This window comes from Triticum urartu, chromosome 5, assembly GCF_003073215.2.
Source record: "Triticum urartu cultivar G1812 chromosome 5, Tu2.1, whole genome shotgun sequence".
Taxonomy (NCBI): Eukaryota; Viridiplantae; Streptophyta; class Magnoliopsida; order Poales; family Poaceae; genus Triticum; species Triticum urartu.
This window is the reverse complement of record NC_053026.1, coordinates 295,760,001-295,904,179: the sequence shown is the minus strand read 5'-3', so window position 1 is coordinate 295,904,179 and position 144,179 is coordinate 295,760,001. Positions and strand designations below refer to the sequence as shown.

Sequence of the window (144,179 nt, the reverse complement as noted above, 5' to 3'; positions counted from 1 at the left end):
CCAATTCTAGCATCTATCAAGCAATTTGCGATGACAAGGTCATCTATATATGAGTATATTGACTTAGGAGTCAAGTGAGAACACTTGATCATAGGTCATACTCATCGTTTAAGCTCAAGTGGGGTTACCACTTTTACATAAAGCATTGTTGTGTTCACATCTTTAGAGTTGCTTTAGCTCAAGTCTTAGAGTAAAGCTCGCCCTAGATGTGATATCCCCCCTTAGAGGGATGAACTAACCTCGGGTTTTGTCGATGATGACTTCATGTAGATGTTGAAGATGTGGATGCTCAATGTTGATGTAGATCACTTGGAGCTATCCATTTGAGTGAATTGCACTTTCAATACCTACATGGGTTAGTCCCACAAGGAACAAACAAGGATATCCATAGACATAGAGTGATGCACACACAAGATGATGTCCATGAAAACTTTTAGGTTACCTTGTCCCTTGTCTTACCAACAAGAGGGTTTGTGACTCCTTGAACTAGTGCAAGATGTGGAAGTTGATTGCACTTGTTCTTGCCAAAATGATAAGAGTGAAGTATGTTGGCGGAGTCACCCTCAAGAACTCTCTAGTTCTTCTTCTTTTGGATCCACACCATCTTGATGGGAATCCTTGGAGTTGTAGTTGTACTTGATGAAGTGGAACTTGAAGTAGTCTTGGGAATCCACTTGACTATGGTCTTTGGAGCTTCTTCAAATGCATCAATTTCCTCTTGAAGCTTGTCCTTGCCTTTTTGCTTGTAGTCTTGTGGTGGAAGATCATCTTGAGCTTGTGTCCCCTTGAAAGAAGTATCATACTTCTCTTGTTGAGGAACAAACTTTGTCTTGGGGTATTGATCTTCTTCCCACTCAACTCCATTGGCATTGAACTTTCGTTCAAAACCAACACCTTGATTCTTCCGGTGCATTCCTTGCTTGCACACAATTTCCTCGAATTGCTTACTCCCGGCAAGGCTTTTGTACACTCCTTTCTCTATAATTCCCTTCAATAAGCTATTTTCTTGCTCAAGTGTAACTTGGCTAAGAGAATCATTAGTGGAATCAAGAGAACTACTAGAAGTAACAATATTGGATTTAGCATGATCATTGTTACTGCTAGAGGAAGAATCTTTCTTGTTCTTGTTACTAGACTTGACTTGAGGCATGTAAGTGGATAAGAGTAAACGCTTGGCAATGTAAGAAGAACTTTTCTTGTAGAGATCATCATTGATTGCTTTTAAGAACTCATGCTCTTGCTCAAGATTGAGCTTTTCAAAGCGTAATTTCTCATGAGCTCTTAAAAGTTCTCGATGATCTTCGAAGATAGTTTCATGAGCTAACTTAAGAGTGTTTAGTTCTTTAGTTAGAGCCTCAATCTTCTCCTTATCATTGTCATTCGTTTTATCTTGATTAGCATGATTAATTGACGTTTCATCATAGTATTCATCACTAGAGTTGTCAACAAGCAAATCATCACCTAACAAGTCATCTTCATCACTATTGAAATCAACATACTCGGGGTGTGTTACCTTAGGACCTTTGGCCATGAAGCATCTTCCAATTCCTTCATTTGGTGAGTCAAATATGTCGTAGGAGTTGGTTGACACAAGTACTAGACCGGCAACACCTTCATCTTGAGTATCTTCGGAGTCGGAGTGATAACTTCTCTCGAAGTGGCTGTCGGAGTCGGAGCCGGATACCCATTCACCAACATGAGCTTGATGTCTTCGTTTTGTGTAGCTCCTTGATGATTTTTCATTCCTTTCCGAATCCTTGCTTCTCCGTGAGTATCTTCGTTCATAACGATCATCTCTACTCCTTCTCTCTCTTGGTGGTGATTCTTTGCTTCTTCTTTTTGGAGAATCTTCTCTTCTCTTGTAGGGAGCCGTACACTCATTGGAATAGTGTCCGGGTCTTCCACAACTGTAGCAGTTTCGCTCTCGACTAGAAGATCTTTTGTCATTGTAGGACCTTGACTTGAAGCTTCTATCTTTGCTTCTACTCTTGTAGAACTTGTTGAAGTTCTTCACCATTAAGCTCAATTCTTCATTGAAGTTTTGTTTCTCACTTGATGATGTAGGGGCTTCACATGAGGCTTTGTAGGCACCACTTGATTTGTTGTGAAGTTCCTCTTTATCCTTAAGTGACATCTCATGAGCAACAATTCTTCCAATCACCTCCGTTGGCTTGAGATCTTTGTAATTGGGCATCATTTGGATCAATGTGCACACGGTATCATATTTTCCATCCAAGGCTCTTAGAATCTTCTTAATGATGAATCCATCGGTCATCTCTTCACTTCCTAAGCCGGCAATCTCATTTGCGATGAGAGCAAGCCTAGAGTACATTTCAGCGACACCTTCACCATCCTTCATTTTGAACTTGTCAAGTTGACTTTGAAGCACATCCAACTTGGATTCCTTGACGGAGTCGGTACCTTCGTGCATATCAATAAAAGTGTCCCAAATTTCATTTGCATTCTCAAGATGGCTGATTTTGTTGAATTCTTCGGGGCACAATCCGTTGAAGAGAATATCACAAGCTTGAGCATTGTATTGCAACATCTTCAACTCATCTGCGGTAGCTTCACGGTTTGGTTCTTTCCCATCAAAGAAGTCACCTTGCAAACCAACACACACAATAGCCCAAACGGCGGGGTTATGTCCAAGAATATGCATTTTCATTTTATGCTTCCAACTAGCAAAATTAGTACCATCAAAGTAAGGACCTCTACGGTGATAATTTCCCTCGCTAGACGCCATACTCTCCTAGGTTGTGAAACCAAGGCTATGACCACCAAAAGCTATGGAGATCAAAGCAAATGGAAACCTGGCTCTGATACCACTTGTAGGATCGAAAGTATGTCTAGAGGGGGGGTGATTAGACTACTTGACCAAATAAAAACTTAACCTTTTCCCAATTTTAGTTCTTGGCAGATTTTAGCTATTGTAGGACAAGTCAAGAAATCATCACACAATTCAAGCAAGCATGCAAAGAGTATATTGGCAGCGGAAAGTAAAGCATGCAACTTGCAAGAATGTAAAGGGAAGGGTTTGGAGAATTCAAACGCAATTGGAGACACGGATGTTTTTCCCGTGGTTCGGATAGGTGGTGCTATCCTACATCCACGTTGATGGAGACTTCAACCCACGAAGGGTAACGGTTGCGCGAGTCCACGGAGGGCTCCACCCACGAAGGGTAACGGTTGCGCGAGTCCACGGAGGGCTCCACCCACGAAGGGTCCACGAAGAAGCAACCACCCACAAAGGGTCCACGAAGTAGCAACCTTGTCTATCCCACCATGGCCATCGCCCACGAAGGACTTGCCTCACTAGCGGTAGATCTTCATGAAGTAGGCGATCTCCTTGCCCTTACAAACTCCTTGGTTCAACTCCACAATCTTGTCGGAGGCTCCCAAGTGACACCTAGCCAATCTAGGAGACACCACTCTCCAAGAAGTAACAAATGGTGTGTAGGTAATGAACTCCTTGCTCTTGTGCTTCAAATGATAGTCTCCCCAACACTCAACTCTCTATCATAGGATTTGGATCTGGTGGAAAGAAGGTTTGAGTGGAAAGCAACTTGGGGAAAGCTAGAGATCAAGATTCATATGGTAGGAATGGAATATCTTGGCCTCGACACATGAGTAGGTAGTTCTCTCTCAGAAATAGGATGCTGGAAGTGTAGGCTTAGTCTGATGGCTCTCTCCATGAATGAAGAGGAGGTGGAGGGGTATATATAGCCTCCACACAAAATCCAACCATTACACACAGTTTTCCAATCTCGGTGGGACCAAATCAACAAACTCGGTCAGACCGAAAAGGTAAACCTAGTGACCGTTAGAGATTTTCGGTGGGACTGACATGCAACTCGGTAGGACCGATATGGTTAGGGTTTGGGCATAACGTAATCTCGGTGAGACCGATTACACAAACTCGGTGAGACCGAGTTTGGTAATAAGCTAACCAGAGAGTTGGTCAGGTAAACTCGGTGGGACTGATTTGCTCTTTCGGTGAGACCGAAAAGTTACAAAAAGGAAACATAGAGTTTACACTGCAATCTTGGTGGGACCGATTCGCTCTTTCCGTGAGACCAAAAAGTTACGAAAGGGAAACAGAGAGTTTGCAATCCCATCTCGGTGAGACCGAGATCCCTATCGGTAGAACCGAATTGCTAGGGTTTGGCAGTGGCTTATGACAAGTGAAACTCGGTGGCGCCGGATAGAAAGAATCGGTAGGACCGAGTTTGGCTTAGGGTTTAGGTCATATGTGGATATGGGAAAGTAGTTGAGGGTTTTGGAGCATATCACTAAGCACATGAAGCAAGAGGCTCATTAAGCAACACCTCATCCCTCCTTGATAGTATTGGCTTTTCCTAAAGACTCAATGTGATCTTGGATCACTAAAATATAAAATGAAGAGTCTTGAGCTTTTGAGCTTGAGCCAATCCTTTGTCCTTAGCATTTTGAGGGTTCCACTTTCACATCCATGCCATGCCAATCCTTGAGCTTTTCTGAAATAGTCATCTTGGAATAGCATTAGCTCAATGAGCTATATGTTGTTATGAATTACCAAAACCACCTAGGGATAGTTGCACTTTCAGGGGGTTATGTGGAGAAGACAAAAAAGGAGAAGGTCTCACATTAACGAGGCTAATCAATGGGCTATGGAGATGCCCATCGATTGATGTTAATGCAAGGAGTAGGGATTGCCATGCAACAGATGCACTAGAGCTATAAATGTATGAAAGCTCAACAAAAGAAACTAAGTGGGTGTGCATCCAACTTGCTTGCTCACGAAGACCTAGGGCACTTGAGGAGGCCCATTGTTGGAATATCCAAGTCAAGTTCTATAATGAAAAATTCCCACTAGTATATGAAAGTGACAAAACAAAAGACTCTCTATCATGATGATTATGGTGCTACTTTGAAGCACAAGTGTGGCAAAGGATAGTAGCATTGTCCATTCTCTCTTTTTTGGTGATAGTAATTTTGAGAAGGTTGCGGCGGTGGAATTAGGGTTTTGGCTCCGTATCTGGTAGTTTCGGGGTACATAGGTATATATAGGAGGAAGAAGTATGTCGGTGGAGCAACATGGGCCCCGCGAGGGTGGAGGGCGCGCCTGGGTGGGTAGGCGCCCCCCCTACCTCGTGCCTTCCTGGTAGCTTTCTTGACGTAGGGTCCAAGTCCTCTGGATCACGTTCATTCCAAAAATCATGTTCCTGAAGGTTTCATTCCTCCGTTTGATATTCTTTTTCTGCGAAACTCTGAAATAGGCAAAAAACAGCAATTCTGGGCTGGGCCTCCGGTTAATAGGTTAGTCCCAAAAATAATATAAAGTGTATAATAAAGCCCAATAATGTCCAAAACAGAATATAATATAGCATGGAACAATAAAAAATTATAGATACGTTGGAGACGTATCACGAGGTTCACTGAATAATTAAGATAATGAAATCAGACATGAGCTTGGGGCATTCAATGACTACACCTCATGTATCCACGAGGATATGATCCAGGTTACCCTACTAAACCTTATCGTAACCGGTGTTCAGTATAATACTTCATGGTATCCTTGCTTCTAGCCTCGCCGGTGCTCGATCTCCATGATCCTGGGTACCAGTAAGGATGAAGATCGCAGACAAATGAAGAGACATCTATAGAATAATTGTTTTACACATGTGGGATGTTAATTCAAAGCCCTTTCAGTGATCCCCACAACAAATACAGAGGGTTGGAAGGCTCGTGCCTCAACCCATACCTTACCGAACTACTCACACATGGAGATTAGCTCGCGAGAAGGAACATTGAAGAACACATCCTAAAGATTAATTGATTGCAAATATGTCTTACAATGAATTGATTGCAAATATGTCTTACAATGGATACCTTGTGCGATGCACGATTGCAAGTATGAACTAGATGAGGAAGCACTATGGTGGTGATCGTGGCTATGGAGATGGAGATGCCGGCGACAAGGGTTTGTGGATGAAGATGAAGATGATGATGTGTCTGTTGTCAATGCTCTATTCTGGCCTCCCTTTTGACATTTCGAGGGGGGTACTGAAAGTGCGTTATATCGACTAGAGGGGGGGTGAATAGGCGATTTTTATGAAAGTCTTCAAAACATGAGAGTTATGAAGACAAACAGTGAAGATTATGCCTATCACTATGCAGCGGAAGATAGATTACACTAGGCCAGCCGTGGTCATGTATTCAATAGAGTGAAAGCGCAATTACAACCAGCTTCAGTGTAATAAGGATCAGGTAGGAAGAAGTTATGAAGCCAAACAGATCATACATTCATGTTGTGAAGACAAAAGATAAAACAAGCATGCAATGGCTTCACAATGTGTAATAGTAAGAAAAAGGAAGTGAAGATGAAACCAGTGACTCGTTGAAGACAATGATATGTTGGACCAGTTCCAGTTGCTGTGACAACTGTACGTCTGGTTGGAGCGGCTAGGTATTTAAACCTTAGGACACACAGTCCCGGACACCCAGTCCTGAACACACAGTTCAGGACACCAAGTCCTCACCGTATTCTCCTTGAGCTAAGGTCACTTAGTCCTCGCCCAATCACTCTGGTAAGTCTTCAAGGTAGACTCCCAAACCTTCATAGACTTCATTCACTGTCAATCCACAATTTCTCTTGGATGCTCTGAACGCGACGCCTAACCATCTGGAGGATGCACAGTCCTCAAGTGTAATAAGTCTTCAGATCTCACAGACACGAAGACTTAAGTGATGCCCAATTTACTCTGGCTCTGGGTGGTTAGGGCTTTTCTCCTCACTGGGAATTTTTCTTTCAAAGGCTTCGAGGTGGGTTGCTCTCAAACGACAAAAGCCGTGCACTGAAATCTGAGCAGCCAACCGTTTAAGGTTGTGGGGGGTGGACTATTTATAGCCACTTGGCAACCCGACCTGATCTGTCCGAAATGACCCTGGGTCACTAAGGAACTGACACGTGTACCAACGGTCGAATTTTGAACTCACACGGCAACTTTACTTGGGCTACAAGTAAAGCTGACTTGTCTGACTCTGGACAAGATTTTCTCTCAAAGTCTTCGCTCGAAGACATAGGATTTGAATTTGGCATCACTTCAGTCATTCTGACTGGTTCTCTTCGACCCCACTTAACAGTACGGTGGTTCCTATGACACAACATGAATGAAATAAAACTACGAAGGATCTAGGTCTTCGAGTTCCACAAGCTTCATAGGGAGTCTTCTCATGTCATTGTCTTCAATATGAGTATCTTCATAAACCACCATTGTCTTCAATGTCTTCGTACATTTTTAGGGGTCATCTCTGGTAGTGAAACCGAATCAATGAGGGACTTCTACCTGTGTTTTCCTGCAATTCTCACAAACACATTAGTCCCTCAACTAGGTTTGTCGTCAATACTCCAAAACCAACTAGGGGTGGCACTAGATGCACTTACAGGTACCCTTTATAAAAGTTGTTCAGGTGGATGACCCGCCTCGGTTTCCATGACATACGGGCGCGTGTACCAGTATTTTGCCTTGTTTTCTACAGAAACGCCTCCTATTGATTCCTTCTTCCTCCATTCTCCTTCCTTTCCATTTTCACACATGATCTCTTCCCTTTTTAGCCCATTTCCCGCAGAAACAGATCAAAGAGAGGACTTGTGGAATCCTTTGTACTCATTAGTCATTAGTAGCAATATCGGAATGATCATCTCTTTTTAAATGAAATTTCTTAGTTTAAACAAAGGTGAATGACTGTAAAAATATCAATCATTAGTGGTAAGGAACTGAATTCCATCATCCATGCACTTCATCGCAATTATTCATATACTAATCCCATGTTCCATGCTTATTCTGTGCAGACGTGGATCAACGTGTGGCCAACCTCCAAGCCGAGCTTGACAAGGCTCGTGCCGAGGCCAACCAACTGAGGAAGAAGGCACGGGAGGATGCCGACCTACTCTGTAAGAAGAAGGAGATATGCGAGGCCATCCAACAGAGGGTGGCCAAGGTCGAGAAGGATATGTCAATGTGCGTCGCAGAGCGCGACGCGCTGAAGACCCCCCAAGAGGCTGATGCCACCAAGATCAAGTAGCTCGCCGGGCTCGATAAGAGGCAGCGTCTCAAGCGTCCTCGGTAAGGGAAGAACTGTGACAGGATTTGAAAATGGTGTCCGATAAGCCGTATATTTGCAGTGTGTCTTCAACCACCGAGCATTCCCAAGCTGATGAAAGTGCAGCCTGATGAAGCTATGTACCTAGGGTAGGGTCATGGATCTGTCCAACATACCCTCCCCAAGGACAGCTCTACAAAGAATCAGAAGCAGTCGAAGAGAAAACATCATCCACTCGACCGTGAAGAGGTGCTCACTCGACCACCTAGACACTCGACCATCAGAAGATGAGAAACTCTCCACTCTGCAACGGTCCTGACTTAAACCATAGCTTTATGGGCATTTATAGCACTTTATTGTAGACGTTACCAGTAACGCCCCACCTTTATGAACATTGAACCCTATGTAATGGAGGGGAGCTGGGGTCCTGGCGCACTCTATATAAGCCACCCCCCTCCTCTGGGACAAGGGTTCGCACTTTCTGTAATTCACACACATATATCCAGTCGACCGCCTGAGGGCTCTGAGACGTAGGGCTGTTACTTCCTCCGAGAAGGGCCTGAACTCGTAAAACTCGTGTGTACAACTCCTACATAGCTAGGATCTTGCCTCTACTTCTCACCCCCCTACTTTACTGTCAGTCTTAGAACCACGATAGTTGGCGCCCATCGTGGGGCAGGTGCCTTAGCGACTTGTTGGAGAAGTTGCGATTTTTCTGATCCCCTTCATCATGGTTCCAGGCGGAGGTTTGGTTGAGGGCCGCGAGATACGTCTCGGCGCGCTCGTGTTTGTCGCCGACGACTCCGCTTGGCTTCAGGAGGCTCCACTCGACGCCGACGCGCTCCCCGCCCGCGGGGCGACGCACTTTCACGCGTGCGTCCGCGGCGTCCTCCTGCGGCAACCATCGACCCAGTACCAGTCGACTCCATCAGCTTTCCCCCTCCCTGTGGCTCGCTGGAGCAAACACTCCGGTCAGTCGAGGCTTCACCGGTGGGTGAGGCATGCGGTGGCCCGCCAGTCGGCCACCCCTCAAGTCACGGCGATCGAGCCCGACGAAACTCTCTACGGCCTGTTCGATCTGTCGACTGGCTCCGTAGAGACCGCATCTGAGTGCGACAGCAGCGACCCAGCGGCCGAAGTTCTGATGGTCAATGGACCACGCAACCCTCCTGGATTCAACCGTGAAGACGGAGGTGACGAGAACAACGATCCGTCGCGCATTCACGACGAGTACCGCCCAGAACCCCTCTCCTCGCAGCATAGGGAGGAACTTCGCCGCCGGAACATGGATGCATTGCATACTCCTATAGTTGGAGAAACCCCTGAGGCCCAGGCCTTGGAGTAGGCGCGCTTGGCCAACCTGGCTGAGCGCACTCTACTGGAGGACCTCCAGCGCGCACTCGACGATCGCGCTCGGCAGCGCGCTCCCGAATCCAGTTGACGCCAGCTTTTTCCTCCACCGACTCAGGTATACCGAACCCCGATCCAGAATCTAGCTGCTGCTGCCCGGATAGCGGAGTCGATCCAGCCCTCCCAGTCAGAAGCTGGTCGAGGTTTGGTGCAGATCCGAGCCTTGCTCCGGGCGGCGGGAGAGCATAATACAGTTGTATCTCAGTCGCGGGATAGGATTCACAGCAGATCCGTGATGGCAGACACAGTTCAGACGGCCCATAGACCAAGATCGCCTCCGAGGCGTGAGGGACATGGGGATCGACGAGATCAGTACAGAAACCGAGAGCAGTATGATCGCCGAGTTGATCGTGATGATCACCGTCGAGTGCCCACGCCTCCCCCGAGGAGCGGGTCGTACGTGCCTCGGCAGCATGAAGATAGACGCCCTCACAGTGTTGGGCGAGGTATTCCAATCGACCCCAGGGAGCCAGGCTTTGATGCGAGATCTATTCTCGTGCAGGGCTTGGTCGACAGAAACAGAGCTCACTGAGAGGGCCATGATGGAGGTCCACAAACCAGCAATAGGGTGCATGTCTCTGGTCCAGAGTGCTTCAGCAGAGCTATCAGAGTTGCGGTGATTCCCCCAAACTTCAGGTTGGCGTCTGGAGTTAGTAAGTTCACTTGAGAGTCCAAGCCTGACACTTGGCTAGAAGACTACCGAGTGGCTGTCCAGATTGGTGGCGGCAATGATGAAGTGGCCATGAAACACCTCCCTCTGATGTTGGAGGGCTCAGCTAGAGCATGGCTGAAGCAGTTAGCGTCTGGCAGCATCTATACTTGGGAAGATCTTGCCCGAGTGTTTGTCAGAACATTCGAGGGCACTTGAAAATGACCGGCAGGTTTGACAGAGTTGCAGTGTTGTGTTCAGAAGCCGAGTGAAACTTTGAGGGATTATATCCAGAGATGGATCACCCTACACCACACGGTGGAAGATGTGTCAGATCATCAGGCAATTTGTGCCTTTAAGGAAGGCGTCAGGTATAGGGAGTTGAATATGAAATTCGGCCAGACAGGAAATATGACTCTGGCTCGGATGATGGAAATTGCCACCAAGTATGCCAATGGTGAAGAAGAAGAGCGACTCCGAGCGGCAAGCACAAAGCAGTCGCCCACGAAGCCGGAGGAGGAAACTCTAGTCGGAAACAGAAGCGCAAGGCCGAGCCAGCTGCTCCGGGTGAAGCCTTGGCTGTGGTTCAAGGAAAGTTCAAGGGGAAGCCCAAAGGGCCATGGAACCCCAAGAAAGTAAAAGATCAAGATGGGAATGACGTGTTGGATTTGCCGTGCCATATCCACACCAAAAAAGATGAAGAAGGCAACTTCATTTACCCAAAGCACACCACTCGGCAGTGTCGCCTCCTAATTCAGCAGTTCCGAGAGAAACAACCCAAGGAAAAGGAGAAGGAAGCAGGCAAGGCTGAGGATGAGGGTGGGGATGATGATGGTTATCCCCACGTGAATTCCACTCTGATGATTTTTGCCGATGTTGAGAGCAAAAGTCGATTGAAAGTCATCAACAGGGAAGTGAACATGGTCGCTCCGGCGACACCCAGTTACTTGAAGTGGTCGCAGACTGCCATTACATTCGACCAGTCTGATCATCCAGCGCACATCGCCACCCCTGGGAGGCAAGCACTGGTGGTCGACCCGGTGGTCGAAGGCACTCGACTGACAAAGGTCCTGATGGACGGTGGCAGCGGTCTGAACATACTGTATGCAGAAACGTTGAAAGGAATGGGCATTCCGATGTCCAGACTCAGTGAAAGCCATATGAGTTTCCATGGGGTCATTCCAGGCAAGAAGGCTGCATCCCTCGGTCAGATTGCACTCGACGTGGTTTTCGGTGATTCCAAAAATTACCGCAAAGAAAAGTTGACATTTGAAGTTGTAGATTTCTAGAGTGCTTATCATGCAATTCTGGGCAGGCCAGCTTACGCATGGTTTATGGCTCGACCATGTTACGTGTACCTCAAACTGAAGATGCCTGGTCCCAGGGGAGTGATCACTATCTCTGGTAACCAGAAGAAGGCAGAACAGTGCTTCCAGAAGGGCTCAAAGACCGCCGATGCTCAGATGGCCGTGGTAGAATTGCAAGAGTACCAGAAAAATACAGATCCGAGTGACTTGCTGCAAGCCAAGAAGCCAGCCACAGATTCAGCATTCTAGTCGTCTGGTGAAAAAAAGTTGATTCACATTCACTCGACAGATCCCAATGTTGCTCCGACTCACATTTCAACCTCACTCGACTCCAAATAGGAAGAAGCGCTCATCCAGTTCCTCCGTGGGAACTGGGACATCTTTGCATGGAAGCCTTCTGACATGCTGGGTGTTCCCAGGGGACTGGCTGAGCATCATTTGCGAGTCGACCCGAAGGTGAAACCAGTTAAAGAGCATCTTCGACGGTCCGCCGTCCAGAAAAGAAAGGCAATTGGTGAAGAGGTGGCTCGGATATGTCCTCCAGATTCACTTTGATTCTTCCAATAATGAAGCAGAATATGAAGCGCTCTTGTATGGGTTGCGCATGGCCATCTCACTCGGCGTCCGTCGCCTGATGGTCTATGGCGACTCCGATTTAGTAGTTAATCAAGTGATGAAGGAGTGGGACGTCAGAAGCCCAACCATGACTGGTTACTGCAACGCGGTGAGGAAGCTTGAGGAGAAGTTTGAGGGGTTAGAACTCCACCACCTACCCCGACTGAAAAATCAAGCAGCCGGCGATTTGGCAAAGATAGGTTCCAAGAGAGAAGCCATTTCCAGCAATGTGTTTTTGGAGCATCTTCACTCGCCGACAGTTCAGGAAGATCCTTTTACTGAAGAGCCCCCGCAACCTAAGAGCGCCACAGATCCAACTGAAGTCGAGGTCCCAGCCGTGGTCGACCTGATCATGGAGGTTCTGGCCATTACTCCCGACTGGACGGTGCCCTACATTGCGTACATCCTCAGGAAAGAACTCCCGGAGGATGAAGAAGAGGCTCGATAGATCATCCGTCGATCCAAGGCCTTTACTGTGATAAGAGGGCAGCTGTTCAGGGAAAGCGTGACTGGAGTCGGTCAGAAATGCATAACACCAGAAGAAGGTCGAATGATCCTCAATGACATCCACTCGGGAAACTGTGGTCATCATGCGTCCTCTCAGGCCATCGTGGCTAAAGCATACCGAGCTGGGTTCTATTGGCCACGAGCAAATGAAATGGCGAAAGATATAGTCGACAGATGTGAAGGCTGCCAGTTTTACTCCGACATGTCTCACAGGCCAGCGTCAGCCCTGAAGACCATCCCCCTCATCTGGCCCTTTGTTGTTTGGGGACTGGATATGGTTGGACCACTAAGAAATGGCAGGAGCGGCTTCACTCATGTGCTCGTCGCAGTCGACAAGTTTACCAAATGGATCGAAGCTAAACCTATCAAGAACCTTGATGCTAGCACCGCTGTCAGTTTTATCAGAGAATTGACATTCAGATATGGAGTCCCACACAGCATCATCACGGACAATGGATCGAACTTTCATTCCGACGAGTTCAGAGCTTTCTGCACCTCTCAGGGCACTCGAGTTGACTATGCTTCTGTCGCTCACCCGCAGTCGAACGGACAAGCAGAAAGAGCCAATGGCCTAATTCTCAAAGGACTGAAACCCCGACTGATGCGTGATCTCAAACACGCAGTAGGCGCTTGGGTTGATGAACTTCTGTCAGTTCTGTGGGGCTTGAGGACAACCCCTAATCGGTCGACCGGACAAACCCCTTTCTTCTTGGTTTACGGGGCCGAAGCTGTTCTGCCAAGTGACCTGCTCCACAACGCACCCCGAGTCGAGCTCTTCTCCGAAGAGGAAGCAGAACATGCCCGGCAAGATTTGGTCAATCTCTTGGAGGAGGAAAGAGAGATGGCCTTGATCCAGTCGACCATCTATCAGCAAGACTTGCGTCGATTCCACGCCAGAAATGTGAGGGGTCGAGCCTTTCAACAAGGAGACCTAGTTCTTCGAGTGGATCAACAGAAACCACACAAGCTTGCCCCAACTTGGGAGGGCCCCTTCATCATCACCAAAGTTCTCCACAACGGGGATACCATCTTTACAGTATTGAGCATCAGAAAGACGAGCCACGGGCTTGGAACGCGGAGCTGCTCCGCCCCTTTTATACTTATTCACTCGTTCGAATAAAATGTAATATGAAACACCTTTGTAATTTGTTTATCAAAGACAAGAGCTTATGGTCCTATCATTCGATTGTTGTGTTCTTATTTACTTCTGAAATCCCCCAGTGGGTAGCTTAGTCGCGAATCCGTTTCGCCTAAGTTCAAAAGAAAATCCTACCGAGTGGAGAGCAACCTTCCCACTCGGGGGCTTAGCTGCAGCCCAGCACTCGCCTAAGTTCTCCCACTAGGAGACTTAGCTGCAGTCCAGTACTGGCCTAAGTTTGAAAAAATCCTACCGAGTGGAGAGCAACCCTCCCACTCGGGGGCTTAGCTGCAGTCTAGCACTCGCCTAAGTTCTCCCACTAGGAGACTTAGTTGCAGTCCAGTACTCGCCTAAGTTTGAAAAAATCCTACCGAGTGGAGAGCAACCCTCCCACTCAGAGCCTTAGCTGCAGTCCAGCACTCGCCTAAGTTCTCCCTCTAGGAGACTTAGCTGCAGTCCAGTACTCGCCTAAGTTTGAAAAAATCCTACCGAGTGGAGAGCAACCCTCCCACTCAGGGGCTTAGCTGCAGTCCAACACTCGCCTAAGTTCTCCCACTAGGAGACTTAGCTGCAGTCCAGTACTCGCCTAAGTTTGAAAAAATCCTACCGAGTGGAGAGCAACCCTCCCACTCGGGGGCTTAGCTTCAGTCCAGCACTCGCCCAAGTTCTCCCACTAGGAGACTTAGCCGCAGTCCAGTACTCACCTAAGTTTGAAGAAATCCTACCGAGTGGAGAGCAACCCTCCCACTCAGGGGCTTAGCTGCAGTCCAACACTCGCCTAAGTTCTCCCACTAGGAGACTTAGCTGCAGTCCAGTACTCGCCTAAGTTTGAAAAAATCCTACCGAGTGGAGAGCAACCCTCCCACTCGGGGGCTTAGCTTCAGTCCAGCACTCGCCCAAGTTCTCCCACTAGGAGACTTAGCTGCAGTCCAGTACTCACCTAAGTTTGAAGAAATCCTACCGAGTGGAGAGCAACCCTCCCACTCGAGGGCTTAGCTGCAGTCCAGCACTCACCTAAGTTCTCCCACTAGGAGACTTAGCTGCAGTCCAGTACTCGCCTAAGTTTGAAAAAATCCTACCGAGTGGAGAGCAACCCTCCCACTCGGGGGCTTAGCTGCAGTCCAGCACTCGCCTAGGTTCTCCCACTAGGAGACTTAGCTGCAGTCCAGTACTCGCCTAAGTTTGAAAAAATCCTACCGAGTGGAGAGCAACCCTCCCACTCGGGGGCTTAGCTGCAGTCCAGCACTCACCTAAGTTCTCTCACTAGGAGACTTAGCTACAGTCCATAACTCGCCTAAGTTTGAAACATATCCCTATCCACGGGGACGACAAGGTGCAGGTCGACTGCAACCTTCTCCTTTGGAGCTGCGGCACAAGTACAACGTCCGTTCCATCCCCATCCGCAAGGATGACAAAGTGCAGGTCGACTGCAACCTTCTCCTTCGGAGCTACGGCACAACTACAACGTCCGCTCCATCCCCATCCGCAAGGATGACGAGGTGCAGGTCGACTGCAACCTTCTCCTTCGGAGCTGCGGCACAAGTACAACGTCCGTTCCATCCCCATCCGCAAGGATGACGAGGTGCAGGTCGACTGCAACCTTCTCCTTCGGAGCTACGGCACAACTACAACGTCCGCTCCATCCCCATCCGCAAGGATGACGAAGTGCAGGTCGACGGCGACCTTCTCCTTCAGAGCTGCGGCACAAGTACAACATCCGTTCCATCCCCATACGCAAGGATGACGAGGTGCAGGTCGACTACAACCTTCTCCTTCGGAGCTACGGCACAAGTACAATGTCCGCTCCATCCCCATCCGCAAGGATGACGAGGTGCAGGTCGAGTGCATCCTTCTCCTTCGAAGCTGCGACACAAGTACAACGTCCGCTCCATCCCCATCCGCAAGGATGACGAGGTGCAGGTCGACTACAACCTTCTCATTTGGAGCTACGGCACAAGTACAATGTCCGCTCCATCCCTATCCACAAGGACGACGAGGTGCGGGTCAACTGCAACCTTCTCCTTCGGAGCCACAACACAAGCACAGCATCTGCTCCATCCCTATCTGCGAGGACGATGAAGCGCGGGTCGACTGGAGCTGCCCCCTCAGAGTTGCGTCTCCAACACAAAGACTATTCCAAGCAGTGAGCAAAGTCCATTTGAAGGCAAACGCAAGCACATTCGGAGATAAACCAAATTCAGATAAATCCTAAAAGTTCCAAGCAACAAATCAAAAGTGCTCGGGCATCAAGCCCGAAGGAGTTCAACGGTTACAGTAATCACTCGGCATTCCGAGGCAAATTTAAAGCAGATTCAAGTTTCATAAGTTTGTTCACTCGGCCGGAGGAGGGCTGGCAGGCGCCACAAATGAGTCCAGGCCGATCCCATCAGCGATCCGAGTTGCAGCAGCAATGAAAGTCTCCATGAAGGACTGGAAGTCATGCTTTTTGGTTTTAGCAACTTTGATCACAGGCAGCTTGTCTTCACGAGCTTCCTTGCAATGGACTCGCACCAAGGACAGCACCACATCAGCACCACACCGGGCGGAGGATTTCTTCCATTCTTGCACTCGGTCAGGGATCTCGTTCAGTCGAGTCATCAAGGATTCCAGGTCATTCTGAAGCGTCGCCCCCGACCAAAGCGATGAGTCGATTTAGGAGACTACCTCCTTCAGGTGCACGAGGTAGCTTATGGCGCTGGCGATACGGGACTCCAGTCAGAGCACGTTCGTTGCAGTTTCATCGCAGACTGGAGAACGAATAGGGTCCAGACCCGTCTCGACCCTTCCAGTTTCCTCGTTGAAGTCTTGACAGAATTTTGCAGCAAAAATTAGTCAATCAACCGAGCAAGGTCTGATCGCAAGCATCAACATAGTCGGATTAAAAGAAATACCTTCCAGCGTGAGATAAAGCTTCTTGGCAAGAGTCCTCAGATAAGCTTCCGTGTCATTCCTCTTGCGGATCGCAGACTCCAGCTTTTCATTTAGGGCGACCTTGTCCTTCTTCAGACTGGTCACTTCGCGGTTAGCTTCAATAAGACAAGATTTCAGTTTGGTCACCTCTTCTTCCAGCGTTCCGATTGAAGCAAGCTTCTGGTCTGCGAGAGCAGTTTTATCTTGAGCTGCTTTTTGCGTGGCGGTGAGGTCCGTGTCCTTCTTCTCCAGAGCCAACTTCATTTTCTCTACAAAAGAAGCAATCGAATCAAAGAAGAGATCAAAGAAATGTATTGAAAGTCAGTCGACAGTCAGTTACCTTCCATACCAGTGGCTTCATCTTGAGCTTTCTTCAGATTCTGCTAGGCTAATTCCAAGTCGAGGTTGAGTTGCCTCTGCTTCTCCTCAAGTTCAGCAAACTTAGAAATAAGAGTGCAAGACTTCTGCAGAAGACAAAAGATGGATCAGTCGATAAGATCAAAGGTTGTTTACTTCCGAGTGAATAAAGTCTAAAGAAGTTTGATTAGACCTCATCCGACTGCACACAATCGACTGCGGTCTCAGGGGCTACACCCAGCGGGTGCACTTGGCGTGCCCCCGCTGACTAAGACTCAACTCAAAAAAAAACTGCTCAGACCCCAGCCGACTGCCAGCAGTCGACTGCGGTCTCGGGGACTACACCTAGTGGGTGCACTTGGCGTGCCCCCACCAGTTCTGATCCACTCGCCCAGACCGAGTGGAAGAACAAAACTACTCGACCGGTCCGCCTGAGTCGAGTGTAAGGAGTGCAAAGGAAACAAAAGGAGAACTCAGACCCCAGTCGACTGCCAGTAGTCGACCGTGGTCTCGGGGACTACACCCAGTGGGTGCACTTAGCGTGCCCCCACCGGTTCAGATCCCACTCGCCCAGACAGAGTGGAAGAACGAAACTACAAAAAACAACAAAACACCCAGTGGGTGCTCTGATTCAACGCAAACAACAGGAGATTGTGTAGAAGAAGATTTTTCGAGTAACATTTCCTCATAGAGCAAAAACAGTCGGAAAGTTCACTCACCTGGACATTGGCCCGAAGAGCAGCGCTGGCGTCGTAGGCAGCCTGGCTGTTCTCATGCACTGTCTTCACCCGCTCCATCATCATGTCAGCTTGTCGGATGGCTTCCGCAGCCGCTTTCGACTGGTTGTCCGGGACGGGGTAGCTGGTGAAAAAATGGGCAGACGGCCCAGGTGCGGCGGCTCGGAGCTCCGTGGCGTGGAGTTGGACAGCTGAAGGAATCACAGGTGCAGTCGACGGTGCGGGAGGCCCACTCGACAAAGGTGCGGCGAAGGTCACAGAAGCCCTGCCCGCGTCTTCAGGATGACAGACGGGAGGTGTCGTAATGGGTTCTTGCCGAGACATCCTACCAGCTGTTACCTTCTTGCTTTTCCTGGGCTTAAGAGCCACATCTTCATCGTCATCTGGAAGATCGATGATGTTGGGTGGAACTGCAAGGCAGATCATTCGACCCCAAGTGAGCCACTCGAACGCAATAGACCAAAGAATCAAGAACAAGATCGCAAGAGTTTATACCTAGGTTGGAGGTTACCGCATCTTCCATTTCCTCATCACGGTATTGGAGAGAAGAGGTTCCTGATGTAACAGCACTACAAAGACCCGCATTCAATCGGTTACGTCCGGTTAATTGAGTCGACGAGAAGGACAAGTCAGATGGTTACCCCGAGATAGTAGGAACGATCACTTTGATCCTGGGCAAAGATTTTGGCGGCTTGGAGGAGGTAGCTTTCGGCGCTTTCGGCGCTGGAGGCGGCGCAAGTTTGGACTGCTTTGGAGCCTTTTCAGTCGGCGTCGGGGAAGACGTCCTAGGACGCTTCGAAGACTGACCAGTCGGCGCGGCCACCAAGTCCGGAGCGCTCGCCGGGTCGTGGGCATGTTTGGACCTCCTCTCCCTGCGAGGAGGCGAGTCGACTTCTTCGTCATCAGTCGATTCCTCGCTCTCCTCGTCTTCCTCGGCCTCTGAATGCTCCTCGCCGCTCTCGCCACCGCTCCCTTCTTCCTCGGCTTCTTGGTCCTGCACTCCGTTGGGCATTGAGTACATGTCGATGAGGGCCTGAAAGGACAACGATCAAAGGAAATTCAATCGACCATAAACAAGATGTCACTCGGTGAATCGAAAAGATACTTGATAAGACAGAATTATACCTGCTCCGGCTAGTGTGAGTTGTCGAATGGAATCACCTTCCTAGACCCCCGAGGGTTGTCTTTGTTGCTGGTGATCCCCATCAACCACTTCTCCAAGGTATCCTCGCTGACGTCCTCCGGGTGGATCCGAGTGGAATCCTCGAGCCCAGAGTACATCCACATCGGATGATCATGCGCCTGAAGAGGTTGGATGCGTCGACCGAGAAAGACCTCCGGCAGGTCCATCCCGGTCACCCCGTCGCGGACAAGCTGGACGACCAGCTTGACCAACACCTTGACCTGCGCCTTCTCTTCTGGAACTACCTTCAGGGGGGCAGGCTTCTCCACTCGAGCCAAAGAAAAAGGAGGAAGTCCAGTCAACTGGCCCGGGGTTGGATGATCTTTGAAGTAGAACCAAGTTGACTGCCAGCCCCAGACCGAGTCGGGAAGAATCATGGCTGGGAAAGTACTCTTGCTCCTCATTTGGATCCCTAGACCCCCACACATCTGGATCACTTGTGTCTTCTCATCACTCGACTTGGCCTTTTTGACCGACTGGAATCGGCAGGTGAAGATGTGTTTGAAAAGGCCCCAGTGCGGTCGACAACCCAAGAAGTTTTCGCACATCGACACAAAAGCGGCCAGATAGACTATGGTGTTTGGAGTGAAATGGTGGAGTTGAGCCCCAAAGAAGTTCAAAAAACCCCGGAAGAAAGGATGGGAAGGCAGTGAGAATCCGCGATCTACGTGGGTGGCAAGGAGAACACACTCACCCTCCCTCGGCTGCGGCTCGGTTTCGTTCCCCAGGAGCCGTGCCAACTTGTGAGGGATCAGTCCCCCCTCCACCAGGTCGTCGAGGTCGTCCTGGGTGATTGTCGATCGGATCCAGTCGCCCTGGATCCAGCTCGCCGGCAGGCCGGATCTCGACGAGGATCCGCCCTGGTTGGTCCACTTGCCCTTCGCCTTCGCTGTCGCCTTCTTCGCGTGTTCCAGTGCCACCGTCCTCTCCTTCCCCATGGCGGCGGGTCGAGCTCGAGCAAAGGTCCGGTGAAGAGGGTGGAAACGAGCGTGGCAGAGAGATTGAGAGAAGAAGAAGAGAGAATGGGAGCGCATCAGGCAGAGGCCTGGTCCGAGGCCTTTTATAAGGTCGTCATCCGAGTGACTGACCGGTGGACCCAGGCGATCTAAACAAATCCTGCAACAGTCGCGTGCGCGATACGTGGTGAAAAAGGTGGCGCAGGGATCGAGGAGACTTGCCTAATCCGTCCCGATAACCTCGGTTTCATCCATCTGGCGCACTTCCCAAAATTCGAATCCCGTGAGATCCGCGGAGAGCAGAACAACCTGTTAGACTAAAGACAAACATCCTCTACATCATCATTCGGAATCCTACCATGAAAATTCACTCGACAAAAACCAAGAATGGACCAAGGCGACTGAGAAAGGAGTCGACGTACTCACCTCAACTCATTGTTCCAGAATGAGATATACTCGTAGCACAAAGAATGGATTGGAAGTGTTCCCAACTCTTTCCCCACTCAAACCCTGATCCATTCGGGGGCTAATGATGAAGCTATGTACCTAGGGTAGGGTCATGGATCTGTCCAACATACCCTCCCCAAGGACATCTCTACAAAGAATCGGAAGCAGTCGAAGAGAAAACATCATCCACTCGACCGTGAAGAGGTGCTCACTCGACCACCTTGAAGACACTCGACCATCAGAAGATGAGAAACTCTCCACTCTGCAACGGTCCTGACTTAAACCATAGCTTTATGGGCATTTATAGCACTTTATTGTAGACGTTACCAGTAACGCCCCACCTTTATGAACATTGAACCCTATGTAATGGAGGGGAGCTGGGGTCCTAGCGCACTCTATATAAGCCACCCCCCTCCTATGGGACAAGGGTTCGCACTTTCTGTAATTCACACACATATATCCAGTCGACCGCCTCAGGGCTCCGAGACGTAGGGCTGTTACTTCCTTCGGGAAGGGCCTGAACTCGTAAAACTCGTGTGTACAACTCCTCCATAGCTAGGATCTTGCCTCTACATTCTCACCCCCTACTTTACTGTCAGTCTTAGAACCACGACACGGCCTTCGCCAACCACTTTTCCAAATCTCCCTCACGGTGCACAGGAGGCATGCCGCTTTTATAATGCGGGTCACGTAGGCATCGACGAGCAGCGTCGGCTGTTTTGTCTTGAATTCATGGATCCAACATGCAATGTCATCCTCGAAGACAGGCTAAAGCAGCTTGAAGAGCTGCCGAAGATGGCGCGACCAGCGCTGGAGGACCTGTTTAAGACCCATTGGTGCAAGGAGCATGTGTCGATGAGTTACTTCGAGTTGGTGAGTCGTATTCAAGAGGGACACTGTGACGCCCCGATTTGACCGTACACTAATCATACACGCAAATGTGTACGACCAAGATCCGGGACTCACGAGAAGATATCACAACACAACTCTAGACACAAATAAAATAATACAAGCTTTATATTAGAAGCCAGGGGCCTCGCTCGAATACATATGCTCAAAGACAATAGAGTCAGCGGAAGCAACAATATCTGAGTACAGACATAAGTTAAACAAGTTTGCCTTAAGAAGGCTAGCACAAACTAGGATACATATCGAAAGAGGCGCAGGCCTCCTACCTGGGATCCTCCTAAACTACTCCTGGTCGTCGTCAGCGGCCTGCACGTAGTAGTAGGCACCTCCTGTGTAGTAGGAGTCGTCGCCGACGGTGGCGTTTGGCTCGTGGACTCCATCGCCTGGTTGCAACAATCTGGTATCGAAAGGGGAAAAGGGGGGAACAAAGCAACCGTGAGTACTCATCCAAAGTACTCGCAAGCAAGGAGCTACACTACATATGCATTGGTATCAAATGAAAGGGGTAGTATATGTGGACTGAACTGCAGAATGCCAGAATAAGAGGGGGGTAGCTAGTCCCGTCGAAGACTACGCTTCTGGCAACCTCCATCTTGTACCATGTAGAAGAGATTAGATGGTAAGTTCACCAAGTATCATCGCATAGCATAATCCTACCCGACGATCCTCTCCTTGTCGCCCTGTCAGAGAGCGATCACCGGGTTGTATCTGGCACTTGGAAGGGTGTATTTTATTACATATCCAGTTCTAGTTGTCATAAGGTCAATGCACAAATCCAGATCGTCCTTTTACCGAGGGACACGGCTATTCGAATAGATAAACTTCCTTGCAGGGGTGCACCACAATTCCCAACACGCTCGATCCCCTTTGGCCGGACACACTTTCCTCGGTCATGCCCGGCCTCGGAAGATCAACATGTCGCAGCCCTACCTAGGCACAACAGAGAGGTCAGCACACCGGTCTAAACCCTAAGCACGCAGGGGTCTGGGCCCATCGCCCATTGCACACCTGCACGTTGCATACGCGGCCGGTGAGCAGACCTAGCAACCTCCATTACAAAGGAAGATGCGTTACGCAGTCCAACCCGGCACGCGCCGCTCAGTCGCTGACGTCACGAAGGCTACGACTGATACCACGACGTCGAGTGCCCATAACTGTTCCCGCGTAGTTGGTTAGTGCGTATAGGCCAGTGGCCAGACTCAGATCAAATACCAAGATCTTGTTAAGCGTGTTATTTAGAAGTAACCGCGGACGCCGACCAGGGCCAGGCCCACCTCTCTCCTGGGTGGTCTCAACCTGCCCTGTCGCTCCGCCACAAAGATCCACCTAGAGGGTCATCGGGACAAAGGTCCTTTCAGCTCTCAATCTGTGAATCACTCGCGGGTACTCTACGAGCCGACCCATCTTTAGTCATCACATGTATCATGTATGTATACAAGTATATACCCATGATCACCTCCCTAGTGATCACAGCCCGATAGTATAGCACGGAAGACTAACAAGAATGTAGGGCCACTGATGATAAACTAGCATCCTATACTAAGCATTTAGGAATGCAGGTAAGGTATCAACAACTGTAGCAACAATGACATGCTATGCAACAGAATATGATTAACGGAAAGCAGTAACATGCTACACTACTCTAATGCAAGCAGTAGAGAGAGGAATAATCAATATCTGGGGATCAAGGGGGGAGCTTGCATGGTTGCTCTGCAGACATAAACGTACCCTCGAAGGTGAAGTAGTCAATCACTGGTTCAAACGCGGTCTCGGGGTCTACCGGAAAGAAGTAACAGAGGGGGAACACAATAAAAAATAGAGCAATCAAAGCATCTCAAAGCGTAACATGGCAATACGCGGTGCTAGGGATGACCTAACGCAGTATTAGGTGCTACCGACGAAGGCGGGAAATATCCGGGAAAGTATTCCGGTGTTCCGCGTTTTTGGGTAGATGATCTAGAGGGGAAAAGTTGCATGTTCGCTATGCTAGGGACATGTGGCGAACGAACGGACCGCGCATTCGGATTTGTCTCGGCGTTCTGAGCAACTTTCATGTACAAAGTTTTTACATCCGAGCTATGGTTTATTTTATATTAATTTTAAAAGATCTAAATCATTTTTTGGATTTATTTAATTATTTTAAATCCACATTATCCAGAATAGTGTTTGCTGACCTCAACATGATGTCAGCATGACGTCAGCAGTCAACGGGGTGTTCACCGGTCAATCTGACGTGTGGGTCCCACATGTCATACTCTGTTAACTAATTGACCAAACTAATTAGTTTAATTAGCATATTAGTCAGGTTAATTGATTAATTAGGCTAATCGAATCGGGATTAATTAAGTTAATAAAGCATTTATTTTAATTATTAATTAATTGTTTTTTATAACTTTTTTTCAAAAACGTTTTGGGGGGTGGGGCCCATGTGTCATAGTCAGGGGGCCTTAATAGTTTGGGCTAACGGGCGCGGTGCACTGGGCTCGGGCGCCATATCGGGTGCTGCAGGATGGGGCGGATCCGGGCGGCGGCCAGCGAGGGCCACGGCGACGCCGGCCGCCAGTGGCCGGAGCGGGAGGGACGGGAGGAGCGTCGGACGACACAGGAGCGGGGTAGGGCGAGGCCGGGCCGGGGCAACAGAGGCAGCGCGCGGCGCAAGGCGAGGCGGGGCTCACGGTGACGGGCACGGCGGATGCGAGTCCGTCCGGAGCTCGAGCGTGGAGCGTACGGGGGAATGGGGTTGCGCGCGGTGCGAGCGTCCGCGGGGAGGCGGCGGCAAGAGCAGCAGCAGGGGAGGCGGCCACAGTGGGCGCGCAAGGGGCGGGGCACGTGCGAGGCGCGGTCACGGTGGGAGCGCGCGGGGCGGGCTGCATAGGCGGCGACGGTGCTGGCAGAGACGAGCGCGGCCGGCCGACCGTAGGGATGCGGCGGGCGAGGCTAAGGGAGGGCCTGGGAGGAGCGCCGAGCGGCGTCGAAGCGGGGACCGAACCGGGCAGCAGCGGCGAGCAAAAGCTGGCGCGGGGGGCAGCGCAGGCGAGTGGAGGCGGCGGCTGCGGGGTGGAGCCAGCATGGGCGCGGGGAGGTTGGCGGGGCGCGCGGCGCGTGGGCCGGGTGGTGCATGGGCACAGACAGAGTGTAGCGGCTGCGACGGCGCTGCAGGGCGCAGGCGTCGAGGGGCGTAGGCGGGTGCGGGGCAGGGGCGACTGGCAGCGGTGGCCGTGGGCGAGGCAGGGCGCGACCACATGGCGCGGGTGGGCGCGTGCAAGGCGTGCCCCGAGCAGTGTGCAGGGAAGCGGGCGAGGGGCGCACTGTCCACGGCGACGGCGACCAGCATGGTGCGGGGAAGAGAAGGAGGGGGCCTCATGAGGGGTTCGTAGGGACGGGGCAGTGGGGCACGGGGAGGAGGACGGGGACGACGCGTCGGTGGCGGGGAGGCAGTCCGGCGGGGTAGAAGCGCGTCGAGGTGGCCGCGATGGCGCGACGTCGGGGTCGGGGTCGCCCGGTCCCGATCCAATCGGGGGAGAGAGGGAGGAGTGAGTGGGGGTCATGGGGAGAGTGGGGAGTGGATGGTGTTAGGGTTACGGGACCAGGGGGTTAAGGGGAGTGGGGGTCACCGGTTGGGCCTGTGCCTAGTTGGGCTGGCCAGCTATGAGCTGGGCCGAAGCCAAGTGAGGAGGGGGGGAGGGGGTTCCCCTTTCACTTTCTTTTGTTAGTTTGTTTTCTGTTTTTGATCTTTTCTTTTTTCTTTATTTTCTTTTCTTTTATTTTCAAAAAGCAAAATAGTTTTATAAAATACAAAGCTTGCATCTAAATTATCTTTATAACTTAGTTCACTGCTATAATTAATTTGGTATCAAAATAAAGTAGTTTATAATTTCTACAATTTAAAATGCAATTAAATTATTAACTAGGCCAGAGTTTTATTTATTTTAGGTCAATGAAACAATTCACAAAAAAATTGGTTCACTACCAACATTATCAAAAGATTGTTTACCACAACTCGAACATTTTAGTTTTATGGTTTGAAAACTTTTATCGTTTTACTTTAATTCAAATTTGAATTTGAATCGGTCTTGATATAACATGAGATTAACAACATTAACCGATGATGTGGCATCGTTAGCAGAGGTTCACTATAGCTTAAATATCCGGGCGTCACAAATCTCCTCCACTACAAGAAATATCGCCCCGAGATTTAAGAGGGGGTGGGTAAGGGGAGAAGGTCCGGTTATGAAATTCTAACAAATCTTCTCAGTCTTGGTTTCTCTTCTCGAAGGGTTGGACACTTTAGTTGATATCTTCATTTCTATGCAACAATGCATCAGGATGAAGTTGTCATCCTTCCTTTGAGAATTCCATCATACTTACGAAAAGGATAAGGGGTAGCTTCGGAAGAATGGACCTCTACAAGGTTGATTATCTGGTAGATAGTTCAGGAAATGTGGTAGAAAGAAACTCTCGAATTGATCTTAAAAAAACATCGAGAGCAAAGTAAGAAGGTACAATAAGAAGTTTCAAGCGGATAGGCAATCATTCGTTGCCTGAATCGAAGTGTGAAAGGAGTTCGAAACAATGGGAATAGTCTTGCGTCTGGTACCAGAATAGATCACTAGGCAGGTGGCCCGTGAATTACATACAAAGTCAAGCTCGAGGAATAGCTTTGGCAACAGGGTGTACAGGAGAGTCAGGTTTTGATCCTGTGGAACTGTGGGTTATGGGCCCACCATGTGGGTTAAAAGTAGGAAGGGCGGAGACGTCTTGCGTGATCATGTAAGCAAGGCATGTCAGAGGATAGCATGTCATTTATGTCGGCAACAACATCGGTACCAAGGGCGAGGGACAAAGAGAACCATTTTCCTCCTCGTTGAACGAGGCGGACCAGTAGGCAAAGTTCTCGCCCATCGGTGGTTACCGGAATGTCATCAACAAAAGTAACAGGGTCTTTCAGACAGAATTGTACACCGAGGTGTTTACAAAAGCAGGTGAATATTACTGCTTACATCATACAGATCACAAGAAAGGTTAAACCAAACAATGGAAAGGAAGATATGATTATCAGATTTAAACAGAACAATGGAAAGGAAAATGTGTTTAAACACATATTTCAAGGGTATATTCTTCCCAAGGACAAGCAGAGCATGATATCCACGACAGGATATAATGTAGAAAACTCTTTAGGTAAGGTGACAGAAATTTCATGACATTGCCCATACAACGGTGTTTGGATAATTGAGCGAGAAACATTTAGCATTGGGCTTCAAATGTTCTTGTTGAAAATCGGATTACCACAGACATGCTTCGGGATAGCATTGACATGTTCTTCAAGCAAAGGTCAGACTTTGGATACACAAAGGATCCATCAGGAACAACTCATAGAATAAGTCTTGCAATAGGTCCTCCAACCAGGTGTGCTAGGAATGACATCACCTTATTGGGTTATAGAAAGACCAATGTTATGACTCTTGGAAAATGTTCCAACCATCATATCTGACCGAGTTTCAGTTCTGGTTGGTGTAAGGATACCTCAAACTCAGGATGGCTGAGAAGGAAAGGTGTGACAACATATTAACGAGATGACATTGTAAGATTCTCGGGAATTAGAACTATGGAAGTGAGTTCTAAAACAAGAGTTCATAATTAACCAAGTAGAAGATGAGGAGGTGGCTGATGGACTCAGCGACATTTCATCGAGGTTAACAAAAGATTGATTTCCACAATTATCTGAACAAGGAGGTAACACTTGTCAGACCAAATGATATAATGATGTATGCTTGAGGAAAACATACACAATTAAACATTCATTGAAAGGTGCACCCGAAATATGGACTTAGGTAGCATGATAAATGTTAGAATGGTGATTCGATAACCAATGGTCTAAGAATGAAATATCGACCATTAACTTGAAAGCAATAGGGTTGCTAGAAGTTTTGAAGTCGCACATCATAGTTCAATTGTCAGTTTTCCGGTTAGAAACAACACGGGGACCAAGGAGTGAACGGATATGGCAAGGAGTATCACATGTATCAAGAATTCTTAAGAGGTGGTGAAATTCTCACGACATTATTGACATAAAAGATGGTAATACTCCAAGGAAAAAAACAAATGCTGGATAGCAAGGATCTCAAGGTATATCACGAAACATGAACAAGTTTGTGTTGAACGGAAGGCAATAAAGTGGTCGATGATAACACTAATCGTCGAGGGCAAGGATGGTACTTCTCATCATGAATTCAATTGATATCCTGGAAGGAGTCAAACTATTGACGATGATCACGACACACTTGTCGAGGGGTTTCATGAGGATATAATCGATCATCGATGAAATCAAGCAAAAGGAAGGGTGAAGCAAAAGTTATCAGAACCATGGGTATGAAAGAAACTCGAAATAAAGTTTGCTATTCAAGGAGAAATTATATGACAAGGAAAATCGACGTAAGATTAGCTCACTGTCGAAATTTGTGCTCCATGAAGGACCAGGTAGCACAGTTAAAAATTTAGCCCAATAATGGTTTAGCCGATCAGTCTAGGAATGACTTGAAGGATTATTAAACTCATAAGCAACGAAAATTAATTAGGGTTATTGAACCGGAATGCGGAATCGGTTCACATATCGGTGTTCTCGATGACGACAACCCAGAACCCAGAAAAATTGGAATTGGTGAGAAATAACAGTTAATGAAGAACCCATAAGAAGTTATGCAGTTCCATGACATTATCAAGATATCATAATGTAATACTCGACGGTAGATCAAAGTAAAGGTTGGGCACGTGCAATGATCTGCACAAGACAAGTACTTCAACTTGTCCGAGAAATGGTATTAAGGAGAAAATATGGTCGGAACCATGATGGTAAATGACCAAACATAGATACAGGACAAACTTATAACAAGGGGATTATTATCATTTACATGAAGCTTCGATGATAAGTTCCACATCGGGTCCATGGGCATGAATGCAAAGGCTCAAGGTCGACTCCCACTTCTTCAATGCATAACCTTTCATTTTACTCCTCGCTTTTGATGAAGCTGTAGTGTAGAAATTTTATCTGGCGAAACAACAGAAGAGTATGACTCGCGAAAACTTTGGGGTTCATACGGTTTGGGGAAGGCATAGGTTCAACCCATCGACGCATCTTAGGAGCATATACCACAAATTTCAGGAATATATAACATAAGCTCGATAGTAGAGCATGCTTGAGAAAGCAGAGGATACAATTTACCAAAGGCATTATGTATCCGAGGAAAGGCTCACAAGCTTATAGAATATGAAGGATGTTGTCGGATAAATCCAACAAAGGATTTGGTGATCCACAGGGGATCTGATGTGAGCATCGGTACTCAACCAAAGGAAGAAGAAATGCAAGGAGATCATATTATAGAAACAACTGACTAATTCAAAGCTCAAATGCAAAGGAATTATGATTTCCAAATCAAGGGATCAGAAGCAAACACTCTTATTAAGGATGGATAAGTTGAGTAGCCTTAGGGGTACAATCGATGGCAATTTGATTGGTCGAGATCCAACTCATGTTTAAAATGCGTCCGAGCCAGAAGGATAATTTTCAGGGAATAACTGATGATTGTGTGCATTCACACACATGTTGATTCAACAGGATCAGAATGTCAATCACAAAGTATTGTAATGAATATTGCTAGACATATGGAGGTAACCATTATGCAAGCAGGTAAAGAAGACTGAGAGCAATAGGCTACTGAGGATTCTTGAAAGATCGGATAGTATTTCGAAGAATTTCGTGAAACACATGAACAACTTGGGATGAGCGGATACTCGGTAAGAGCGAGGAATTATCCATAGGGGTAATCATGTGGCAAAGAACTGCAAGGCAGTATCTCAAAGGATTTTCAGAACAATAGAGAGATTTTCGAGGCATCTTGTAATAACAAGATCTGTGGGGAATGATTGTATGAATGACAAGTGTACGTGGTTATCCATGTGGGTTTTATCAATGAAAAGAAATTGCAAAAGAGGTGGCACAAAGTATCGAGAGAACATCGTAGAGTATCTTAGGAATCTTCTAGTGCAGCAGACGATCATCGGTAATAAGGTGCTCTCCGAAAGGAAGTAATTATGAGAACCTAGAGTTAGAGTTAGCAAAAAAATTTAACCCGAATATAAGAGAGATCAAAGTCCCAGAGTATAGATGAGGAATAAAAAGATCCTAATACCATCCAGATGGCGCCGTGGGGCCGTGGGCCGCCCAGTCATGTTAGTAAAACAGTTTTCATCGACTAGACTCAACTTCGGCCAAGGAGTGTGGAAGGGGGATTCCTATAGGCAGTCGGCTCTGATACCAACTTGTGACGCCCCCGATTTGACCGTACACTAATCATACACGCAAATGTGTATGACCAAGATCAGGGACTCACGAGAAGATATCACAACACAACTCTAGACACAAATAAAATAATACAAGCTTATATTATGAGCCAGGGGCCTCGAAGGCTCGAATACATATGCTCGAAGACACAAGAGTCAGCGGAAGCAATAATATCTGAGTACAGACATAAGTTAAACAAGTTTGCCTTAAGAAGGCTAGCACAAACTGGGATACATATCGAAAGAGGCACATGCCTCTTGCCTGGGATCCTCCTAAACTACTCCTGGTTGTCGTCAGTGGCCTGCACGTAGTAGTAGGCACCTCCAGTGTAGTAGGAGTCGTCGCCAACGGTGGCGTCTGGCTCCTGGACTCCATCGTCTGGTCGCAACAATCGGGTATCGAAAGGGGAAAAAGGGGGAACAAAGCAACCGTGAGTACTCATCCAAAGTACTCGCAAGCAAGGAGCTACACTACATATGCATTGGTATCAAATGAAAGGGGTAGTATATGTGGACTGAACTATAGAATGCCAGAATAAGAGGGGGATAGCTAGTCCCATCGAAGACTACGCTTCTGGCAACCTCCATCTTGCAGCATGTAGAAGAGAGTAGATGGTAAGTTCACCAAGTATCATCGCATAGCATAATCCTACCCAGCGATCCTCTCCTCGTCGCCCTGTCAAAGAGCGATCACCGGGTTGTATCTGGCACTTGGAAGGGTGTATTTTATTAAGTATCCAGTTCTAGTTGTCATAAGGTCAAGGTACAACTCCGGGTCATCCTTTTACCGAGGGACACGGCTATTTGAATATATAAACTTCCCTGCAGGGGTGCACCACATTTCCCAACACGCTCGATCCCCTTTGGCCGGACACACTTTCCTAGGTCATGCCCAGCCTCGGAAGATCAACACGTTGCAGCCCTACCTAGGCACAACAGAGAGGTCAGTACACCGGTCTAAATCCTAAGCGCGCAGGGGTCTGGGCCCATCGCCCATTGCACACCTGCACGTTGCGTACGCGGCCGGTGAGCAGACCTAGCAACCTCCATTACAAAGGAAGTTGCGTTACGTGGTCCAACCCGGCGCGCGTCGCTCAGTCGCTGACGTCACGAAGGCTTCGGCTGATACCACGACGTCGAGTGCCCATAACTGTTCCCGCGTAGTTGGTTAGTGCGTATAGGCCAGTGGCCAGACTCAGATCAAATACCAAGATCTTGTTAAGCGTGTTATTTAGAAGTAACCGCGGACGCCGACCAGGGCCAGGCCCACCTCTCTCCTGGGTGGTCTCAACCTGCCCTGTCGCTCCGCCACAAAGATCCACCTAGAGGGTCATCGGGACAAAGGTCCTTTCAGCTCTCAATCTGTGAATCACTCGCGGGTACTCTACGAGCCGACCCATCTTTAGTCATCACATGTATCATGTATGTATACAAGTATATACCCGTGATCACCTCCCTAGTGATCACAGCCCGATAGTATAGCACGGATGACTGACAAGAATGTAGGGCCACTGATGATAAACTAGCATCCTAGACTAAGCATTTAGGAATGCAGGTAAGGTATCAACAACTGTAGCAACAATGACATGCTATGAAACAGAATAGGATTAACGGAAAGCAGTAACATGCTACACTACTCTAATGCAAGCAGTAGAGAGAGGAATAATCGATATCTGGTGATCAAGGGGGGGCTTGCCTGGTCGCTCTGCAGACATAAACAGACCCTCGAAGGTGAAGTAGTCTATCACTGGTTCAATCGCGGTCTCGGGGTCTACCGGCAAGAAGTAACGGAGGGGGAACACAATAAATAATAGAGCAATCAAAGCATCACAAAGCGTAACATGGCAATACGCGGTGCTAGGGATGACCTAACGCAGTATTAGCTGCTACCGGCGAAGGGGGGAAACATCCGGGAAAGTATTTCGGTGTTCCGTGTTTTTGGGCAAATGATCTGGAGGGGAAAAGTTGCATGTTCGCTATGCTAGGGACATGTGGCGAACGAACGGACCGCGTATTCGGATTTGTCTCGTCGTTCTGAGCAACTTTCATGTACAAAGTTTTTACATCCGAGCTATGGTTTATTTTATATTAATTTTAAAAGATTTAAATCATTTTAAGGATTTATTTAATTATTTTAAATCAACATTATCCAGAATAGTGTTTGCTGACGTCAGCATGATGTCAGCAGTCAACGGGGTGTTCACCGGTCAATCTGACGTGTGGGTCCCACATGTCATACTCTGTTAACTAATTAACCAAACTAATTAGTTTAATTAGCATATTAGTCAGGTTAATTAATTAATTAGGCTAATCTAATCAGGATTAATTAAGTTAATTAATCATTTATTTTAAGTATTAATTAATTATTATTTTAAAATTAATTATTTTTTATAACTTTTTTTCAAAAACGTTCTGGGGGAGAGGCCTAGTGTCATAGTCAGGGGGCCTTAACAGTTCGGGCTAATGGGCGCGGTGCACTGGGCTCGGGCACCCTATCGGGCGCTGTAGGACAGGGCGGGTCGGGGCGGCGGCCAGCGCGGGCCGCGGCGACGCCGGCCGCCAGTGGCCGGAGCGGGAGGGACGGGAGGTGCGTCGAGCGGCACATGAGCGGGGTAGGGCGAGGCCGGGCTGGGGCACCAAAGGCAGCGCGCGGCGCAAGGCGAGGCGAGGCTCACGGCGACGGGCACGACGGACGCGAGCCCGTCTGGAGCTCGAGCGCGGAGCGTATGGGAGAATGGGGGTGCGCGCGGCGCGAGCGTCCGCGGGAAAGCAGCGGCAAGAGCAGCAGCAGGGGAGGCGGCCATGGTGGGCGCGCACGGGGTGGGGCACGTGCGAGGCGTGGTCACGGTGGGAGCGCGCGGGGCGGGCTGCACGGGCGATGGCGGTGCTGGCGGAGACGAGCGCGGCCGGCCGGCCGTAGGGATGCGACGGGCGAGGCCAAGGGAGGGTGCGGGAGGAGCGCCGAGCGCGTCGAAGCGGGGACCAAACCGGGCAGCGGCGGCGAGCAAACGCTGGCGCGAGCGGTAGCACAGGCGAGTGGAGGCGGTGACTTCGAGGTGGAGCCGGCATGGGCGAGGGGAGGCTGGCGGGGCGCGCGGTGCGTGGGCTGGGTGGTGCGTGGGCGCAGGCGGAGCGTAGCGGCTGCGACGGCACTGCAGGGCGCAGGCGTTGAGGGGCGTAGGCGGGTGCGGGGCAGGGGTGACCGGCAGCGGTGGCCGTGGGCGAGGAAGGGCGCGGCCACGGGGCGCGGGTGGGCGCGTGCAGGGCGCGCCCCGAGCAGTGTGCAGGGAAGCGGGCGAGGAGCGCGGTGTCCGCGGTGATGGTGGCCAGCGTGGTGCGGGGAAGAGAAGGAGGAGGCCTCACGGGGGGTTCGTAGGGACGGCGCAGTGGGGCGTGGGGAGGAGGACGGGGACGATAGAATGGTAAAGTTTATACTCCCCCTTCCACTAACAAGCATCAATCCATGGCTTGCTCGAAACAACGAGTGCCTCCAACTAACAAGAGTCCTAGGGGGAGTTTTGTTTGCAATTATTTTGATTTAGTTTGCATGAAGCATGGGACTGGGCATCCCGGTGACCAGCCATTTATCTCGTGAGTGAGGAGCGGAGTCTGCTCCTCTCTAGAATAACCCGCCTAACATGGAAGATACGGACATCCCTAGTTGATACATGAGCTATTCGAGCATACAAAACAGGATATTTATTTGAAGGTTTAGAGTTTGGCACATACAAATTTACTTGAAATGGTAGGTAGATACTGTATATAGGTAGTTATAGTGGACTCATGTGGAATAGCTTTGGGGTGTAAGGGATTGGATGCACAAGCAGTATTCCCGCTTAGTACAGGTGAAGGCTAGCAAAAGACTGGGAAGCGACCAGCTAGAGAGCGACAACAGTCATGAACATGCGTTAAAATTAATCAACACCGAATGCAAGGATGGGTAGAATATAATCCACCATGGACATAAATATCGTGAAGGCTATGTTGATTTTGTTTCAACTACATACGTGAACATGTGCCAAGTCAAGTCACTTAAATCATTCAGAGAAGGATACCACCCTATCATACCACATCATAACCATTTCAATAGCATGTTGGCACGCAAGGTAAACCATTATAACTCATAGCTAATCAAGCATGGCACAAGAACTATGATCTCTAGTTGTCATTGCAAACATGTTTATTCATAATAGGCCGAATCAGGAACGATAAACTAATCATATTTACAAAAACAAAAGAGGTCGAGTTCATACCAGCCTTTCTCATCTCAGTCGGTCCATCATATATCGTCATAATTGCCTATCACTTGCACGACCGAACGATGTGAATAATAATAATAATAGTGCGCGTGCATTGGACTAAGCTGGAATCTGCAAGCATTCAATAAACAGGAGAAGACAAGGCAATATGGGATCTTTTTCCAGATCAACAATAATGTATATAAGAGCCACTTCAACAATTTAATTATGGTCTTCTCCTATCGACCCCCAAAGGAAAGGAAAGAAATAAAAATATTTACACGGGAAAGCTCCCAACAAGCAAAAGAAGAACATGAAATATTTTTGGGTTTTCTTTTTAATTACTACTACAAGCATGGAAATTAAAACTAGCTAAAAGCTACAACTAATTTTTTTTGGTTTATCTTAAGGTTTATTAAACACATAAGAAGAAAGCATAAAAAGGAAATAAACTAGCATGGATGATACAAATGAAAAGGTATGAGCACTGACATCTAGCAATGAGTGTGTGAACATAAATGTAATGTCGGTGGGAAATACGTACTCCCCGAAGCTTAGGCTTTTGGCCTAAGTTGGTCTATGGCCACGGCTGATATCCATAATAATAGTTGGGGTCGTATTGACAAGAAGAAGAAGACTCCGATTGCCACTGGCTCGCGATCATCTCCGGATCCCACTGGTAATTAGACTATTGTGAAGGATCAACTTGTGGTTCCGGCTCTGGCTCCATGGCTGGTGCAGGGTTCCGGTAGGCGTGAATAGCCTTCAACGGAACAAGGTACTGGCCTGCAGATAAATCAAACAAAGAAGGAGCAGGCAGGGTAATAGTCTCAGGATGATGTTTATCAAAGAACAATTTGTATTTAAGCTCTCCTTCCCTATTCTTAACTATAAAATCATGTGCCATCATACTTTTATAATCTAAATAAACACGAGGCAGCACTTTTTCTTCCTTCTCATAATGCCTAATAGGTATGTTAAAATGTGCAGCTAGGCATGAAGCATAGATGCCTCCAAACATGGGGCCCTTGGTACGGTTCAGACTTAACCATTTAGCAATAATGCTGCCCATACTAATAGGGTTATCACCGTATAAACCGTGGAGCAAAATAATAATATCAGGGATACTAAGGTTTCCACAGTTTCCGTGACCAATTAAACAACGACTAGCAAATAATGCAAAATAGTGTAAAACAGGGAAATGTATGCTAGTGATTCGTGCATCGGAAACCTTCCTTGTTTCCCCTATAGTGATAGTATCAATAAACCCGTCCACATCCTCGCGATGTGGTTCCTCTGTCTTGCCCTTGAAAGGGACTAAACAAACCCTACAAAAATCATAAAGTGACATCTCCTTATGCTCATCATATAAATAAAACTCCACCGTAGGTGGTGAGCTCCTAGAATGGAAATGAAAGTTTTGCACAAAGATATTTGTGAGTAAGAGATATTGATCGTATTGGTCGTGGAGGAAAGCGGTGAGGCCTGCATTCTTAGCCAATTCATGAAAATCTTCATAAATCCCGGCTGCTCTCAAGAAATCATCGGAAGGCCATTCACACGCCCGAACCTCCACGATGCGAGGCAGATTAAACTTAGGCTTCGGTGCCTTTTCCTTCGAGCTTCGGCTCGATGAGCCCCTCAAAAGTCTCTTCCTCATTTTCTGAAAAATTCTGAAATTTTTAGTAACTTCAAAATAAAAGTAAACCAAACTCAATAATATTGATAGCAACTACTCCTACAAGTGCCTAGGGCCTATATCATGCATCAAAACTACTTTTGACCATATAAATTTGACATGCAAGATCAAGAATAGTGTCACCTAAGTAGAAAAAATTTGCAATGAAAAAAGCACTAGAACAAAAACTAATTGGACCAATGGAGGAGTCACATACCAAGGAACAATCTCCCCAAGCAGTTTTGTGAGAGGTGCTTTGAGCAAGGAGATCGAAAATGGCAGCAAAATGAGCTTGGACTCGGGTTTGAGCTGGATATTCGTGTTTGGGGGAGGAAGAAGGAGTGTGTGGGTGAAAGGATAAGTGGAGGAGGGCCACCGTGGGCCCATGAGGCAGGGGGCGCGCCCAGGGGGGTAGGGCGCGCCCTCCACCCTCGTGGGCAGGTGGTTGACCCCCTGCTCTGTTCTCAGTGCCAAATATTCTCAAATATTTTAGAAAAATCATATTTAAATTCCAGGGCATTTGGAGAACTTTTATTTTCGGGGTATTTTTATATTGCACGGATAATCAGATATCAGACAGAAAAATATTTATTTTATTTTATTTTATATAAATAACAGAAAGTAAAAGTGGGGTACAGAAGGTTGTGCCTTCTAGTTTCATCCATCTCATGATCATCAAAAAGGAATCCACTAACAAGGTTGATCAAGTCTTGTTAACGAACTCATTCCGAATAACATGGAACCGGAGAAATTTTGAATAACACTATGTTACCTCAACGGGGATATGCACATCCCCAATAATAAGAATATCATATTTCTTCTTGACAGTAGAAAGAGGAAATTCAAAACCTCCAAATATAATCGATGGAATTTTTCCAATAGAATTGATATTGTGGACTTGAGGTTGTTTCCTCGGAAAGTGTACCGTATGCTCATTACCATTAACATGAAAAGTGACATTGCCTTTAGTGCAATCAATAACAGCCCCTGCAGTATTCAAAAAGGGTCTTCCAAGAATAATAGACATACTATCGTCCTCGGGAATATCAAGAATAACAAAGTCCGTTAAAATAGTAATGTTTGCAACTACAACAGGCACATCCTCACAAATACCGATAGGTATAGCGGTTGATTTATCAGCCATTTGCAAAGATATTTCAGTATGTCTCAACTTATTCAAATCAAGTCTACGATATAAAGATAGAGGCATAACACTAACACCGGCTCCAAGATCACATAAAGCAGTTTTAACATAGTTTCTTTTAATAGAGCATGGTATAGTGGGTACACCGGGATCTCCAAGTTTCTTTGGTATTCCACCCTTGAAAGTATAATTATCAAGCATGGTGGAAATTTCAGCTTCCGGTATCTTTCTTTTATTAGTAACAATATCTTTCATATACTTAGCATAATGATTCATTTTAAGCATATCAGTTAATCGCATACGCAAAAAGATAGGTCTAATCATTTCAGCAAAGCGCTCAAAATCCTCATCATCTTTTTTCTTGGATGGTTTGGGAGGAAAAGGCATGGGCTTCTGAACCCATGGTTCTCTTTCTTTACCATGTTTCCTAGCAACAAAATCTTTCTTATCATAACGTTGATTCTTTGATTGTGGGTTATCAAGATCAACAGCAGGTTCAATTTCTATATCATTATCATTGCTAGGTTGTGCATCATCATGAACATTATTATTAACATTATCACTAGTTTCAAGTTCATTACCAGATTGAGTTTCAGCATCAGAAATAGAGATATCATTTGGATTCTCGGGTGGTTCAATAACAGGTTCACTAGAAGCATGCAAAGTCCTATCATTTTTCTTTTTCTTCCTTTTAGAAGGACTAGGTGCATCTATATTATTTCTCTGAGAATCTTGCTCAATTCTATTAGGGTGGCCTTTAGGATACAAAGGTTCCTGAGTCATTCTACCAGTTTTAGTAGCCACTCTAACAGCATTATCATTATTCTTACTATTCAATTCATTGAGAAAATCATTTTGAGCTTTAAGTACTTGTTCTACTTGAGTGGTAACCATAGAAGCATGTTTGCTAATAAGTTTAAGTTTAATCACCCAAGTGTTCAAGCATATTTGAATTGTATTTCAATTGTCTACCAAAATAAGCATTAAAGTCTTCTTGCTTAGCCATAAATTTATCAAACTCATCTAAGCATGGGCTAGCAAACTTAGTAAATGGGATTTTAGCTTTATCATATCTATAGAGAGAATTTACCTTTACTACCTGTGTCGGGTTATCAAGACCATGAGTTTCTTCAATAGGTAATGGATTAAGATCATATGTTTCTTCAACAGGCGGTAAATTAAGACCATGTATTTCTATAATAGGAGGTAAATTATTAACATCTTCAACTTTAATACCTTTTTCTTTCATAGATTTCTTTGCCTCTTGCATATCTTTAGGACTGAGAAATAGAATACCCTCTTCTTCGGAGTTGGTTTAGGAATAGGCTCAGGAATTGGCTCCGGGGGTGTCCAATTATTTTCATTTGTCAACATATTATTCAATAGAATTTCAGCTTCATCCGGTGTCCTTTCCCTGAAAACAGAACCAGCACAACTATCCAGGTAATCTTTCGAGGCATTGGTTAGTCCATTATAAAAGATATCAAGTATTTCATTTTTCTTAAGAGGATGATCAGGCAAAGCATTAAGTAATTGGAGAAGCCTCCCCCAAGCTTGTGGGAGACTCTCTTCTTCAATTTGCACAAAATTATATATATCCCTTAAAGCAGCTTGTTTCTTATGAGCAGGGAAATATTTAGCAGAGAAGTAATAAATCATATCCTGGGGACTACGCACACAACCAGGATCAAGAGAATTAAACCATATCTTAGCATCACCCTTTAATGAGAACGGAAATATTTTAAGGATATAAAAGTAACAAGTTCTCTCATCAGTAGTGAACAGGGTGGCTATATCATTTAATTTAGTAAGATGTGCCACAACAGTTTCAGATTCATTGCCATGAAAAGGATCAGATTCAACCAAAGTAATTATATCAGGATCAACAGAGATTGCTTATTCCATTTAGCTAATAACCTCTTAAGTTCGTGTCTATCCTTGCAAGCTAAAATAGCTAAAGAAGCTTCTTTATCAAAAACATAACCCTCGGGAATAACAGGCAAGTCTTCATCATCAATTTCATCAGTATTATCAGATTCAATATTTTCAATCTCTCTAGCCCTAGCAAGTTGTTCATCAAGAAATTCACCAAGTGGCACAGTAGTATCAAGCATAGAAGTAGTTTCATCACAAGTATCATGTATAGCAGAAGTGGCATCATCAATAACATGCGACATATCAGAACGAATAGCAGAAGCAGGTTTAGGTGTCGCAGGCTTACATAAAACAGAAGGTGAATCAAGTGTAGAGCTAGATGGCAGTTCCTTACCTCCCCTCGTAGTTGAGGGATAAATCTTGGTTCTTGGATCTTTCAAGTTCTTCATAATGATAAGCAGATATAAATCCCAAGTGACTCAAAGAATAGAGCTATGCTCCCCGGCAACGGCGCTAGAAAATAGTCTTGATAACCCACAAGTATAGGGGATCGCAACAGTTTTTGAGGGTAAAATATTCAACCCAAATTTATTGATTTGACACAAGGGGAGCCAAAGAATACTCTCAAGTATTAGCAGATGAGTTGTTAATTCAACCACACCTGGAAACTTAGTATCTGCAGCAAAGTGTTTAGTAGCAAAGTAATATGATAGTAGTGGTAACGGTAGCAAAAGATAACAGTAGTAAAAGTAATGTTTTTGGTATTTTGTAGTGATGATAGCAATAGCAACGGGAAAGTAAATAAGCGAAGAACAATATATGGAAAGCTCGTAGGCAATGGATCGGTGATGGAGAATTATGCCAGATGCGGTTCATCATGTAACAATCATAACCTAGGGTGACACAGAACTAGCTCCAGTTCATCAATGTAATGTAGGCATGTATTTCGAATATAGTCATACGTGCTTATGGAAAAGAACTTGCATGACATCTTTTGTCCTACCCTCCCGTGGCAGCAGGGTCCTTACGGAAACTAAGGGATATTAAGGCCTCCTTTTAATAGAGTACTGAAACAAAGCTGAAAGTGCGTTATATCGACTAGAGGGGGGTGAATAGGCGACTTTTATGAAAGTCTTCAAAACGTGGAAGTTATGAAGACAAACAGTAGAGATATGCCTATTACTATGCAGCGGAAGTTAGACTACACTAGGCAAGCCATGGTCAAGTATCAACAGAGTGAAAGAACAGTGACAAATAGGTGTAGTGTAATTAGGATCAGATAGGAAGATACTATGAAGCCAAACAGATCATACACTCACGTTGTGAAGACAAAAGATAGAACAGACACGCAATGACTTCACAATGAGTGATTAGTAAGTAAAAGGAAGTGAAGATGAAACCAGTGACTCGTTGAAGACAATGATGTGTTGGACCAGTTCCAGTTGCTATGACAATTGTACGTCTGATTGGAGCGGCTAGGTATTTAAACCTTAGGACACACAGTCCCGGACACCCAGTCCTGAACACGCAGCTCAGGACACCAAGTCCTCACCGTATTCTCCTTGAGCTAAGGTCACATAGTCCTCGCCCAATCACTCTGGTAAGTCTTCAAGGTAGACTCCCAAACCTTCACAGACTTCGTTCACTGGCAATCCACAATGTCTCTTGGATGCTCTGAACGCGACGCCTAACCGTCTGGAGATGCACAGTCCTCAAGTGTAATAAGTCTTCAGATCACACAGACAAGAAGACTTAAGTGATGCCCAATGTTCTCTGGCTCTGGTGGTTAGGGCTTTATCCTCGCACGGAATTCTCTCTCTCAAAGGCTTCGAGGTGGGTTGCTCTCAAACGACAAAAGCCGTACTCTCAATCTGAGCAGCCAACCGTTTATGGTTGTAGGGGGTGGCTATTTATAGCCACTTGGCAACCCGACCTGATTTGTCCGAAATGACCCTGGGTCACTAAGGAACTGACACGTGTCCCAACGGTCAGATTTCAAACTCACATGGCAAATTTACTTGGGCTACAAGCAAAGCTGACTTGTCCGGCTCTGGACAAGATTCGCTCTCATTGTCTTCACTCGAAGACATAGGTTTTTGGTTTAGGCATCACTTCAGTCATTCTGACTGGTTCTCCTGGACCCCACTTAACAGTACGGTGGTTCCTATGACTCAACACAAAAGAAAAAGAACTACGAAGGATCTAAGTCTTCGAGCTCCATAGGCTTCATAACGTGTCTTCTTTTGTCATAGTCTTCAATGTGAATATCTTCATACACCACCTTTGACCTCAATGTCTTCATACATTTTTAGGGGTCATCTCTGGTAGTAAAACCGAATCAATGAGGGACTTCTACCTGTGTTATCCTGCAATTATCACAAACACATTAGTCCCTCAACTAGGTTTGTCGTCAATACTCCAAAACCAACTAGGGGTGGCACTAGATGCACTTACAAAAGCATTAACACATAGTGAATACATGAACTCCTCAAACTACGGTCATCATTGGTAAGTATCTCGATTATTGTCACTTCGGGGTTAACGGATCATAACACATGATAGGTGACTACAGACTTGCAAGATAGGATCAAGAACACTCATATGTTGATGAAAACATAATAGGTTCAGATCTGAAATCATGGCACTCGGGCCCTAGTGACAAGCATTAAGTATAGCAAAGTCATAGCAACATCAATCTCAGAACATAGTGGATACTAGGGACCAAACCCTAACAAAACTAACTCGATTACATGATAGATCTCATCCAACCCATCACCGTCCAGCAAGCCTACGATGGAATTACTCACGCACGGCGGTGAACATCATGAAATTGGTGATGGAGGCTGGTTGATGATGACGATGGCGACGGATTCTCCTTTCTGGAGCCCCGAACGGACTCCAGATCAGCCCTCCCGAGAGGTTTTAGGGCTTGGCGGCGGCTCCGTATCGTAAAACACGATGAATTCTTCTCTTTGATTTTTTCTCCCCGAAACACAATATATAGAGTTGGAGTTGGAGTCAGAGGAGCTCCAGGGGGGCCACGAGGTAGGGGCGCGCCCTAGGGGGGCAGGCGCTCCCCCACCCTCGTGGACAAGTGGTGGGCCCCCCTAGCCTTCATCTTTTGCAGGTATTTTTTATATTTTCCAAAAAGTTGCTCCGTGAAGTTTCAGGTCATTCCGAGAACGTTTGTTTCTGCACATAAATAACAACATGGTAATTCTGCTGAAAACAGCGTCAGTCCAGGTTAGTTCCATTCAAATCATGCAAGTTAGAGTCCAAAACAAGGGCAAAAGTGTTTGGAAAAGTAGATACGATGGAGACGTATCAGGTAGAAATAAATATTTCTCTCAGTTAAGAACCAAGGTTATCAATCCAGTAGGAGAATCACGTGAAAACCTCGTTAACATCACCTACACACAAAAGAGCAAATACTTGCACCCAACGCGATCAAGGGGGTTGTCAATCCCCTCGGCGGTTATTTGCAATGATCAAATCTCGTAGTGATAGATAGATAAAATAAAATAACAGTAAATAAATTGCAGCAAGGTATTCTTGGATTTTATATATGATAAAAGTAGACCCGGGGCCATAGTTTTCACTAGAGGCTTCTTTCTCAAACAAAAAGCATACGATGGGTAAACAAATTACTGTTGGGCAATTGATAGAAAAGTGCATAGTTATGACGATATTCAAGGCAATGATCATGTATATAGGCATCACATCTGAGACAAGTAGACCGACTCCTGACTGCGACTACTACTATTACTCCACCCATCGACCGCTATCCAGCATGCATCTAGAGTATTAAGTTCATGAAAAACGGAGTAACGCCTTAAGCAAGATGACATGATGTAGAGAAAGTAAATCCAACCAATATGAATAAACCCCGTCGTTTTCCCCTGAATGGCAACAATGCAAATATGTGTCTTGTCCCCTACTTTATCACTGGGATATAGAGCACCGCAAGATTGAACCCATTGGACCCGTAGGTCTTTGGTAAACTACTCACACATCATCGGAAGGGCAGCAAGGTTGATGTGGAGCCCCTCCATGATCGAATCCCCCTCTGACACGGTGTCAGAAAAGGCCTCCAGATGGGATCTCGCGGGAACAGGAACTTGCAGCGGCAAAAAGTATTTTGGCTAGCTTTTTGTTGGTTTCCCGATTTTAGAGAATTTATAGAGGCGGAGTTAGGTCAAACGAAGCCAGGTGGGCCCCATGAGCCACCAGGGTGCCTCGTGGGCCATTGCTCCATATTCTCATCCCCTCCCGAAGCTTCCAGGGTGTCCTATGTCCAGAAAAAAATCTCCAAAAAGTGGCAAAAAAAAATTTGGACTTCATTTGGTATTGATATTCTCAAAAATCAAAAAGAGGCAAAAAAACAGCAACTATCAGTGGACACCAAGTTAAAAGGTTAGTCCCAAAAAATGATGTATATAATTGCTTGTAAATGCATATAAAACATCCAAGATTGATACTATAATAGCATGGAACAATAAAAAATTGTCGATACGTTGGAGACGTATCACTCCTCTTTGGGGAAAATCTCAACGCATCTCACAAGTAGCGTTGAGCGATATGGGCTAAGTCGTCGGCATCCAGAGGCTTTATGTAAGTGCCTTGGAAATTTGCCATAAATTCGTCCTCTAGGTTATTCCACTCACAAACCGAATTAGGTGTGAGACTGTTCAGTCAATGCCTGACCGAACCCTTCAGTTTCAACGACAAGTACTTGATTGTGTGGATGTCGTCTCCTCCTGCAATGTGGACAACAAGGAGTAAATCCTCGATCCATACCAAGCTATCTGTGGTCCCATCGTATTGCTCGATATTTGTGGGTATAAACCCATCCGTGAACTGATGATGCATGACCTCATCCGTAAGTAAAAGCATTGAGGGTGAGCGGCTCCTCGGACTCTTACCTTGGGGTGGTGTATGTCTGACACGGTTACATTATGTTCACGGGTATAATCGCGTACCTTGTGGTGCTTGGCTAGCCAAGCCAAATATCCCGCCTGTCCAGCAGGCGGAAGTTGCTTGGATCGATAAATTGACCAAGCTGAGTCTTCGGGCCTTATAGGCCTCTATCTTAGAGTCAGGCCATGAGGCTATGCATGGTGGATTTTGTCCACCTCTGCGCGTGGGAACCTCAGGAGCATGTTTGTTTGTTCGGGCTTGATGATCGGCAATCCGAGGAGATTAGCCCGGAGTAGGGCGATCGAGGCCTTCAGCCCATTCACGCTTAGATATAGCGCTATCCTCGGCCTTCACGTCCATCTCATCCAACAAGTTCCTATGAAGGTAGGGCCATTTGGAACTTGTCTATTGTAGCTTGTCCTTGAATGCCTGCTCAGCTCAGAGGAGCTCGGTCCACCTATCGTTTAGGTAGTCCTCATTGTCTTGAAGGCATTGAGATCTGTTTTTATGCACTGAGTTGTAATGGCCAACTGCTTATGCAGTTTATCGAGCTAAGGGCCCTCATGGGGATCGAGGCCGAGGCTTTGATCTTGATCAGGATCAGGGTTATAATCTCCATCTTCGGAGTCCTTGTCGGCGTCCCCATTGGCCCTGTCATTGCCATCATTGTCGTTGGGGCTGCCATTACTGACACCAGCACTATCTGCACCACCGTCATTGGTACTGTCATTACCGGTGGCGTCGTTACTAGCATCACCATTATCGGTGCCACCATTGCGACACCTTTGCGCCTGCGCTTTGGGTTTCCTCCTCCGCCATCCTTGCGGGTCTCCACCATGTAGATGTCGTAGGTAGAGGTTGTGGCCCACTTTCCTGTGTGGTTGATGACTGGTGGTGAGGTATCTGAGGTTTCTCCTACGACTTCATTCATATCGCTTGTCTCCTCGGAGGCGCTAGCTAGAACATCGGTTAAATCCTCGACGTTATCAATTAGGTGGGTGCTGGGTGGGTTGAAATTCCAACCTATCCTAGTTTTTCCCAGATCTGATCGTAAACCGAGTTTCGAACGTCCGATATTGCGAGCTTTTGAATTTGATCTCACATCTCGTTCAGAAGGGTTTTCTCGCTCTCATCCATGGCCCGCTCAAAGGCTGGGTTCATAGGAAGCTTCCCTGAGATCCAATCTGACATGGACTTAGGTCTTTCCTTGGTAACCAGGATAAGCATCTGGTGTTCCAGAGTGTTTCTTGGATTCTGTCCCAACATTGGATCTGAGGTGAGCGCTTCGACATCGCCCGACGTCTGGACTGACTCCAAGGTCTAGGTCGATGTGCCATCAAGTTCCTCGACCTGGTTTGATATCCAGCTCGAGAACATAAGATCGCCATGAGAATCAATGACATATTTCAGGTTTCTGAATCTGACAACCCGACCTGGGATGAAGGTTTTGATTTGGCCGAGGTGGCCAGCCGAATCAACATGGAAGGCGAGAAAACCAAGGGCAGGGAGGCCAGAAAGTCACGCCGGAGTCGGCTCTGTCGTCGATCAGGAATGCTATTGTACTGTTTTGACTACACATAGGGACCTGTATGGGCCACCAATGATGGAGTCAAATCGAGCAGATCTCGGGTAGGGGTCCCGAGCTGGTAGTCTTGGCACGATGGTAACAAGGACACGGGAGTTTACCCAGGTTCGAGCCCTCTAGAAGAGGTAATACCATACGTCCTGCTTTGATTGTATTGATTCGAGGGGAGCACAGAGGATAGGTAATCTACTACAAGATCGTGTGGGTATCTGCTGTCGTCTACGATCCTCACCATCATTTTATATAGATATCGAGGGTGCCTAGGGTTTACACAGGTCGATTGCATCTAAGGGCAACCATGCCGAAGACTACCTCTAAATATTTGGAGTACACGCCAAGTCTTCGGGATCTTCCATCTTCGCTCTCCTAGGCCCAACGAACAAGGCCATGGATTTATCTTCATGGAGGGTGGCCCGGCCCACGTTGGCGGGTGGGGGCCCGCGGGGGGTTTTGCACCCCCCCCCCCCCCTAGTCCAGGACACCATCTAGGGGAAAGGACGGATAGCGGAGCAGAGAGTGAGCTGGGGTTGGTCTTGGTTTGGTTTTTGTGGGGACAGAGCCCTCATATCCATCTCATATTTGAGATGGATATGAGGGATGCTGGTCAGCCTGGCTGTAGTTTGAGGAGTTAGGTTGAGTCAAGGGGAGTGACCAGTCACTTATTGGGTCGTCCACCTTGTATAGGAAGCCTGACTGTGATTCTTTAAGGAATCGTCCCTAAATGTAAATAGTGGTAAGAGCTATAGATGCTCAGTAACACAAGGGGCTAGATGTAAAGACACGCACAGGCACGTGGCCATGCAAAGTGTGTAGACCTCCATGCAGCCGAGCCATTTTAATAGTACTAGTTGTTTTGTTCGTCCCTCGCTGGACACCTGCATATATACAGCTATGGATTAAAGAAGGACACATTGGGATTAAGTAGCTAATCATAGCTCGTCACGTCACAGTGCGTGACAACGACGGAATGCCGTGCAGACGGTGTGGAGAATAAGTATACATAATTACATATACCAAAGACGGGAGATTTCTCTTTTCTTTTTTGACTTTTTAAATCTTTTACTGTTCATTTAAGTGTCCAACAGTGAATAGTAACGATAAAGAGTAATCATGTGTGAACAGTGCCCCGGTTGTGAACAGCGTTTTAGAAGAAAAAAGGACCTTCTTACCCTTCGAGAAAAAAAATGACCTTCTTTACATATAGAAAACATCATCGGGTTGTTGGAATTATATGTCCTGCAACTATATTCAAATTACTAGAAAATTACTAATGTTCGGAATACCTCATTATGGAATTATACATGTATTTATACATGGAATTGCTTTAGATGATTATCATGGAATTATCACTTGTTGGAATATACTTAAGTAATATATGCTTAAGGAAGCTGGTCGATTATCAGTGGAATACAATATACTATTTATATTGGAAAGATTACTCGGATACACTGATGATTGGAAGGAGCTAGATCGTATAGTTAGGTTACGGCCCTAATGTTGATCTACGTAATTAGAGGAATTTACACTATTATGGCGCGTTGCTCACAAGCGCGTGCTCCGGGGACATAACGGGTAGAATCCGTTAACAGGCAAATATGATCGTGGTTGGTTATTTGATCTGGACTCTATCTCGGAAACTAGTGGAAAAGACTAGGAATCTTATATCTGTATAAGAGGTGGACTCTTTGTAAAGACAGTATAAGAAGGTCCCTACCCTCTAGTCTCAGATATACGAATTGTGAGCGGCACCATAGATAAGCGCAGAAGAATAAGAGGTAGACCGTAAACCCTAAATATCTAACATTGGTGGGTTTCACATTTTCAGAAGGATTTTTATGAAAAGTATTATTTATGAATAGTATTAAAAATGGCTTCTTTTTTTCGTGTTGTATATCATCATAGGTTTTACATTTCCAAAAGGAGATCTTCATGTATGTTTTATTATTGCCTCTTACACGTACAAGTTCTCTGATATTATTATTATTATTATTATTATTATTATTATTATTATTACTTGCTATTATTATTTCCTGCTTTGTAAACTGTTTACGAGTATCCTCTAATACAATTATGTCATGCTAGCTTTTGACTTATTTAGAGATAATTACCTAAAGTAAAAACACACAGATTAAATGGATTACTTAAAAACACATAGGTAAAAAAAGGCGAAGAAATACCAATTTAGTTTGATCTGATCTATATTAATATTAGGTGATAATTAATTTTACATATTAGCATTGCTCTTAGTGTTAAAAGAATGAGCCTAATAAGTACCAACTTAGTTTGATATGATCTATACTCATATTATGTAATAATTAATTTTACCTATTATTATTGCTCTTAGTGATAATAAAGTGATCGTCCTTTCACTGCAATTTTATTACCAAGCCAAAATCCAAGGAAAACATCGCATCTTCGGTGACAACCTTTTTTTAATTGTTTAAAAGGGTATTGCTCATGTTATTTTCCTTAGATTCGTTCTTATGGACTGTTGCCCCATGATTTTTATTTTTCTAACAGTTTGAGTGAAATTGATTTTAAGAGAACAGTAAACCTAATAAATCGGAACAACTAACCAGAATAAGCCGAAACATTGTTTTCAAAACTGTAACTTTGTATGCAACGGTGCTTCATGTGACCAGTGTTTCCATGCCCACCGAATAAACTGGAATATACCCATATCCACCAAAAGAAAATACTTTGTACAAACAATACATGAAATGTAAACCGGAATAGTACCAATACAGTGCGTCTGCCTGACAATAATCGGAGCAAAATACAAAAAGAAAAGGCTGAGTTTTTTTATAAAAACAATTAAGGATTGTTTTCCTCTTTTTTTGTATTACCTATTGTTGAGTTATGATCTATTGAAGCTCTGCAACCATTATGGTTGTCGCTAAGCCCACCATCCTTCGCTCACCATGCAAGATAAGAAAACTTTCACTCTATCGACAGTACTCGCACCTACAAAAAACACCTTTGATGCTACTGATTCTAACATTGTTTGTCTACTAAAACTCCCATATCAGTGCAATGAAGTCATGACAGGCCAGATACAAAAAGAATACACAGAGATCATGGAAGAAGAAGCCCATGCCACCGAGATAAGAAACAGTACAGTTAAGAAACACTATAGCACTGATTCTACCGAAAGTGCTTTTCTGCTTCCGAGCTCATTTGAGCTTGGTGAACAGTAAAATCGAAAAAAATTCCAAAAAGTTTTTGGGAGAAACATTGACAAAAGTTCAAAGTGCTTGCAAAAAATCGTCATGAAATCACATTCCTGTAAGGCGTGGCAAAAAAAAAACAAATTCAGTGCTCCAAAATGCTTTTGAAAGTAGCATTTTCAGAGTACTAATTTTTTTTTTGCCACGCCTTCTAGAAATATGATTTCATGATGAAGTTTTGTAAGAACTTAAAACTTTTGTCAATGTTTCTCCCCAAAAATATTTGGATTTTTTTAATTTTGTTTTGATTTTACTGTTCACCCGAGCTTATTTGAGCTCGGGTACAGAAACTCTGCGTTCTTCTTCTCTTATTGAATGCTTCCATGCCTCACATGCTGAAGAAATTCCATAAGGACACAAAAGGCAAAACACTAATGATTTACCCACGTGCAGACTAAAAAAAGATTTTCAATTTGCTGCACCGTATTTAGTTCTGTATCACACCTGTACTATTTAATGTTGGAAATATGCCCTAGAGGCAATAATAAATTGGTTATTATTATATTTCCTTGTTCATGATAATCGTTTATTATCCATGCTAGAATTGTATTGATAGGAAACTCAGATACATGTGTGGATACATAGACAACACCATGTCCCTAGTAAGCCTCTAGTTGACTAGCTCGTTGATCAATAGATGGTTACGGTTTCCTGACCATGGACATTGGATGTCGTTGATAACGGGATCACATCATTAGGAGAATGATGTGATGGACAAGACCCAATCCTAAGCCTAGCACAAGATCGTGTAGTTCGTATGCTAAAGCTTTTCTAATGTCAAGTATCATTTCCTTAGACCATGAGATTGTGCAACTCCCGGATACCGTAGGAATGCTTTGGGTGTGCCAAACGTCACAATGTAACTGGGTGGCTATAAAGGTACACTACAGGTATCTCCGAAAGTGTCTGTTGGGTTGGCACGAATCGAGACTGGGATTTGTCACTCCATGTGACGGAGAGGTATCTCTGGGCCCACTCAGTAGGACATCATCATAATGTGCACAATGTGATCAAGGAGTTGATCACGGGATGATGTGTTACGGAACGAGTAAAGAGACTTGCCGGTAACGAGATTGAACAAGGTATCGGGATACCGACGATCGAATCTCGGGCAAGTATCGTACCGCTAGACAAAGGGAATTGCATACGGGATTGATTGAATCCTCGACATCGTGGTTCATCCGATGAGATCATCGTGGAACATGTGGGAGCTGTCGTGGTTCTAACTCTGACAGTGATGTAGGGGGGTAAGTATGGAGAGGCGAGGTCTTAGCTATGGAGAGGTTGTAAGGACGCAAGGTTTACGAGTTCAGGCCCTTCTCGAAAGAAGTAAAAGCCCTACGTCTCGGAGCCCGGAGGCGGTCGACTGGATTATGTGTGTATGAGTTACAGAGGTGCGAACCCTTGTCTCAGAGGAGGGGGGTGGCTTATATAGAGTGCGTCAGGACCCCGGCCAGCCCACGTTACGAAGGGTTCAATGTACATTAAGGTAGGGCGTTACTGATAACGCTAGTAATAAAGTGCTATGATGACCATAAAAGCTACTTAATGACCGACCGTTAGCGTGCGGAGTGACTTTAGGTCTCCTAGCCGTCGAGTGGTTGGATCTTGGTCGAGTAATTGCTTCTTGGTCGAATGTCTTCGAGTCTGTCGAGTGGAACACCTCCAAGTCGATTGAAAGGTGACTTCTTCTAGGGATGTCCTTGGGTAGGGTACTTAGGACATGTCCATGCCCCTACCCTAGGTACATAGCTTCATCATTAGCCCCCGAATGGATCGAGGTTCGAGTGGGGAAGGAGTTGGGGATCTTTCCGACTGGTTCTTCATGTTATATGAACGTCTTGTTTTGGATCAATTGTCACGGATGATGTCGTCAACTTCTTTCAGTCGCCTTGATCCATTCCTGGCCTCTTGTCGAGTGAATTTCTTTACTTGTGAAGTTCCGAGTGACGGTGTGAAAGGGATCTTCTGTTTGACGAGTTGTTCTGCGGCCCGCGGATTTTGCGGGATTTGAATTTCGGGAAGCGCGCGGGACGGGGGCGGCCACAGTAATCGGATGGGATAGGACGGAAGCTCCTCGATCTCCGCACCACCTTTTTCACCATGTACCGCGCGCGCGCCCGTTGCGGGATTTGACGGGATTGCCTGGGCCTACCAGTCAGCCACTCGGAAGCGACCTCCTATAAGCTGCCAGCTCGGGACCCCCGAACAGTGCGCCTTCACTTTTCCCCCTTCCTTTACAAGATCCTCCGCCACCTCCGCTCCCATCTTGGTGTCGTAGGTCTATTCGAGCTTCGCCAATGACGATGGTGAAGGAGAAGACGTTGGCTCTGGAGCGCGCGAAGAAGGCGGCGGCACAGGGGAAGGGGAAGAAGTCCGCTCGGGGCGGATCTTCCTCGAGGACTGCTCTGCCCAAGGATTGGATCCAGGGCGACTGGATGCCGTCGGTGATTCGGCAGGATGATCTCGATGATCTGGTCGAGGAGGGATTCATTCCCCACGAATCTGCGCGCCTCCCGGGGAAAGAAGTCGAACCCCAGCCTCTTGATGGTGAGTGCGTCCTCCTCGCCACCCATATCGATCGTGGATTCTCTTTGCCTCCTCATCCTTTTTCCGGAGCTTCTTGAACTTCTTCGGAGCACAGCTCCATCACTTTACTCCCAATTCTATTGTGTATCTTGCTGCTTTCGTTTCCTTGTGTGAAAACTTCTTGGGTTGCCACCCCCATTGGTGACTCTTCAAGCACATCTTCACTTGCCGCTCTCAGTCGGTCAAGAAAGCCAAGTCGAGTGACGAACGGACGCAGGTGATCCAGCTGTGCGGGGGTCTGGCGATCCAGATGAGGGGAAAAAGTTCCTTTCCGTCTATCACTTTTCCCGAGTCAGTCCGTGGGTGGCAGTCGACTTGGTTTTACTGTAAAGACCAGGTGACCCCAGGACAGTCGACTGGGCTTCCCCCTTTTTCTCTGAATCGAGCACAAAAACCTGCCTCTCTGAAAGTGACGCCGGAGGAAAAGGCGCAAGTCAAGGTGTTGGTCGGTCGAGTGGTTCAGCTTGTCCGCGAGGGTGTGACTGGCATGGACTTGTTGGAATTCTTCCTTCAGAGGCGCATCCAACCGCTTCAGACTCGTGACCACCCGATGTGGCTGTACTCGGGTCTCAAAGACACCACTCGGATTCACCCAGAGGAGGTCACTAACAAGATGCTGGAAGGGTGGCTGTCGAGTATCACAGGGAACAAGGACAACCCCCGAGGAGCCAGGAGGATTCCTCCACTCGACCAAACATACGAAGTGGACAAGGTCTGACCTTGCGTTTCCGACTGTGATCTTTGCTTTCTTTATTTGTTCTTTTTGGATCAGTCAATTGACTTTTGTCTCGTTTGTTGTCCTCTAGGCCACTACTGAGATGTACTCGACACCCAATGGAGCACAGGAGCAGGACGAGGAAGGAGAGGCGAGTGGAGGCGAAAGTGGAGACAAGGGAGAAGAGTGGGAATCTGACGGCGAAGGAGAGGGGGATGACGACGACGACTCCAGTGAAGAGGAGGAGGAAGAAGTCGAACCTCCCCGCTCGGAACGGCGATCCAAGCTTACACACGACCCTGCGCGGGAACATGGTAAGGCGACTGTCCCTGTTGGGCAGTCGTCGAAGCGCCCTCGGACCTCATTTCCAGCACCGACAGAAAAAGCTCCCAAGCACCCACGCGCGACACCGTCCAAGCCGCCCAAGGCTCTGCCCAAGATGAGGATGACTGTCCCCACCATTTCTGGGTAATAGTAGAATTTGTTTTCCTTTGTCGAACGTGACGGACTCTTGGTCGACTCATTGAATAAGCTGACTGACTTTCGAAATTTGCAGTGCTGCCACCTCGGAGATCTCCGCCAAGGACGATGATCAAGAGATGGAAGACGCTGTTACCTCCAACCCCGGTATGATTACTAATGCTCTGCTTTTAGTCGACTGACGATTTCTTATAATTCCGGTCGATTGGATTTTTCTTGTAGCTCCTCCTCATGTCATTGACCTCCCTGATGATGACGACGAAGCGCCGCTGATGGCGCAAAGGAACAGGAGGGCGCCGGCTGGCAAGACCCCACAAACTACTCCGGCGCCTGAGGCCGCAGTCCGGGAGGGTGGTGATACCACTCGGGTTTCTGTGACCTTCGCTGAACCTCTGACGAGTGTCCGGCCTTCAACGTCGACTGCAAATCCGCCTTCGCTTTTTGCCACACACCACGTCCCTGAGGACCAAGTGGGTGCCGCTAAAGAGGCTATACGCCAGGCGGGGATCATGATGGAGCAAGTGAAGGTGGTTCGGGAAGCCAGCCAAGCAGCTTATGACGCGAGCTCAGCTCTTCAGAGCAACGTCCAGGTCAGTCGATTCACCGCTTGTTCTGTTAGGATATGCTATCTGAAGAATCTGTTTTCCGAAGATCTTTATATCTGTACGCCCACTGGGTGAGTCTATTAATGTTTTTGACAAGTGGGGGCACGCTAAGTGCACCCACTGGGTGTAGTCCCTGAGACTACGATGGACTGCTGGCAGTCTACTGTAGTCTTTATATTGTGTTGCTTTAGCTGAACTTCTTCACTCGGTCTGGTCAGGCCATGTCGAATGGAACTATACATGGTCGGCTGCGGGCAGTCGATTTTTTTTGGTCGAACCAGTGGGGGCACGCTGAGTGCACCCACTGGGTGTAGTCCCCGAGACTACTGTCGAATGTTTTTGATTCGGCTGTAGTCTTAGAAACGCCATCATTGTCTCTTGGTTACTCGGAAGCAACTTATCTTGGATGTCTGTCGACTGATTTTTTGTAGAAATCCTGCAAACTTGTGGCTCGCTACACTGAGTTGGAGAACAAACAGATCCAGCTGAACCTTGCCTTGAAACTTGCTCGGGAGAACTTGCAGAAGGCGAGGGACAAAGCAAAAGGTATGGCTGGTGAGCTTTTGTCGACTGCCCTTTCTTTCTGGCCGTCCTCGATGTTGATCTCACTTGCTGTTTCACAGACAAAATGGAGGAGGCTCTGAAGAAGAAGGATCAATACCTTGCCAAAGCGCAGAAGGAGGCCCTGAACAAAACGAAGCTTGCTGAAGAAAAACTGGCTTCAGTCGGTACTCTTGAAAAGGAAAACTCCAGGCTAAAAACTGCTCTCGACGCGGCTAATCGAGAGGCCAGCTGTCTGAAGAATGCCAATATAGCTCTGAATGACAAGGCAAGTGAACTGGCGAGGAAGAGGAACGATCTGGAGGCTTATCTCGGTGGACTCGCCAAGAAGCTGTTCGTCATGCTCGAGGGTAATTACTCCGGCCCGACTGACTTGCAGTTACCAAATCTGCGTGGAGCCACTGACTTATCCTTGAATTGTGTTTACAAAATTCTACCAGAACTTCGAAGAGGAGACTAGTCGAGTGGAGACAGACTTGGACCCCATCAATTCTCCAGTGAAGGACGAGGCTGCTATGAACGTGCTCCGACTGGAATCTCGTGTTGCCGACGTTGTTGACTATCTTGCTCGGTTGAAGGTTGCGATGTCATGGATCGACACATCGCTCTGGCCTAGGATGACGCTTCAGAATGACCTCGAGTCCCTGATGACTCGACTGAATGAAGTCCCAGGTCAAGTGGCGGAATGGAAGAAATCTTCTGCTAGATGTGGCGCTGACGTCGCTCTGTCTCTGGTCCGCGTCCACTGCAAGGAGGCGCGAGAAGAAAAGTTGGCCGCCATCCAAGTTGCCAATACCAGGAAGCACAACTTTCAAGACTTCATGGAGACTTTCATTGTTGCTGCCACTCGCATTGCAGACGGGATCGACTTGGATGAGTTCGTCGCCCCTTCCAGTCCTCCGCATGAGGAATAAAAACTTTTATGCTTCACTTTAAATTTGCCTCGGAATGCCGAGTGGATTTTGTAACCATTAAACTCTGTCAAGCTGGAGGCTCGAGTACTTTGATCTGCGGTCTAGAACCTTTGGATCTTATCTGAACTTGATTTATCGTTGAATATCTTCATGAATTATCTGTCGAGTGGAACTTGTTCTTCACTCGAAATAACTTTGTATTTGTGGTGCAACTCCGAAGGAGAAGGTAGTAGTCGATTTGCACCTCGTCGTCCTTGCGGATTGGGATGTGTTCCGTACTTAGGCGAGCACTGGGCTGCAGCTAAGCCTCCGAGTGGAAGGTCTGCTCTCCACTCGATAGGATTTTAAAAACTTAGGCGAGTACTGGACTGCAGCTAAGCCCCCAAGTGGGAGGTCTGCTCTCCACTCGGTAGGATTTTTTCAAACTTAGGCGAGTACTGGACTGCAGCTAAGCCCCCGAGTGGGAGGTCTGCTCTCCACTCGATAGGATTTTTTCAAACTTAGGCGAGTACTGGACTGCAGCTAAGCCCCCGAGTGGGAGGTCTGCTCTCCACTCGGTAGGATTTTTTCAAACTTAGGCGAGTACTGGACTGCAGCTAAGCCCCCGAGTGGGAGGTCTGCTCTCCACTCGGTAGGATTTTTTCAAACTTAGGCGAGTACTGGACTGCAGCTAAGCCCCCGAGTGGGAGGTCTGCTCACCACTTGGTAGGATTTTTAAATACTTAGGCGAGCACTAGGCTGCAGCTAAGCCTCTGAGTGGGAGTCTGGCTCATCACTCGGTAGGATTTTTAAACACTTAGGCGAGCACTGGGCTGCAGCTAAGCCTCCGAGTGGGAGTCTGGCTCACCACTCGGTAGGAATTTTAAACACTTAGGCGAGCATTGGGCTGCCGCTAAGCCTCCGAGTGGGAGGTTTGCTCACCACTCGGTAGGATTTTTAAACGCTTAGGCGAGCACTGGGCTGCAGCTAAGCCTCCGAGTGGGATTCTGGCTCACCACTCGGTAGGAATTTCAAACACTTAGGTGAGCACTGAGCTGCAGCTAAGCCTCTGAGTGGGAGTCTGGCTCACCACTCGGTAGGATTTTTAAACACTTAGGCGAGCACCGGGCTGCAGCTAAGCCTCCGAGTGGGAGGTTTGCTCTCTACTCGGTAGGATTTTTAAACACTTAGGCGAGCACTGGGCTGCAGCTAAGCCTCCGAGTGGGAGTCTGGCTCACCACTTGGTAGGATTTTTAAACACTTAGGCGAGCACTGAGCTGCAGCTAAGCCTCCGAGTGGGAGGTTTGCTCTCCACTCGGTAGGATTTTTAAACACTTAGGCGAGCACTGGGCTGCAGCTAAGCCTCCGAGTAGGAGTCTGGCTCACCACTCGGTAGGATTTTTAAACACTTAGGCGAGCACTGGGCTGCAGCTAAGCCTCCGAGTGGGAGTCTGGCTCACCACTCGGTAGGAATTTTAAACACTTAGGCAAGCACTGGGCTGCAGCTAAGCCTCCGAGTGGGAGCCTGGCTCGCCACTCGGTAGGATTTTTAAACACTTAGGCGAGCACTGGGCTGCAGCTAAGCCTCCGAGTGGGAGTCTGGCTCGCCACTCGGTAGGATTTTTAAACACTTAGGCGAGCACTGAGCTGCAGCTAAGCCCCTGAGTGGGAGGTCTGCTCTCCACTCGGTAGGATTTTTACAAACTTAGGCGAAACGGATTCGCAGCTAAGCCACCCACTGGGGGATTTCACACACAAACAAAAGCAACAACAATTATAGGAAAATTTGTAACACTCTTGTCTTTGATAAATAGGCTACAGAAGTTTTTCTTATTACATTTCATCCGAGTGAGAATTCAAGTGTGAAAGGGGCGGAGCAGTTCTGCGTTCCAAGCTCGTGGCTCATCGATCTGGCGATCGACATTGTAAAGGTGATACGCTCCATTGTGGAGGACTCTGGTGATGATGAAGGGACCTTCCCAAGTAGGAGCGAGCTTGTGTGGTTTCTGTTGATCCACTCGGAGGACCAAATCTCCTTCTTGGAAGGCTCGACTCTTCACATTTCTGGCATGGAATCGACGCAAGTCTTGCTGATAAATGGTCGATCGGATCATAGCCATTTCTCTTTCTTCTTCCAGGAGGTCGACTGCGTCTTGCCAGGCTTGTTCTGCTTCATCTTCGGTATAAAGCTCGACTCGGGGTGCATTGTGAAGTAGATCACTCGGCAGGACTGCTTCTACTCCGTAAACCAGAAAGAACGGAGTTCTTCCAGTCGACCGATTCGGGGTAGTCCTCAATCCCCACAGAACCGACGGAAGCTCGTCGACCCAAGCGCCTGCTGCGTGCTTGAGATCACGCATCAGCCGAGGCTTTAGTCCTTTGAGAATCAGACCATTTGCCCTTTCTGCTTGTCCATTCGACTAGGGGTGGGCGACCGATGCGTAGTCGACTCGTGTGCCTTGAGAGGCGCAAAAAGCTCTGAACTTGTCTGGATCAAAGTTTGACCCATTGTCGGTGATGATGCTATGTGGGACTCCATATCTGAATGTTAACTCTCTGACGAAACTGATAGCAGTGCAAGCATCAAGATTCTTGATAGGCTTAGCTTCAATCCATTTGGTAAACTTGTCGACTGCCACAAGCACATGTGTGAAACCGCTCCTGCCTGTTCTCAATGGGCCAACCATGTCCAGTCCCCAAACAGCGAAGGGCCAGACGAGTGGAATGGTCTTTAGGGCTGATGCAGGCTTGTGCGACATGTTGGAGTAGAACTGGCACCCTTCACACTTGTCGACTATCTCTTTTGCCATTTCATTCGCTCTTGGCCAGTAAAATCCCGCTCGGTATGCTTTAGCCACAATGGTCCGAGAGGACGCATGATGACCACAGGTCCCCGAGTGGATATCATCAAGGATTATCTGACCTTCTTCTGGTGTTATACACTTCTGACCGACTCCAGTCGCGCTTTCTCTATACAACTGTCCCTTTATGACTGTAAAGGCCTTGGATCGACGGACGATCTGTCGAGCCTCTTCTTCGTCCTCCGGGAGTTCCTTTCTTAGGATATACGCGATGTACGGTATCGTCCAGTCAGGGGTGATTGCCAAAACTTCCATGATTAGGTCGACCACTGCCGGAATTTCAACTTCAGTCGGATCTGTGGCACTCTTTGGCTGCGGGGCTTCATCTGTAAAAGGATCTTCTTGGACTGATGGCGAGTGGATGTGTTCCAAAAACACATTGCTGGGGATGGCTTCTCTCTTGGAGCCTATCTTTGCCAAATCATCAGCCGCTTGATTTTTCAGTCGGGGGATGTGATGAAGCTCTAACCCCTCGAATTTCTTCTCTAACTTTCTCACTGCATTGCAATAACCAGTCATAGCTGGACTTCTGACGTCCCATTCTTTCATCACCTGATTAACCACCAAATCTGAGTCGCCATAGACCATGAGGCGACGGACGCCGAGTGAAATGGCCATGCGCAACCCATACAAAAGTGCTTCATATTCTGCTTCGTTATTGGAGGAATCGAAGTGAATCTGGAGAACATATCTGAGCTTATCTCCTCGGGGGGGAACCAATACTACCCCAGTACCGGAACCATTCAGCATCTTAGATCCATCGAAGAACATGGTCCAGTGCTCCGAGTGAACTTGAGTCGGAAGTTGCTGTTCGATCCACTCGGCGACGAAATCTGCAATTGCTTGGGACTTGATAGCTTTCTTTGCCTCAAACTTGATGTCTAGGGGAAGAAGTTCAATCGCCCATTTGGCCACTCGACCAGTTGCATCTCTGTTGTGCAAAATCTCTGATAGTGGAGCGTCGCTGACGATTTTAATGGAATGATCAAAGAAGTAATGTGCAACCTTCTTCGTGGTCATATAAATCCCATATACAAGCTTCTGGTAATGAGGATATATTTGCTTTGAAGGAGTCAAAACTTCATAAACATAATATACTGGGCGCTGAACTTTGAAGGCCTTTCCTTCTTATTCCCGCTCGACCGTAAGTACTGTACTGACAACTTGTCCTGTGGTTGCAATGTAAATCAGCAAAGGCTCCTTGCTGATTGGGGCAGCAAGCACCGGCTGGGTGGAGAGCAGAGATTTGAGCTCTGTAAACGCTGCATCAGCTTCTGGAGTCCACTCGAGCTTGTCGGACTTCTTCATCAGTCGGTAAAGAGGCAATGACTTTTCACCAAGGCGAGAGATGAATCGACTTAAAGCGGCCAAGCATCCTGTAAGCTTCTGGACGTCATGCACACGCACAGGACGTTTCATCCGGAGTATAGTACCAATTTTTTCAGGATTGGTGTCGATTCCCCGTTCGGAAACGAGAAAACTGAGTAACTTCCCACCTGGAACTCCGAACGTGCACTTTGACGGATTGAGCTTGATATCATACCTCCTTAGGTTGGCAAAGGTTTCAGCAAGGTCAGTCAGCAGGTCGGAACCCTTCCGTGACTTGACCATAATATCATCCATGTATGCCTCCACATTCCGACTGATTTGAGTGAGCAAACACTTCTGAATCATCCTCATGAACGTGGCTCTGGCATTCTTGAGGCCGAACGGCATGGTGACATAACAGAAGCACCCGAATGGAGTGATGAAAGCTATTTTGATCTCGTCGGGCCCGTACAGACGGATCTGATGGTACCCGGAATAGGCGTCTAGGAAAGACAAACGCTCACATCCCGCAGTCGAGTCGACTATCTGGTCGATGCGGGGGAGAGGAAAATGATCTTTCGGGCAGGCCCGATTGATATGCTTGAAATCAATGCACATGCGAAGTGACTTGTCCTTCTTGGGGACCATGACAACATTGGCGAGCCACTCGGAGTGGTAAATTTCTCGGATGAACTCCGCTGCTAAGAGCCGAGCCACCTCCTCGCCAATGGCCTTCCTCTTCTGGACGGCGGACCGTCGAAGATGTTCTTTCACAGGTTTAAATTTTGGGTCGACTCGTAGACGGTGCTCAGCCAGCCCCCTGGGAACTCCAGGCATGTCAGCAGGCTTCCATGTGAAGATGTCCCAGTTCTCACGGAGGAACTGGATGAGCGCTTCTTCCTATTTGGAGTCGACCGTCGTTGAGATGTGAGTCGGAGCAGCGTTTGGATCGGTCGGGTGAATGTGAACTGCCTTTGTTTCACCAGTCGACTGAAAAGCTGATTCTGAAGCAGGCTTCTTAGCTCGTAGCAACTCACTCGGATCTGCAGTCTTCTGATACTCTTGCAGATCGACCACCACCATCTGAGCGTCAGCAATCTTTGAGCCTTTCTGAAAACACTCTTCTGCTTTCTTCCGATTGCCTGTAACAGTGATCACACCTTTGGGACCAGGCATCTTCAATTTGAGATACACATAACATGGTCGAGCCATGAAGCGTGCATAAGCTGGCCTGCCCAAAATAGCGTGATAAGCACTTTGGAAATCCACAACTTCGAATGTCAACTTTTCCTTGCGGTAATTCTTGGAATCACCTAAAACCACATCAAGAGCAATTTGGCCGAGTGACTCGGCTTTCTTCCCAGGAATGACTCCATGGAAACTCATGTTACTGGTGCTGAGCCTGGACATCAGAATGCCCATCCCTTTCAATGTTTCTGCATACAGTATGTTCAAACCGCTGCCTCCATCCATCAGGACTTTGGTCAGTCGAGTGCCTTCGACAACTGGGTCGACCACCAGAGCTTGCCTCCCAGGGGTGGCAATGTGCGTAGGGTGATCAGACTGGTCGAATGTGATGGCAGTCTGGGACCACTTTAGATAATTGGGTGTTGTCGGAGCAACCATATTTACCTCACGGTTAATAACCTTCATTCGACTTTTGCTCTCAACATCAGCAAAAATCATCAGGGTGGAATTGACCTCGGGGTACCCATCGTCACTATCTTCCTTGTCCTCAACTTTGTCTGACTCCTTTTCCTTATCTTTGGACTGCTTGCCCTGAAACTGCTGGATCAGAAGCCGACACTGTCGAGTGGTATGCTTTGGGTAAATGAGTTTACCCTCTTCATCTTTCTTGGTGTGGATGTGACACGGTAGATCCAAAGCATCATTTCCATCTTGGTCTTTAACTTTCTTGGGGTTCCAAGGTCCTTTGGGTTTTCCCTTAAATTTTCCCTGGGTTACGGCCAGGGCCTCCCCAGGAGCGGCTGGCTCGGCTTTCCGCTTCTGTTTCCGACTGGAATTTCCTCCGGTTTCCTGGGCGACTGCTTTATGCTTGCCACTCCGGAGTCGATCCTCATCTTCACCATTAGCGTATTTGGTGGCAATCTCCATCATCCGATTCAAAGACATCTCTCCGGTTCGACCGAACTTCAGATTCAATTCTCTGTACTTAACGCCTTCTTTAAAGGCACAAACTGCTTGATGATCTGGTACATTTTCAACTGTGTGATGCAATGTGATCCACCTCTGGATGTAATCCCTCAGAGTTTCATTCGGTTTCTGCACACAAGACCGCAATTCCGTAAGGCCTGCAGGTCGCTTGCATGTTCCTTCAAATGTGGTGACAAACACTCGGGAGAGATCCTCCCAAGTGTAAATGCTGCTGGGTGCTAACTGATTCAGCCATGCTCTGGCTGAGCCTTCTAACATGAGAGGCAGGTGCTTCATGGCTACCCATCGTTCCCACCGCCAATCTGGACAGCCACTCGGTAATCTTCGAGCCAAGTATCGGGCTTGGACTCACCGGTGAACTTACTAACTCCGGTCGCCAACCTAAAGTTGGGAGGAATTACAGCGGCTCTGATGGCTCGACTGAAACACTCCGGCCCTGAAACATGTACTCTGCTACTGGTAGACGCATCTCTGTCGTGGCCTTCTCGGTGAGCTCTATTCCTGTCGACCAAACCTTGAACGAGAATGGATCTTGCATCAAAGCCTGGTTCCCTGGGGTCGACTGGAATTCTCCGCCCAACACTATGATGGCGTCTGTCCACCTGCTGTCGAGGCACATATGATCCACTCTTCGGGGGAGGGGTTGGCACTCGACGTTGATCATCACGATCGAATCAGTGATCATACTGCTCATTCCTTCTGTACTGATCACGCCGGTCTCCACGTCCCTCATGCCTCGGAGGTGATCTTGGGCTGTGAGCCGACTGGACTGTATCCGTTGCAACGGATCGACTGTGGATCCTGTTCCGCGACTGAGAAACAGCGGAATTCTGGTCTCCCGCTGCCCGGAGCAACGCTCTGATTTGCAACAAGCCTCTGCCAGCCTCTGACTGGGAGGGCTGAATCGACTCTGCTATACGGGCCGTAGCCGCCAAATTCTGAATCGGAGTACGATATACCTACGGGGGCGGAAAGATTTGACGTCGACTGGATTCTGGAGCCTGTTGACGCGCTCGCTCGTTGAGTATTCGCTGGAGATTCTCCAGTCGAGTGCGCTCAGCCAAGTTAGCCAAGCACGCGTCCTCCAAGGCTCGGGCCTCGGGGGTTTCTCCAACGATAGGAGTGTGGAGTGCATCCATGTTCCGGCGGTGAAGTTCCTCCCGCTGCAACGACGTGAGAGGCTTGGGGAGATACTCCTTGTGAGGACGCAACGGGTCGCCCCCATCCGCGCCTCCATCAGCGCGGGGGAAACCGAGAGGACTGTGTGGCCCATCGATCACCAGAGCCTCTGCAGCTGGGTCACTGATGTCGCATTTGGATGCGGTCTCTGCGGAGCCAGTCGACAGGTTGAACAGGCCGTAGAGGGATTCGTCAGGCTCGATTGCAGCAACTTGTGGGGTGGCCGACTGGCGGGCCACCGCATGCCTCACCCACCTCTGAAGCCTTGACCAACCGAAGCGCTTGCGCCGGCGAGAAACAGGGCAGGGAGATGCCACGGGAGCCGACCGATACTGGGTCGACGGCTGCAGCAGGAGGACACCACGGACGCATGCGCGAAAGTGCGTCGCCCCGCGGACGGGGAGCGCGTCGACGTCGAGTGGAGCCTCCTGAAGCCAAGCGGAGTCGTCGGCGATGAACGTGAGCGCGCCGAGACGGATCTCGCGGCCTTCCACCAAAGCTCCGCCCGAAACCATGATCAAGGAGATCGGAAAAAATCGCAACTTCTCAAACTAGGCGCTAAGACTCCTAGACCCACGGTGGGCGCCAACTTTCGTGGTTCTAACTCTGACAGTGATGTAGGAGGGTAAGTATGGAGAGGCGAGGTCTTAGCTATGGAGAGGTTGTAAGGACGCAAGGTTTACGAGTTCAGGCCCTTCTCGGAAGAAGTAAAAGCCCTACGTCTCGGAGCCCGGAGGCGGTCGACTGGATTATGTGTGTATGAGTTACAGAGGTGCGAACCCTTGTCTCGGAGGAGGGGGGTGGCTTATATAGAGTGTGCCAGGACCCCGGCCAGCCCACGTTACGAAGGGTTCAATGTACATTAAGGTAGGGCGTTATTGATAACGCTAGTAATAAAGTGCTATGATGACCATAAAAGCTACTTAATGACCGACCGTTAGCGTGCGGAGTGACTTTAGGTCTCCTGGCCGTCGAGTGGTTGGATCTTGGTCGAGTAATTGCTTCTTGGTCGAATGTCTTTGAGTCTGTCGAGTGGAACACCTCCAAGTCGATTGAAAGGTGACTTCTTCTAGCGATGTCCTTGGGTAGGGTACTTAGGACAGGTCCATGCCCCTACCCTAGGTACATAGCTTCATCAGGAGCCAACATGGGTATCCAGATCCCGCTGTTGGTTATTGACCGGAGAGTTATCTCGGTCATGTCTGCATGGTTCCCGAACCCGTAGGGTCTACACACTTAAGGTTCGATGACGCTAGGGTTATAGGGAATAGATATACGTGGTTACCAAATGTTGTTCGGAGTCCCGGATGAGATCCCAGACGTCACGAGGAGTTCCGGAATGGTCCGGAGGTAAAGATTTATATATGAGAAGTCATGCTTTGGTCGCCGGAAAAGTTTCGGGTTTTATCGGTAATGTACCGGGACCACCGGGAGGGTCCCGGTGGTCCACCAAGTGGGGCCACCAGCCCCGGAGGGCTGCATGGGCCAAGTGTGGAAGGGGACCAGCCCCAGGTGGGCTGGTGCGCCCCCCCACCAAGGCCCAAGGCGCAAGGGAGAGTGGAAGGGGGCAAACCCTAGGCTCAGATGGGCCTAAGGCCCACCTAGTGGTGCGCCCCCTCTCTCCCCCCTTGGCCGCCCCCCTAGATGGGATCTAGGGCTGGCCGCCACCCCTAGGGGTGGAAACCTAGGTGGGGGCGCAGCCCCTCCCCTCCCCCTATATATACTTGAGGTTTTGGGCTGCCATACACACGATTCAATCTCCTTGGCGCAGCCCTACCCCTCTCCCTCCTCGTCTCTTGCGGTGCTTGGCGAAGCCCTGCTGGAGTACCACGCTCCTCCACCACCACCACGCCGTCGTGCTGCTGCTGGATGGAGTCTTCCCCAACCTCTCCTTCTCCCCTTGCTGGATCAAGGCGTAGGAGACGTCACCGGGCTGTACGTGTGTTGAACACGGAGGTGCCGTCCGTTCGGCACTAGGATCATCGGTGATTTGGATCACGACGAGTACGACTCCATCAACCCCGTTCACTTGAACGCTTACGCTTAGCGATCTACAAGGGTATGTAGATGCACTCTCCTTCCCTCACTGCTAGATTAATCCATAGATTGATCTTGGTGATGCGTAGAATTTTTTTGAATTTCTGCTACGTTCCCCAACAGTGGCATCATGAGCTAGGTCTATGCGTAGTTACTATGCACCAGTAGAACACAAAGTAGTTGTGGGCGTCGATATTGTCAATTATCTTGCTGTTACTAGTCTTATCTTGATTCGGCGGCATCGTGGGATGAAGCGGCCCGGACCGACCTTACACGTACTCTTACGTGAGACTGGTTCCACCGACTGACATGCACTAGTTGCATAAGGTGGCTAGCGGGTGTCTGTCTCTCCCACTTTAGTCGGATCGGATTCGATGAAAAGGGTCCTTATGAAGGGTAAATAGAAATTGGCATATCACGTTGTGGGTTTTGCGTAGGTAAGAAACGTTCTTGCTAGAAACCTATAGCAGCCACGTAAAAAAAACTTGCAACAACAATTAGAGGATGTCTAACTTGTTTTTGCAGCAAGTGTTTTGTGATGTGATATGGCCAAAGGATGTGATGAATGATATATATGTGATGTATGAGATCATGTTCTTGTAATAGGAATAACGACTTGCATGTCGATGAGTATGACAACCGGCAGGAGCCATAGGAGTTGTCTTTATTTTTTTGTATGACCTGCGTGTCATTGAGAAACGCCATGTAAATTACTTTACTTTATTGCTAAACGTGTTAGCCATAGTAGTAGAAGTAATAGTTGGCGAGCAACTTCATGGAGACACCATGATGGAGATCATGGTGTCATGCTGGTGACAAGATGATCATGGAGCCCCAAGATGGAGATCAAAGGAGCTATATGATATTGGCCATATCATGTCACTATTATTTGATTGCATGTGATGTTTATCATGTTTTTGCATCTTGTTTACTTAGAACGACGGTAGTAAACAAGATGATCCCTCATAATAATTTCAAGAAAGTGTTCCCCCTAACTATGCACCGTTGCGACAGTTTGTTGTTTCGAAGCACCACGTGATGATCGGGTGTGATAGATTCCAACGTTCACATACAACGGGTGTAAGACAGATTTACACATGCAAACACTTAGGTTGACTTGACGAGCCTAGCATGTACAGACATGGCCTCGGAACACAAAAGACCGAAAGGTCGAACATGAGTCGTATAGAAGATACGATCAACATGAAGATGTTCACCGATGTTGACTAGTCCGTCTCACGTGATGATCGGACATGGCCTAGTTGACTCGGATCATGTAATCACTTAGATGACTAGAGGGATGTCTATCTGAGTGGGAGTTCATAAGATGAACTTAATTATCCTAAACATAGTAAAAAGGTCTTCGCAAATTATGTCGTGGCTCGCGCTTAAGTTCTACTGTTTAGATATGTTCCTGGAGAAAATTTAGTTGAAAGTTGATAGTAGCATTTATGCGGACTAGGTCCGTAAACTGAGGATTGTCCTCATTGCTTCATACAAGGCTTATGTCCTTAATGCACCGCTCAGTGTGCTGAACCTCGAACGTTGTCTGTGGATGTTGCGAACATCTGACATACACATTTTGATAACTACGTGATAGTTCAGTTAAACGGTTTAGAGTTGAGGCATCGAAGACGTTTTGAAATGTCGCGAAACATATGAGATGTTTCGAGGGCTGAAATTGGGATTTTAGGCTCGTGCCCACGTCAAGAGGTATAAGACCTCCGACGATTTTCTTAGCCTGCAAACTAAGGGAGAAAAGCTCAATTGTTGAGCTTGTGCTCAGATTGTCTGAGTACAACAATCATTTGAATCGAGTGGGAGTTGATCTTTCAGATGAGATAGTGATGTTTCTCCGAACTCATTACCACCAAGCTGCTAGAGCTTCGCGATGAACTATAATATATCAGGGACATATATGATGATCCTTGAGATATTCGCGATGTTTGAAACCACAAAAGTAGAAATCAAGAAGGAGCATCAATTGTTGATGGTTGGTGAAACCACTAGTTTCAAGAAGGGCAAGGGCAAGAAGGGATACTTCATGAAATGGCAAATCAGCTGCTACTCTAGTGAAGAAACCCAAGGTTGAACCCAAACCCGAGACTAAGTGCTTCTGTAATAAGGGGAACAACCACTGGAGCAGAATTACCCTAGATACTTGGTAGATGAGAAGGCTGGCAAGGTCGATAGAAGTATATTGGATATACATTGTGTTAATGTGTACTTTACTAGTACTCCTAGTAGCACCATGGTATTAGATACCGGTTCGGTTGCTAAGTGTTAGTAAACTCGAAATAAAAGGCTGCGGAGTAAACGGAGACTAGCTAAAGGTGAGCTGGTGATAGGTGTTGGAAGTTTTTCCCAAGCTTGATGTGATCAAGCATCGCACGCTCCCTCTACCATCGAGATTGGTGTTTGCGTTGAGCATAGACATGATTGGATTATGTCTATCGCAATACGGTTATTCATTTAAGGAGAATAATGGTTACTCTGTTTATTTGAATAATACCTTCAATGGTCTTGCACCTAAAATGAATGGTTTATTGAATCTCGATCGTAGTGATACACATGTTCATGCCAAAAGATATGAGATAGTAATGATAGTACCACCTACTTGTGGCACTGCCACGTAAGTCATATCGGTATAAAACGCATGAAGAAGCTCCATGTTGATGGATTTTTGGACTCACTCATTTTTAAAAGGTTTGAGACATGCGAACCATGTTTATTGGTGTATATGCATGAAGAAACTCCATGCAAATGGACCGTTTGGACTCACTTGATTTTGAATCACTTGAGACATGCAAATCATACAACATGGTCAAGATGACTGAAAGCCTCGTTTTCAGTAAAATGGAACTAGAAAGCAACTTATTGGAAGTAATAGATTTTGATGTGTGCAGTCCAATGAGTGCTGAGGCGTGTAGTGGATATCGTTATGTTCTTACTTCACAGATGATTTGAGTAGATGTTGAGTATATTTACTTGATGAATCACGAGTCTGAATTATTGAAAGGTTCAAGTAATTTCAGGGTGAAGTTGAAAGATCGCCGTGACAAGAGGATAAAATATCTATGATATGATCATAGAGATGAATATCTGAATTACGAGTTTGGCACAGAATTAAGACATTGTGGAAATTGTTTCACAACTAATACAGCCTGGAACACCATAGTGTGATGGTGTGTCCGAACATCATAACTGCACCCTATTGGATATGATGCATACCATGATGTCTCTTATCGAATTACCATAATAGTTTATGGGTTAGGCATTAGAGACAACCACATTCACTTTAAAAGGGGCACCACGTAATTCCGATGAGATGACACCGTATGAACTATGGTTTAGAGAAACCTAAGCTGTCATTTCTTAAAATTTTAGGGCTGCAACGCTTATGTGAAAAAGTTTCAGGCTGATAAGCTCGAACCCAAAGCAGATAAATGCATCTTCATAGGACACCCAAAACAGTTGGGTATACCTCCTGTCTCAGATCCGAAAGCAATAAGGGATTGTTTCTAGAATTGGGTCCTTCCTCGAGGAAAAGTTTCTCTCGAAAGAATTGAGTGGGAGGATGGTGGAGACTTGATGAGGTTATTGAACCGTCTCTTCAACTAGTGTGTGGCAGGGCACAGGGAGTTGTTCCTATGGCACCTACACCAATTGAAGTGGAAGCTTATGATAGTGATCATGAAACTTCAGATCAAGTCACTACCAAACCTCGTGGGATGACAAGGATGTGTACTACTTCAGAGTGGTACGTAATCCTGTCTTGGAAGTCATGTTGCTAGACAACAATGAACCTACGAGCTATGGAGAAGCGATGGTGGGCCTGAATTCCAAAATGGCTCAAGGCCATATAATCCGAGAGAGGATCCATATATGAAAACAAAGTGTAGACTTTGGAAGAACTACTTGATGGTCGTAAGGCTGTTAGGTACATATGGATTTTAAAAGGAAGACGGACAATGATGGTAAGTATCACCATTAAGAAAGCTCGACTTGTCGTTAAGATGTTTTCCGACAAGTTCAAGGAGTTGACTACGATGAGACTTTCTCACTCGTAGCGATACTAAGAGTCTGTTGGAATTATATTAGCATTATTTATGAAATCTTGCAGATAGGATGTCAAAACATTGTTTCCTCGATGATTTTCTTGAGGAAAGGTTGTATGTGATACAACCGGAAGGTTTTGTCAATCCTGAAAGATGCTAACAAGTATGCAAAGCTCCAGCAATCCTTCTAAGGACTGGAGTAAGCATCTCGGAGTTGGAATGTATGCTTTGATGAGATGATCAAAGTTTTTGGGTGTATGCAAAGTTTATGAGAAACTTGTATTTCCAAAGAAGTGAGTGGGAGCACTATAGAATTTCTGATGAGTATATGTTGTTGACATATTGTTGATCAGAAATGACGTAGAATTTCTGGAAAGCATATAGGGTTATTTGGAAAGTGTTTTTCAATGGAAAGCCTGGATTAAAGCTACTTGAACATTGAGCATCAAGATCTATATGGATAGATCAAAACGCTTAATGGTACTTTCAAATGAGCACATACCTTGACATGATCTTAAAGGTGTTCAAGATGGATCAGTCAAAGAAGGAGTTCTTGCCTGAGTTGTAAGGTATGAAGTTAAGACTTAAAGCTCGACCACGGCAGAAGAAAGAGGAAGGACGAAGGTCGTCCCCTATGCTTTTGTCATAGGCTCCATACGGTATGCCATGCTGAGTACCACACCTGATGTGTGCCTTGCCACATATTTGGCAAGAGGGTACAAAGGTGATCTAGGAGTAGATCACCAGATAGCGGTCTAAATTGTCCTTAGAGGAATAAGGATATGTTTCTCGGTTATGGAGGTGATAAAGAGTTCGACGTAAAGAGTTACATCGATGCAAGCTTAACACCTATCCGGATAGCTCTGAGTAGAGATACCGGATACATATAATGGAGCAACAATTTAGAATAGCTCCAAGTAGAACAGTTATTTGAAATGGCTCCAAATGTAGCGTAGTAGTTGCATCTACAAGATGACATAGAAATTTGCGAAGTACATACGGATATGAATGCTGCAGACCCATTGACTGAAACCTCTCTCACAAGCATAACATGATCAAACCCAGAACTCTTGGGTGTTAGTCACATGGGGATGTGACCTTGAGTGTTAATCACATATCGATGTGAACTGGATTATTGACTCTAGTGCAAGTGGGGGACTGTTGGAAATATGCCCTAGAGGCAATAATAAATTGGTTATTATTATATTTCCTTGTTCATGATAATCGTTTATTATCCATGCTAGAATTGTATTGATAGGAAACTCAGATACATGTGTGGATACATAGACAACACCATGTCCCTAGTAAGCCTCTAGTTGACTAGCTCGTTGATCAATAGATGGTTACGGTTTCCTGACCATGGACATTGGATGTCATTGATAACGGGATCACATCATTAGGAGAATGATGTGATGGACAAGACCCAATCCTAAGCCTAGCACAAGATCGTGTAGTTCGTATGCTAAAGCTTTTCTAATGTCAAGTATCATTTCCTTAGACCATGAGATTGTGCAACTCCCGGATACCGTAGGAATGCTTTGGGTGTGCCAAACGTCACAATGTAACTGGGTGGCTATAAAGGTACACTACAGGTATCTCCGAAAGTGTCTGTTGGGTTGGCACGAATCGAGACTGGGATTTGTCACTCCGTGTGACAGAGAGGTATCTCTGGGCCCACTCGGTAGGACATCATCATAATGTGCACAATGTGATCAAGGAGTTGATCACGGGATGATGTGTTACGGAACAAGTAAAGAGACTTGCCGGTAACGAGATTGAACAAGGTATCGGGATACCGACGATCGAATCTCGGGCAAGTATTGTACCGCTAGACAAAGGGAATTGCATACGGGATTGATTGAATCCTCGACATCGTGGTTCATCCGATGAGATCATCGTGGAACATGTGGGAGCTAACATGGGTATCCAGATCCCGCTGTTGGTTATTGACCGGAGAGTTATCTCGGTCATGTCTGCATGGTTCCCGAACCCGTAGGGTCTACACACTTAAGGTTCGATGACGCTAGGGTTATAGGGAATAGATATACATGGTTACCGAATGTTGTTCGGAGTCTCGGATGAGATCCCGGACGTCACGAGGAGTTCCGGAATGGTCCGGAGGTAAAGATTTATATATGGGAAGTCCTGTTTTGGTCGCCGGAAAAGTTTCGGGTTTTATCGGTAATGTACCGGGACCACCGGAAGGGTCCCGGTGGTCCACCAAGTGGGTCCACCAGCCCCGGAGGGCTGCATGGGCCAAGTGTGGGAGGGGACCAGCCCCAGGTGGGCTGGTGCGCCCCCCCACCAAGGCCCAAGGCGCAAGGGAGAGTGGAAGGGGGCAAACCCTAGGCTCAGATGGGCCTAAGGCCCACCTAGTGGTGCGCCCCCTCTCTCCCCCCTTGGCCGCCCCCCTAGATGGGATCTAGGGCTGGCCGCCACCCCTAGGGGTGGAAACCTAGGTGGGGGCACAGCCCCTCCCCTCCCCCTATATATACTTGAGGTTTTGGGCTGCCATACACACGATTCAATCTCCTTCTTGGCGCAGCCCTACCCCTCTCCCTCCTCGTCTCTTGCGGTGCTTGGCGAAGCCCTGCTGGAGTACCACGCTCCTCCACCACCACCACGCCGTCGTGCTGCTGCTGGATGGAGTCTTCCCCAACCTCTCCTTCTCCCCTTGCTGGATCAAGGCGTAGGAGACGTCACCGGGCTGTACGTGTGTTGAACACGGAGGTGCCGTTCGTTCGGCACTAGGATCATCGGTGATTTGGATCACAACGAGTACGACTCCATCAACCCCGTTCACTTGAACGCTTCCGCTTAGCGATCTACAAGGGTATGTAGATGCACTCTCCTTCTCTCGTTGCTAGATTACTCCATAGATTGATCTTGGTGATGGGTAGAAATTTTTTGAATTTCTGCTACGTTCCCCAACATTTAACTCTTTGCCTTAAATAATTCACGGTTCATTCAAAACTTCAACCACATGATCCTTAAAAGACTTCTGTTCTATACAAACATGAAATGGACGCCACCGGCAATGTTCTTTGTCGTTCTATACAAAAAACAAGTCAAGCATCTCTACACGCAAGGATTACATATTAGCATTGCTCTTAGTATAAAAAATGGGCCTAATAAATACCAACTTAGTTTGATATGATTTATAGTCACATTATGTAATAATTAATTTTACCTACTGACATTGCTCTTAGCGATAATAAAATGATCGTCCTCTTACTGCAATTTTACTACCAAGCCAAAATCCAAGGAAAAGATAGCATCTTCAGTGCCAGCCTTTTTTAAATTGTTTAAAAGGGTATTCCTCATGTTATTTTCCTTAGATTCGTTCTTATGGACTGTTGCCCCATGATTCTTTTTTCCTCCAACGGTTTATGTGAAATCTACTTTTAAGAGAACATTAACTTTGTATGCAACCGTGCATGTGACCAGTGTTTCCATGCCCACCGAATAAACTGAAATATACCCATATCCAAAAAAACAAAGAATAAACTTTGTACAAACAATACCTAAAATGTAAACCAGAGTAGTACCAACACAGTGCGCCCGCGTGAACAATAATCGGAGGAAAATAAAGAAAGAAAAACCTGAGTTTTTTATAAGAACGATTAAGGATTGTTTTTTTTTTTTGTATTACCTACTCTTGAGTTACAATCTATTAAAGCTCTAAAACCATTATGGTCATCGCTAACCCCACCATCCTTCCCTCACCATGCAAGATAAGAAAATCTCACTCTATTGGCAGTACTCGCACCTACAAAAAACGCCTTTGATGCTACTGATTCAGTGATTCTAACATTGTTTGCCTACTAAAACTCCCAAACACTGCTATGAAGACATGGCAGGCCAGATACAAAAATAATACACTGAGATCATGGAAGAAGAAGTCCCTGCCACCGAGATAAGAAACAATACAGTTAAGAAACATATAGCACTGATTCTGCTTCTCTTATTGAATGTCGCCATGCCTCACATGCTGAAGAAATTCCACAAGGACAAAAAAGGCAAAACACTAATGATTTACCCACAGGCAGACTAAAAAAAGATTTTCAATTTGTTGCATTGTATTTAGAATGATTTGTTATGTACCACACCTGTACTATTTAACTCTTTGTTATAAATAATTCACGGTACGTTCAAAACTTCAACCGCGTGATCCTTAAAACACTTATGTTCTATAAAAACATGAAATGAACGCCACCGGCAACAGTTTTTGTCGCTCTATATAAAAAACAAGTCAAGCATCTCTGCACGCAAGGACAAAAAGAGCAACTATGACGGATGTAAACATGTTATAGATAACTTTATTGCACAAATGGACCTTGCCAAAACAAATCTACACCCGCAAAAAAATGAAAAAAGATGTGCATGGAATAAAAATAAAAATTGAAGTATTTATTCGAAATATAAACGAGGCTTCCCACGTCGGCGCTAGTTAACCCATACGGTGTCATACACCTGGTCAATAATTATTGGCTCCATTACATAAGCAGATTAATAAATTTTGTTCAACTCAAAAATAGGATGATAATTGATAAGTGATGTCAATATTATGTCATCAATATTGATTTTTTACTTAACACATAACATAATTGTGAGCTCAAGTAGATTTTAGTACTACTGAATATGTCCTAGTAATAGCCATGAGTTGGTGAAAAGTAAATATTTAACAATAAACAAAGTGAAATTGAATCAGTTTACCTGGCACCTGGTGTGAGTTTGCGTGTAAGTTCTGAACATGCAAGAACGATGTTCTATACTTTCCAAGATTTCATAATCAAGCTTTCCACCTAACTATTTAAAACGTCAATTTCAGCAAGGTACTTTCAGTGATAGGTAAAAAACAATGACATGCATATGCAAACAAATTTATAAGGCGATGAAAAACAAAATAAAATATAGCGTACCCCAACTTGTTTGGGACTAAAGGCTTTGTTGTTGTTGTTGACGATGTAAAATAAAATACCGTTTATATGTACAATTTTTGACTTGTAGCCTAGCAACGTTTTTTCTAATAAATTTGGAAGCTCTTGCTCGATTTAGCATGAACGCAGACTAAATTATTACTCCCTCCGTCCCAAAATAAGCGTCTCAACTTTGTATTAATTTTAATACAAAATTGTACTAAGCTTGGGACATTTATTTTGGGACGGAGGGAGTAGTTTACACACCTGATGCTTATGCCCGTCAATATATGTGTTCAATCAGCAAAATCTGCCATGTCCAACCCATATAGTGCTAGAAGGACTAGAAATACAATTGGAATCAAGGCCACTGCGTGACTACTTTAGAGATAAGGCAATACTTGTGGAAGCTATTATCCATATCAAATCTGACTAAAAAAGATAAGATGTCATGTACTCCCCCCTCCGGAATTACTTGTTGCAGAAATGAATGTATCTGACGTATTTTAGTGCTAGATACATCTATTTTTATCCATTTCTGTGACAAGTAATTCGAGATGGAGGGAGTATGAGCTAATACTGTTCTTGAAATAAGAAAGGGGCGGTTCTAGTACAGAAGGGTCAATTTCGCAATGCCAGCAGACATGCCTTATATTACTTACTCTTTTGTGCTTATACAAGAACTAGGTTCCATCAAGTACTACTAATACAAATATATCTCTAGGCTAATAGATCCTACACATATACAAAGAAACAACGAAAGAGGATCGCAATGGTGGAACCAACAAATCAGAACAACAGAAGCCAATATCATTACCACCACTGGCATTCAGGTACCGTATGGGCTAGATAGAAAACAACAGCTACAAAAAGGAGCAAATATGCAAGCAACCGTGGATATCTACACCTCACATTTTTTCTACAAATACATGAAACATCCCCACAAAATTAATCTACACGGCTAACCACATAATGGTTGATGCAGTGCAAGAACTTGATACAAGCTGGATACAAAAGCAAGATATTCGGCCACACTCAGCTGGACACTCACTGAACAACCTGAATATTGAGTACACTTTAATCATGTCTGCTCCAAAATGTTGTAATTTCAGTACTTAGACGTTTCAGTGTTAGCAATAATGGTGTTGACGTGTAGGATGCTTATCTAAGCAACATAGGCTGTCATTCCAATGCATTGCCAATTTGGCACAAAACTGAAAACTTGTTCGACTTAGCTGAAACCACCTGTGCAGGAAGTTGAACGAGTTTTGATTTGGTGCGCATCTATGATTTTATCGAGAATCTTTTGAAACGCGCAAACTCCCTAAACTCATGCACATTTGTACCGCCCTTACGAGTGACTAAACAACAGATGTCTGTTTTTAAATTAGCTTCAGGTTGCTTTTTTGTTCCAGTCATAGGTTGACAGCTGTCTGTACTAAGTACTCAGTCTAAACTTCAGTTTAAAAAAAGCGTCTGAATCCTTACTCGTTTCAGGTCGGAAAAATGTGCCTCAGCCTTTCTGGTCCTCGAATGTGTAGCGCCCCGTCCTGTACACCTAACGGGCCGCCTAACCACACGCATAGAAAAAAGCTTCCCCTGATAGTGGGCTGGGCTATAGCCCCGACCGCCACTAGTACCCTAGGTCAAAAAGCCCTCCCTTTCCCGTCACTTACCTCCCCTCTACCTGATCACCTTCTTCCTCTCCAAGTATAATAACTAAACAAAGAAAAGAAGTCTTTTTTGAGAGAGAGAGACTGTCAGGCACTTTATTGATTAAGTAACATCATTCTAAAGTACTTCCCAGATACACCAGGGGATTACATCAACAGAAATATTACAAACTGAATGTTCACTATTGCGAGCTAATAGATGTGCCGCTACATTCAAGTCGCGATGAACATGCTTGAAGATACAGCAGCCACCAGAGACTTTATATCAGCTATCACCGAGCCCAACAAAGATAGATCCTGAGCATCAGAATGAATGCACTGAAAGTCAGAGAGAGACAATCAGAATTAAGAAGCACAAACATGTGACCATGATCTCTGGAAAATGTGAACACGCCTAATGGCCAGGCCACTACTTCAGCAAGTTCAGGTGATGTTACGCCTTCAAAACGTTCATTGCATGCCAGCACACAACATCCATGGTGATCACAGATAAAAAACACCCACTCCCAAGCAGCGATTATTCGCGAAAATAGTAGTATCAACATTGATACGTACCGTGCCCGCCGTGGTGTAACCCAACGAGGTCTCGAGGTAGAGGACTCACACCTGGAAGAGGACGCAGGCTTGTAACAAAGAAAAGAAATCTGTGGAGGCGTGACGTTAGCTGGCGGGTGGTGGGGAGAGAAGACATGGATGCAACTGCGTGTGATGCTGCTTGCGATGAGTAAAATAAAAAAGCAGCAGGGGAATCAGCTTCCTCGCCGAAATTATCATGGACTAACTAGAATAATGAGGGATAACTGAAAAATATAGATGACTGATGATTCAAAAACATGTAAAACAATGAAAAATACTAAAAAAATGCACACAACACTGAAACTGAGAAAGAAAATATAGATAGACGGAAAACTGTATGAACAAATTTGCTAAACTAGCTAACAAACCTAACACTAAAGAAATGAGTAGCATGAAAAAGCTAAAGATGACTGAAACCTGAATAAGACTGAAATTGACAATGAACATAACCATGAACTAACCTGCAATGAAGATGACTGAAACTGAAAACTACAAACTGATATATGGCTAAGAATTTTATGACACTTCTGAGATGACAAAACTGAATACAACACAAAGCTGAAGAACATTAACTGACGATACTAAAAATGACACCTAACACTCAACCAAAAACTATAAACTGAATTTGACACCTACGGGTTCAGACACTAGAATGACAGATAAAATGATACCTAACATGATTGAACGAGAAAATGATAAACACATAGACAAACTCTTCCTAGAAAAACTAAAAAAAATGAATAATAATTAATGAAATAACTGCACTGAAAAATGAAGACTAATCAAAAAGATGACTGAAAAACTAAGAACAGAGACTCACCAGATAACTAATTTAAACTACAAGAATTATTAACACATATCAAGTCTAACAAATTTAAAATGAATGCTGAAAATACAGGAATAACAAAATAAACTAAAAATAATAAGCTGAATGGAAACTAAACTAGTTAGAATAATAAATGACTTAACTTAAAACTGATAGACAAGAACAAACACTGACCAAATAACTGAATAGAACTAAAATGAGACACTTAAGATAATGAACAAACACTGACAAAATAACTAATCACTTAACATATAGTTGAAGAGAACTAAAACTGATACTTTGGTTTTTATGTTTCTTTTTACATATACTACAAGATTTTGTTTGTTTTTTCGTTTTTTGGGGGGATTTATTTTTTCGTAAAACGCAAAGTAAAAATATTGAAAGGGTGCGGTCGCAACTGGTCTGGGCGAATAGACACGAGGCGATTTTTTTCTTTTTTGTAAAACACGCATAGTAAAAAACACTTTTTGTAAAACACGCATAGTAAAAAACACATAAAAAAGAGAAAACTAGGATTCGTACTCACACAACCTAACGCTGCTGAATTGCTCCCACTAGCCACTACACGCATCTAACGTTGATGTTATGATGCGAGGCCCGAACATTTAAACCACATAGAGCAGCGCCGAGATTTAAATCATTTTTTGAAGGGCAAACAAATATTGAAAACGTGCAGGCCCGAACAATCTTTGAAATATCCGTTTCTTAAGTGGGAACAATTTTAGAAATTTCTGAATAACTTTTTTAAAATATGAACATTTATTTAAAAACAACCAATTTTGAAAAAGGGAACACCGTTTGAAACATATATATTTTTAAACATGGGAACAAATTTTCCAACCTGATTTAAAAAAAACAATTGTAAGAAATTGTCGTATAATTTTCTGAAATCTTTATGTCATTAATAAAATGTAATACATGTATTTGGCAAAATGTTACGGTGTCACATTTAAAAACTGATACTTAGGAGTACTGATGACTAAAAAGTGAAAATAATCTAGCAAAAAAACAGTGCAAAAAACAGAAAACAGAAAACTTAAAACTTAGGACTTACATGAACATGAGGTTCAAAACAGAAATAATCATCTACTAAAAGACAAGACTCGTGAGAGATAGGACTGAAGAAAGATGCAAATGATAACTAAATATGATAAAATGAGGACTGATACTATTACAAAAACTAATATAAGACTGAGAAGGCAATCTTACAAACTGAGGAACAAAAATAATGAATACAGTTGAAGAATAGTAAGAAGTCAGTTGTTCACCTTAGAATGAATACATAGACAAAATGATTGACAACAACATAAGAGACCAGAGCAAGAGACTTAGAGAGAAATGGACAAAATACACTAGAGTGAAGAAAATGAACAAAAGTCACTAGGCCGTGACCACACACGCCTCTAGCCAGCTAGCCGACACCTTAGAATAGTGCACAACGACGTCCACAATTCCATGCTCGTGCAACACTGGCAATCTTCCTACACAAGATTAGCATATGAGAATGGGCCAGAGCTCAACTGACTAGGAACCCCCCAAAAAGGGGAAACTTGACCACCTCAAGCAGTTGAGACTACTCATTGAAGAAAATTCGGCCGGACTACCGCTATTGCATAAGTATCAATACATTCACAGAAAAAATGCGTGTATGAATTGGTTAAGGGGGAATGTATATGTTTAGCAAAACACTAGTGAACAAAGAAAAAGATGGGGTGCATAAGACTACAATTTAAGCTATATAAAGCTGCAATGAAACCTTCTGACTTCTGAAAAAAAATGGTCGAGGAAGCAACAAAAAAAGGTCGAGGGAAGCAACAAGCTTGATGACCGAGAAACAGGGACTTGCGTGATAACAAAAAACATGGGAAATATATAGAGACAATAAAATAAGATGGAACACCTCAGATATGTGATTCAGGGTACTGCTTGTACCAAATTGCTGCAGATTTTCATATGTGCATAATGTAAAACAAGACTACAACATTCATGGACACCATGAGTCAAAACAAACACCTAGTAACTAATATATGTAGTATATTATCTTTACAAGATAGCATGACTTTCACATTAAATAAAATTGAGCACATGGTAGCATTTCAGTTCCATCTAGACACAACGAGATCATCACAAAAGCATTGGTGTTGCCTTAGTTTTAATTGGCTGTTGTAGAGAATTGCAAAACTGAATTCCAATAACCTGAAGCAGCAGAAAGGGATTAGGACTTGATTGCTACAGATCTGCAAAACTGAACCCGGATCAACCTATACAATAACAGAGAGAGTTAGGATTTGAGATCTGCTTGTGTTCTAGGGTTCAAGAAGAGAGAGGGACAGACTCACAGACACCAGAATAGAGGGTAATGAGGCGCCATATGAAGAAGGGAAGGGGAGGGGTGTCATGGGAATGGAGGGATGGGCACCATGGGAGGGGAAGGAGAGAGAGAAGGCGCCATGGTAGGGAAGGGCATGCTGGAGGAGAGGGGCAACAAATGAAGAGAAGAAAGGGAGGCGATATGCCACAGAGAAGATAATATCTGAAGTTTGACCTCTCCGTCGTCGCCTCGAACCCACCGTCGTCGCCATGGATAAGGATTGAGGAGGACAGACTAGATCCTCCACGCGACACTGGAAAAAAGCGGGCGCGAAAATGACCCAAAAGGATCCACTAAGACCCACTAAGACAAAGCGGGCCCGAAAAGTTCAGCCACACCAGCGCAGATCTCAGAACTGAATCGAACGACTGAAAATTCGACTTGAAGCCAAAATGAAAACAGACGACTGTTTTTTAGTAAAACTGTAAATATATATCCAGAAGGCACCAGAGTTTTCAAACAATAAAATCCCACAGCCTTGCTATCTTCAGTGTACCATGTGTTTATACTCCGCTTTCAATGATGCTGATGTTGGAAAGATCAGACATACTTGCGAGCAAGATGTGATATCCAAAACACTGATATTTACAACTGAAGATATCAAATATTTACAATATCCTCACCAAAAAAATTGTCAAGGTCGGCGGAGGCTGAGGGTGGCGGCGCGCCAGGCTGTGTTTGCCTCTTCTCACCCATCTACATGCCTCGCCTTGTAGCACCAGACATGTTTTCTTCCAAAACATCGTGACTGTTCTTCTACTTTTGTTGAAAATAGAACCGGTGCTTAATTTTCACAGGCATCGAGGAGAATGCATACCAATGCACCAACACCAAAGAGCAATTTCAGTCCCATCAATTTAAGTTGCACAACAAAACTTGGTCCCATCAATTTCAGTTTCACGACAAAACCGTTGCAACATTCAAACAACTCACCACACGGTACATTGGAATGGATACATCACGCGACAAACTACCAACTTATTCCAACACCTTAAAGCTATTTTTTCCCCATAACCCAGAGAACAATGCCGCCACCGGTTAAGCCGATTCCGACTTGGTGTACATCCTAATGGCGACAGCCAGACCAAGTATGGCCAAGGGGACCAGGAACTGGAGGATCTTGATGATGAACTCAGGGGTCTTGTCTTGGTTGTAGTGTGGTTGCTTCGGCGGAGTGTACTTTGTCCGGGCAGGTATCGTAGCCGTATCCACGTCGCCGACATAGTACTCGTCCAGCATCGCACGGGCGGTGGTGCTGTGCCCGACATCCTCAAAGTCATCAGTTGCGTCCTTGGCTGTAAAAGGGCCCATGTGTTAATGCAAGTTATTAGGCTAAATCACAAGTTCACAACTTCTGCAAGCATGGCATGGCAAGAAGGCGTTACCAGTCGAGGACAACAGTACATCATCACCTCCAGGGTGATCCTCCAAAAACTTGGTCACATCATATACCTGAACATTAGAACACAGTGTCAGTGATTGTTTTTCTCAAGAAGGAACAAAATTTATAACCATTCTCCTCTAAACTAAATTTATAACAATTCTAAGCCTCACTACTGACATAAAAGTAACGGTGTTAATTAAAGAGCATTGCCACATTGCTCCTGCCATATAAAACAAGTACAAGAAGAAAGCAGCCCTTTCAACGTGAATAAAGGCTAATCAAATCTGTCTTTATGCAATATAAGCCTGCTTATAGAGAACTTTCAGGTTCCGAAGAAAGATAAACATAACTACTCTGCAAGGTTTGTACAAAATATGAAAAATTCACCTTAAACTACGCCACTTTGCAAGGCTTAAACAAAAATAAAATGAGTTTTTTTGGGCTAAAATAAATGTTAAAGACTTGCTTTTCATTGGTACACATGGGATAAAGGGTACTGATGAATATAATTTAAAATCTTTATCTTAAGCCAAGACCTAAGTGTTGTTACTGTAAGGCAGATTTTTTGGATGCATAAAACATGAAAAATAAACTATGACAAAAGATTCAGAGTTATGTCCAGAACTCAGATGGAGAATTGGAAAAGGTTAACAAATGTGATTCTTACGGGGGTAAAATATAGTCTAGAGGATGGAGAATGAATCTCAATTGGTCTGGGACCTGAGAGTTTAGTTCTCGTCTGAAAGACTGAAATTGTGGACAACTTTATAGTTGGTCATGTAGTTATGTTCTCGTGGCAACTATGGAACAAGCTTGAGCAACAAACATGGGTCAAAATATCATCTAATCACCGGTAAGTAACCTCTTGTTTTTTCCTAGAAAGGGCAACATAACACTCAAGAACCAAACATGCAACTATTTTTACATAGCAAAAGGTAATTAACTAGTGAATCTACGGTAACCAAAAGGGCAAACCTTTTTGCAAACCAGGTCGAGCAGGATCAACTAGAAGAAGGTTGCACGGCAATATAAACGCAATTCATCGGTTCCGACCTTGTCTGCTGGTCTGGACCGTGGTTGTATCGGTACTCTGGCTTTATGTATATAAAAGCGGGGTGAGAGCCTAGTTTCTTCTGACCACCATCAGAAAATTATACACACTCGCTAAAAGTGTTCGGACCTTGTATATAGCGGGGTACTCAGTAATTTATCGGTTCCGACAGGTGAAAATTCTGGAAGTAAACCAGAGTGTGTAATCTCTCAGGCCAATTCACAATTCAAAGAGGTACCAACTATTTACCCCAGGAATCGCTCGACATGTACTAAACCAAACTGATTCTTCTTCAACATAACCAATAACTCAAGTAATAGTCCGACGGTACTGTGCAGATCTGCCGGCGGATAACTCTAATCGTACCAGGCCAGCACGTAACACGTATCAATTGCTTTGGCAAATCGATTAGGGCATGTTGTGCTGCAAGCTACCAGTATCACGACCCTCCGAGAGAAAGAAAGAAAGACTGAATCTTGGCGTAACAATAATCGCAAGGAAACAATCAGGAGGGGCAGCGGGGAGAAGATGCGTGCGTATACCTTGCCGGCGATGATGAGCCAGCAGTCGTCCTTGGTGTTGTGCTTGGACACCTCCTCCAGTGTCAGCGCCGCCTTGGACATCTTCCCCCTGCTTCTCCTCCGCCTGGTCGAGTTGATACGAGACTGGGATTCGCAGCCGCAGATCCGCAAGAACTCAAGCTGCTGCTGCTACCTGAGAAGAATCCGGCAGGGAAAGGTGGGTGGCGATGCGATACGATGTGAATCTGGCTGGGGATACGATTGCGCTTCTCTCCTTTTTATAAAAAATCGCGAGGAGACGGGAGGAAGCGCTCGGCAACAACCACAAGTCCAACTCCACCCGAATTGCGTTTCTTCCTCGCGTTGTTCTTGGCGTCCCGTTCCGACTCCACCTACCCAAAGTGGCCATCTGGGCTGGGCCAGGCAGGCCGGCACGTTAGCCCGCGTGCCCGGCCCATGGTCGGCCTGGCACGGCACGTGGCCCACTAGGGCCGTGAGGCTGGGCATGTGTGTGCCGGTACAACACGGCCTGTTTACTTTTTTTATTTTTTTCAGACTTTTTTTGTACATTAGCCTCAAATCAGCACAATAGGCCCAAACAACCCAAAATCAGACGCCCCGGTGGGCTAAATGTGCTGGTGGGCCGACCCGTTTCCTTGCTATGACGTGCTTGGGCCACGGAGTGCAACACGCCTGCCGGTCCGGCATGGTCTGTGTAGTTAGCGTGCCTAACCCATATAACCCAGGTCGACGCGTATCGTGTCAGCCCATCTGGCCAAGTTTGCACCTATCTAGCCGAACCAAACTATTTGTGTGGGACCTACCTGTCTAGTCGAAGTGAGGGAGGAGTAGACTTTTTTCGTAAAAAAACTAGATTTATTGTATATTATAAAGGTTTATAAGAAATACAAAGCACCATAGACATAATAAAAAAATTACATTAAGGACCTTGTGCCACGAACGAACATTACCGCCCTGAACGAGTCGCCGAGGCGTCGATGTTGCCATGTACCTATCAGAGTCGGCTTGCCCTTGTTGATAATAGCCGAGAAGTCTCCATGCAAGTGCCCCCAAGGAACAGTGCCCCAAAGTCGCAGGCGTCGTCATTGAACCCTTGAATCAATCACGTGCCCCAAATAGTCATTAAGGCATGCATGGTATTTCACCATGTCTAATGCAAGAGGACAGACAACCTTCTTGGCTTCGTAAGTAGTCTTAGGCAATTCATTGTCCTTTGGCAAAACCTTTGCAAGGTTTTTTTTGAGAGTACGCCAATAGCGTAACATATTTTTATAGGAGAGAGAATAAGATTTACAAGAGATGCCTTACGAATGGATGCACACATCCATTCTCAGGCAACACCCGGAAACAAACCACACCCAAGATCCTAAGCCTACTCTCTCACGAAACGTGACAACCCAACACCTCCAACTCCGGCCTTAATCCACTCGTGCAGCTCACGAAGAATCGCGTCTATCAATTCAATCAAGGAACTCTGTTAACTTCTTCTATTGAATACGCGATTATTCCTTTGTTTCCAGAGGGCCCAAGCCACCACAATCACAAATGTGTCAAAAGCCCGTTTGTTAGCCTTGACACTCCCCTTCCTTGCTAATAGCCACCAATCCAGCATATTATCATTCTCAGTCGGCCTCGTGACCTGCAAGTTGAGGGCTTGGAGACCCTCATGCCAAACTTCCCTAGCGTACACACACTGGATCAAAATATGCTCAGTGTTGTCCTCTTCCTGCAGGCACGTGTAACAAGCTAAGGGTCTATCCTGAAGCCCATGCTTAGCACGTCGATCCGAGGTCCAAATGCGATGTTGCACGGCCAGCCAAGCAAAAATCTTGCACTTAAGAAGTGCCCAACTCTTCCAGATGCAAGAAGCGAAAGGCACCCTCCGGGTTTCGAGGCAAAGGCGATGATATGTGGATCTCGCAGTGTAACTACCCGAGGGGTCTGGCGGCCAAGAGAAGCAGTCCGGTCTGTTCGGATCACGCTTGATCGTGCTAATAGCCAAGTTGAGGTGCACAAGCTGCATATGCCCAACGAATGTGAGATCACCAGTCACATCCTGCAACCATCTGCCATTGTCCAGACCCTCACTGACTGTGCGTCTGTTCCTCGTGCGAGTAGCCACCATGGCATGGATAAGCGGAGCAATGTCCGCGGCCGCAAAACCGTGAATCCATCTGTCTCTCCAGAACAACACCTTGGTGCCATCTCCAACCTCAATCTTGACTAGGCTATCAAACACTGTGCGGGCTTGTCTGTCCTCAGTCATAGCTAAGCCTTGCCATGGTCTTTGCGGATCCGTCCGTTTCAGCCACTCCCATCTGACTCTTAGTGCGATCCCCTGCAGCTCCAGATTTCTGACTCCCAGACCCCCAAGGAACATGGGCCTACAGATCGTGTTCCAGGCCACCAAGCACTGCCCACCGTTCACCTTGTCCTTCCCAGCCCAGAAAAACGCACGCATCCATTGGTCGATTTCCTCCAACACCCAGGCTGGCGCCTCAGCAATCATGAAATGATGTATGGGTTTAGCGGCCACCACAGACTTAACGAGCACAAGACGGCCTGATCTCTGGAGCAGCCCACGTTGCCAGGCCGGGGCGCAACGCTTAGCTTGATCTACCATCGGTTGCCAGTCCGCACGGCTAAGTTGGTGAATTGCGAGCTGCAAACCTAGATACTTGCAAGGAAAAGTTCCCATATTGCATTGCAGCAAAGCAGCCACCCTATCCCTGTCAGAAGCATCACCATGGATCATCACTGCAGATGACTTGAGATAGTTCACTCGAAGGCCCGACGCATCATCGAACATCTTGAGAGCTTCTTTAACAAATCTCAGATCCACCTCAGAAGGCTTGACAAACATAGCCACATCGTTCACATAAATCGAGATCGTCTAGGTAGCAAAGACCCCAGCAATCCTACTAGACACACCCAAATCAGCAGCTTTACTCATGATCTTAGAGAGGACGTCCATAGCAATGACAAAAAGGAGGGGGAGACCGGGTCTCCTTGCCGTAGCCCTTTCAAGTGCTAGAAGCTTTTTCCCGGGATCCCGTTGACAATCACTTTAGTAGATGCCGTCCTTAACAAGATGGAGATCCAGGACAACCATTTGGTCCCAAAACCTTTCTGCTTCATCACCTCAAAGAGGAAAGGCCAAGCGATCGAGTCGAAAGCTTTTGAGATATCAAGTTTCAGAAAGACAGCAGCTTCCTTGCGAGCATGAAGTTTCCTTGCAACTTGCCGAACCAGAAGAAAGTTATCATGCAGGTGTCGGCCACTTATGAAGGCAGATTGATTTACAGCCACGGTCTCTGGCATCCTGCGCCTAACTCGATTCGCCAGCATCTTCGCAAATAATTTTGCAGCACCGTGGGTCAAGCTTATAGGGCGGAAGTCCCCCACGACCTCCGCATCTGGTTTTTTCGGGATCAGGACGATATGAGCACGATTCAACTTGCCAAAACCCCTACCATCCTCCACATATAGCTTCATGAACACTGCCATCAGGTCGTTCTTGATAATGGGCCAAGCCCTCTGATAAAAGGCAGCAATAAACCCATCAGGCCCGGGCGCACGATTAGGCAGCAGCTCCTTTATCGTATCCCACACTTCCTCCTCCGTAAAAATTTCGTCCAGTTCGGAAAGGTCGTGTCTGTCAAGCTCTAGGAAGTCCAGGTTTAGGTCAGCCTCTCTGGTGGAAGCGCAACCCAGAAGTTGTTGGAAAGCATCCGTAAACACCTCCTCCTTCCTTTGTTGATCCGTGATCAGCTCGTTGTTATGTCTAATGTGAGGGATAAAGTTTTTTGATCTTCGTCCATTAGCCACCGCTTGAAAAAGCTTGGTGTTGGTGTCTCCTTTTCGGATCCAGCGTAGTCTCGATCGCTGTCGGTCAATGGTGCGTTGCAAGGAGGACAGTCCTAACAACGCATGCTTTAGAGTTCCCCTTAGCCATCGTTCCTTGGGCGTGAGCACCCTATCTTCCATGCCCGATCTAGCCTCAAGATGATGTAATTAGCCACCGCCATCTGGGTCTTGATGTGCCCTGTCTTCCTTTGCACCCAAGCTTGTAGAGCTGCGGCGGTGTTGCGAAGGAGGGAGTCCAGCCTCTTATAGGGGTCAACAATACTATCCTCACACACCCAAGCCTCCCTAACTGCCTCCTCGAAGCCCTCTAGTCTCGTCCAGTACATCTCAAAGCGAAATCTTTTCTTAGAGCAGAACGGGGCCAACATGGTGAGATGTAGGGGGGCATGATCAGAAATAATGGAGGAGAGGGCTTGTAAAAGGACATCCGGGAAACTCAGTTCCCAATCAACTGAAACGAGCACTCTGTCAATCTTGGTTAGAACCAGTTGTTCCCTCTCGTTAGTCCACGTGAAACACCTCCCATGCATGTAGACATCTTTGAGCTCACAATTATCCACAAACTTCCTGAACTTCCTCATGATCCTTCGGTTGAGGTTGTTATTGCTCTTCTCATCAGCATGCAAGATCATGTTGAAATCACCAAGAAGCACCCATGGTCCCGGGCACGCCGCCCTCGTGTTGTGCAAATCCAGAATAAATTGCATCTTGGCTTCGTCACCTTGCGGACCATAGACCACAGTAATCCACCACTCCGACCCATCCTTATTGTGAACCAGCCCGGTGAGCGAATTGGTATCCCTAATGATATTGTCTACCTCCAAGACCGTCGTATCCCACCCCAAAAGGATCCCACCACGCGTATCAATCGCCGGGACATAGTCAAAGCCATCAAAAGATGGCCCAATGCATTACATTACATTAAACGGATCAAACACATCAATCTTGGTCTCTTGCAAGCACACAAGGTTCACCTTCGCCGACACAACGAACTCCCTAACCGCGCTTCTTTTGGCAGGGTTGTTTAACCCCCTCACGTTCCAACACAGAATTTGTGGGTTCCTATCCATAACCAAAGGAACCGCCCACAACCGCATCCAAACAGGATGATCAAGCAACCACCACCGTCATCCCGGTGGTCATCTCGCACTCTGGTGGCACTTCCTTGCCAAACAGGGCAACTATGACCCTTATATGTTGCTCCCTTAATGGCGAATCAAAGATCTCAGCCAGCTCCGCGATGTTATCCTCATTACCCTCCAAATCCTCCGGAACAATCCCAAGTGCTCTCATTAGCACATTTTCTGCCTGGGTTGCCTTGGACGGTTTGCTCGCTGGAGCGCGCTTGGAGCCCCTCATCGTACGCCGTGGAGTGAAAGGCTCCGCCTCCGGCCTCAACGTGGATTGAACCTCCAAGAGGAGTGGGGCCGCTAGCTTACGCACAAGTGTGTTGCAAAACCACTTAAGCTTCCCAATCGCCGCTGCCTCATGGGGTTTCATACCGCTCGTGCATGCCTGAAACTCCCTTTGCATGGCCAACTTAACGTGCGAAACATCCCAAACTCCAGAGCCCACCTCCACGCTCGCCACTTGTCCAAGATCGCAAGGATCACCACCTAGAGGCAGAATCTCAGAAATCATTGGTGGCTCCAGATCCGGCACGGACTGCGGAACAGACCCATCCGGGGCCCCGCTACAAAATCCTCCAATCTCGCTGAAACGCCCCCACCGCAGGATCCGATGCGGGAGGGACCAGAGTGGAAACCCTGTGGCTAGGCCCCCCCCCCCACAGCAGCAGAGGTGGCTCCCCAGCCGAGACAGCGCAAACGATCCCAACTCCATCTCTGCCCGTGGCCCCGCGAGTCGCATCTGAAACAGGCGTGTCCCCACTGTCATCGCTGCCTTCCACAAGTTGTCTGCCCTGCGGCTCAATCCGACCCTCCTCCATGATATGACCATCCACTCCGCGTGACGCGGTGCCGCAATCCCCATGCTCCTTGGGCCCAACCTTGTCCCCCACCTCTGGTGCCATAATCCGACAGGCCAGTCGCGAGGCGGCCTCCTGGGGTGGAGCCCGCGCCGCCTGGGAGGAGATCAGTGTGGCCCCTAGCTGAGACGCGCCCCGAGGAGGATCCACCCTGTCCTCATCCTGGCATGCGGACTGAGGCCAAGCATTGGTGGAGCCAGACCGTTGCGAGTACAAAATTTGAACCGGCCCCCGCTCCGTCCCGCGCACCCAACCCGCATCGTCATCCATCCGGTCAAAAGCCGAGCGCCTCAATGTTAGTCTGTCCTGGACCCCCACGCCTGGGCCCCGATTGGTGACACGCTGCATGGGGGCCATAGGTGGGATCTGCCAGCCTGCCGTAGTGGAGCCTCCATCCATCCTGACGGCGTGGCATCTGCCGGCCACCGTGCCGCCATTGGCGTCCGCAGAATCGCCACGACGATCTCGCACCCCAAACTGCCAGGCAGGACACTGTGTGTTCGGTCCCCCACACCTATCCAACTCCGGGTCAGGAAGACCACTCTGCCCACTGCCGGACGAGTCCCCCAAGAACCACGGCTCATCACCGTCTTCGAAAGTCTTCACTGAATCCAAACGAACCAGAACTCTGTACTGCATCATCTTCGGCTCAAACAAGCCACGCTGCTCCTCCGGCTCCGGCACCGCCAGCCACCGACGAGATGGAATCTGGTCTGGCTCCGTCGTCCATGCCGTCAACTTGAACGACGACAAATCAGCCCTCGACGAGGTCTCCGGAGCAACGGCCTCAATGATGCACGATCCCCTAAGCAAACTCTCCACCACATCCAGCTCCCGGGCGTGGGGAGGGATTCCTTCAATTTCCAGCCCCACCTTGAACTTCATGGCCGTGAACACAGCCTGAGGTTGCTGGATCCATTGCCTAAAAGAAAGCCGCTGGCCTCTGAACTCCAACACCGGCCGCAGCCCCATCCTGGTGTGATCTTCCTTTCTAGAAAACACAACCAGGAAGTCCTCTGGCCTGAACCCGTGCACCAATACAAACTCCGGTGAGATGCCCATCCTCTTCTGAAGTGCAGTCAGCACAAACTCCGGTGAGACCGCCGACGTATCTCCACCTGCATAAACTAACATGGCGTGCTGCAATCTGCCCTCGAGATGCTCCATAGCATGCGTCCTCCTGACAACGCACAGCTTCCCAGGACCAATCTCAAGATCTGACTCCACCATCAGAAGCGGCGGGGCGAGGCGCAGCCACACCGGCGCCGCCGGCTGCAACAGTGCGGGAGGGGGTGGGGGGAGCCTGCGCCCGGAAGCAGCGCCCAGCAAACCAGAGACCACCGGCGCCGCTCCCGATGAAGACCGCCGCTCAACCTTTGCCGCAGCCTCCCTCCTGCGATCCTCAACCGGCGACGGACTGCACGGCCTCTTGCACTGCATCGCGACATGGCCAGGGAGGCCACACTGGAGGCAAACAACGTCGTTGGTGCAGTCCTTCAGAAAGTGACCTTTGCTCAGACAGCGGAAACACTTATCCCGCATCTCCGGCGAGACCCCCTTGCACGAAGGCGACAGACGGCGGGGCGCCGGTCGCTCCTCCAGCCGACGCCGCCACAGGATCTTCTTAGAGGCAGGGGCCTCCTGCCATGGCGAGATGCACCTGCTAGGCCCCACCACACCCTCCACCACGCAGGGGCAGGCACCGGCGCTGCCGCAGCAGAGCCCTCCGAGGCCGACGAGAGGCCAAGCCCAGAGACCACCGTCCTCTCCCCATGGAAGGTCGAGGTCATGGAGCACGGGCTCGCCGCCATGGCACAAGGGGGAGGGGGAACGAAGTAGGTAGGGGACGAAGCGGTGGCCGCCGCTGCCGGAGTGGCCGGTGGCGAGAAGGTGGACGCCGGCGTCAGAGTGACGCACGGCGGACGCGTGGGCTCGGGGTAGCTAGCTTTGGAGTGAAGCTTAGCAAGTAGAAGATGCTCCTTTGCAAGGTATTTCAACATGGAAATGCTTTTGTTGTCTCAATTATGGGGTGCCCTCATCTTTAGAATTTTTAGTGTGACCATAAGGAGTGTGTGCTTTTCTTTGCTTCCGTGATACAGAGGGGTTTGTGAGTCCACCAATAATTGCTCAAACTTTTCTGCCTCCTTTGCATTATCGTCTTGCACCACTTGATCATGCAAGTCACCCAACATCTCACTCATATTCTCACTATCTTCCCTTTCCTCATCGGTATCTTTTGAATTTCATTCATCTTCCTCTTCACCCATTACATGTGTGTCATCATAATCTCTCTCATCCTCAACATAATATGTGCCACTGTTATCTTTCATATCATCACCGTCTTCTGTATCCTCATCGTGCGATATCCAGTGTGTATAAACATAAATAAAACCCCTCTGCACCAAATGATATTTCAAGTCATCTTTCGTTCCAATCATTCTCATGTTGCCAAAACTATCCCATGGACAACATGATGCAGAGCATCCTACAGACATCACCATGTCAAGAGTCCATTTGCCAAGTGACACGTGTGACGTCTAGTTCATACATACAAAGGTGAATCTTTTCCTTTACACGTGTTTACTTGTGCCCTTCAATGATGGTATATTGACCCTCCTACCTCGTGCATGTTGGAAATATGCCCTAGAGGCAATAATAAAATGGTTATTATCATATTTCTTGTTCATGATAAATGTTTATTATGCATGCTAGAATTGTATAGACCGGAAACTTAAATACATGTGTGAATACATAGACAACACCGTGTCCCTAGTAAGACTCTACTAGACTAGCTCGTTGATCAAAGATGGTTAAGGTTTCCTAACCATAGACATGAGTTGTCATTGATGGTTAAGGTTTCCTAACCATAGACATGAGTTGTCATTTGGTAAGGGGATCACATCATTAGGAGAATGATGTGATGGACAGACCCAATCGTAAGCTTAGCATAAGACTGTATCACTTAGTTATTTGCTACAGCTTTTGCAATGTCAAGTATTTGTTCATTAGACGATGAGATCATGCCACTCCTGGATACTAGAGGAATACTTTGTGTGCTATTAAAGGTCACTTCATAACAGGGTGATCATAAATGTGCTCTGCAGGTATTTCCAAAGGTGTTTGTTGGGTTGCATGGATCAAGACTGGGTTTTGTCATTCCGTATGATAGAGAGATATCTTTGGGCCGTCTCGGTAATATAACATCACAAGAAGCTTGCAAGCATGTGACTAATGAGTTTAGTCACAGGATCTTCTATTATGGAAATGAGTAAAGAGACTTGCTGGTAACAAGATTGAACTATTGGGGAATGCAGTAATTTCAAAAAAATTCCTACGCACACGCAAGATCATGGTGATGCATAGCAACAAGAGGGAAGAGTGTTGTCTACATACCCTCGTAGACCGTAAGCGGAAGCGTTATGACAACGCGGTTGATGTAGCCGTACGTCTTCACGATCGACTGATCCTAGTACCAAAAGTACGGCACCTCCGTGATCTGCACATGTTCGGCTCGATGACGTCCCACGAACTCACGATCTAGCAGAGTGTCGAGGGAGAGCTTCGTCAGCACGACGACGTGATGACGGTTATGATGATGCTATCAGAACAGGTCTTCGCCTAAGAACCGCTACGATATGATCGAGGTGGATTATGGTGGAGGGGGCACCACACACGGCTGGAAACAATCAACTTGTGTGTTCTAGGGTGCGCCCTGCCCCGTATATAAAGGAGCAAGGGGGAGGCCGCCGGCCCTAGTGGCGCACCAAGGGAGGAGGAATCCTCCTCCTAGTAGGAGTAGGATTCCTCCTTTCCTAGTCCTACTAGGAGGAGAAGTGGAAGGAAGGAAGGGAGAGGAAGAGGAGAAGGAAAGGGGGGGCCCCCTCCCTAGTCCAATTCGGACTCCCTATAGGGAGGGGGCGCGGCTACCCCTTGTGGTCTGTCTCCCCTCTTCCCTATGGCCCATGAAGGACCAACTTTCCCTGGGGGGTTCCGGTAACCCTCCGGCACTCCGGTTTTCTCCGAAATCACCCGGAACACTTCCGATGTCCGAATATAGCCGTCCAATATATCAATCTTTATGTCTCGGCCATTTCGAGACTCCTTGTCATGTCCGTGATCATATCCAGGACTCCGAACTACCTTTGGTACATCAAAACACATAAACTCATAATACTGATCGTCACCGAACGCTAAGCGTGCGGACCCTACGGGTTTGAGAACTATGTAGACATGACCGAGACACGTCTCCGGTCAATAACCAATAGCGTAACCTGGATGTTCATATTGGCTCCCACATATTCTACGAAGATCTTTATTGGTCAAACGCATAACGATATACGTTGTTCCCTTTGTCATCGGTATGTTACTTGCTCGAGATTCGATCGTCGGTATCTCAATACCTAGTTCAATATCGTTACTGGCAAGTCTCTTTACTCGTTCCATAATGCTACATCCCATAACTAACTCATTAGTTATATTGCTTGCAAGTCTTATAGTGATGTGCATTACCAAGAGGGCCTAGAGATACCTCTCCGATACTCGGAGTGACAAATCCTAATCTCGATCTATGCCAACTCAACAAACACCATCGGAGACACCTGTAGAGCACCTTTATAATCACCCAGTTGCGTTGTGACATTTGGTAGCAAACGAAGTGTTCCTCCGGTATTCGGGAGTTGCATGATCTCAAAGTCATAGGAACACGTATAAGTTATGGAGAAAGCAATAGCAACAAACTAAACGATCATCATGCTAAGCTAACGGATGGGTCAAGTCAATCACATCATTCTCTAATGATGTGATCCTGTTAATCAAATGACAACTCATGTCTATGGTTAGGAAACATAACCATCATTGATTCAACGAGCTAGTCAAGTAGAGGCATACTAGTGACATTCTGTTTGTCTATGTATTCACACATGTACTAAGTTTCTGGTTAATACAGTTCTAGCATGAATAATAAATATTTATCATGATATAAGGAAATATAAATAACAACTTTGTTATTGCCTCTAGGGCATATTTCCTTTAGTCTCCCACTTGCACTAGAGTCAATAATCTAGATTACATTGTAATGATTCTAACACCCATGGAGTCTTGGTGCTGATCATGTTTTGCTCGTGAGAGAGGCTTAGTCAATGGGTCTACAACATTCAGATCTGTATGTATCTTGCAAATCTCTATGTCTCCCTCCTTGACTTTTTCGCGGACGGAATTGAAGTGTCTCTTGATGTGCTTAGTTCTCTTGTGAAATCTGGATTCCTTTGCAAAGGCAATTGCACCAGTACTGTCACAAAAGATTTTCATTAGGCCCGATGCACTAGGTATGACACCTAGATCGGATATGAACTCCATCATCCAGACTCCTTCATTTGCTGCTTCCAAAGCAGCTATGTATTCCGCTTCACACGTAGATCCTGCCATGACGCTCCGCTTGGAACTGCACCAACTAATAGCTCCACCATTTAATAAAAACACGTATTCGGTTTGTGACTTAGAGTCATCTGGATCAGTGTCAAAGCTTGCATCAACGTAACCGTTTACGATGAGCTCTTTGTCACCTCCATATACGAGAAACATATCCTTAGTCCTTTTCAGGTATTTCAGGATGTTCTTGACCGTTGTCCAGTGATCCACTCCTGGGTTACTTTGGTACCTCCCTGCTAAACTGATAGCAAGGTACACATCAGGTCTGGTACACAGCATTACATACATGATAGAGCCTATGGCTGAAGCATAGGGAACCACTTTCATTTTCTCTCTATCTTCTGCAGTGGTCGGGCATTGGGTCTGACTCAACTTCACACCTTGTAACACAGGCAAGAACCCTTTCTTTGCTTGATCCATTTTGAACTTCTTCAAAATTTTATCAAGGTATGTGCTTTGTGAAAGTCAATTAAGCGTCTTGATCTATCTCTATAGATCTTGATGCCCAATATATAAGCAACTTCACTGAGGTCTTTCATTGAAAAATTCTTATTCAAGTATCCTTTTATGCTATTCAGAAATTCAGTATCATTTCCGATCAACAATATGTCATCTACATATAATATCAGAAATGCTATAGAGCTCCCACTCACTTTCTTGTAAATACAGGCTTCTCCAAAAGTCTATATAAAACCATATGCTTTGATCACACAATCAAAGCGTATATTCCAACTCTGAGAGGCTTGCACCAGTCCATAAATGGATCGCTAGAGCTTGCACACTTTGTTAGCACATTTTTGGATCGACAAAACCTTCTGGTTGCATCATATACAACTCTTCTTTAAGATATTGTAGGATCGAAAGTATGTCTAGAGGGGGGGTGATTAGACTACTTGACCAAATAAAAATCTAGCCTTTTCCCAATTTTAATTCTTGGTAGATTTTAGCAACTTAGCACAATTCAAGTAATCAACCTACACATGCAATTCTAAGAGTATAGCAGCGGAGTGTAAAACAATTGCATATGAAGGTAAAGGGAGGAGTTTGGAGGGAGCAAACGCAATGTAGACACGGAGATTTTTGGCGTGGTTCCGATAGGTGGTGCTATCGTGCATCCACGTTGATGGAGACTTTAACCCACGAAGGGTAACGGTTGCGCGAGTCCACGGAGGGCTCCACCCATGAAGGGTCCACAAAGAAGCAACCTTGTCTATCCCACCATGGCCATTGCCCACGAAGGACTTGCCTCACTAGGGTAGATCTTCACGAAGTAGGAGATCTCCTTGTCCGTACAAACTCCTTGGTTCAACTCCACAATCTTGACGGAGGCTCCCAAGTGACACCTAACCAATCTAGGAGACACCACTCTCCAAAAGGTAATAGATGGTGTGTTGATGATGAACTCCTTGCTCTTGTGCTTCAAATGATAGTCTCCCCAACACTCAACTCTCTCTCATGGGATTGGATTTGGTAGAAAGATGATTTGAGTGGAAAGCAACTTGGGGAAGGCTAGAGATCAAGATTTATGTGGTTGGAATGGAATATCTTGACCTCAACACAAGTGTAGGTGGTTCTCTCTCTCAGAAAATGTATGTTGGAAGTGTAGGCATATTATGATGGCTCTCTCCATGAATGAAGAGTGGGTGGAGGGGTATATATAGCCTCCACACAAAATCTAACCATCACACACAAATCTCCAAACTCGGTGGGACCGAATAATAAAACTCGGTCAGACCGATTTAGTTCAAAATTTGAACGTTAGGATTTTCGGTGGGACCGACATGTCAACTCAGTGGGACCGATTCCATTAGGGCTAGGGAATAACGTAATCTCGGTGAGACCGATTACACAAACTCGGTGGGACTGATTTTGGTAACAGACAAACAAAGAGTTGGTCAGGCAAACTCGGTGGGACCGATTCGCTCATCTCGGTTAGACCGAAATGTTACGAAGGGGAAACAGAGAGTTTGCATTGCAATCTCGGTGGGACCGATCGCTCATCTCGGCTGGACCGAAACGTTACGAAGGGAAACGGAGAGGTTGCAATCCCATCTCGGTGAGACCGAGATCCCTATCGGTGAGACCGAAGTGACTAGGGTTTGTGGTAGTGGCTATGTCAAGTGAACTCGGTGGCGCCGGATAGAAGATTTTGGTGGGGCCGAGTTTGACTTTTGGTTTGGGACATATGTGGATATGTGAAAGTAGTTGAGGGTTTTTTGGAGCATATCACTAAGCATTTTGAGCAAGTAACTCATTAAGCAACACCTCACCCCCTTTTAATAGTATTGGCTTTTCCTATGGACTCAATGTGATCTTGGATCACTACAAGTAAAATGTGGAGTCTTGCGCTTTGAGCTTGAGCCAATCTTTTGTCCTTAGAATTTTGAGGGGTCCACTTTCTAATCCATGCCATGCCAATCATTGAGCTTTCCTGAAATATTTATCTTAAAATAGCATTAGCTCAATGAGCTATATGTTGTTAGGAATTACCAAAACCACCCAGGGATAGTTGCACTTTCAATCTCCCAACGAGCTTATTGATGACCCACAAGTATAGGGGATCTATCGTAGTCCTTTCAATAAGTAAGAGTGTCGAACCCAACAAGGAGCGGAAGGAAATGATGAGCGGTTTTCAGCAAGGTATTCTCTGCAAGCACTGAAATTATAGGTAACAAATAGTTTTGTGATAAGATAATTTGTAACGAGAAACAAGTAACAAAAGTAAATAAGGTGCAGCAAGGTGGCCCAATCCTTTTTGTAGCAAAGGACAAGCCTGGACAAACTCTTATATGATGTAAAGCGCTCCCGAGGACACATGGGAATATCGTCAAGCTATTTTTCATCACGTTCATATGATTCACGTTCGGTACTTTGATAATTTGGTATGTGGGTGGACCGGTGCTTGGGTACTGTCCTTACTTGGACAAGCATCCCACTTATGATTAACCTCTATTTCAAGCATCCACAACTACAACAAAAGTATTAAGGTAAACCTAACCATAGCATGAAACATATGGATCCAAATCAGCCCCTTACGAAGCAACACATAAACTAGGGTTTAAGCTTCTGTCACTCTAGCAACCCATCATCTACTTATTACTTCCCAATGCCTTCCTCTAGGCCCAAATAATGGTGAAGTGGCATGTAGTCGAAGTTCACATAACACCACTAGAGGAAAGACAACATACATCTCATCAAAATATCGAACGAATACCAAATTCACATGACTACTAATAGCAAGACTTCTCCCATGTCCTCAGGAATAAACGTAACTACTCACAAAGCATATTCATGTTCATAATCAGAGGGGTATTAGTATGCATAAAGGATCTGAACATATGATCTTCCACCAAATAAACCAACTAGCATCAACTACAAGGAGTAATCAACACTACTAGCAACCTACAGGTACCAATCCCGGACTTGGAGACAAGAATTGGATACAAGAGATGAACTAGGGCTTTGAGAGGAGATGGTGCTGGTGAAGATGTTGATGGAGATTGCCCTCTCCCGATGAGAGGATCGTTGGTGATGACGATGGCGATGATTTCCCCCTCCCGGAGGGAAGTGTTCCCGGCAGAACAGCTCCGCCGGAGCCCTAGATTGGTTCCGCCAAGGTTCCGCCTCGTGGCGCCGGAGTCTTGTCCGGAAAGATCGATTATGATTTTTTTCCTCATCGAAAGACTCCATATAGCAGAAGATGGACATCGGAGGGCCACCAGGGGGCCCACGAGGTAGGGGGGTGCACCCAGGGGGGTAGGGCGCGCCCCCACCCTCGTGGGCAGGGTGTGGCCCCCTTGGTGAACTTCTTGCGCTCAGTATTTTATATATATTCTGAAAATGACTTCTGTGAAGTCTCAGGACTTTTGGAGCTGTGCAGAATAGGTCTCTAATATTTGCTCCTTTTCCAGCCCAGAATCCCAGTTGCCGGCATTCTCCCTCTTTATGTAAACCTTGTAAAATAAGAGAGAATAGGCATAAGTATTGTGACATAATGTGTAATAATAGCCCATAATGCAATAAATATAGATATAAAAGCATGACGCAAAATGGACATATCAACTCCCCCAAGCTTAGACCTCGCTTGTCCTCAAGCAAAAGCCGAAATCGAAAAATATGTCCACATGTTTAGAGATAGAGGTGTCGATAAAAATAAAATACGGACATGAGGGCATCATGATCATTCTTAGAACAGCAACTTATATAATTCTTGTCATATGATCTCTTATGCTAGAGTAACAATTAAATCACAATTTCAAGTATGAATCATAAACTTCATTGAAAACTAACAAACTATAATCTCAGTCATTGGAGCAATTGCAATTTATCGTAACATAGGAAAGAGTCAATATATAAGAGCTTTTCAGCATGTCCACATACTCAACTATCATATAGTCTTTCACAATTGCTAACACTCATGCAATACTTATGGGTATGGAGTTTTAATCGGACACAGAGAAAGATAGGGGCTTATAATTTTGCCTCCCAACGTTTTACCCCAAGGGTGATGTCAACAATAATAGTTCATGAAAACTCACATCCAATTAACCATATATACCAGGATCTTTCCAACATGTTGTGCTTGCCAAAAGATAAAATGTAAAAAGGAAGGGTGAAGATCACCATGACTCTTATGTAAGGTAGGAGGTAAAGGTAAAAGATAGGCCCTTCGCAGAGGGAAGCAGAGGTTGTCATACGCTTTTATGGTTGGATGCACAAAATCTTAATGCGAAAGAATGTCACTTTATATTGCCACTTGTGATATGGACCTTTATTATGCAGTCCGTCGCTTTTATTTCTTCCATATCACACGATCGTATAAAGCTTATTTTCTCCCACACTAATAATTCATACATATTTAGGGGGCAATTTTTATTGCTTGCACTGATGACAACTTACTTGGAGGATCTTATTCAATCCATAGGCAGGTATGGTGGACTCTCATGGCAAAACTGGTTTAAGGGTGTTTGGAAGAACAAGTAGTATCTCTACTTAGTGCAAAGAATTTGGCTAGCATGAGGGGGAAAGGCAAGCTCAAACATGTTGGATGATACATGACAATATAATTTATCTCAGATGTAATAAAACATAACCCATTACGTTGTCTTCCTTGTCCAACGTCAACTCTTTAGCATGTCATATTTTAATGAGTGCTCACAATCATAAAAGATGTCCAAGATAGTGTATTTATATGTGAAGACCTCTCTTTCTTTATTACTTCCTATTAATTGCAACGATGACCAGAACTATGTTTGTTAACTCTCAACAACTTTTGTTCATCATAATCTTTCTATGTGAGCTCATTACTTGTAACGCCCGTATGTAACTTGCCATATTTGTATTCCAACTCTTGCCATTTTCGGCACTAAGTTATGATATTCCCTCGTGGTTGGGTTTTGTTTCGTTTTGCATTTTTTCCATGTCATGCATCTCATATCATGTCATCTTATGCATCGCATTTGCATACGTGTTCGTCTCATGCATCCGAGCATTTTCCCCGTTGTCCGTTTTGCATTCCGGCACTCCTATGTCCTCCGGCGTCTCCTTTTGCCTCTTTTCATGTGCGGGTGTTAAACGTTCTCGGATTGTACCGAGATTTGCCAAGCGGCCTTGGTGTACTACCGGTAGACCGCCTGTCAAGTTTCGTGTCATTTGGAGTTCGTTTGATACCCCAACGGTTAGCCGGGGAACCGTAAAGGCTTCGTGTGTGTTGCAGCCCAACACCCCTCCAAAGTGGCCCAAAACCCCTCTAAACCCCCTCCATCCTCTTGTCCGTTCGATCACGATCACGTGGCCGAAAACCGCACCTCATTTGGACTCTCCTAGCTCTCAGAACCTATAAATATATGCCCCCCTCCAAAAATTCCAGTTCCAAACCCTAGAATTCTTTCCCCGCCGCCGCCGGACACGTCCGAGACGGCCGGACGTGTCCGCACCGCCGCCCGACCAACCCCGCAACGCCATGTCGCTCCGCCTGCGCCCACTTCGCGCCCTCCCGCACCGGCACGCCAGGCCCGAGGCAGGCCCCCAAGGCCCGTCGCCTCCACGGCCGCCCGCTCGGCCCCCACGCGCCTGCAAGGTCCATCGCCTCCTCCCGCGGTCGCCGCTCCTCTGCCCAACTCGCCAGTCACCGCCGCCGCCTCCCGCAAGCTCCACTCCGCCGCGCGGCCCGGCGCCGGTCGCCACCGGCCAAACCTCGCCGCGCTGTGGCCGGATCCACCCTCCGCCGACCCGGCCCCACCGTCCTCGACCCCTCCGGCCGCCGTCCCCATCGTCTCCAGCGAGAACCCGGTCAACCTCAGGAACCGTGCATGCTGGATCTGGATCTGAGAAGAAACCTAGGGGTTGACCTCGTTTTTTTACCTAAGTCTGCATTATTTTCTAGCACATTTCACCATGCCATATCTCATCATCGTAGCTCCGTTTTGCACGTGTGATATACCGAAATGTTCGTTAGGATGTGCTCTTCATTTTGTTCCATTGCACCATGCTTGTTTGAGTCCATCTTGATGCCTAAAATTCTGTTGCAAGAGTGCTATAAAATGTTAGTTTCTGTTTCTTATCAGATTATGAGCATTTGTCATTTTTGCCATGATTATTGTGTGCCTCCTATGAACTTGAGCCCTACATGTGTTTTGGGCTATGCTATGCCATTTTTATAGGGGTGTATGCCATGTATTTTTGTGATTAATGTGGTGAATAGCACAAGCATGCAAAGTAGCTCTCGTGATGTTGCTGATTTCAGGGACTTAGAATTCTTCTAAGTCATTTCCCTGATGTTATTTTTATGCCATGTATTCATGTTGCTACAGAGTGTTCCATGCCTCTTTTGAGCATGTTAGTAAGGATGATTTTGAGATATTGTTAGGTTCTATCCATCCATGTCTTTGTTTGCAATTATGGAGTACCCTAGCATGACACAATCTTGCTCTACTTTTGCTATAAAATATTCCCGGCAGATTGTTTACGTGTTAATCAATTTTGCCAAGGTTGTTGTAGTTGATCCATGCATGCTATGAGTTGGTTCTTGCCATGGTTAGCTTCTTGAACATGTCTTCTTGCTGGGTGTATGCTTAGTTTGTCATGCAATGCCTTGTGGTGAGTGCATCGAGCTCGCAAACATGCCTACGTAACTCTGTTTATGCCATGTCTAGTTTTCTGCTAAGTCTGAACCTGTTAACGAATCTTGCTATGTTTACATGGGTGCCATCATATCTTCTGATCCTTTTTCGCTTATGGTCAGTGAGGGACTTTTGTTATATGCTTTTATTAGTTTCATGACATGCCTTGCTTTGCCATGATATGTTCATGTAGCATGTTGTTATCTTGCTCTAAACATTGCTTCGTGATGTTAAATCCTGACATGTTGTTTTCACTAAGTCTGTGAACCTCATATCTTTTGCACTTTTGTCATGCTTGTTTGAACCTGCTATTGTGTGATTTAGCCGTAGCTCAGTGTTCATCTTTTGTCAAGCATCTTGAGTGGATCACTGCCATGTGCTTTGTTGCTATGTTAGAGTTCAGTAGCTTAGTTTCTTGTTGCATTTTAGATGGCATCGTGCTGTTAATCGCAGAATCATGCCATTATTGTTTTGCTTGCCATTTGCAAATCGTGCATCCGATTCCGGTGATCTTTATATCGATTTCGACCGAAATCAACTCATATTTCCATCGGCGCACTTGTTTTTCCAAGTTGAGGCCTGGTTCAATCTTTTCCTTCCGGAGCACGCATATGCATTGCATTTTACATCCCGCATATCATGCCATGTTTTGCATCATGTTGCTTGTGCATTGCACCATGGTTGATTGTGTTTCCCTTGCTTGTGTTCTTGCTTTGGGTAGAGCTGGGAGACGAGTATGTGATCGAGGAACCCGTTGAGTACGCTTACGAGGATCAAGCTTACGTCAACTCGGAGAACTTTGCAGGCAAGAAGACCATACCCTCGAAATCACTTCTATCTTTGCTTGCTAGTTGCTCGCTCTATTGCTATGCCTATGCCGCGATACCTACCACTTGCTATATCATGCCTCCCATATTGCCATGTCAAACCTCTAACCCACCTTGTCCTAACAAAACGTTGTTTGGCTATGTTACCGCTTTGCTCAGCCCCTCTTATAGCGTTGCTAGCTGCAGGTGAAGATTGGAGTTTGTTCCTTATTGAAACATGGTTATTGTTGGGATAGCATTATTATATCTTGTTTACTTTAATGCACCTATATACTTGGTAAAGGGTGGAAGGCTCGGCCTTATGCCTGGTGTTTTGTTCCACTCTTGCCGCCCTAGTTTACGTCATATCGGTGTTATGTTCCTTGATTTTGCGTTCCTTACGCGGTTGGGTTATAATGGGAACCCCTTGACAGTTCGCCTTGAATAAAACTCCTCCAGCAAGGGCCAACCTTGGTTTTACCATTTGCCACCTAAGCCTTTTTCCCTTGGGTTCCGCGGACTCAAGGGTCATCTTTATTTTAAACCCCCGGGTCAGTGCTCCTCTGAGTGTTGGTCCAAACTAGAGTCCTTTGCAGCGCCCCCTCGGGGAAACTCGAGGTTTGGTTTTAGTTCTACGGAGCGCTCATCCGGTGTGCCCTGAGAACGAGATATGTGCAGCTCCTATCAGTATTTGTCGGCACATTCGGGTAGCTTTGCTGGTCTTGTTTTGCCATTGTTGAGATGTCTTGTAACCGGGATTCCGAGTCTGATCGGGCCGTCCTGGGAGAAGGAATATCCTTCGTTGACCATGAGAGCTGGTGATGGGCTAAGTTGGGACACCCCTGCAGGGATTTGAACTTTCGAAAGCCGTGCCCGTGGTTATGGGCAGATGGGAATTTGTTAATATCCGGTTGTAGAGAACTTGACACTTAACTTATTTAAAATGAATCAACAGTGTGTGTAGCCGTGATGGTCTCTTTTCGGCGGAGTCTGGGAAGAGAACACGGTCTCGTGTTATGCTTGAACGTAAGTAGTTCTAGGATCACTTCTTGATCATAAATTCTCGAACGTGCTTTGCCTTCTCTTCTCACTCTCATTTGCGTAAGTTAGCCACCATATATGCTAGTGCTTGCTGCAGCTCCACCTCACTACCTTTGCCTACCCATAATCTTAAATAGTCTTGATCGCGAGGGTGTGAGATTGCTGAGTCCCCGTGACTCACAGATCACTTCCAAAACCAGATGCAGGTGCCGATGATGTCATTCCAGGGGATGCGACTGAACTCAAGTGGGAGTTCGATGAGGACTCAGGACGTTACTACGTTTCTTTTCCAGACGATGAGTAGTGGAGCCCAGTTGGGGCGATCGGGGATCTTATGCATTTGGGGTTGTCTTTATTTTGGTTCCATAATCGGACCTTGATTGTATCTGGATGATGTAATGCTATATTCATGTATTGTGTGAAGTGGCGAGTGTAAGCCAACTCTATACCTCTTTTTTATTCAGTACATGGGATGTGTAAAGATTACCCCTCTTGCGACATGCCTACAATGCGGTTATGCCTCTAAGTCGTGCTCTGACACATGGGAGATATAGCCGCATCGTGGGTGTTACAAGTTGGTAATGAGAGCCTTCCCCGACTTAGGAGCCCCCTGCTTGATCGAATCGCTGGCGTTGTTGAGTCTAGAAAAATGTTTTGAGTCTTTTAGGATTATATATATCGGAGAGTAGGATTCTTTTTACTGCTCAGTCCCTTCGTCGCTCTGGTGAGGCATCCTGACGTAGAGTTTTGACTCTTCTCTTCTCAAATTTCACTAAAAAAAATTTATGATCACGCGGGTATCTTGGAATCGTTCTGATGGTTTTGTGACGAGAACATTGTTCTTGGTGTCTCCTGACATTTAGGGGTTGTGGCCGTGTCTCGGGGAGTTGAGCCCCGAGGTGTTGTCGTCACAATTTTATCGTTGCAGTTTTGGAATACCTGAGTTTCACCGACATTGAAAATCTCTTTTATGCAGTTGTTGGTGAGATAACCTCAACGCCACCCAGTATTGGGGCGGGAGTTCGGGAGTATTGCCATAACTCGTATAACGGATGCTTTTCGAAGGTTGAGGTAAATGATTTCCGAAGGTTTCTTGGTTATGTGTTGAAGGATGGATACGGTTGGATGTAGGATTTGCTAGTTTTGGGTGAGATATTATGCTTCCCCTGTATCCCCAACACCTGATTGCATAACCAGAAAGTTTCGGGAGTTTCATAGGTGGGAATTCATGTAGCTCTAGTATTTCTTTTCGCAGATAGTTGGTTTGTGATTGGGTAATCCTTACCAATTATTTGTTCATATCTGTACCTTGTTGTTTTATTCATCTATCTCTATCTAAGTGGCTTCTCAATTTATGGTAGTGTGATCATTTAATTTGGAATTCATTCGTTCATTCTTGTTCGAATGTTAAGGCTATATGTTGCAATTTCGATCCATTTGATTTAGCTTGAATATATGTCTGTCAAGATGCTAACGGATGTCACCCTCTTCAGGATGGCTCCTCCAACACGTCAGAATCTGGAACCACCGCCACCACCTCCACCTCCGGAGGCATGGCAAGCTGTGATGGCCGCTACCAACGCCAACACACAGTTGATTATGCAATTCTTGCAAGAGCGCAACCAAGGAAATCAAGGCAATGGCAACAATCAAACTCAGTTTGCTACCCTCAACCAGTTCCTCGCAAACCAGCCGAAGTCTTTCAGTAACTGTGTCAAGGACACAGACGCTGACGATTGGCTCGTGGATATCTGCAAACATTTTGAGTGTACCAACGTCAGGCCTGAGGACTTTGTCAAGTTTGCTTCGTTCCAACTCAAAGACCAAGCTGCTGAGTGGTATCAACAACACAAAGATTCCAGAGGAGGTCGTGTGATTACCTAGGATGATTTCCGCCAAGACTTCAAAGCTCACCACATTCCTCAGAGTGTTGTTGAGAGTAAGCGTGAGGAGTTCCGCAATCTGAAGCAAGGCAGCTTGTCTGTTTACCAATACAACATCCTGTTCCAGAGGCTTGATCGCTTCGCCAAGCAAGACATCCCTGACGAGAAGAGCATGATTTATCAGTTTAGAGGTGGCCTCAGAGAAGATCTACAACTAGCTCTTGTGCTTTTTGAGCCGAAAAAGTATGATAAGTTCTACAACATGGCATTAAAGCAAGAGGCCGCTCAGCTCAAGTGCGATGCTTCTAAGAAGAGAGTCAGGGATGCAAATCCTTCTTCTTCAACTCAAGTGGCAGCTAAGCAGCAAAAGTATTGGTTGCCTCCTCCTCCTCCGTTCCGTCCTTATCATCAGAAGAGCAAAGGTGGCAATGGATCTTCCCACCCACCCAACCCAGGCTTTCAGAACAAAGCTTCATCTCATGCTCCAAGGTCAAGTGCTCCGTATCACTGGCCGCTCTCAGAGGTTACGTGCAACAAGTGTCAGCAGAAGGGTCACTATGCAAACAAATGCTTCAACGAGAGGCGTCTTCCGCCTCCTCCTCCTGTGAGATCTGCCAGCAATGCAGTGGTCAAGCATAATCCCAAGCATGTCAAGGTTAACATGATGAACGCAGCTCAGGCAGAGGACTCATTAGAAGTGATCATGGGTAACCTTCCAGTTAACTCTATTCCAGCAAAAGTTCTTTTTGATACTGGTGCCTCGCATTGTTTCATTTCTAAACCTTTTGCATCAAAGTATGAGTGTGATTATCAACATTTGCCAAGAACTTTATCAATTATGTCCCTGGGCAAGCAAATGTCAGCTAATATCTGCGTCCCAGATGTTTCTATCGAGATGGGCGACTACAAATTTCTAGCTTCTCCTATTGTTCTTGGTGACTCGGATATTGATCTAATTCTCGGCATGGACTGGCTTTCTAAGCACAAGGCTCAGCTTGATTGTGCTGCCAGGCAGATTCAATTGACACACTCGTCTGAGGATGTGATCGTCTTTGCCGCTCGTGATGATACCATTCGACTATTTTCTCTCAATGAGAAGGGCGAGTTGGATGCCATCTCTCAGATTCCAGTCGTTTGTGAATATCAAGACGTCTTTCCAGAAGAGCTTCCAGGAATGCCTCCTCACTGGCCAGTTGAATTCGTCATTGATCTTGAGCCTGGCACGGAACCTGTTTGCAAACATCCTTACAAGCTTGGACCGAAAGAGTTGAAGGAGCTGAAGAAACAACTCGATGAACAAGAGCGTATGGGTCTCATCCGACCGATTTCTTCTCCTTGGGGTTGTGGTGTTCTTTTCGTCAAGAAGAAGGATGGCATGGACCGACTTTGTGTCGACTACCGTCCATTGAACAAGAAGACCATAAAGAACAAGTACCCACTTCCCAACATCAATGAGCTATTCGAACAACTCAAGGGTGCTCAAGTATTCTCCAATCTTGACCTCCGTATGGGCTATCATCAGATTCGCATTCGTGAACAAGATATCCTCAAGACAACATTCAGAACAAGCTATGGTTCCTATGAATACACTGTCATGTCTTTCGGCCTTGTCAACGCTCCTCCAACGTTCTCTCACATGATGAACTTCATCTTCAACACCTACACAAATGAATTCGTCTTGGTCTATCTCGATGACATTTTGGTCTTTTCCAAGAACAAGGAGGATCATGCCAAGCATTTGAGATTGGTGCCTGAGAAACTTGGAGAACATCAGTTCTATGCGAAGTTCTCAAAGTGCGAGTTTTGGCTCGATGAGGTTCTCTACCTTGGGCATATCATCTCCGCCAAGGGCATAGCTATTAATCCCGAGAAGCTGTCTACAATTGTGAATTGGGAACCGCCTCAGAATGTGAAGCAGCTCCGCAGCTTCCTTGGGCTCGCAAGCTATTGTCGAAGATTCGTTGAGAATTTCTCTAAGATCACGAAGCCTCTTTCCAACCTCCTCCAGAAGCATGTGAAGTATGTCTGGACGCCTGAATGTGACGTGGCTTTCAACACCCTCAAAGAGAAGTTAGTCACAGCTCCAGTTGTGACTCCTCATGATGAATCCAAACCATTCGAGGTTTTTTGTGATGCTTCCCTGCAAGGTCTCGGTGCTGTGTTAATGCAAGAGAAGAAAGTTGTGGCCTATACCTCTCGCCAGTTGAAGCCCAACGAAAAGAACTACCCCACTCATGACCTCGAGTTAGCGGCAGTTGTCCATGCTCTTTTAACATGGAGACATCTCTTGTTGGGAAGAAAAGTGGACATCTTCACTGATCATAAGAGTCTCAAGTACATCTTCACTCAGCCCAACCTCAACCTCAGGCAGACTCGTTGGGTCGAAATGATTCAAGAGTATAATCCGAGTATTGAATATACTCCAGGCAAGGCCAATGTCATTGCTGACACCTTGAGCATGAAGGCTTACTGCAACAGTTTGATTCTTAAGCCCTTCCAACCGGATCTTTGTGAAGCTTTCCGCAAACTTAATCTCCAAGTTGTTCCTCAAGGATTCCTTGCCAACCTCCAAGTCTCTCCTACTTTGGAAGATCAGATTCGTGAGGCTCAACTTCTTGATGCTATGGTGAAGAAGGTGAAGATTGGAATTGCCAAGAGCCAACCCAAGTACAAGTGCTATCGTCTTGATGACAAAGATACTCCATTCTTCGAGGATCGCATTGTTGTTCCTAAGGGTGACCTTCGTAAAGTCATTATGAACGAGGCTCACAATTCTCTCCTTTCTATTCATCCTGGAAGTACAAAGATGTACCATGACCTCAAACAGTCGTATTGGTGGACTCAAATGAAGCGCGAGATTGCTCAGTTCGTGAATGAATGTGATGTCTGCAGAAGAGTGAAAGCAGAACACCAACGGCCAGCTAGTCTCCTCCAACCTCTTGCCATTCAAGAATGGAAGTTTGATCATATTGAGATGGACTTCGTGACTGGATTTCCCAAGTCCAAGCGTGGCAATGATGCTATCTTCGTTGTCATCGACAAGCTCACTAAAGTGGCTCATTTTATTCCTATCAAAGAATCTATCACAACAGCTCAGTTGGCAGAGCTATATACCTCCAGGGTTGTATCTTTGCACGGCATTCCGGAGTTGATATCTTCAGATCGTGGAAGCATCTTTACCTCTAAGTTCTGGGATTCTTTTCAGAAGGCCATGGGCACCAGCATTCGCTTCAGCACAGCCTTTCATCCTCAAACCAGTGGACAAGTCGAGCGAGTAAATCAAATTCTTGAAGATATGCTCAGGGCATGTGTCATTTCTTTCGGTATGAAGTGGGAAGATTGTATTCCATATGCCGAGTTCTCCTACAACAACAACTTCCAAGCGAGTTCGGGCAAGGCCCCATTCGAGATTCTCTATGGCAGAAAGTGCCGTACTCCTCTTAATTGGTCAGAGACTGGTGAATGCCAACTTCTTGGCAATGACTTGATCACAGAGGCTGAAGAAATGTGCAAAGTCATTCGTGAAAATCTCAAAGCCGTGCAATCTCGCCAAAAGGGTTACTATGATAGCAAGCATCGTGAGTTGGCTTTCGAGATCGGAGACCATGTCTATCTCCGCGTCTCTCCAATGAAAGGTACTCGTCACTTCGGTATCAAAGGGAAGCTTGCCCCTAGATACGTGGGTCCTTTCAAGATCATTGGCAAAAGAGGCGATCTCGCCTATCAACTTGAGCTTCCATCCAACTTTGCAAACGTTCATGACGTGTTTCACGTGTCTCAGCTTTGCAAGTGTTTCAAGACTCCTGACCGCACCATCAACTTCGAAGAGATTGATCTCCAAGAAGACCTGTCTTATCATGAGCATCCCGTTCCTATTCTTGAGGAAACCGAGCGCAAGACTCGCAACAAGTCTATCAAATTCCTGAAAGTGAAGTGGTCACATCATTCTGACCGTGAAGCCACCTGGGAACGCGAGGACCACCTCCGTTCCGAATATCCGGAGTTTTTCCAGTCCTAGATCTCGGGACGAGATCCTTTCGTAGTGGTGGAGTGTTGTAACGCCCCATATGCAACTTGCCATATTTGTATTCCAACTCTTGCCATTTTCGGCACTAAGTTATGATATTCCCTCGTGGTTGGGTTTTGTCTTCATTTTGCATTTTGTCCATGTCATGCATCTCATATCATGTCATCATATGCATCGCATTTGCATACGTGTTCGTCTCATGCATCCGAGCATTTTCCCCTTTGTCCGTTTTGCATTCCGGCACTCCTATGTCCTCTGGCATCTCCTTTTGCCTCTTTTCGTGTGCGGGTGTTAAACGTTCTCAGATTGGACCGAGATTTGCCAAGCGGCCTTGGTGTACTACCGGTAGACCGCCTGTCAAGTTTAGTGTCATTTGGAGTTCGTTTGATACCCCAACGGTTAACCGGGGAACCGTAAAGGCCTCGTGTGTGTTGCAGCCCAACACCCCTCCAAAGTGGCCCAAAACCCATCTAAACCCCCTCCATCCTCTCGGCCGTTCGATCACGACCGCGTGGCCGAAAACCGCACCTCATTTGGACTCTCCTAGCTCTCAGAACCTATAAATATATGCCCCCCTCCAAAAATTCCGGGTCCAAACCCTAGAATTCTCCCCCCCGCCGCCGGACACGTCAGAGACAGCCGGACGTGTCCGCACCGCCGCCCGCCCCGCTCCGCCACGTCGCTCCGCCCGCGCCCACTTCGCCGCCCTCCCGCACCGGCCCGCCAGGCCCGAGGCGGGCCCCCGAGGCCCGTCGCCTCCACCGCCCGCCCGCTCGGCCCCCGCGCGCCTGCAAGCTCCATCGCCGCGTCCTGCGGTCGCCGCTCCGCCGCCCAACTCGCCGGTTACCGCCGCCGCCTCCCGCGGGCGCCACTCCGCCGCGCCGCCCGCCGCCGGTCATCGCCGGCCAAACCTCGCTGCCCTGCCGCGCCGTGGCCGGATCCGCCCTCCGCCGAACCGGCCCCGCCGTCCTCGACCCCTCCGGCCGCCGTCCCCATCGTCTCCGGTGAGACCCCGGTCAACCTCAGGAACCGTGCGCGCTGGATCTGGATCTGAGAAGAAACCTAGGGGTTGACCTCGTTTTTTTACCTAAGTCTGCATTATTTTCTAGCACATTTCACCATGCCATATCTCATCATCGTAGCTCCGTTTTGCACGTGTGATATACCGAAATGTTCGTTAGGATGTGCTCTTCATTTTGTTCCATTGCACCATGCTTGTTTGAGTCCATCTTGATGCCTAAAATGCTGTTGCAAGAGTGCTATAAAATGTTAGTTTCTGTTTCTTATCAGATTATGAGCATTTGTCATTTTTTTCCATGATTATTGTGTGCCTCCTATGAACTTGAGACCTATATGTGTTTTGGGCTATGCTATGCCATCTTTACAGGGGTGTATGCCATGTATTTTTGTGATCAATGTGGTGAATAGCACAAGCATGCAAAGTAGCTGATTTCAGGGACTTAGAATTCTTCTAAGTCATTTCCCTGATGTTATTTTTATGCCATGTATTCATGTTGCTACAGAGTGTTCCATGCCTCTTTTGAGCATGTTTAGTAAGGATGATTTTGAGATATTGTTATGTTCTATCCATCCATGTCTTTGTTTGCAATTATGGAGTACCCTAGCATGACTCAATCTTGCTCTACTTTTGCTATAAAATATTCCTGGCAGATTGTTTACATGTTAATCAATTTTGCCAAGGTTGTTGTAGTTGATCCATGCATGCTATGAGTTGGTTCTTGCCATGGTTAGCTTCTTGAACATGTCTTCTTGCTGGGTTTATTCTTAGTTTATCATGAAATGCCTTGTGGTGAGTGCATCGAGCTCGCAAACATGCCTACGTAACTCTGTTTATGCCATGTCCAGTTTTCTGCTAAGTCAGAATCTGTTAACGAATCTTGCTATGTTTACATGGGTGCCATCATATCTTCTGACCCTTTTTGGCTTATGGTCAGTAAGGGACTTTTATTATATGCTCTGAGTAGTTTCATTCCATGCCTTGCTTTGCCATGATATGTTCATGTAGCATGTTGTTATCTTGCTCTAAACATTGCTTCCTGATGTTAAATCCTGACATGTTATTTTCACTAAGTCTGTGAACCTGATATCTTTTGCACATTTGCCATGCTTGTTTGAACCTGCTATTGTGTGATTTAGCCGTAGCTCAGTGTTCATATTTTGTCAAGCATCTTGAGTGGATCACTTCCACGTGCTTTGTTGCTATGTTAGAGTGCAGTAGCTTAGTTTCTTGTTGCATTTTAGATGGCATCGTGCTGTTAATCGCAGAATCGTGCCATTATTGTTTTGCTTGCCATTTGCAAATCGTGCATCCGATTCCGGTGATCTTTATATCGATTTCGACCGAAATCAACTCATATTTCCAGCGGCGCACTTGGTTTGCCAAGTTGAGGCCTGGTTCAGTCTTTTCGTTCCGGAGCACGCATATGCATTGCATTTTACATCCCGCATATCATGCCATGTTTTGCATCATGTTGCTTGTGCATTGCACCGTGGTTGATTGTGTTTCCCTTGCTTGTGTTCTTGCTTTGGGTAGAGCTGGGATACGAGTACGTGATCGAGGAACCCGTTGAGTATGCTTACGAGGATCAAGCTTACGTCAACTCGGAGAACTTTGCAGGCAAGATGACCATACCCTCAAAATCACTTCTATCTTTGCTTGCTAGTTGCTCGCTCTATTTCTATGCCTATGCCGTGATACCTACCACTTGCTATATCATGCCTCCCATATTGCCATGTCAAACCTCTAACCCACCTTGTCCTAGCAAACCGTTGTTTGGCTATGTTACCGCTTTGCTCAGCCCCTCTTATAGCATTGCTAGTTGCAGGTGAAGATTGGAGTTTGTTCCTTGTTGAAACATGGTTATTGTTGGGATAGCATTATTATATCTTGTTTACTTTAATGCACCTATATACTTGGTAAAGGGTGGAAGGCTCGTCCTTATGCCTGGTGTTTTGTTCCACTCTTGCCGCCCTAGTTTCCGTCATATCGGTGTTATGTTCCTTGATTTTGCGTTCCTTACGCGGTTGGGTTATAATGGAACCCCTTGACAGTCCGCCTTGAATAAAACTCCTCCAGCAAGGCCTAGCCTTGGTTTTAGCATTTGCCACCTAAGCCTTTTTCCCTTGGGTTCCGCGGACTCAAGGGTCATCTTTATTTTAAACCCCCAGGCCAGTGCTCCTCTGAGTGTTGGTCCAAACTAGAGTCCTTTGCAGCGCCCCCTTGGGGAAACTCGAGGTTTGGTTTTAGTTCTACGGAGCGCTCATCCGGTGTGCCTTGAGAACGAGATATGTGCAGCTCCTATCGGGATTTGTCGGCACATTCGGGCGGCTTTGCTGGTCTTGTTTTACCATTGTCGAGATGTCTTGTAACCAGGATTCCGAGTCTGATCGGGCCGTCCTGGGAGAAGGAATATCCTTCGTTGACCGTGGGAGCTTGTGATGGGCTAAGTTGGGACACCCCTGCAGGGATTTGAACTTTCGAAAGCCGTGCCCGCGGTTATGGGCAGATGGGAATTTGTTAATATCCGGTTGTAGAGAACTTGACACTTAACTTATTAAAAATGAATCAACAGCGTGTGTAGCCGTGATGGTCACTTTTCGGCGGAGTCCGGGAAGAGAACACGGTCTCGTGTTATGCTTGAACGTAAGTAGTTCTAGGATCACTTCTTGATCATAAATTCTCGAACGTGCTTTGCCTTCTCTTCTTGCTCTCATTTGCGTAAGTTTGCCACCATATATGCTAGTGCTTGCTGCAGCTCCACATCACTACCTTTGCCTACCCATAAGCTTAAATAGTCTTGATCGCGAGGGTGTGAGATTGCTGAGTCCCCGTGACTCACAGATTACTTCCAAAACCAGATGCAGGTGCCGATGATGTCATTCCAGGGGATGTGACTGAACTGAAGTGGGAGTTCGATGAGGACTGAGGACGTTACTACGTTTCTTTTCTAGACGATTAGTAGTGGAGCCCAGTTGGGGCGATCGGGGATCTTATGCATTTGGGGTTGTCTTTATTTTGGTACCGTAGTCGGACGTTGATTGTATCTGGATGATGTAATGCTATATTCATGTATTGTGTGAAGTGGCGAGTGTAAGCCAACTTTGTACCTCTTTTTTATTCAGTACATGGGATGTGTAAAGATTACCCCTCTTGCGACATGCCTACAATGCGGTTATGCCTCTAAGTCGTGCTCCAACACGTGGGAGATATAGCCGCATCGTGGGTGTTACATTACTCTCCATAAGATCCATATGATCTCTTTGTTTCTTTTTATTTCTTCTCTTTTCTTTTATTCACTCAAGATCATGGCAAAATAATCAAGCCCTTGACTCAACACTAATCTTTATTATATAGCTCACGGACTCGATTAGATAGAAGGATCATAAAGCAAAACTCACAACTAGATCATACGAAAACTTTTATTCTACTAGATCAAAATATCATCGAAAGGATCAAACTAAGAAAAACGGTAAAGATAAAAGTGATTGATACGATACCGGGGCACCTCCCCCAAGCTTGGCAGTTGCCAAGGGTAGTGCCCATACCAGATACTCAGTTCTTCTTTGTTGGTGGAGAGGGTGGAGTTGTTGATGACGTAGGCTTGTCGTCCTTCTTCCAAGGCATAGGCTCGCCATCATAGAAGGATGACCGAGTCTCCTGGATTCTCAAATCTGCAGCCAAACTCATCCTTTTGAATCTATATTCATACTCACAGTTTTGGTTTTGCAGGTCATAGATTTGGGCTTGGAGGTGCTCGATCTTCTCGTGAAGCTTGAAGATGGTCTCCCCAATGTTCTTGGCATCCAGCTTGTGGTTGTTGGTGAACTCCGCGATCATCATATGGTTGATGTCGAGTCCGCGTTCCACCATCTCCTGGCACATGAAAACTTGTTGCTCCATTGCCTCGAGCCTTGTCTCCACGCTTCCGGTCCTCCTTGGTCCCTCAGCATCACGGATGTGCAGCACCCCCTCACGCATCTCAATGGTTTGAGGGTGTTGGAGAACCTCTGTGAGGTAGGGGTTGATGACCTTCTCGAAAAACTTGTCCTTGGGGGCACTTGAAGACGTCATGACAACCTAGATCTGTCAGAAAAACAGCTCGAAACAGGACAAGAGATATTTGCGTGATACGGGAGTCAAAACCTCCGAGAGACTACATAATGAATTTTTACCGACCAAAATACGTATCGTGCAAGAAAACGGAGTCCGAAGAGCACACGAGGTGCCCACGAGGTAGGGGGGCGCCCAGGGGGTAGGGCACGCCCTCCACCCTCGTGGAGCCCTCGTGTCCTTCCCGAACTGCTTCTTATTTTTCTATTTTTCTAAATATTCCAAAACGGAGAAAAATTGCCATTAGAACTGTTTTGGAGTCGGTTTACTTACCGTACCACATACCTGTTCCTTTTCGGAGTCTGAAACATTCCGGAAAGTGTCTCTTATGTATTCCTCCTGGGTTACGGTTTCAATAATATTGGTTTCAACATTTATAGGATTACCTGAGATATAATGTTTGATTCTTTGACCGTTCACCACCTTCGGGTTTGTGCCTTCAAAGTTGTTGATTTTTATGGCACCGGAACGATAGACCTCCTCGATAACGTAAGGGCCTTCCCATTTAGAGAGAAGTTTTCCTGCAAAAAATCTTAAACGAGAGTTGTATAGTAATACATAATCACCTACATTAAACTCACGCTTTTGTATTCTTTTGTCATGCCATCTTTTAACTTTTTCTTTAAATAATTTGGCATTCTCATAGGCTTGGGTTCTCCATTCATCAAGTGAACTAATGTCAAATAACCTCTTCTCACCGGCAAGTTTGAAATCATAATTGAGCTCTTTAATAGCCCAATATGCCTTATGTTCTAGTTCGAGAGGTAAGTGACATGCTTTTCCATAAACCATTTTATACGGAGACATACCCATAGGATTTTTATATGCAGTTCTATAGGCCCATAATGCATCATCAAGTTTCTTGGACCAATTCTTTCTAGATCTATTAACAGTCTTTTGCAAAATTAATTTGAGTTCTCTATTGCTCAATTCTACTTGACCACTAGACTGTGGGTGATAAGGAGAGGCAATTCTATGATTAATATCATATTTAGCAAGCATTTTACGGAAAGCACCATGAATAAAATGTGAACCACCATCAGTCAATAAATATCTAGGGACTCCAAACCTCGGAAAAATAACTTCTTTAAGCATCTTAACAGAGGTGTTATGATCAGCACTACTAGTTGGAATAGCTTATACCCACTTAGTAACGTAATCAACAACAACTAAAATATGTGTATATCCATTGGAGGCAGGAAAAGGTCCCATATAATCAAAGCCCCAAACAACAAATGGTTCAATAACAAGTGAATAATTCATAGGAATTTCTTGACGTCTACTAATATTACCAATTCTTTGACATTCATCACAAGATACAACAAACTTACGGGCATCCTTGAAGAGAGTAGGCCAATAAAAACCGGATTGCAATACCTTATGTGCAGTTCTATCTCCAGCGTGGTGTCCTCCATAAGCTTCGGAGTGACACTTGCGTAGGATCTGTTCCTGTTCATGCTCAAGTACACAACGTCTAATAACACCATCTACTCCTTCTTTATAAAGATGTGGGTCATCCCAAAAGTAATGTCTCAAATCATAGAAGAACTTTTTCTTTTGCTGGTGTGTGAAACTAGGTGGTATAAATTTAGCAACAATGTAATTAGCATAATCAGCATACCATGGAGCAGTATGAGAACATTTATGACATTTAATTGTTCATCAGGAAAGCTATCATCAATAGGTAGTGGGTCATCAAGAACATTCTCTAGCCTAGACAAGTTGTCTACAACGGGGTTCTCAGCTCCCTTTCTATCAACAATATGCAAATCAAATTCTTATAGCAAGAGAACCCATCTAATAAGTCTAGGTTTATCATCTTTCTTTTCCAGAAGATATTTAATAGCAGCATGGTCAGTGTGAATAGTTACTTTAGAATCAACAATATAAGGTCTGAACTTATCACAAGCAAATACAACTGCTAAGAATTCTTTTTCAGTAGTAGCATAATTTCTCTGAGCATTGTCTAGAGTTTTACTAGCATATTGAATAACATTTAATTTCTTATCAACTCTTTGCCCTAGAACAACACCTACAGCATAATCACTAGCATCACACATAATTTCAAAGGGTAAATTCCAATCAGGTGGCTGAACAATCGGTGCAGAGATCAATGATTTCTTAAGTATTTCAAATGCTTCTACGCAATCATCATCGAAAACAAATGGTATATCTTTTTGTAATAAATTAGTCAGAGGCCGAGAAATTTTTGAGAAGTCCTTAATGAACCTCCTATAAAAATCGACATGACCAAGGAAACTTCTTATACATTTGATGTCCTTGGGACAAGGCATCTTTTCAATAGCATAAACTTTAGCTTTATCAACTTCAATACCTCTTTCAGAAACTTTATGCCCCAAGACAATACCTTCATTAACCATAAAGTGGCACTTCCCCAATTCAAGATGTTAGTTTCTTCACATCTCTGCAAAATTCGATCAAGGTTGCTTAAGCAATCATCAAAAGAGGATCCATAGATAGAGAAATCGTCCATGAAAACCTCACAAATATTTTCACAAAAGTCAGAGAATATAGCCATCATGCATCTTTGGAAGGTAGCAGGTGCATTACATAAACCAAAAGGCATACGTCTATAAGAAAAAGTACCAAAAGGGCAAGTAAAAGTAGTATTTGATTGATCATTGGCTGACACGTGTATTTGGGAGAAACCAGAATAACCATCTTGAAAGCAAAAATGTGTATGTTTGGATAATCTTTCTAGCATTTGATCGATAAAAGGTAAGGGGTAATGATCTTTTTTAGTAGCTTTATTTAATTTGCGGAAATCAATTACCATCCTATAACATGTAATAATTCTTTGCGGGATCAACTCATCTTTATCATTAGGAACGACAGTAGTACCTCCCTTCTTAGGGACACAATGGACAGGACTTACCCACTGACTATCAGCAACGGGATAAATTATACCCACCTCAAGAAGCTTTAGTATTTCCTTTCTTACCACTTCCTTCATCTTAGGATTCAGCCGTCGTTGATGATCACGAACTGGTTTGGCATCTTCCTCCAAATTTATTTTGTGTTGACATAGAGTGGGACTAATGCCCTTAACATCATTAAGAGTATATCCAATAGCAGCACGGTGCTTCTTCAGAGTTTTCAATAATCTCTCTTCTTCATGCTATGAAAGGTTAGCACTAATAATAACATGATATATCTTTTTCTCATCAAGGTAAGCATATTTAAGAGTATCAGGTAACGGTTTGAGCTCAAAGACGGGGTCACCCTTGGGTGGAGGAGGATCCCCTAGGATTTCAGTAGGCAAATTGTGTTTCAGGATGGGTTCCTGTTTAAAGAATACTTCATCTATTTCCCTTCTTTCATTCATAAACATATCATTTTCATGGTCTAGCAAATACTGTTCTAAAGGATCGCTAGGAGGCACGGCAATAGAAGCAAGACAATAATTTCATCTTTACTAGCCAATTCCTCTTCACGGTGTTGTCTACGAAATTTAGAGAAATTAAATTCATGAGACATATCACCTAAACCAATAGTAACAACATCCTTTTCGCAATCTATCTTAGCATTAACTGTGTTCAAGAAGGGTCTACCAGATATAATGGGACAAAAGCTATCTTGTGGGGAACCAAGCACAAGAAAATCAGTAGGATATTTAGTTTTCCCACACAAGACTTCAACATCTCTAACAATTCCCATTGGTGAAATGGTATCTCTATTGGCAAGTTTAATTGTGACATCAATATCTTCTAACTCAGCAGGTGCAATATCATGCATAATTTCTCTGTATAAGTCAATAGGTATTGCACTAGCACTAGCACACATATCACACAATCCACGATAACAATGATCTCCTATTTTAACAGAAATAACAAGCATGCCTACCAAAGATCTAGGTTTATCTTTAGCACAAGGTTTAGCAATTCTAGCAGCCTCATCACAGAAATGAATAACATGCCCATCAATATTATCAGACAAGAGATCTTTAACAATAGCAATATTAGGTTCAACTTTAATTTGTTCAGGAGGTGTATAAGTTCTAATATTGCTTTTACGAACCATAGTTGAAGCTTTAGCATGATCTTTTATCCTAACAGGAAAAGGTGGTTTCTCAACATAAGCAGTAGGAACAATAGGATCATTATAACTGATAGTCTTTTCTTCAACTCTAATAGGTGCAGCTACTTTTACTTCTATGGGAGGATGATATTTAAACCACTTCTCCTTAGGGAGATCGATATGAGCAGCAAAAGATTCACAGAAGGAGGCTACTATCTCAGAGTCAAGTCCATATTTAGTGCTAAATTTATAGAAAACATCGGTATCCATAAAAGATTTAACACAATCATACTTAGGTGTCATACCTGACTCCTTACCTTCGTCGAGGTCCCAATCTTCAGAGTTGCGTTTAATATTTTCGAATAAATCCCATTTGAATTCAATAGTCTTCATCATAAAAGAGCCAGCACAAGAAGTATCGAGCAGGGTGCGATTGTTATCAGAAAGCCGAGCATAAATTTTTTGAATAATCATTTCTCTTGAGAGCTCATGATTGGGGCATGAATATAACATTGATTTAAGCCTCCCCCAAGCCTGAGCGATGCTTTCTCCTTCGCGAGGCCAGAAATTATATATATAATTGCGATCACGATGAACAAGATGCATAGGATAAAACTTCTGATTAAATTCCAATTTCAATCGTTTGTAGTTCCATGACCCCGTATCATCACATAGCCTATACCATGTCAATGCATCTCCCTTCAAAGATAAAGGGAAGACCTTCTTCTTAATAACATCTCCGGGCACACCTGCAAGCTTAAATAATCCACAAACTTCATCCACATATATTAGGTGCTCATCAGGATGCTTTGTTCCATCTCCTGCAAAAGGATTAGCTAGCAGTTTTTCTAACATACCACAAGGAATTTCAAAGCAGTCATTTTCATTTCCAGTAGGTTCAGTAGGTTGAGGAGTAACTCTTTGCTCTACTGGTCGGGGTGAAGGTACCCCGAACAAGCCCCTCAGAGGATTACTTTCCATAGTAACAAGTGACAGGAAATTTCAGCACACTATATAATTTTTTCCTTACCAAATTCCACCTACCAAAGGCGCTTCACTCCCCGGCAACGGCGCCAAAAAAGAGTCTTGATGACCCACAAGTATAGGGGATCTATCGTAGTCCTTTTAATAAGTAAGAGTGTCGAACCCAACGAGGAGCAGAAGGAAATGATGAGCGGTTTTCAGCAAGGTATTCTCTGCAAGCACTGAAATTATAGGTAACATATAGTTTTGTGATAAGATAATTTGTAACGAGCAACAAGTAACAAAAGTAAATAAAGTGCAGAAAGGTGGCCCAATCCTTTTTGTAGCAAAGGACAAGCCTAGACAAACTCTTATATGATGTAAAGCGCTCCCGAGGACACATGGGAATATCGTCAAGCTAGTTTTCACCACGTTCATATGATTCGCGTTCGGTACTTTGATAATTTGGTATGTGGGTGGACCGGTGCTTGGGTACTTTCCTTACTTGGACAAGCATCCCACTTATGATTAACCTCTATTTCAATCATCCGCAACTACAACAAAAGTATTAAGGTAAACCTAACCATAGCATGAAACATATGGATCCAAATCAGCCCCTTACGAAGCAACACATAAACTAGGGTTTAAGCTTCTGTCACTCTAGCAACCCACCATCTAATTATTACTTCCCAATGCCTTCCTCTAGGCCCAAATAATGGTGAAGTTTCATGTAGTCGATGTTCATATAACACCACTAGAGGAAAGACAACATACATCTCATCAAAATATCGAACGAATACCAAATTCACATGACTACTAATAGCAAGACTTCTCCCATGTCCTCAGGAACAAACGTAACTACTCACAAAGCATATTCATGTTCATAATCAGAGGGGTATTAATATGCATAAAGGATCTAAACATATGATCTTCCACCAAATAAACCAACTAGCATCAACTACAAGGAGTAATCAACACTACTAGCAACCAACAGGTACCAATCCCGGACTTGGAGACAAGAATTGGATATAAGAGATGAACTAGGGTTTTGAGAGGAGATGGTGCTGGTGAATATGTTGATGGATATTGCCCTCTCCCGATGAGAGGAGCGTTGGTGATGACGATGGCGATGATTTGCCCCTCCCGGAGGGAAGTGTCCCCGGCAGAACAGCTCCGCCGGAGCCCTAGATTGGTTCCGCCAAGGTTCCGCGTCGTGGCGGCGGAGTCTCGTCCGGAAAGATGGCTTATGATTTTTTCCTCATCGAAAGACTCCATATAGCAGAAGATGGACATCAGAGGGCCACCAGGGGGCCCACGAGGTAGGGGGCGCGCCCAGGGGGGTAGGGTGCGCCCCCACCCTCGTGGGCAGGGTGTGGCCCCCATGGTGAACTTCTTGCGCTCAGTATTTTTTATATATTCTGAAAATGACTTTCGTGAAGTTTCAGAACTTTTGGAGCTGTGCAGAATAGGTCTATAATATTTCCTCCTTTTCCAGCCCAGAATCCCAGCTGCCGGCATTCTCCCTCTTTATGTAAACCTTGTAAAATAAGAGAGAATAGGCATAAGTATTGTGACATAATGTGTAATAATAGCCCATAATGCAATAAATATAGATATAAAAGCATGATGCAAAATGGACGTATCAACTCCCCCAAGCTTAGACCTCGCTTGTCCTCAAGAGAAAGCCGAAATCGAAAAATATGTCCACATGTTCAGAGATAGAGGTGTCGATAAAAATAAAATACGGACATGAGGGCATCATGATCATTCTTAGAACAACAACTTATATAATTATTGTCATATGATCTCTTATGCTAGAGTAACAATTAAATCACAATTTCAAGTATGAATCATAAAATTCATTGAAAACTAACAAACTATAATTTCAATCATTGGAGCAATTGCAATTTATCATAACATAGGAAAGATTCAATATATAAGAGCTTTTCAGCAAGTCCACATACTCAACTATCATATAGTCTTTCACAATTGCTAACACTCACGCAATACTTATGGGTATGGAGTTTTAATCGGACACAGAGAAAGATATGGGCTTATAATTTTGCCTCCCAACGTTTTACCTCAAGGGTAATGTCAACAATAATAGTTCATGAAAACTCACATCCAATTAGCCATATATACCAGGATCTTTCCAACATGTTGTGCTTTCCAAAAGATAAAATGTAAAAAGGAAGGGTGAATATCACAATGACTCTTATGTAAGGTAGGAGATAAAGGTAAAAGATAGGCCCTTCACAGAGGGAAGCACAGGTTGTCATGCGCTTTTATGGTTGGATGCACAAAATCTTAGTGCGAAAGAACGTCACTTTATATTGCCACTTGTGATATGGACCTTTATTATGCAGTCTGTCGCTTTTATTTCTTCCATATCACATGATCGTATAAAGCTTATTTTCTCCCACACTAATAAGTCATACATATTTAGAGGGCAATTTTTATTGCTTGCACCGATGACAACTTACTTGGAGGATCTTACTCAATCCATAAGCACGTATGGTGGACTCTCATGGCAAAACTGGTTTAAGGGTGTTTGGAAGCACAAGTAGTATCTCTACTTAGTGCAAAGAATTTGGCTAGCATGAGGGGGAAAAGCAAGCTCAATCATGTTGGATGGTCCATGACAATATAATTTATCTCAGATGTAAGAAACATAACCCATTACGTTGTCTTCCTTGTCCAACGTCAACTCTTTAGCATGTCATATTTTAATGAGTGCTCACAATCATAAAAGATGTCCAAGATAGTGTATTTATATGTGAAGACCTCTCTTTCTTTATTACTTCCTATTAATTGCAACGATGACCAGAACTATGTTTGTTAACTCTCAACAATTTTTATTCATCATACTCTTTCTATGTGAGCTCATTACTCTCCATAAGATCCATATGATCTCTTTGTTTCTTTTTATTTCTTCTCTTTTCTTTTATTCATTCAAGATCATGGCAAAATAATCAAGCCCTTGACTCAACACTAATCTTTATTATATAGCTCACGGACTCGATTACATAGAAGGATCGTAAAGCAAAACTCGCAACTAGATCATACTAAAACTTTTATTCTACTAGATCAAAATATCATCAAAAGGATCGAACTAAGAAAAATGGTAAAGATAAAAGTGATGGTGATACGATACCGGGGCACCTCCCCCAAGCTTGGCAGTTGCCAAGGGGAGTGCCCATACCAGATATTCAGTTCTTCTTTGTTGGTGGAGAGGGTGGAGTTGTTGATGATGTAGGCTTGTCGTCCTTCTTCCAAGGCATAGGCTCGCCATCATAGAAGGATGACCGAGTCTCCTGGATCCTCAAATCTGCAGCCAAACTCATCCTTTTGAATCTATATTCATACTCACAGTTTTGGTTTTGCAGGTCATAGATTTGGGCTTGGAGGTGCTCGATCTTCTCATGAAGCTTGAAGATGGTCTCCCCAATGTTCTTGGCATCCAGCTTGTGGTTGTTGGTGAACTCCGCGATCATCATATGGTTGGTGTGGAGTCCGCATTCCACCATCTCCTGGCACATGAAAACTTGTTGCTCCATTGCCTCGAGCCTTGTCTCCACGCTTCCGGTCCTCCTTGGTCCCTCAGCATCACGGATGTGCAGCACCCCCTCACGCATCTCAATGGTTTGAGGGTGTTGGAGCACTTCCGCGAGGTAGGGGTTGATTACCTTCTCGAAAAACTTGTCCTTGGGGGCACTTGAAGACGTCATGACAACCTAGATCTGTCAGAAAAATAGCTCGAAACAAGGACAAGAGATATTTGCGTGATACGGGAGTCAAAACCTCCGGGAGATTATATAATGAATTTTTACCGACCAAATACTTGGGTCAGTTGTGCTTCCAGTGACCAGTTCCTTTGTAGTAGAGGCACTCAGTCTCAGGCTTAGGTCCAGACTTGGGTTTCTTCACTTGAGCAGCAACTGGCTTACTGTTCTTCTTGAAGTTCCCCTTCTTCCCTTTACCCTTTTTCTTGAAACTGGTGGTCTTGTTGACCATCAATACTTGATGCTCTTTCTTGATTTCTACCTCCGCAACCTTTAGCATTGCGAAGAGCTCAGGAATCATCTTATCCATCCCTTGCATTATAGTTCATCACGAAGCTCTTGTAGCTTGGTGGCAGTGATTGAAGAACTCTGTCAATGACACTATCATCAGGAAGATTAACTCCGAGTTGAGTCCAGTGGTTGTGGTACCCAGACATTCTGAGTATATGTTCACTGACAGAACTATTCTCCTCCATCTTGCAGCTGTAGAACTTATTGGAGACTTCATATCTCTCAATCCGGGCATTTGCTTGAAATATTAACTTCAACTCCTAGAACATCTCATATGCTCCATGACGTTGAAAACGTTGTTGAAGTCCCGGTTTTAAGCCGTAAATCATGGCACACTGAACTATCGAGTAGTCATCAGCTTTGCTCTGCCAGGTGTTCACAACATCTGGCGTTGCTCCTGTAGCGGGTTTGTCACCTAGCGGTGCTTCCAGGACGTAATTCTTCTGTGCAGCAATGAGGATAATCCTCAAGTTACAGACCCAGTCTATGTAGTTGCTACCATCATCTTTCAACTTAGCTTTCTCTAGGAACAAATTAAAATTCAACGGAACAACAGCACGGGCCATCTATCTACAACAACATAGACATGCAAAATACTATCAGGTACTAAGTTCATGATAAATTAAAGTTCAATTAATCAAATTACTTAAGAACTCCCAATTAGATAAACATCTCTCTAATTATCTAAGTGATCACATGATCCATATCAACTAAACCATGTCCGATCATCACGTGAGATGGAGTAGTTTTCAATGGTGAACATCATTATGTTGATCATATCTACTATATGTTTCACGCTCGACCTTTCGGTCTCAGTGTTCCGAGGCCATATCTGCATATGCTAGGCTCGTCAAGCTTAACTCGAGTATTCCGCGTGTGCAAAACTGGCTTGCACCTGTTGTAGGTGAACGTAGAGCTTATGTAACATCCCAAATTTTTAATTTAGAATGTTATACACTAGATCATCATTGCATATCATATTTATTGCATTTTGGTTGATCCTAGAAATTTCACGCAACTCAAGGACCCTCGGAGAGAGTTGGGGATTTCGTTATTTTCATATTTGAGTTGTCTCAAATTTTGAAAATAGGATCATTTGATTTTATTTATATTATCTTCAATTATTTCTATTACAAAAAAATATGAGAGAGGGAATAAAATGACTTTCCCAAAATAAAGAAATATTGAGGGTTTAATAATAAAATCAAATAAGATTTTATTTGGTTTTATTTGCTATTTTATTTGAATTTAGGAAAAATGTGCGTTTTTCAAAATTGCATTTAGGCCCCAAATAAATGTTCACTTTGTCTGGCTTGATTTTAGAAGTTGGGGAAAATTTATTTCGGGATTTTTGGAGTCCGTTTAGTATTTCTTTCGTTAGTATTTCTGCGCAGAATTAATTTAAAAAAAACCGAACCGACTCCGGGCCGTACCCGAGCGGGACTACGCCCGGGGGGGGGGGGGGCTTTATAAGCCGACCCCGCCGAGCCGCCGAAGCCCACCAGCCCGCCCGCCGAAACCCTAGCGCCGCCGCCGCCCCGCCGCGCCGCCTTGCCGCCGACCCTGCCGTCCCGCCGCCCGAGGTAGCCGCCGTCGCCAGCGGTTTTCCTCAGAAAACCGCCCGGTTTTTTTAAAAAAACCACGGTTTTTTAGATCCATTTTTATTAGATCGGTTTTTTACGGTTTAGTTTATTTAGCGAGCGTTCGCTCGTTCATTCGTTTTAACGAACGTGTTCGTCGTTTAGATCCAGATAACGAACGTTTGTTCGTTAATCTGTTCGTCGTTTTTCTTTTTCTCGGATTTTCCGCGATTATTTCTGATCGCGATTTCTGATCCGATTTTCGTTTTAGTATAACTTTTTGCTCGTTTATCGGAGTCAGGCGATTCAAGCGCCTGGAGTTTTGTCTCGAAACCCTCTTTCCGTTTAACCAACTTAAACAATTTTTTGCTTCTATAAAAATTGCCTTGGATTCAGAATAGTAAATGAAGCCTGTTTCTTTTGTCGTTTGTCTTTCGTTGCTTTGTTTAATTTGATTCTTTTTGCCAACCGGAGTTCTTAAGTTGAACCTTCTGGTTAGATCTCTTATTTGAGTTTTACCTGTGCATCAGTTGAGTACTTATTGTGTGCTTGTTTGTTTGCGATAGAGTACCCAGAGTGCGCCGCTTGTTACTTCGAATCGCTAGGTTTCCCGGATCATCAGCAAGGCAAGTAACACTTTGATCATACCTCCTACTACCCAGTTTTATTGCATTAGATCAATCCTTACACATTGCATGATTAGGATCTAATTAAATTGTGGGTTTGGGAAGTAGTTGAAGTAGTACCTATTACTTGTTTATTATCAAACCTTTGGGAGTTACTTCTACGTTGCTTATTATGCCATGCTATGCTAGTAGACGTGGATTGGGTGAGTGTATCCATGACATATGTGAGTTGGTTAATTAATAGTTTATTTAAGGTGGCAACTTAAACACACATCTGGGTGGATTGAGGTACCTGGGTATTCCAGGATTGCCTGTTTTCTTTCGGACCGCCACCCAGGTTCAAAGGGATCATGAGATTATTCATGCTAGAAACTTCCGTGTGCAGCCACAAGCTATTATGGGCTCTAGCATAGTCAACTAAGTCGTGCGAACTCTTACAGTGGTAGACTAGCAGATGTAGGGGATGTAGGTGGTACGGTCTACCCATCGTAAGGTGCTAGCGCTTCTGAAAGACTATGTCTGGGTCATCCGTTTCTCAAACACCATGTAGTGCGAGAAATCCAACGGAGGAGATCGAGTCTTGTGGGGAAAAGTGCGCAAACCTCTGCAGAGTGTATAAACTAATCATGGTTAGCCGTGTCCCCGGTTATGGACATCTTGAGTATCTAGTACCTGGATTATCATGTGAATCTCAACATGTTACTATAAAGTTTAATTTTGATAGGTTTGTTTAATGATGATGCTTAATTGGGATTGAGGATGCTGTCAACCATTCTCAATGTTTAACAACCACCATGGTAGTTAAGTAAGTTTATTCCTTTGCAGTAGGGAAAAATTGGCTTTACGCAAAACTGTAACCATAGAGCCTTCCACCAGCCAAATATGCATGTAGAATAGCTGTTTCTTTCCATTACTCTCTATGTGTTACTTTGCTAGCATATTCAATGCGCTGACCCGTTTTCGGGCTGCAACGTTAATGTTGCAAAATTTTCAGACGACGATTAAGGAGTTTTAGGTCATGGTTCTATACTCAGTGATGCCGTTGGAGTTGATGGACTCACTTATCTTCCAAGCCTTCCGCTGTTATCGTTATTAGATGGCCTTAAGCCATATTTATTGTAATAAGTTCTCTTTTGAGACACTCGATGTAATAAGTGTGTGATTGCTACTTTGTTATAAATCCTTCAAGTACTATGTGGTGTCAGCATTACTGATCCAGGGATGACCCCGGAGCACAGAGATTGGACCGTTTGAGGTCTGGTCGCTACAAGATGGTATCAGAGCACACGCTGACTGTAGGACACAACCACTAAGTTAAAGACCTAGATCACTACTCATTCTCTTCTCTTTCTGACCTCTCATCTTTTCTACTCTTTTAGGATGGTGGATGCAAGGAACAAATTCACGCAACCGGATGAAGATACACCCTTTGGACGTCACTTGAAGAAAGTCAATAGATATCTGAACATAGGAGTACCAAGTTTCACTGGAACCTACAACGCCACTTTACCTGAAGAAGAGCGCTGGATGATTCAAGTTCAAATTCCAGGGAGGACGTTCATGCCAGTCACTGAGCCCATAGAGTTTTCTTTTGATGCACCAACTTGGAGTCTAGGAAAGAGCATGGCAGCTCACATCGCCATGGGACGCATTGGAGAAGTCTACCGCAATGATCTCAAGAATACTATCTACCAGATTTGTGGGCGCCAAGATGAGCACTGGGAGATGATCAGCACCAGAAAGGATAGATCAATCGCAGCTTTTATCCAGGAGTTAAACCAGCACATTCGACGTCAGGAGAACCAGATGTGCGCCGACATGATAGACCTGAAGAAGACAAAGACAAGAATCAAGGAACTGGAGGAAGAACTCAAGGCTACACGTGAAGATTATGAAGAAGAAATTGAAGTATTAGTGGATAAGAATGCCGACCTAACAATGAAGATTGGAATATTTATGGGAGGCCCTACACCGGTAGAAGAAGACGAAGAACCCAAGGAGATTCGCCCGGAAGACTACATCATCATCATCGACGACACCGACTCGGATCCCGACGATAGTGATGATAACTATGTTGATGAAGCCGGAGCAGATATCATGGAGTCTGCAATCGAAGAATATTTCTAGTAGACCACCCCAACAGTAGTAGTAGTCCACCATGTAAATATTATAGTCCGAGCCCTTTCGCGATAGTTAGATCAATTGTATGCCCTTGTTTGATTGAATGAATTGTTTGCTTTTGCCTCATGTGCATATGGGTAGTGTTTTCTCTTTAGACCCCCTCTATTCTTAAATCTCATCTTTTCTAAACCCTCAGATGCCTCCGAGACGTGACCCCGGATTTACCTTTCCACCGGAGCTCACCCAGTTGATCCAGCAGCAGAACACATTGATGCAGTTGCTAGTCCAGAATCAGAATCAAGGGAACAACAACAACCCACCACCACCACCACCTGTTGATCACTTAGCCCGTTTTCTTAGGCTGAATCCGCCAGTGTTTTCCAGTAGCACCGAGCCGATAGTAGCAGATGATTGGCTCCGCAAGACAGCTAGAGAGTTGACCACAGCAGGATGCACGGATGCGGAGAAGGTGAAGTTTGCCGCACATCAGATTGAAGGACCCGCAGCATCATGGTGGGAGAATTTCACAGCCACTTTCCTTGTCGATACTATCACATGGGACCAGTTTCAGCAGGCTTTTCGAACTGCCCATGTTTCAGTAGGAGCTATGGCCATGAAGAAGCGAGAGTTTCGCAACTTGCGCCAAGGAGGACGGACAGTTGGCCAGTATGTGGAGGACTTTAGTAAGCTAGCACGTTATGCCCCAGATGACGTTGCTACGGATGCAACTAAGCAGGAGAAATTTCTGGAAGGACTGAATGATGAGTTGAGCATGCAGTTGATGGTAGCAACCTTCAACAACTACCAGGAGTTGGTAGATCATGCTCTCATGATTGAAGGGAAGGAGCAGCAAATTGAGAATCGCAAGAGGAAGTATGCACAAGGAAAGTACAATTCATGAGCTCAGCAGAAGCCACGGTTTACCCCTAGGCCGGGAGGACATTTTTAGCATACCCATGGAGGAGGTAGCTCGCACAATCACAATGGCCCCAAGAATGGTAATGGGAATGGAGGAAGCAACGGCCAGAACCGCACCAACCCATCAACCCCAGCCAAGAAAGACCTGAGCCAAGTCACTTGCTTTAAGTGCCAGAAGACCGGACATTATGCCAATGAATGTCTTGAATCACAGAATGGAAATGGCAATGTAAGTTCTGGGAAGAAGCCGAGCCCTTTCAACAGGGGACAGGTGAACCACGTCAACATGGAGGAGGTTGAAGAGCAGCCAGATGCAGTAATCGGTAAGTTTTTGGTTAAGCCATTTACTGCACTCGTTCTTTTCGATACTGGTGCATCGCATTCATACATATCAAGGGGATTTGTGGATAAGTATAAACTTCCAACCCAAGCCCTTAGGTCACCCATGTTAGTAACCTCGCCTGGAGCAGAATATATGGCTAGTCTATGGTGTGATCGGTTACCATTAAGGATTGGTAACTATGTTTTTCCCTCGGACCTAATAGTATTGGAATCCTAAGGATTGGATGTGATATTAGGCATGGATTGGTTGTCAAAGTATGAAGGGAATATTGAATGTGCCAGTAAGTCAATTTTGCTTACCACCCCAGAAGGGAGAAGGATCAAGTATGTATCCCGACATGTGCCAAAGAGGACTCAAATAAATTGTTTAACCGGAGTTGTGCAGGAGGAAGTACCAGTAGTGAAGGATTTCCCCGAAGTATTTCCAGAAGAGTTGCCAGGCATGCCACCGGATAGAGATATTGAGTTTTTGATTGAGCTATTGCCAGGCACAGGGCCAATATTAAAGAGACCATATAGGATGCCTGCAAAGGATTTGGTGGAAATTAAGAAGCAAATTAAGGAGTTACTAGATAAAGGATATATTCACCCAAGTTCTTCACCTTGGGGATCGCCAGTACTTCTAGTAGAAAAGAAGGATGGATCGTTAAGGATGGTTGTCGATTATCGAGGATTGAATGAAGTAACCATCAAGAACAAGTACCCACTACCGATGATCAATGATCTGTTTGATCGATTGCAAGGAGCTAAGGTATTTTCCAAGATCGATCTGCGATCAGGATACCACTAGTTGAAGATTCGGGAATAGGGTATACCCAAGACGGATTTTACCACCAGGTATGGGCTGCACGAGTATACTGTTATGTCATTTGGTCTGACTAACGCACCTGCATATTTTATGAACATGATGAACAAAGTGTTTATGGAGTTCTTGGATAAGTTCGTCGTAGTGTTCATTGATGATATCCTGGTTTACTCAAAGAATGAAGAGGAGCATAAGGAACATTTGCGTTTGCTTCTTGGAAAGCTCAGAGAACATCAATTATATGCCAAGTTTAGCAAATGTGAGTTTTGGTTGAAGGAAGTTGGATTTCTCGGACACGCTATATCCGGAGAAGGTATAGCAGTACATCCCACTAAAGTTGATACTGTGACCAAGTGGGAAGCACCAACCACCGTGGGAGAGATCCGGAGTTTTCTTGGACTCGCAGGATACTACCGAAGGTTTATTGAGAATTTCTCAAAGATTGCGAAGCCTATGACGGAGTTGTTGAAGAAGGATACCAAGTTCATATGGACGGAGAAATGTGCGGCTAGTTTTCAGGAGTTGAAGAAACGTTTGGTTACCTCAACAGTGTTGATTTTGCCAGACCAGACCAAGGATTATGAGGTGTATTGCGACGCTTCACGTCGAGGACTTGGAGCAGTGCTTATGCAGGAAGGGAGAGTTGTTTCATATGCCTCACGACAGCTTAAGCCTCATGAGTTGAATTATGCTACACATGATTCGGAGTTAGCAGCCGTAGTGCATGCACTGAAGACTTGGAGACATTTTCTGATTGGAAACCATTGCGAAGTGTATACGGATCATAAGAGTGTCTGAAGTATATTTTCACACAGAAGGAGTTGAATCTCAGACAAAGGAGATGGTTGGAGCTCATCAAGGATTATGATATGAGATTGCATTATCACCCTGAAAAGGCTAACATAGTAGCTAACGCGTTGAGCCGTAAGAGCCATGTCAACACCTTAATGATGGGAGATTTACCAAGGGAGTTAGCCGAAAATCTTCGAGAGCTATGTTTAGAAATAGTCCCGAGAGGCTATGTAGCAGCATTGGAGATTCAGTCTACATTGATGGATAAAATCAGAGAAGCCCAAAGGACTGACAAGGAGATTGCTTCTATTAAGGAGAAAATTAGCAAAGGAAAAGCTAAGGGATTTCGTGAGGATGAGCACGATACCATATGGTTTGAAGACCGTGTTTATGTGCCAAATGATTCGGAGATCAGGAAGCTAATTCTGCAAGAGGCCCATGACTCACCATACTCAATTCACCCAGGAAATACCAAGATGTATTTGGATTTGAAGAATATTTTCTGGTGGACCGGAATGAAGAAGGATATTGCGGAGTATGTAGCAGTTTGTGATGTATGTCAGAGAGTGAAGGCAGAGCATCAGAAGCCAGCAGGATTGCTACAACCATTGCCGATCCCCGAATGGAAGTGGGATAAGCTAGGCATGGATTTTATTACAGGATTGCCCAGAACACGTTCAGGCTATGACTCAATATGGGTTGTAGTCGATCGTTTGACAAAGGTAGCTCATTTCATTCCAGTGAATACTACCTATACCAGTGCAAAGTTGGCAAAGATATACATGACCAGGATCGTATGTATGCATGGAGTTCCAAGGAGCATAGTATCTGATAGAGGAACCCAATTTACCTCAAAGTTCTGGAATCAGTTGCATGAAACCTTGGGTACCAGACTGGAGTTTAGCACAGCTTTCCAACCGCAGACAGATGGACAGACCGAGAGAGTCAATCAGATTTTGGAGGATATGCTAAGAGCTTGTGCGCTAGATTACGGATCTAGTTGGGACGAGAATTTGCCGTATGCAGAGTTCTCTTACAACAACAGCTATCAATCCAGTTTGAAGATGGCCCCTTTCGAAGCCTTGTACGGAAGGAGGTGCAGGACCCCATTGTCCTGGGATAAAGTTGGAGATCGCTAGTTGTTTGGACCGAATCTGATAAAGGAGTCTAAACAGAAAGTGAAATTAATTCGCGACAGGCTAAAGGTAGGTCAATCCAGGTAGAAGAGTTATGCAGATTCTAAACGCAAGGAGACAGTTTACAAAGTTGGAGACCGAGTTTATCTTCGAGTATCACCACTTCGAGGAGTTAAGCGCTTTGGAGTTAAGGGAAAACTAGCGCCACGTTTTGAAGGCCCATACAAAGTTTTGGAACGTATGGGAGAAGTAGCCTACAAGTTGGAATTACTCGAAGGACTGTCAGGAGTTCACGACGTGTTTCATGTATCCCAGTTGAAGAAATGCCATGCAGAGATGGCTGACATACCGCTGAGAGATACGGTACCACTTGAAGCAATTCAGTTGGACAGTGATTTGACCTATGAGGAGAAACCAGTTAAGATTCTAGAATATGCTAGTAGAGTCACCCGCAGCAAAGTTATCAAGTTTTGCAAGGTTCAGTGGAGCCACCACACGGAGGATGAAGCCACTTGGGAACGAGAGGAAGATTTGCTGAAGGACCACCCTCACCTATTTTCTAGCCAACCAGAATCTCGAGGGCGAGATTCATCTTAAGGGGGGTAGGATTGTAACATCCCAAATTTTCAATTTGGAATGTTATACACTAGATCATCATTGCATATCATATTTATTGCATTTTGGTTGACCCTAGAAATTTCACGCAACTCAAGGACCCTCGGAGAGAGTTGGGGATTTCGTTATTTTCATATTTGAGTTGTCTCAAATTTTGAAAATAGGATCATTTGATTTTATTTATTTTATCTTCAATTATTTCTATTACAAAAAATATGAGAGAGGGAATAAAATGAATTTCCCAAAATAAAGAAATATTGAGGGTTTAATAATAAAATCAAATAAGATTTTATTTGGTTTTATTTGCTATTTTATTTGAATTTAGGAAAAATGTGCGTTTTTCAAAATTGCATTTAGGCCCCAAATAAATGTTCACTTTGTCCGGCTTGATACTAGAAGTCGGGGAAAATTTATTTCAGGATTTTTGGAGTCCGTTTAGTATTTCTTTCGTTAGTATTTCTGCGCGGAATTAATTTAAAAAAAACCGAACCGACTCCCGGCCATACCTGAGCGGGACTCCGCCCGGGGGGGGGGGGCTTTATAAGCCGACCCCGCCGAGCCGCCGAAGCCCACCAGCCCGCCCACCGAAACCCTAGCGTCGCCGCCTCCAGCGCCACGCCGCCTCGCCGCTCGAGGTAGCCGCCGTCGCCGGCGGTTTTCCTCAGAAAACCGCTCATTTTTTTAAAAAAAAACCACGGTTTTTTTAGATCCATTTTTTATTAGATCAGTTTTTTTACGGTTTAGTTTATTTAGCGAGCGTTCGCTCGTTCGTTCATTTTAACGAACGTGTTCATCGTTTAGATCCATATAACAAACGTTTGTTCGTTAATCTGTTTGTCGTTTTTCTTTTTCTCGGATTTTCCGCGATTATTTCTGATCGCGATTTCTAATCCGATTTTCGTTTTAGTATAACTTTTCGCTCGTTTATCGGAATCAGGCGATTCAAGCGCCAGGAGTTTCGTCTTGAAACCCTCTTTCCGTTTAACCAACTTAAACAAGTTTTTGCTTTTGTAAAAATTGCCTTAGATTCAGAATAGTAAATGAAGCCTGTTTCTTTTGCCGTTTGTCTTTCGTTGCTTCGTTTGATTTGATTCTTTTTGCCAACCGGAGTTCTTAAAGTTGAACCTTCTGGTTAGATCTCTTATTTGAGTTTTACTTGTGCATCAGTTGAGTACTTATGGTGTGCTTGTTTGTTTGCGATAGAGTACCCGGAGTGCGCCGCTTGTTACTTCGAATCGCTAGGTTTCCCGGATCATCAGCAAGGCAAGTAACACTTTGATCATACCTCCTACTACCCAGTTTTATTGCATTAGATCAATCCTTACACATTGCATGATTAGGATCTAATTAAATTGTGGGTTTGGGAAGTAGTTGAGGTAGTACCTATTACTTGTTTATTATCAAACCTTTGGGAGTTACTTCTACGTTGCTTATTATGCCATGCTATGCTAGTAGACGTGGATTGGGTGAGTGTATCCATGACATATGTGAGTTGGTTAATTAATAGTTTATTTAAGGTGGCAACTTAAACACACATCTGGGTGGATTGAGGTACCTGGGTATTCCCAGGATTGCCTGTTTTCTTTTGGACCGCCACCCAGGCTCAAAGGGATCATGAGATTATTCATGCTAGAAACTTCCGTGTGCAGCCACAAGCTATTATGGGCTCTAGCATAGTTGACTAAGTCGTGCGAACTCTTACAGTGGTAGACTAGCAGATGTAGGGGATGTAGGTGGTACGGTCTACCCATCGTAAGGTGCTAGCGCTTCTGAAAGACTATGTCTCGGTCATCCGTTTCTCAAACACCATGTAGTGCGAGAAATCCAATGGAGGAGATCGAGTCTTGTGGGGAAAAGTGCGCAAACCTCTGCAGAGTGTATAAACTAATCATGGTTAGCCGTGTCCCCGGTTATGGACATCTTGAGTATCTAGTACCTGGATTATCATGTGAATCTCAACATGTTACTATAAAGTTTAATTTTGATAGGTTTGTTTAATGATGATGCTTAATTGGGATTGAGGATGCTGTCAACCATTCTCAATGTTTAACAACCACCATGATACTTAAGTAAGTTTATTCCTTTGCAGTAGGGAAAAATTGGCTTTACGCAAAACTGTAACCATAGAGCCTTCCACCAGCCAAATATGCATGTAGAATAGCTGTTTCTTTCCATTACTCTCTATGTGTTACTTTGCCAGCATATTCCATGTGCTGACCCGTTTTCGGGCTGCAACGTTAATGTTGCAGACTTTTCAGACGACGATTAAGGAGTTTTAGGTCGTGGTTCTATACTCAGTGATGCCGTTGGAGTTGATGGACTCACTTATCTTCCAAGCCTTCCGCTGTTATTGTTATTAGATGGCCTTAAGCCATATTTATTGTAATAAGTTCTCTTTTGAGACACTCGATGTAATAAGTGTGTGATTGCTACTCTGTTATAAATCCTTCAAGCATTGTGTGGTGTCAGCATTACTGATCCAGGGATGACACCGGAGCACAGGGATTGGACCGTATGAGGTCTGGTCGCTACAGCTTATCACACCCGATCATCACGTTCTGTCTCGGCACGACGAACTGTAGCAACGGTGCATACTCAAGGAGAACACTTATACCTTGCAATTTAGTGAGAGATCATCTTATAATGCTACCACCTAACTAAGCAAAATAAGATGCATAAAGGATAAACATCACATGCAACCAATATAAGTGATATGATATGGCCATCATCATCTTGTGCCTTTGATCTCCATCTCCAAAGAACTGTCATGATCACCATCGTCACCAGCTTGACACCTTGATCTCCATCGAAGCATCGTTGTCGTCTTGCCAACTATTGCTTCTACGACTATCGCTACCGCTTAGTGATAAAGTAAAGCAATTACATGGCGATTGCATTTCATACAATAAAGCGACAACCATATGGCTCCTGCCAGTTGCCGATAACTGTGTTACAAAACATGATCATCTCATACAATAAAATTTAGCATCATGTCTTGACCATATCACATCACAACATGCCCTGCAAAAACAAGTTAGATGTCCCCTACTTTGTTGTTGCAAGTTTTACGTGGCTGCTATGGGCTGAGCAAGAACCGTTCTTACCTATGCATCAAAAACCACAACGCGGTATAGTGATTGCTTTTTGATCTTCACAAAGAACCCTGTTCATTGAATCCGATTCAACTAAAGTTGGAGAAACTAACACCTACCAGCCACCTGTGTGCGAAGCACGTCGGTAGAACCAGTCTCGTGTAAGCGTACGCGTAATGTCGGTCTGGGCCGCTTCATCCAACAATACCACCGAATCAAGAATCAACTAGTGACGGCAAGCAATATGTATATATCCACGCCCACAACTCCTTTGTGTTCTACTCGTGCATATAACATCTACGCATAAACCTGGCTCGGATCCCACTGTTAGGGAATGTAGTAATTTCAAAAAATTCCTACACACATGCAAGATCATGGTGATGCATAGCAATGAGAGGGAAGAGTGTTGTCTACGTACCCTTGTAGACCGTAAGCGGAAGCGTTATGACAACACGGTTGATGTAGTCGTACGTCTTCACGATCGACCAATCCTAGCACCGAAGGTACGGCACCTCCGCGATCTGCACACGTTCGGCTCGGTGACGTCCCGCGAACTCACGATCCAATAGAGCTTCGAGGGAGAACTTCGTCAGCACGACGGCATGATGATGGTGATGATGTTGCTACCAAAACAGGGCTTCGCCTAAGCACCACTACGATATGACTGAGGTGGATTATGGTGGAGGGGGGCACCGCACACGGCTTGGAATAATCAACTTGTGTGTTCTAGGGTGTCCCCCTACCCCCGTATACAAAGGAGCAAGGGGGAGGCCGGCCGGCCCTAGTGGTGCCCAAGGAGAGGAGGAATCCTCCTCCTAGTAGGAGTAGGATTCATCCTTTCCTAGTCCTACTAGGAAGGAGGAAGGGGGAAGGAAAGAGAGGGCGAGGGAGAGGGAAAGAGGGGACGCGTCCCCCTCCCCTAGTCCTATTCGGACTCCCCTTGGGGGGCACCTCCTCGGCTGCTGCCCTCTCTCTCCCCTAAGGCCCACTAAGGCCCAATACTTCCTCGGGGGGTTCCGGTAACCCCTCCGGCACTCCGGTTTTCTCCGAAATCACCCGGAACACTTCCGGTGTCCGAATATATCCGTCCAATATATCGATCTTTATGTCTCGACCATTTTGAGACTCCTCGTCGTGTCCATGATCATATCCGGGACTCTGAACTACCTTCGGTACATCAAAACACATAAACTCATAATACCGATCGTCACCGAACTTTAAGCGTGCGGACCCTACGGGTTCGAGAACTATGTAGACATGACCGAGACTCATCTCCGGTCAATAACCAATAGCGGAACATGGATGCTCATATTGGTTCCTACATATTCTACGAAGATCTTTATCGGTCAAACCGCATAACATACGTTGTTCCCTTTGTCATCGGTATGTTACTTACCCGAGATTCGATCGTTGGTATCTCAATACCTAGTTCAATCTCGTTACCGGCAAGTCTCTTTACTCGTTCTATAATGCTACATCCCGTAACTAACTCATTAGCTATATTGCTTGCAAGGCTTATTGTGATGTACTTTACCGAGAGGGCCCAGAGATACCTCCCCGACAATCGGAGTGACAAATCCTAATCTTGATCCATGCCAACTCAACAAACACCATCGGAGACACCTATAGAGCACCTTTATAATCACCCAGTTATGTTGTGATGTTTGGTAGCACACAAAGTGTTCCTCCGGTATTCGGGAGTTGATCTCATAGTCATAGGAACATGTATAAGTTATGGAGAAAGCAATAACAACAAACTAAACGATCATCGTGCTAAGCTAACGGATGGGTCAAGTCAATCACATCATTCTCGAATGATGTGATCCCGTTAATCAAATGACAAATCATGTCTATGGTTAGGAAACATAACCATCATTGATTCAACGAGCTAGTTAAGTAGAGGCAAACTAGTGACACTCTATTTGTATATGTATTCGCACATGTACTAAGTTTCCGGTTAATACAATTCTAGCATGAATAATAAACATTTATCATGATATAAGGAAATATAAATAACAACTTTATTATTACCTCTAGGGCATATTTCCTTCAGTCTCCCACTTGCACTAGAGTCAATAATCTAGATTACATTGTAATGATTCTAACACCCATGGAGTCTTGGTGTTGATCATGTTTTGCTCGTGAGAGTGGCTTAGTCAACGGGTCTGCAATATTCAGATCCGTATGTATCTTGCAAATCTCTATGTATCCCTCCTTGACTTGATCATGGATGGAATTGAAGCGTCTCTTGATGTGCTTGGTTCTCTTGTTAAATCTGGATTCCTTTGCCAAGGCAATTGCACCAGTATTTTCACAAAAGATTTTAATTGGACCCGATGCACTAGGTATGACGCCTAGATCGGATATGAACTCCTTAATCCAGACTCCTTCATTTGCTGCTTCTGAAGCAGCTATGTATTCCGCTTCACACGTAGATCCCGCCACAACACTCTACTTGGAACTGCACCAACTGACAGCTCCACCATTTAATAAAAACACGTATCGGTTTGTGACTTAGAGTCATCCAGATCAGTGTCAAAGCTTGCATCGACGTAACCGTTTACAACGAGCTCTTTGTAACCTCCATATATGAGAAACATATCCTTAGTCCTTTTCAGGTATTTCAGGATGTTCTTGACCGTTGTCTAGTGATCCACTTCTGGATTACTTTGGTACCTCCCTACTAAACTTATAGCAGGGCACACATCAGGTCCGGTACACAGCATTTCATACATGATAGAGCCTATGGCTGAAGCATAGGGAACACCTTTCATTTTCTCTCTATCTTCTGTAGTGGTCGGGTATTGAGTCTGACTCAACTTCACACCTTGTAATACAGGCAAGCACCCTTTCTTTGCCTGATCCATTTTGAACTTCTTCAAAACTTTATCAAGGTATGTGCTTTGTGAAAGTCCAATCAAGCGTCTTGATCTATATCTATAGATCTTGATGCCAATATATAAGCAGCTTCACCGAGGTCTTTCATTGAAAAATTCTTATTCAAGTATCCTTTTATGCTATTCAAAAATTCAGTATCATTTCCGATCAAAAATATATCATCTACATATAATATCAGAAATGCTACGGAGCTCCCACTCACTTTCTTGTAAATACAGGCTTCTCCAAAAGTCTGTATAAAACCATATGCTTTGATCACTCTATCAAAGCATATATTCCAACTTCGAGAGGCTTGCACCAGTCCATAAATGGATCGCTGGAGCTTGCACACTTTGTTAGCACCTTTTGGATCGACAAAACCTTCTGGTTGCATCATATACAACTCTTCTTTAAGGTATCCATTAAGGAATGCAGTTTTGACATCCATTTGCCAAATTTCATAATCATAAAATGCGGCAATTGCTAACATGATTCAGACGGACTTAAGCATCGCTACGGGTAAGAAGGTCTCCTCGTAGTCAACACCTTGAACTTGTCGAAAACCTTTTGCAACAAGTTGAGCTTTGTAGACAGTAACATTACCGTCAGTGTCAGTCTTCTTCTTGAAGATCCATTTATTCTCTATGGCCTGCCGATCTTACTCTGGTTGACCTACGAGGTTCGGTAGTAACTTGATCAGAAGTTTCATGATCATCATCATTAGCTTCCACACTTACTGGTGTAGGAATCACTGGAACTGATTTCAGTGATGAACTACTTTCCAATAAGGGAGAAGGTACAATTACCTCGTCAAGTTCTATTTTCCTCCCACTCACTTCTTTCGAGAGAAATTCCTTCTCTAGAAAGGATCCATTCTTAGCAACGAATATCTTGCCTTCAGATCTCTGATGGAAGGTGTACCCAACAGTCTCCTTTGGGTATCCTATGAAGACACATTTCTCTGATCTGGGTTCGAGCTTATCAGGTTGAAGTTTCTTCACATAAGCATCACATCCCCAAACTTTAAGAAACGAAAACTTGGGTTTCTTGCCAAACCACAGTTTATAAGGTGTCATCTCAACGGATTTAGATGGTCCCCTATTTAACGTGAATGCAGCTGTCTCTAAAGCATAACCCCAAAATGATAGCGGTAAATCAATGAGGGACATCATAGATCGCACCATATCTAGTAAAGTACGATTACGACATTCAGACACACCATTACGCTGTGGTGTTCTAGGTGGCGTGAGTTGCGAAACTATTCTGCATTGTTTCAAATGAAGTCCAAACTCATAACTCAAATATTCACCTCCACGATCCGATCGTAGAAACTTGATTTTCTTGTTACGATGATTTTCCACTTCACTCTGAAATTCTTTGAACTATTCAAAAGTTTCAGACTTATGTTTCATTAAGTAGATATACGCATATCTGCTCAAATCATCTGTGAAGGTGAGAAAATAACGATATCCGCCGCGAGCTTCAATGTTCATTGGACCACATACATCAGTATGTATGATTTCCAATAACTCTGTTGCTCGCTCCATTGTTCCGGAGAATGGAGTTTTAGTCATCTTGCCCATGAGGCATGGTTCACAAGTACCAAGTGATTCATAATCAAGTGATTCTAGAAGTCCATCAGAATGGAGTTTCTTCATGCGCTTTACACCAATATGACCTAAACGGCAGTGCCACAAATAAGTTGCACTATCATTATCAACTCTGCATCTTTTGGCTTCAATACTATGAACATGTGTATCACTACTATCAAGATTTAGTAAAAATAGACCAGTCATCAACAGTGCATGACCATAAAAGATATTACTCATATAAATAGAACAACCATTATTCTCTGATTTAAATGAATAACCGTCTCGCATCAAACAAGATCCAGATATAATGTTCATGCTCAACGCTGGCACCAAATAACAATTATTTAGGTCTAAAACTAATCCCGAAGGTAGATGTAGAGGTAGCATGCCGACGGCGATCACATCGACTTTGGAACCATTTCCCACGTGCATCGTCACCTCGTCCTTAGCCAATCTTCGCTTAATCCGTAGCCCCTGTTTCGAGTTGCAAATGTTAGCAACTGAACCAGTATCAAATACCCAGGCACTACTGCGATCATTAGTAAGGTACACATCAATAACATGTATATTAAATATACCTTTCACTTTGCCATCCTTCTTCTCCGCCAAATACTTGGGTCAGTTCCGATTCCAGTGACCAGTTCCTTTGCAGTAAAAGCACTCAGTCTCAGGCTTAGGTCCAGACTTGGGTTTCTTCACTTGAGCAGCAACTGGCTTACTGTTCTTCTTGAAGTTCCCCTTCTTCCCTTTACCCTTTTTTCTTGAAACTGCTGGTCTTGTTGACCATCAACACTTGATGCTCTTTCTTGATTTCTACCTCCGCAGCCTTTAGCATTGCGAAGAGCTCAGGAATCGTCTTATCCATCCCTTGCATATTATAGTTCATCACGAAGCTCTTGTAGCTTGGTGGCAGTGATTGAAGAACTCTATCAGTGACACTATCATCAAGAATATTAGCTCCCAGTTGAGTCAAGTGGTTGTGGTACCCAGACATTCTGAGTATATGTTCACTGACGGAACTATTCTCCTCCATCTTGCAGCTGTAGAACTTATTGGAGACTTCATATCTCTCAATCCGGGCATTTGCTTGAAATATTAACTTCAACTCCTGGAACATCTCATATGCTCCATGACGTTGAAAACGTCGTTGAAGTCCCGGTTCTAAGCCGTAAAGCATGGCACACTAAACTATCGAGTAGTCATCAGCTTTGCTCTGCCAGGTGTTCACAACATCTGGCGTTGCTCCTGCAGCGGGTTTGTCACCTAGCGGTGCTTCTAGGACGTAATTCTTCTGTGCAGCAATGAGGATAATCCTCAAGTTACAGACCCAGTCCGTGTAGTTTCTACCATCATCTTTCAACTTAGCTTTCTCTAGGAACGCATTAAAATTCAACAGAACAACAGCACGGGCCATCTATCTACAACAACATAGACATGCAAAATACTATCAGGTACTAAGTTCATGATAAATTAAAGTTCAATTAATCAAATTACTTAAGAACTCCCAATTAGATAAACATCTCTCTAATCATCTAAGTGATCACGTGATCCATATCAACTAAACCATGTCCGATCATCACGTGAGATGGAATAGTTTTCAATGGTGAACATCACTATGTTGATCATATCTACTATATGTTTCACGCTCGACCTTTCGGTCTCAGTGTTCCGAGGCCATATCTGCATATGCTAGGCTCTTCAAGTTTAACCCGAGTATTCCGCGTGTGCAAAACTGGCTTGCACCCGTTGTATGTGAGCGTAGAGCTTATCACACCCGATCATCACATGGTGTCTCGGCATGACGAACTGTAGCAACGGTGCATACTCAGGGAGAACACTTATACCTTGAAATTTAGTGAGAGATCATCTTATAATGCTACCGCCGAAGTAAGCAAAATAAGATTCATAAAGGATAAACATCACATGCAACCAATATAAGTGGTATGATATGGCCATCATCATCTTGTGCCTTTGATCTCCATCTCCAAAGCACCGTCATGATCACCATCGTCACCAGCTTAACACCTTGATCTCCATCGAAGCATCATTTTCGTCTCGCCAACTATTGCTTCTACGACTATTGCTACCGCTTAGTGATAAAGTAAAGCAATTACATGGTGATTGCATTTCATACAATAAAGCGACAACCATATGGCTCGTGCCAGTTGCCGATAACGGTGTTACAAAACATGATCATTTCATACAATAAAATTTGGCATCATGTCTTGACCATATCACATCACAACATGCCCTGCAAAAACAAGTTAGACATCCTCTACTTTGTTGTTGCAAGCTTTACGTGGTTGCTATGGGCTGAGCAAGAACCGTTCTTACCTATGCATAAAAAACCACAACACGGTATAGTGATTGCTTTTTGATCTTCATAAAGAACCTTGTTCATTGAATTTGATTCAACTAAAGTTGGAGAAACTGACACCCACCAGCCACCTGTGTGCGAAGCACGTCGGTAGAACCAGTCTCGCGTAAGCATACGCGTAAAGTCGGTCTGGGCCGCTTCATCCAAAAATTCCATCGAGTCAAGAATCAACTAGTGACGGCAAGCAATATGTATATACCCACGCCCACAACTCCTTTGTGTTCTACTCGTGCATATAACATCTACGCATAAACCTGGCTTGGATGCCACTATTGGGGAACGTCGTAATTTCAAAAAAATCATACGCACATGCAAGATCATGGTGATGCATAGCACAAGAAGAGTGTTGTCTACGTACCATCGTAGACCATAAGAGGAAGCGTTATGACAACGCAGTTGATGTAGTCGTACGTCTTCACGATCGACCGATCCCAGCACCGAAGGTACGTCACCTCCGTGATTTGCACTCGTTCGGTTTGGTGACGTCCCACGAACTCACGATCCTGTAGATCTTCAAGGGAGAGCTTCGTCAGCACGACGGCGTGATGACGGTGATGATGTGGCTAGCGGAACAGGGCTTCACCTAAGCACCGCTACGATACGATCGAGGTGGATTATGGTGGAGGGGGGCACCGCACACGGCTTGGAACAATCAACTTGTGTGTTCTAGGGTGCCCCCTACCCCCGTATATAAAGGAGAAAGGGGGGAGGCCGGACGGCCCTAGTGGCGCCCAAGGAGAGGAGGAATCCTCCTCCTAGTAGGAGTAGGATTCATCCTTTCCTAGTCCTACTAGGAAGGAGGAATCCTCCTCCTAGTAGGAGTAGGATTCATCCTTTCCTAGTCCTACTAGGAACGAGGAAGGGGGAAGGAAAGAGAGGGAGAGGGAGAGGGAAAGAGGGGATGCGCCCCCCTCCCCTAGTCCTATTCGGAATCCCCTTGGGGGGGCGTCACCTCCTGGGCTGCTGCCCTCTCTCTCCCCTAAGGCCCACTAAGGCCCAATACTTCCCCGGGGGTTCCGGTAACCCCTCCGGCACTCCGGTTTTCTCCGAAAGCACCCAGAACACTTCCGGTGTCCAAATATATCCGTCCAATATATCGATCTTTATGTCTTGACCATTTCGAGACTCGTCATCATGTTCGTGATCATATCCGGGACTCTAAACTACCTTCGGTACATCAAAACACATAAACTCATAATACCGATCGTCATCGAACGTTAAGCGTGCGGACCCTACGGGTTTGAGAACTATGTAGACATGACCGAGGCTCATCTCCGGCCAATAACCAATAGCAGAACCTGGATGCTCATATTGGTTCCTACATATTCTATGAAGATCTTTATCGGTCAAACCGCATAACAACATACGTTGTTCCCTTTGTCATCGGTATGTTACTTACCCGAGATTCGATCGTCGGTATCTCAATACCTAGTTCAATCTCATTACCGACAAGTCTCTTTACTCGTTCTGTAATGCTACATCCCGTAACTAACTCATTAGCTATATTGCTTGCAAGGCTTATTGTGATGTACATTACCGAGAGGGCCCAGAGATACCTCTCTGACAATCGGAGTGACAAATCCTAATCTTGATCCATGCCAACTCAACAAACACCATCGGAGACACCTATAGAGCACCTTTATAATCACCTAGTTACGTTGTGACGTTTGGTAGCACACAAAGTGTTCCTCCGGTATTCAGGAGTTGCATGATCTCATAGTCATAGGAACATGTATAGTTATGGAGAAAGCAATAGCAACAAACTAAATGATCATCGTGCTAAGCTAACGAATGGGTCAAGTCAATCACATCATTCTCTAATGATGTGATCCCGTTAATCAAATGACAACTCATGTCTATGGTTAGGAAACATAACCATCATTGATTCAATGAGCTAGTTAAGTAGAGGCAAACTAGTGACACGCTGTTTGTCTATGTATTCACACATGTACTAAGTTTCCGGTTAATACAATTCTAGCATGAATAATAAACATTTATCATGATATAAGGAAATGTAAATAACAACTTTAGTATTGCCTCTAGGGCATATTTCCTTCAGATAGTGTGATCAAAGCTTATGGTTTTATACAGACTTGCGGTGAAGCCTGTATTTACAAGAAAGTGAGTGGGGGCACTACAACATTTCTGATAAGTATATGTGAATGACATATTGTTGATCAGAAATAATGTAGAATTTTCTCGAAAGCATAAAGGAGTGTTTGAAAGGAGTTTTTCAAAGAAAAACCTCGGTGAAGCTACTTACATATTGAGCATCAAGATCTATAGAGATAGATCAAGACACTTGATATATTTTCAATGAGTACATACCTTGACAAGATTTTGAAGTAGTTTAAAAATGAAACAGTCAAAGAAGGAGTTCTTGCCGGTGTTGCAAGGTATGAAGTTGAGTAACGACTCAAAACCCGACCACGACAGAAAATATAAAGAGAATGAAAAGTCATTCGCTAGGCCTCCGTCATAGGGTTTATAAAGTATGCTATGCTATGTACCAGACCTATTGTGTACCTCACCATGAGTTTGGCAAGAGGAGGCCCCGCGCCAGCGCCGGTTCAGGTTTTGTTTGATTTATTTGACACTTTGGCAACATTGCTGGCAACTGAGGTTAATCCGGCAGATCAGGATCAGCATAACGCAGAAATTGCAAAGGTGAAGGATCAGATAGCTCAAGCTAAGGTAGATCTGGCAGCAGAGAACACCAGGATGGCCGCAGAGTGGGCCGAGTTAGAGGCACGGGCTTATCGGCTTATGCTGGATCAGAGCGCATCAAATGATGTCATGAGGAGAAGGTATCGGTCTCACCTGCCTCCGGTTTACAAGGGAATGAATCTCTTTAACACGCCAGGGGCAGGAACCAGCAACCAGCCAGTGGTAAACCGGGTGGAGGCACCTGGAACGGGGGCGCCGGTTCAGCCACGCACGATGGATCCGCCTTGTCAGGAAAATGTCCTGTCACAACACGTCTCAACGCCTTCGGGTCATTACTATAACCCGTTGGATAACATCGTTGCCGCCGCTTCACGATTGGCAGCTCTCACGGTCGAAGGCAAGTCTCCAGGAGCAGTTGAAACACGATGGGCTAGAGAGCTCCTTCAGACATCTTTAACCCAATAGCAGGCTTATTCATACAGTCGCGAGAGGATTCATTCCACCCCCGCCCAAGTCGGAGGTACAACAGGCATATTGATGAACCGGCTATGTCAAGCAGTGCGCGAAACCGTAACCCGCCGTGAGGGCATAACCCGGCGAGCGGCGGTGCTAATGCCCAGGATGTGGTGGATCACAGTAGAGCATGTCAAGAAGCCGAGTTAGCAGCACAATACGCGGCCCGTCAGCTTACTCTGGTTCGTCCAACCACTTCGGTGGAACCAGGTGTGGTTTTCAGCTCGTTGGGGGTGCCATGTCTCACCCCGGCCTTACATAACGTGCGTCTGCCCAAGGATTTCAAGGGTCCTCGTAAGGTGCCCAATTACACTGCCGATTTACCCCCGAATCATGGGTCGAGAGTTATGAGATGGCGATGGAGATGCTGGACGTAGATGATGCGGGATGTGCTAAGTACTTCACCATGATGCTGGAAGGAACAGCTCGTACCTAGCTGAAAAGTTTACCAGCCAACTCCATTGGGTCATGGGCTGAGTTAAAAAGCCGGTTTATCCAGAATTTCAAAGATACATGCAAGCAGCCCATGTCAATTGTGGACCTAGCTGCCTGTGTTCAAGAGGAAGGGGTGTCTATAACCCATTGGGTGAAGCGAGTCTCAGCTATTTTGCATTCATCAGACTGCATCAACGCCGATACGGCACTCTTTGGAAGGCAATTGCCGGTTTACGCCTTTGAAGCTGAAGTTGGGAAGACTCAAGCGTCACTGCAATGACATGGCAACGCTTATGGCAGCTCTGGTTAAGTA

The 144,179-nt window shown here is 45.5% G+C and overlaps 1 protein-coding gene across 1 annotated transcript; it reads right to left on the bottom strand.

The window, feature by feature from the left end:
* Positions 1-78,869: 78,869 nt before the first annotated feature.
* LOC125508674 (cytochrome b5) lies at positions 78,870-81,360 on the bottom strand. Its single transcript, XM_048673440.1, has 3 exons — positions 81,015-81,360; positions 79,423-79,489; positions 78,870-79,332 (listed from the first exon to the last, which is right to left on the bottom strand). Exons 1-3 carry the CDS (start codon positions 81,093-81,095, stop codon positions 79,076-79,078), a joined length of 405 nt encoding a protein of 134 aa, XP_048529397.1. The 5' UTR covers positions 81,096-81,360; the 3' UTR covers positions 78,870-79,075.
* Positions 81,361-144,179: the final 62,819 nt, after the last annotated feature.

Bases quoted from the DNA above. Each gene is read 5' to 3' on its own strand.
- LOC125508674 (XM_048673440.1), bottom strand. From the start codon at position 81,095: ATGTCCAAGGCGGCGCTGACACTGGAGGAGGTGTCCAAGCACAACACC. The intron at 79,490-81,014 runs GTATACGCACGC...TCTAATGTTCAG, and splicing joins GGCTCATCATCGCCGGCAAG to GTATATGATGTGACCAAGTT. The intron at 79,333-79,422 runs GTAACGCCTTCT...GCCCTTTTACAG, and splicing joins TGTACTGTTGTCCTCGACTG to CCAAGGACGCAACTGATGAC.